We start from the raw sequence: 109,891 nt of genomic DNA on the forward strand, positions 1-109,891 counted from the left end.
CAAACAAACCGGTTCGCAAGCAGGTAAAAGTGTGGCCTGAGGGAGCCTCTGATGCTCTTCAAGACTGCTTTGACACAACAGACTGGGAAATGTTTAAGCAGGCAGCCACTTACAACAATCAGACAGACATAGAGGAGTATACAGACACTGTAACCTCTTACATCACAAAGTGCATTGATGATGTGACCCACACAAAAGACATCATCACTCGGGCTAACTGGAAGCAATGGCTGACGGGGGATGTCCTCAGGCTGCTGAGGGCCAGAGACAAAGCCTACAGAGCTGGGGATGAAGCTGGCATGAGAACAGCGAGAGCCAACCTGTCCCGTGGCATCAAGGAAGCAAAAAAGGAATACACTCGCAAGATAACCACCCACTTCAAAGACAGCAGGAACGCACAAAGCCTATGGCAGGGCATTCAGGCCATCACGGACTACAAGCCCGCGCCACAGAGCTGTGAGAGCAACATCCCTCTGCTCAACAATCTGAACCGCTTCTTTGCTCGCTTTGAAGCACAAAACAGCACTTGCCCACATAAGACCCCTCCCCCTCCACACGAGCAGCCCCTGTGCCTCTCTGCCGACAGCGTGAAGAGGACACTTGCTGCTATCAACACCCGTAAGGCAGCAGGCCCAGACAACATCCCAGGTCATGCGCTGAAGGACTGTGCTGAGGAGCTTAAGGATGTCTTCACAGACATCTTTAACACTTCCCTGAAGCAAGCCATCGTCCCATCATGTTTCAAAGCTGCCACCATCATACCGAATCTACTGTGCCGAAGAAAACTGCTCCATCCTGCTTCAATGACTACCGCCCCGTGGCACTGACACCCATCATCATGAAGTGCTTTGAGCGGCTTGTCATGTCACACATCAAATCCATTCTCCCCCCCACCCTGGACCCCTTCCAGTTTGCATACCGAGCCAAACGGTCCACAGAGGATGCAATCTGCTCTGCCCTCCACCCAGCCCTCACCCACCTGGAAAAAAGAGACTCATATGTGAGATTGCTGTTTATAGACTTCAGTTCTGCATTCAACACCATAATACCACAACAATTCATCTGCAAACTTGACAAACTGGGACTCAGTACCTACCTCTGCAACTGGCTACTGGACTTCCTCTGTCAGAGGCCTCAAGTAGTACGTGTTGGCAACAATATCTCAAGCAGCATCACACTGAGCACGGGGGCCCCCCAAGGCTGCGTGCTCAGTCCGCTGCTCTTCACCCTGCTGACGCATGACTGCACTGCAACCTACAGCAACAACCACATAGTGAAATTTGCTGACGACACAACTCTGGTGGGTCTCATCACCAAGGGCGACAAGACTCAATACAGGTTGGAGGTCGACCTTCTGACCACGTGGTGCAGGGACAACAACCTCCTGCTGAACGTCAGCAAGACCAAGGAGATTGTTGTTGACTTCCGGAGAGGTCACACCCAACACCTGCCACTGACCATCGACGGTGCTGTGGTGGAGAGAGTGAGCAGCACCAAATTCCTGGGGGTGCACATCAGTGAAGACCTCTCCTGGACCACCAACACTGCATCACTGGCAAAGAAAGCTCAGCGCCGCCTGTACTTCCTGCGGAAACTCAGGCGAGCAAGTGCTCCACCAGCCATCATGACCACATTCTACCGAGGCACCATTGAGAGCATCCTCTCCAGCTGTATCGCTGTGTGGGGCGGAAGCTGCACTGAATACAACAGGAAAGCCCTGCAGCGCATAGTGAACACAGCTGGAAGGATTATTGGTGCTTCACTCCCCTCCCTGAAGGACATTTACACCTCCAACCTCACCCACAAGGCGACCACAATTGTGAGTGATGCAAGTCACCCCGCTCACAATTTGTTTGAACTACTGCCCTCTGGGAAGAGGTACAGAAGCCTGCGCTCCCACACCACCAGACTCACCAACAGCTTCATACACCAGGCTGTTAGGATGCTGAACTCTCTCCCCCCTCTCCCCCCTCCACCCTCAGCTACATAACATCCTGGACTTTTGGACCCACAATGGCTGCCTTGCACTACTCCACTTGCACTACTCCACTTGTACACTTGCACACTTTGCAACTTGTTGTTGTTGTCCTGTTGTCCTGAACACTTCTGAACACACTTCTGCTGCTCTTACATAACTTGCACCACTATGCCACTTGCATACTTAGGTCAAACAAAACTACCTCAGCCATTTATTGGCCTGACTCTATTATATTGACTGTCTACTGTATGCACAATTGCACAATTTCAACCAAATGTTGCTGCTCTTATTTCTTCATTGTATGTGCCTTCTTTTTACTTTTTTTATATTGTTTACTTGAATGTTATGTTTGTCTGTGGACCTAATTGGTAAAATATGTCTTGTCTCCACCGTGGGATAGTAGGAAACGCAATTTCGATCTCTTTGTATGTCTTGACATGTGAAGAAATTGACAATAAAGCAGACTTTGACTTTTTGACTTTGATGTGGGCCTAACACTTCAGCCATTTGGAACAGAAGAACACACCAGAATAGGCCTGTTTAGTAGTAGGCCTAAGCAGGATTTGATGGCCGCATTCCTACACTTATAAAATGCAATTCAATGCGGAAGTAATCTAAGTATTCAGAATACGTTACTCAGATTGAGTAACGTAACGGAATACGTTACAGATAGGGGTGTAAAGATTAACCGATACGTATCGGTATCCGTTTTTAACGTGTAAGATACGGCTACATCGATACGTGAAGCCCCGTATCGGGAAAAAAACTGAAATGAACTGGTCGTTATATCGATTTACTTGTTATGAATCGGTGCACAACCTTTTCTGCTCGCTCAGACTCATTTACGTTCCAAACAGCGCGTTCATCCCACTTCCGGTTTTGAAACTATACGTGGCACGGAATTGTGGGTAATGCAGTTCGTTTTTGGTTACATTCATTGCCCAAAGTTGTCAAATGACCTCATTACCCATACATCTATTGCAACTTAAGCATGTGACCACTTGCACTCGGTCGGCTTTTGTTTTTCGAAATTAAGCACTTATAGCATTCCTAAACAGCAACGATATTCTGTAGAGTAGCCTTACCTTTGATGAAGGGATTTCCTTAATGTTAAATAATAATTCGTCCCTTGCTGCTAAAACGATGCATAAATTATTAGCCAATGATTTTGTTCATATTCACTCAGACGTGGCATTTTAGGTTTCTGTATTAGGTCTACTGTTGTAACAAAATAAGCCCAGAGAGTTCATTGATTTGTAGGCCTATTTTATTCTTGTAGGGTAGGCTAGGCTTATATGAGAAAAGGCCAAGAGTGTCTTAAACACTGTTTTATTTTATTTCGGTATTGTCTTACCTTAACAAGGCTACAGCTCCATGAAAACAATCAGATATAACTATAAAATCTGTAAAGTCTATAAAAATGTATTTTTATGTTGTATTTGGCTGCTGTGTTTGACTGAAATGTAGACTATTCTTTTTTTCATTTCAATACAGTATATGAAACAAACCTCAGTTTAGATAATCATATTCACACATTTTGTTGCCTATTGACAACCATGACCGTGATAATTGATAATATAAAATGAATGTGCACCTTGAGCAAATGATAAAAAATCTTTCAGAATGCTTTCCATTCTTGAACTGCATCGAATTGCATCGAATCGCATCGAATCGTACTGAATCGTTTTTTATAAACATGTATCTTTTCTTGTATCGAATCGTGCCCATGTATCTAGATGCGAATCGTATCGTCTTTTACATGAGAGATTCACACCCCTAGTTACAGATTACATTTTTGGGCATGTATTCTGTATTCTGTAACGGAATACGTTTTGAAAGTAACCCTCCCAACACTGTATATATATATACTTACTATACTATGTATATACTTTATACTCTTGCGTGGACCTCCCTTATGTTTCATATGCTAGCATGTGTGACACATGGGACAGGGACCGTTCTGTTGGTTAGAAGAAAAAAAACGTTTATCTGCTGCTGACTTGTTCATCAACACTGTCATGTGGCTCACACTGTCCACTTACTTCCCCCTTTTGATGGACATCGCTAGGCAAGCTTCAAAGTGCCTCATAAACAAACCACAGTATATCTGTTTCTAAATCTGCAGTCAGCAAGCCCCCAAATAATGTATGCAAGATCAGCCACTGTTTCCAAATAGGAAATGTGACTCAACTGTACAACAATTCAAAGATTACCCAAAAAGAAAAAGTTAAAGGCTATATTGGGTAAAGTTATACTGATGTCCCTGAATTTATAGCGATAACTGTTCTTTTGTGAAATATTATGTTACAATACATTTTGAATGCTATTCTATGTTGACAAAGTCATTCCAGACAATGACAATGTACCCAAACTCTTTTGCAACCAATATGATTCTCTGAGATTGTAAAATAATTATATCTGGCTTGGTGACACCTATACAGGTAAATTCAGATAAATCTCTTAGAAAAGTGTATGGCTCCATTCTCTATCAACTTGTAAAGAGACTTTGTGCACAATCCCAGATGCATGACAAAAACAAACAAAAGTTTTTAGGAAAAAGTCCACACACTCCTTGGTATTTTCTTTTCTTGATTTTAGTTTGTCATAGTTGGCAAGAATTACGTTATACCCTTGATTGGTCTTCCTCAAATTCACTGCAAACACAGGTATTGCACATGGTCTAAATCACCTGGCCTATAGGGGGGAGTCAGCTCAGTGACTCATTAACCCTTACAGGTACAGTATGGCAGGCAAGCTTGTGGCGTGATTAATGCCAAACAAATGCATAAGAACATTACAAAAAAGAAAAAATATAAAGTTAATTCACTAGACTTTCTGTTCACAGTCCATATTACAAGTTCATATTAGATCTAAAAAGCCTCTCTTTAAAAAAAAAAAAAAAAATAGTCCAGTATTTCTTTCGAAATTGAAATGAAGTTGTATGGTACGGTGGCGCATTGCATTCACATCACAAAAAAACAAAAATCAGGTTATCTCATAATTACGAGATAATTATCTCGTAATTACGAGATAATTATGATTTATGACACATTTCCAATTACTGCCCCCACTTGTGTGTGGCAATGACATGGTCTAGCTAGCAACATTAGAGAAGATAGACCTATCAGCTTCCAAGAGAAAGTCTGAAGCTGAAGTTCCTTTCAAACCTTTACTTAGGATTCACTGTAAAACTAAGCAGACCAACAGAGTACATCTCAGTTATTTCCTTCGATGTTTTGTTTAAGAGCAATCACGTAGACTAGCATTTCAAGTTACAGAATAGAAACTAATGTGTTAGCTTATGGCTAATGTATATGAGAAATCCCATAGAGATGCTAACGGTTAGCATAATCAATAAAAGTAGATATTTAGAGTCAACTTCAATCCATTTACGAAAGGGTTACATAAGAAGAGTTCTTTGTTTATAACTGACTATTTTCTCTCAATATAATACGTGTAGGAAAAATGTGACTGTTTAACTCATCAATGCCACTTGAACAAGTAGCCTAGCTGCACAAAATAAACAATAGGCGTGCGTGTGACAACGTGGATGGAGGTAGCCCTATGCGTAGTTGTACCTCCACCTACTGGTAGGACTGTCAACGTGCAACATTGTATTGCCTTTGGGCAAAGAGTAGCCTTTAGAAGCTTCTATACTCTTTGCTTTGGGGTTGTTGGCGATTTGACAGGCTTATGTTTCATGCCACTTAAAGACATGTTAATCTTAAAGTCATTCAAAGCAGGAAATAAGTAGGAAATATGTGCTTGCTTTTATTGAAAGGCTGTTTACATCCTCAGCACGGATCCTATCCTTATCTCATAATTACGAGATAATTATGTGAGCGGAAAAACCACCCTTGCAACTGTGGGCCGGCCGCCAGCAAGTACCCCTGGCTGCAGCTTGCAGATCGGGGCTGGGCTCAATGTGGGGCGGAGCGCAACGTTGAGCTCAGCCCAACATCAGCTCGTCATTCCCCGTCTGTAGAGCATGTTTCTTCAGCAATGTTCAGACTCGTGTAGTAGTATTTCAAACAGAAAAATAATTAATTTTCCCCAAACATTCATTAGTTACAGTACCTTTTTTCCATAAACTATAACTAAATAGGAGTAGGGCTTTTATTTATCTACCTATAAACTACCACCACGACGGTCAGAAAAAGTGTTGCTCCTATCTCCATGCTCTCACCCTTCTCCTTCACATGTTCCAATTAAACCTACTCAGCCTCAGCCACACCTATTCTCCTTGCTACTGCCCCCTATAGGCCTGAGGTTATTAATACATTTTCCAAACATTAAACTGGCACTTACATTCCGGCCCCTAATTGTCTTGTGCATAACAAACAATTACTATAAACATACTACTTTAAACATTACTTCTATACTACCATTACTAAATGGTACATGACATAACAAACAACAATTTTGACAACATTTTTTTTACAAAAAGAGAATGAGTCTGTCAAAGCTCAGTGTTTATCAATGTTCAATGTCTTCACTCACTGAACAAAACTGGAACATAGAGTCAGAGGTTCAAGCACATGACTCTGTTGGAGATCAGTCTTTACCACTGTCTCATGGCTGACATGCAGACTATGCACTACAGATCAGCCTCAAGTAGCAAACACAGCTTGCTGACAGGTCTCCGTAGAACATTTGTGCTGGTTCTCAGCTGCACTTGACGAACTCTTCCCTTGCTATCTTCAGTGGTCTCAATGACTCGCCCCATGATCCAAGAACTTCTGGGAGCTGAATCGTCGATCACAAGCACAATGTCACCAACCACAACATTAAGCCTTGGGTGCAACAACTTCTGTCTTTGCTGTAGGTCCGGTAAGTACTCCTTTGTCCAGCGCTTCCAAAACAATTCTGCCAGATACTGGACCTGACGCCATCGACGTCTGGAGTAGCTATCCTTTGCATCGAAAATACCTGGTGGTATCAAAGGTTTGGTCTTCAGCAAAAGCAAATGATTCGGAGTTAAAGCCTCCAAATCACTCGGATCATTTGACACTCTTGTAAGAGGACGGCTATTGATGATTGCCTCAACCTCACACATTAGTGTTTGCAGGCTCTCTTCATCCATAGTCTGCTGCTTCACAACTGAATTCAGGATCTTTCGCACGGATCTTATCTGGCGTTCCCACACCCCGCCATGGTGCGACCCTGTTGGGGGATTAAAAATCCATTTGATGTTCCTTTTTACCATTTCAGCTTGAATCTTTTCCTCATCCAATGCTTGTACTGCCTCCCGCAGTTCCTGCTCTGCCCCAATAAAGTTTGTGCCATTGTCAGATCTGATCACACTGACTTGTCCCCTTCTAGCAACAAATCTCCGTAGGGCATGAATACAAGAGTCCGTATCCAATGAACTGGCTACCTCAATATGAACGGCTCTCACTGCAAGGCAAGTAAAAAGCACACCATATCTCTTAAGGCTTGTGCGGCCTCTCTTGATGTCAAATGGCCCAAAATAGTCAACACCAACATTAGTGAATGGTGGCTCCTCAGGTAAAACTCTTTCCTTTGGCAGGTCCGCCATAATCTGTGTAATTGCAGCACCGTGTTGACGTCTACAGGTAACACACTGAGACAGTACCTTTCTGATGACTGCATGAGGCTTTGGTTTCCAGAATTTCTGTCTCAACTTCGACAGCATGTAATTGCGACCATTATGGCCCACTTCCTCATGGGTTGCTCTAAGGATGAGTGGTATGATGTGCATCTCCTTTGACAAGATAGCTGGGTGCTTAGACTCCTCAGGCATGACTGCTCTGTTTAATCTGCCACCCACCCTCACAATCTTGTCCTGCAGAACAGGTGACAACCTGTAGAGAGGGCTGCTCTTTGATACCAATCTCCCTTGTTCCAACATGGCAATGTCATTGGAGAATGCATAACTTTGGCTGATACGCACAATCTCTGACTCTGCCTCCAAAATATCGTCCAATGATGGAGGACTGATGCGCAAAGCAGCTTTTAGTTCTTCCATCTTTCTTTCCAACCCATTCTTGTCTTTTCCAGGACCAAGACTTCCTTCCTTCAAAGCATAAACTTGAGTGTGTTCTTTATCTTGATAATCCAAGCAACTGCTCTCTTCAGATGATACCAGTTTGAGTAATGATGGATGAACTTTAACACTACATCTTCTGATCACATATGGATTATTGTGAACACTGCACCTCCTCACTTCATCGTCCTTCACCAGAGGCTGATTGATACTATCTGGTGTGTTAGGCCATGCCTCCTCAGGCTGAAGCAGAAAGTCTGGCCCCGTTAACCATGTTCTGGCCCTTAGGAATGCTTCCACTGTGCAACCTCATCTGCTGATCTGCTGGATTGTTCGAGGAATCGACATATCTCCATTGGTTTGCCTTTGACTGCTCTCTGATTGCAGTAATCCTGTTTGCAACAAACGTACGAAACCTTGCAGATTCATTTCTGATGTATTTAAGGACCGTAGTGCTATCAGACCAGAATATTGATTCCTCAAGGTCCAAATCCAGCTCAGATCGCATCATCTTGTCCATCTTCGCAGCTACAGTAGCAGCTGTGAGTTCAAGCCTTGGTATTGTGACTGCTTTCAAAGGCGCAACCCTTGCCTTCCCCATAATGAAAGCGCAATGTACTTGATGCTGCTCATTTTGTAGGTGCAAGTAGGTACAAGTGCCATAACCTTTTTCACTAGCATCAGCGAAATGGTGTAATCTGGCTGAAGCAGCTCTTCCAAAGTTATGTGCCTTGACACAACGTTTTACTTCCAACTCTGACAACTGGTGCAAGCCTGACACCCAGTGTTCCCACTGCATCTTCATAGACTCTGGCATAACATCGTCCCGCCCATGCTTCCTCATACACAATTCCTGCAGTATGCTTTTCACAGGGAGGATTATGGGCGCAATAATCCCTAGTGGGTCGTACACAGAGCTGACCATGGACAGCAAACCTCTTCTGGTAAGAACCTTCTTTTGAATGGTGACCCTGAACGTCAGAACATCTGACTCAACGCACCATTGCACTCCTAATGCTCTTTCCAGAGGGAGCAGGTCTTTGTCCAAATCCAAATCTTTGACACCTGTGGCCCTTTCATCGTCAGGAACTGATGCAAGCACTGTACGGCTGTTTGAGATCCATTTAGTCACCCTAAATCCTCCTAAAGCGCACAGAGCTCTTATCTCCTGTATGAGTGCCATTGCCTGATCCTCAGACTCAACTGATTTTAAGCAGTCGTCCACATAAAAGTTCCGCATGACTGTCCTAGCTGCCTCTGAACTGAACTGCTCCTGGTGGTTCTCTGCACACTGTCTGAGTGCATAGCTGGCACAACTTGGTGAAGAGGTTGCACCGAATAAGTGCACAACCATCCTGTATTCTTGCAACTCCAGTTTGTGGTTCCCCTGTGGCCACCACAGGAATCTTAAAAGGTTAGCATCTCTTTCAGGAACCCTAACCTGATGAAACATACCTTCTATATCAGACATGAAGGCTATTGGCTCCTGCCTGAACCTTAACAGCACACCGACCAAGGAGTTAGTTAGATCTGGTCCTTGAAGAAGCTGTGAGTTCAAAGAGATTCCTTGGAACTTGGCCGCGCAGTCGAAGACCACTCTGATCTTATGCTTGGTAGGGTGGTAAACCCCGTGGTGAGGGATATACCATGTCCTACCCTCGTCTTCGCTGCTGTGAACCTCATCTTTGGGAATTTTCTCTGCATAACCCTTTTCCAGCATCTCATTCATGAACTTCACATAGTCCTTATAGAACTCTTCATTCCTGGTGAATTTCCTTCGCAAATTCTCTACCCGTTGCACTGCTACCTGTCGGTTGTTCGGAAACTTCACATCTACCACCTTCAGAGGAAGTCCAATACTATAGTGTCCATCAACCAACTGCACTGACGCAGACACAAAATCCATAAATCGTCTGTCCTCTACAGACATTTCCCATTTCTCTGCCTGCTGACTTTCGGGAAAATCATGCTTCATCTGCTGTTGGATCAGATCACCAAGACACGCCACAGAAATTCTGTTTGCTGCAACCTGTGGCCATCTTTTCTCCTCTTTTGCAGTGTTTTTCTTCAGCAGAGGGCCATTCACAACCCACCCAAGGACAGTTTTAAAGGAGAATTCCGGTGTGATTTTGACCTAAAGTGTTTTGAAACATGATACCGAGTGTGAACCTATGTCTCATAGCCCATCTCGGCTTGTCCCTTGCACTCCGAAATCTGGCGCTAGTTAGCCGATGCTACCAACAAGGCGGTCAATGGTGGTGCCTCGGCATCGGCATAGCCATGCAAATAAATCACTGTTTTACACCATTTACGAGGCTCAATGTATCTCCACACTTCATTGGTAGACTTCTGAGGGCCCTGACATTTAAAACGAGACATTGAGAACTTTGAAAAAGCACTGGTAGTTTACTTACAAGACGATTTATACAGATATTATCTTCACGAAGTTTAGCGTTTGCAGCCATCTTGAATTTAGTCAAGATAAGTCGAGCGACGAGTAAGAATGAACAGGTATGATAAGGGATCAGATTCCAAAAATAATTCTGTGGAAATGCATGGATTACAGTTTCTTCCAGTAGCAGCAACTGGAATCCATGCATTTCCACTGAATTATTTTTGGAATCTGATCCCTTATCATACCTGTTCATTCTTACTCGTCGCTCGACTTATCGTGACTAAATTCAAGATGGCTGCAAACGCTAAACTTCGAGATGAACTGGCACGTGCTACCCAAGCTGCTCTATCAGCTACATGCTTCAGCCTTGCAGATGATGTTGTAGAAGACACTTCAGAAGCTGGTCTATTCTGAGAAACATTTCCAGACTTGTGTGCTGATCTAACCATTGAAACACTGTCTGCGGGACTTACTTCAGCATCATACAGTCGTGCCTCTTGAGCTTGTTTTGTAACACTTTGTAGCCAATTCTCAGCATCTTCAACAAAATCCTTAAGATGCTTGGACTTCGACTCATACCAGGTTACTTGATCATGAACCATATCCTCCTGAGACATAAACCCTTTTGCTTGCTCATTCAGGTGACAGAACTCCATATATGCATCTGTGAACTCTGTAGATAACTTAAAGGACACAACATCTGCATTAGCATGATCCTCCATCAAGGTATCGAGCTCCTTCATCTTTCGGCTAAGAATGCCAAATTTAGCTTTCCTAGCTTCTAATATCAGGGTAAGCTTGTATGCTTGAGCCTCAGGGGTTAGCTTTGGTGTCCTCTTAGGACAAACATCCTCATATTTTCTTTCCATTTTCAATTCCTTATAATGTTATTCTTTAACACTGAGACAATTCTACTGATATTCACACTTCATAAGGCTAGCTCCATTAGTTTGTTGGTGCAGCCAATAGCATTAGCAGAGGTTGCTAAGCTAAGCACATAGCAGTTGGAGAAATAGCTGAGTCATCCTTTTCAATCCTGGCTTAATTCAATTAGCAGCTCCAACGGTATTCTTACTTGTTCTCTCCACCAATATCACAAACTTTTGTCAAATACTTGCATATAGATGACTGAATTCCATTCCTCAGGACATCCACAGCCTTTCCATCATCCATGTGGAGCGTTTTTTCTGACTAAATGTAGAGCATGTTTCTTCAGCAATTTTCAGACTCGTGTAGTAGTATTTCAAACAGAAAAATAATTTATTTTCCCCAAACATTCATTAGTTACAGTACCTTTTTTCCATAAACTATAACTAAATAGGAGTAGGGCTTTTATTTATCTACCTATAAACTACCACCACGACGGTCAGAAAAAGTGTTGCTCCTATCTCCATGCTCTCACCCTTCTTCTTCTTCTTCTTCAGGGTTTAATGGCAGATTGGACACCTATCAGTGCATTACCGCCACCTGCAGGATGATTCAGCCCATTAACTCATCAGCCTCTTAGATTCTGGCAGCTAGGCCAGAAGCTTTTAAAAACCTAACTAGGCTTGATGTGACTTTAGTATCATTCAATCCAAGCAGAGTAGAGATAGTAGCAGTGGTAACACCCAGGCTATGAAGTTCATTAAAAAGTACACGCCTAACCCCACTGTATTGAATGCAATCTAGCAATACATGGGAAACTGTCTCAGAAACTTTACATACCTCACATAACCCATCCTGATGCTTGCCAATTAAGTGCAAATAGGCGCTCTCACCCTTCTCCTTCACATGTTCCAATTAAACCTACTCAGCCTCAGCCACACCTATTCTCCTTGCTACTGCCCCCTATAGGCCTGAGGTTATTAATACATTTTCCAAACATTAAACTGGCACTTACACCGTCCTCTCTGTGTCCGTCTTTACCCGGACTCGGAGTTCAATTTTTCTCAAGGAACAATGCTTCACTCTATAAAAGCGTATCCTCCTTGGACTACTGCCCAGTGCCCACGTTAATCATGTCCCTTCCCCCCTAGCCTTCTAGAATCTGTACACCATCGGCGTTTCTTGGGTAATCTAAGTAGGCTACGCTATAAAGATCATTACATCCAGTCTGCATAAACATAGGCCTATGGCAATAACATTATCAATGCATTTTATCTCTAGCCTATCTGTATTTTCTTTAATAGTTTAGTAGCCTGTGCGAGTCCCAAAGGGAACATGCAACAATAATATAATATAATAACATAATATTGGCCTCTATATAGCCTAGCCTATTGTTTATGTGCATGTTTTTAATTAACATTGCCATGTAGGCCTACATTTGTTACAACCTTGACGCAGCCATAAAAAAGTGCGGTACAGTTACAGTATAGCGTCATGAATGTAACAGCTCTTAAATCGTGAATCCTGGGGGGTATTCCATCAACCTCGCTAATGAAGGCGGCGCTTAACAGAAATAGCCTGGCATGAACTAGCGTAGACTTTCACTTGGGGCTGAAGCCGTCCCATTAACTCAAGTTAGCGGCATCTTGGCCTCGTTTATTCAAACGAGGTTTAGTTCAGCTTTATCTCTACTCGTGCACGAGGTAGAAAAGTAGACCAAAACAGTAGATTGACGAAAAGACGATATATGTCGTAAAATTAAGACAATACTAGACGATTTATGTTCGATAGGCAATCGCCCCCAAAACGGATGGTGGAATCTGCCTGCCTTCATGGAAGTATCACATGCTTTTTAGACTAGTCTAGCCATCTGTTCAAAAAATAAACTGTCAAATAAATAATTATGTCGACCTGTTTTATTTCATTGCATGGCTATTGGATGGATTTTAAAACATTATATTGTAACATTCATGATTTGCAAACATGTATTGTAAGTATTATCCATTATCCATTGATAGTGTTTGGATAAGGAGGAAAAGAAGATACTTAGAATAACTCATAAATTAGGTCAATATCATCCAGAAATGACAGTGAAAATAACATAAATGCTGGGTTGAAAAATATAGTCTACCCAACAATTATGTAGGTTCAACCTAACAGTTTTGTTACATAACCCAATGTTTGGGTTAGACTATCAACCCAACTCATTGGGTTGACCGAACAACCCAATTTTCAGGGCTAATATAACTCAGTGCTGGGCTCGACAACTATTTAACCAGTGGTTGGATTGAAATTGGGTTGTTTTTAACCCAATGTTTTTTAGAGCGCACGCTCAAATTTCACGAAGCAAACTTAAACAAACAGTTGCGGTTTTGAAAAAAAAAATTGCGATGCTTGAATTTTGCACCTTTTTATCTCTGGTCGTAATAAGTAGGCCTAGACCATTCACGTTTGGATGGTTGTAAGAATTAGCCTACATGCTATGATCTTTCCGTAGCTACACCATATCTTGAGAATAAAACTAGGGCTGTCAATCGATTAAAACAAATAATCTAATTAATTACATACTCTGTGATTAATTAATCTAAATTAATCGCATATATATTTTTTTGCTGTGAAAGTATTTTACATTTTTAAATTCAAATAAATCATTGAATAATCAGAAATAGCCTGGCTTGAACTAGCTTGAACCATATCTTGAGAATAAAACTAGGGCTGTCAATCGATTAAAAAAATAATCTAATTAATTGTATACTCTGTGATTAATTAATCTAAATTAATAGCATATATATTTTCTGCTGTGAAAGTATTTTACATTTTTAAATTCAAATAAATCATTGAATAATCAGCATTAGTGACATTAAAGTTCAAAATCTCTTTTATTATTATTTTAATAATGGTCATAATAATCTATGATATGACCTAATATGCTGAGGAAATAAATTCAAAAGTGCTTCGGGAAGAAGTTGTTTTTCACATAAAATGTATTTCAGGCCACAGATATAACCTAGGGGACACAATGAAAATAAATTAACACTTCCCTCAATGTCAACACTATTTCTTTGCATTGATGTGCAACTTTAGAGTTGATGAACTCCGGTGATATGCAAATGCCTTGCTGCAGACATTGCAGAGGACTTTATTTTAATCAACACTTTATTTTTATCAACACCATCAGGCCATTGTTTAAAAGTAAATGTTCCAATCAATGATCTAGTCAGCACATTTTCTTCTCTCTCCTTCATTTTACATGGTTACTGACTATAACGGCTCAGGGTCAAAGGTCATACGGAATCGATTAATCTGCGTTATTTTTTTTAATCAGTTATTTTTTCTCAAATTAATTAATCGAAATTAATCAGTTATTTTGACAGCCCTAAATAAAACATTGATACATTTGTACCGCTGTTACAATTGTAGGCTACCAGTTCTCCCCTACGCATTATAGGCTAGGCTACTACCATACCCAGTAGGCCTATTAGCCTAACAAGCGTCTAACCTCCGTGTTTTTTTCTCTTGAAGTTGAGAAAATGCTTTTATAGATTTAAGCATTCTTCTTAGAGATTATGTTGAGAAATATAACTTGTAAGAAACCAGGTAGGCCCTACGGACATGGTCAGCGTGAGAAAACGTGCTGAAGGTGGGCTGAGCTCAACGTTGCGCTCCGCCCCACATTGAGCCCAGCCCCGATCTGCAAGCTGAAGCCAGGGGCTTCTCGCCGCCGGTGTTACCGGATATATGGTTTCTGAGTTTCCAGGGCGGAGTTTAGCATGAATATTTATGAATGGAGGATATTGTGCGCGAGTGCCTAGACGCCCATTGCTGAAGCGTGAATGAAATGGAACTGAAAATGTCAAAGAAAATAGAAGACCACGGCGTTTTAACACGTTTTTTGATGTTGCCATGTGTTATTAATGGAAAGTATGACTATGTCGTGTTCGAGTTTAGATGCAATTTGGCGTCAATGTTGTTATCTTGTGTCGCAGCCAGTCAAACACAACTTTGTGTCAGATTCAGTGGGTCGCTTACCATTAAGGATATTGGCGATTTTTACACAGTAGGCCTTGATGGTAGTCCTATCCTAGCTAGGCTATTATGGTTTTATCGTTTTCATTGTAGCCTAGCCTCTGCATCTGTAGTGACATGTTAGCCCAGGCAGCAACATAGTGTAACGAACTGAGCCTAGCTGGCTTATGACTTTGCTCCCATGATGCTGTTCAGTTGATGTGTTATGTTGAATGTTAATGTTAACCATGCCAGTTACCAATGTTGTGCGTCCTGTCTGTCGTGTTTATGTTTATAGTTGATTACAGTGTTCATAACCGGGTCTAACTAGTGTGTGTTGTAGATACAGCCTCACATAGATGTTTAGTGCTGGAGCATAAGGGCCAGTGAGGTGTACTACGAATCTCGATTAGTGGGTTAGCGAGGTATGTTGCGCTCAAAGCCAGGCTATGCTGTGACACGAAAGTGGATCTGTTTTAGTGTCGCTATATACCCATGGTATCTTATGCTGTCAACCAAACCTGGTCGGGAGGAGGTTATGTGCTAAGTTATAGCTCAAACCGTGTAATCTACCGCACACTGACCAATCAATTGTCTTAAAAACGAAGTTATCTCACGTGTAGGATTCTGTCATATATCTTACAGGTGGAGCTCCGCCTCTACTAATATTTTGGATCTCGAATGCGCTTTAATAGGGCAGTGCGTGCAAATATCCCACTATGGACGTGCATACCATACAACAACTGATGACAATTGATTTATTTGATGTTATAGGTTAGACACAAAAAATCACCGCAGTGTAGATTAAGCTATCGCTCATGAATGCGGAAGTAATTGTTTTTAAATAGAGGCGGTCTTGTGCATCTCCACGTTACACGATTGGCCAAAGTCATCCCAACACCGAGAACGCGCACAGATCTGAGCTGAAAGCCTAGTTTGACAAATATATCACATAACTGCAATCGTAGTATCACTTAATGTATACCCCTGAGTTGGCACTGGATGGCACTGGAAGCGTTTGTGTGAGGCATCCACCCGGAGCGGCTGAGAGAACACCTTCGCCTGAGCGCCCCCAGCTCGCTGGCCGTGGCGCTGGCGGAGGCCGAACGGGTGGAAAACATCTTCCACACAACGGAGTCGAGGCATTGCGTACGCCAGACATCGATGGAGGAAGACGGGGAGGAGTTGGAGGCGACGCGACAGACCACAGCACAGCCACCACAACGCCACCCACGCGAGTGGAAGAGGCCGGCCAGCGGAGACGGATGCTACTGGTGTGGCGAGCCGGGGCACATCGCGAGGTACTGTCCCGCCCGAGTCAAACTAGAGGGAGGTGGCACGGCGGGAGGGATGCCACCTTCAAGTTTCACTACCTCCCTGGCTATGGACTGCATACGGCTGGGCCGGCTCGGCCAAACAAGAGGACTCTATGTGGACTGTACGCTAGACGGGACTCGGTGTCGTGCCTTGATCGATACTGGCTCCACCATCTCGCTGGTGCGCCCCGGTCTCTTACCCGGCACGCTGGTAGCCAGACCCAGAGGCTGGGAAGAGACAAAAACACGCATCACCAAAGTTACCAGAGAGCGAGCGGAACTGTATGGACAAAAAGTGGTGTGTGTGTGCATCAACCGGCTTTGGTTGGCTAGCATTCAGGATGATTGGATTCTCGGCCTGGACGTGCTAGAGAAATGGGGGGCTGTGGTGGACATTTCCCGCTTCACACTACACTTAGGGACGAGCAGCGTAGTGTTGCACACGGCGGGGAAGACAGAGCATGAAGTGCGGAGAGCTGGCGCGACGAAGAACCCTCCAACTCGCTCCACACAAGCCCGCAGAAAGCAAACTCACAAAGAGTGCTCGCCATCCAAGACTCCGCCCCTCCCCACACAAGCCCGCGAAACTCAAGCCTGCGAAAACAACAGGTCTCATCCAGGTCCGCTTGCCGAGTCCGCCACTGCTAAGCTCACGCCCTCTAGAGAGGAGCCAGGAGAGCGGGTTGAGCAATCACCACTCTCCGCTCAGAGAGCGCGGCCCTCTGTAGAGACAAAGCAAGCCGTAAATGAACTCTGCACTCGTAGCTGTGAGGGGCTGAGTGAAGCACAGGGTAGCCAGGTGCGAAGGCTACTAGCATCGTACACCGACATCTTCGCCGCAAGAGATGAGGACTGCACCCGAACGAGCCTGGTCCAACACGATATCGACACCGGAAATGCCCGGCCCATCCGACTTCAACCTCATCGCTAACCGTTCGCCAAACGACAAGCAGCTGAAGAAAAGATAAAAGAAATGGCCGCGGCAGGAGTAATAGAGCCAAGCAGTAGTCCCTGGGCTGCGCCAGCTGTACTCGTCCGGAAGAAGGACGGCTCGTGGCGGTTCTGTGTTGACTACAGGCGCCTCAACCAGGTAACCCGGAAAGACTCCTACCCGCTCCCCCGCATTGACGATGCGCTGGACAGCATTGCCGGCTCCTGCTGGTTTAGCTCGCTGGACTTGCGCAGTGGCTACTGGCAGATTGAGCTAGCCCCGGAAGCTCGGCCGAAGACAGCGTTCACCATCGGGCAAGGGCTGTGGCAGTTCCGGGTACTTCCGTTCGGCCTATGCAACGGGCCAGCGAACTTCGAGCGGCTGATGGAGCGTGTCCTGGCGGGCATTCCACGAACATGCTGCGTGGTTTACCTGGACGACATCCTGTCTCATGCAACGGACTTCACCGGTGCCATAGGACATCTGGAGAAGGTGTTCGACGCCATACGAGGTGCTGGGCTCAAACTGCACCCGAAAAAGTGCCACCTGTTCCGGAGGCAAACCGGGTTCCTGGGCCATGTCGTGGGGGCTGCCGGAGTGGCCACAGCTGCGGAGCTTCCTGGGCCTGGCGTCATATTACCGGCGCTTCATTCTGGACTTTGCTACAGTCGCCAGCCCGCTGCATCGATTGACGCACAAAGGCCAGCTCTTTGAGTGGACACGGGAGGGCGGAGGGCGCTATGTGAGGCCCCAGTGCTCGCTTTCCCTGACCCTCGACTGCCGTTTATCCTGGACACCGACGCCAGCGACGTGGGCGTCGGCGCCGTCCTCTCACAAGCAGGCGAGCAGGGGCGAGCAAGTGGTCGCATACTTCAGCAGCTCACTGGACCGAGCGGAAAAGAATTACTGCGTGACCCGCAGAGAACTGTTGGCTGTGGTGGTGGCAGTGCGCCATTTCCAAACCTACCTCTACAGCAAACGGTTCCTGCTGAGAACGGACCACGCGTCGCTCACCTGGCTGTTGAACTTCAAAGAACCAGAGGGCCAGCTGGCTCGCTGGTTGGAGGCCCTCCAGGACTACGACATGGAGATTCGACACCGGGCGGGTCGCCTTCACGGCAACGCGGACGCCCTGTCCAGGCGTCCGTGTGCAGCAGACTAGTGCCAACACTGCCACCGGAGGGAGGAGAGGAGCCTGGCTGCAGGCTACAGGCTGCATCACCGCTGGCAGAGAGAGAGAGAGTCGATGTTTTCAACGCTAGCCAGCGTCGCGCCAACGAGAGGGTCAAAGCTCGCCAACAGCATGCCAGTGAGGGAGCCAACGCTCGTCAGCAGCACGCCAGCGAGAGACTCAACGCTCGCCAGCGCCGCGCCATCAACCAGTTGCTGGTTCCTGCTGGATTACGAGCCTGTGTACTGGAACATGTGCATGGGGCAGTGGGGGCGGCTCATTTCGGCATTGCAAAGACTCTTCGTCGGCTGAGAGGCCACTTCTATTGGCCGGGATGCAGGCTGGACATTGAACTGCATGTTCACTGCTGTGACGCCTGCACAGCGAAGAAGGGCCCCACGCGACGCTCGCACGCTCCGCTGCAGCAATACGCAGTCGGGGCTCCCATGGAGCGGGTAGCTGTCGATGTCATGGCCCACTGCCAGTCACAGAGCGGGGAAATCGCTACGTGCTCGTGGCCATGGACTATTTCACTAAGTGGCCGGAGGCGTATGCGGTGCCAGATCAGAGCGGCCACACGACATCGGACAGACTGGTCACTGAGATGTTCTGCCGGTTCGGGGCACCGGAAGAGCTCCACAGCGACCAAGGGCGGAATTTCGAGGTGGAGGTGTTTGCTGAGGTTTGCCAGTGCATGGGCATCCGGAAAACGAGAACGACACCTCTGCATCCACAAAGCGACGGGCTGGTGGAACGGTTTAATCGGACTCTAGCAGTGCAGCTGGCCATATTGGCCGACCGCCGACAAAAGGACTGGGACTTACACTTGCCCCTGGTGCTCTGGGCATATTGCACAGCGGTGCAAGAGTCAACGAAAAGCACACCGGCAGCTCTGATGTTCGGGCGAGAGCTACGCACGCCAGTGGACTTGGTGTTTGGTTCGCCTCCGGAAGCGGAGACTGGAGGGCCAGGGCTGGAATACTACAAGCTGCTACGCGAGAGACTGAAAGGAGTACACGAGTTGGCCAGGCAGGCTATGAGTGAAGCTGGAATACGTCAAAAGCGAGCTTACGAAGAGTTCCAGCCCGGCGATAAAGCTTGGGTGTACTGCCCGGAGAGAAAGAAAGGCATTTCCCCGAAACTCACTAGCCAGTGGTTCGGGCCGTGCAATGTCTTAGAGAAGCTGTCTGATGTGGTCTATCGTGTGAGACTGATTAAGCGTCGGAGAGTTGTGGCTCTCCACCGTGATCGACTGGCCCCGTATCGACCCCTGGCCTCAGATGAGGGTCGTGGAGACCTGGACACTGACTCTGTGGAACTTGGTGACAATGGAGCTGTGGCTCTAACACCGGTCACCGTGCAGCCTTCACCGGAAGTCACCGCCGCGACAGCGGGGCGCCCACAACGCCAGCGACGCGTCCCAGCCAGGCTCATGGACTGACGTAGGGTAAGACTTGAGTCAAGGGGACATGGACTAAGTCTCGGGGGGCTGTGTAACGAACTGAGCCTAACTGGCTTATGACTGTGCTCCCATGATGCTGTTCAGTTGATGTGTTATGTTGAATGTTAATGTTAACCATGCCAGTTACCAATGTTGTGCGTCCTGTCTGTCGTGTTTATGTTTATAGTTGATTACAGTGTTCATAACCGGGTCTAACTAGTGTGTGTTGTAGATACAGCCTCACATAGATGTTTAGTGCTGGAGCATAAGGGCCAGGTCTGGCCCGGAATTATGTGTTCGTGTGTTTTGGTGTGTAACCAATAAAAGCCATTCTGTGACAACTTTGCAGTTTGTTACAATAGCCTACATCAGATCAGTGACGGACTGGGATTAAAAAACGGCCCTGGCATTTTCACCAACCAGCGGCCCACACGGGGACGCGCATGCACGCACATGCACACCGGCAACACACAGATATAATTTCACATGCACGGACATAACACGTTCCCATTGGTCATGAACTCTAACTTTCATATGCATAAAGACTGAACCAAGAACATGGATATATCAATGCACAACTCCAAAAAAATGAATGCAATATGACATATGAAAATGAAAAAAGAATAGCCTAGAATACATGGATTTCTATGCAACGTCACGAAAACATGCGTGCGCAAGAGGCAGAAAGCACCATAGAACAGCATAGAGCAGTGCTCTCCATGAAAAGAATAAAATACGTTTTTGTGCTGAAAACTGCACCAATTCGAAATCACGATGGTTAGAGAATGTTCAATGTGTTCAATATCCCTAAAGGAATGCATGTCTTCGCCAAAAATGACAAAATACGATGTTAATGCAATTGAACGGCAAACTCTGAAATATAGCCTGAAATGAGATGTTATTATCATTGAGACAACAGGGTATACAAAAAATCCGATTGTAGCTTACAGCAGCCGACTATTTAGGTCAAGTTTATAACGTTGTGGACGGCCACCAAGCGTCTGCCCCACGGCTGCCCGCGAATGTAATTTTGTTGGTAAACGGGAAACCCATGTAAGGCCTATAGATCATCAGAGCAGCCGCTCCACAAACGTGTCTTAAGTAACGTCATGCAGTTAACAAGGTGCGAAGGAGCTTACTCTTCTCCCCAACCCTGTATATCACGTCATCAGCATCCAAGTTCATTAGGACCTCTTTCTCTGTCGCCATCAGCATAAAGGCCTCCAAATTATCCTGTGACAATCGTGTCCTTAGGCGATTCTTGATGAATTTAAGAGTGGAAAAACTCTGTTTGCATGCCACTTGAGTACATGACAGTGTTAGTAGGAATTCATATGCTAACCATATATAGTTGTAGGCACAGGTAAAGAGGTTTAACTGCTGGAGAAGGAAATAGCAACAGATTGCACAATTCTTGCAGGTAGCACATTTCTTGCTCACCAGGTTTATTTCTGTATCTTCCTATATCTCCGCGGCATCATCAAAGTCCAACGCTTTGACTGTATAGGCCTACTTAGAGGAGACTTTTTCAGGCTGTCCCAGTGCGTGGCGAGATGTGTCAATTCCGACTGTAGATTTTCAACCGTAGCACCTTCACTGAATTTAAGCAGACATTCTCTTATGTTTCGAAGTGCATTTGGGGGCAGTTTATTCGCTTTTATAAGGGGAAAATTCCGAGGATCAAGGCATGCTAGATCGGCATACAATTCCCCGTGCCGAAGAAGTAGAGGCATTCGGTTTTGAAATTCCCAGAAGTCATTGCTTCATGTAGCCTAACTTTTGTAAACCAATAATAAAATAAAAGATACAGGCATATTTATTGTATTCCAATTTCAAACAATGCACTTTTTAATCATTTGATTGAATAAGGTTACAAAAGAATGTAGACTGATGTAAATATTGAGGGTCACCATGACTGTAGTATAGAGACTCATATCTGGTATAAATACTGATCAGTTTCCCCACTATGAAGGAGGAAAAGGGAGTTAGAGATAAATGGCTGAAGCCATCTAACACTAGTGATGCTTGATAGTGGGCCGAGAGATAATGTGAAACTGGGCCGCGCAAACCCGACAAGCATGCCGCTCCGTGATTGGCTGACCCTAACGGCCCACGAGAGGCCGCGGCCCTGCATCTGCCCAAATGCCAGTCCGCCCAGTCCGTCAATCAGTTTGACCCACAGCCTACAACACAAATTTCTGTGCAATGAATAGCCCATGTTACACTCCTGTGTATGTCTTAACTCTGAATTGCCCTCATGCACATGTGATATGTTATTCTGAGACATAATCTATAGGAATTACTAGGCTACACATAACTAAACACACAAAAATGTGTGAAAACAATTTATTATATTAGTTATTTACAGCCAGGGTAAATAAACTGTCCTTCAGTGTCAGGCCAGTTTACACATTCAGTGGTAGGCCTACCAGACCTGGTAGCCATCACATTTTATCTTCAAGACAAAAAACATTGGCTTGACATCAGTATTAACTCAAAGTTGTAAAAAACAACAACAATATTATCGTACCAAAATACCCACAGAGTATTGTGTGCAAGGATAAGGATATACAAAATAAAGTTTGGGTAATCAGCCTTCAAAGGGCAGAAATGGGGTGCCCTGTCTATCTATTGTACAGCAGTTTTTCTTTTCAATTTTAATTTTACATTGTAAGAGGGAGTCTGGCCAAGTTAGCCTAATATTCTTAGCCTAATATTCTTAGGGAATAGAACATAACAGCAGATTTGGTCAAAAATGTAAATTCATAGGCATGCATATAGAACAGCATGATATGAGCCTGTCTGGCATTAAATACACGAGTGGAGTGGTGTGTTTTGGTGAGTGCTGTGGGGTATACTACGAACCTCGCTGAACATACCCAGGATTTCTTCGGATAACCTAGATCGACAAATACGAAACTCGCAATCAAAGTTAAACGATACCACGAAGCTCACTGACGACTCAATTTGTCAAACCCGGTTTTCCTCTTTAGGTTCAATGCGCGTTCACATAAAAAGGGCGTTCATCGCGTCATTTTACTCACCACGTCAGAAAATGGATCATAGAACAAGAGCGCTGTATTTCACCCAGGAGGAACAAGTGATTATTATGAACTCCTACGAGGAGATGAAGCACCAAATCACTAAATTCGTAAGTGAAATCCCCTGCATATTGTCTGGAAAATAAATAGGCCCATGCCACAGGCTGAATTGTTCGCCAGTAATCCTATTGTACTGATTTCAACGTGAAAAAAAATGTCCAACCTGCTTAGTGGAAATATATTTCATTCTGTAATCTAATCAACCACCCAATGCAAAAATTGTATACCTTATGTTTGAGGGAATTAGGAGTGCGAGATGGTGGCTTAGTGGGTTAGTAAGCGCTCTGCACGCCAGCGACCGGGGTTCGTTTCTTGCGTGTTCGTTACAATTTTGTATGCGTTGCCTTTTCCCCCATCCAGATGTTGCGCCAGCACGAGAACATGGGTCCAAGTCAGGAACAAGCATAAGAACATAATTCAATGTGGTAAAGTCAAAGTCAATGTGAATTATGTCAGGTGATTGTTTCCAAGGATTTGCAATAGCTAGGCTCTAACCTTTAACCTGATGTTGATTACTGTAGCAAATTAAAAAAAATAACTCATCAAAGGCCACTGGGGGGGGGGGGGGGGGTCAGCTCCACCGCCCTTCACTGTTTCGGAGGAGCTGGCCCTTGCTAACAATGAAGGGCGGCCGATGATGGCAGGGGTGGAAGGGGGCACATCATCTGACCCCACTGCCTTATTCCCGGCAAATGCTTTTGTAATGGGTATGTATTGGCAATGAACATACATAATTGTGTTGGTCATGAAATATGACATCATTGCGTGTCAATTTAATTTGTGTAATTCACAGTAGAAGGTATGAACATCGTACTAGCGGAGCCGCCGTCAGTGGATGTATTCACTCTCGAAAACCGAGGTAGCCTAACTGTCAGAGCAAAGTGGCATGTACTCAGGGGCGCAGCTACCCATTAGTGTGTATTGAATATGTTTTTAAAGAAATGCTGCCAATTTGATGTTTAACTTGATGTTATACTTGATAAGTATTGATAAATGATGCATTGTCACTTTAAGAGAGTCTAAACGGTTCTCATAACGTCCTTTTGCCAGCTATTGTTCACAGGTTGATAGGCACTCTAGCCTTGTTTGTTTGCACCACATTGACAACACAATATTAAGTTAAAGGAGCCTTCATTGTTAGGATATGGAAACATGTAATGAGTTGTTGCTTGCGTGACATTTCTGTTTGCAGTTGGCCATTAAAAGTGCAGTATGAGCATGGTAGCCACCCAGCTATCTGAATGGAATAGGCTATGTTTCAATCGGCATTATGCTTAACAAACGCTAGTTAGTCTGTTAACATTCATATTTGCAAGCCTCCAAGCACAGACGTCATCACTTTAAATACTACCTGTTGCCTTTCACCGTCCACTTATTTAACTGCTGTTGCATCCCTTGACATGCCATCTCCTTTTCCCTCTTTCTTTTTCTATTTTTAGTCGTCAACAGCTTTTTTTGCTGTATCCATCTTTTTCCATAGACGGCAACTCATTACTCGTAGGCCTATCTCGCCCAGCGCTCACGGCGCCCCCACTCCTTCTTCTATGTCAAAATTCTATGATGGAATCTTATGAGAGATAGGCGCCTACTCTAGGTTAGTCCTCTAAAATGTTATAGAACATTGAGAAAATGTTGAAATGATTTAGAAATGGACAGCAGATATATATTTGGTATAGAAAATACCAAATATATTATTTTATTATTTTTACCATCGCTTTGGCGCCCCCATGGTGCTGCGCCCCTATGCGCCGCATATAGCGCATACCCACTTTTTGCGCCACTGCATGTACTCTCCTAAATGTTGCCAGAATGTCGGCAAAAATTGGCTCTAATATGTTCCCCTGATTCTTCAAGGACAGGGACGATGAGGACACACTGTCGGCCTGTGAGTCCAGGGCGACTATGGAGGTGATTCCTATTAACAAGTCTCAAACCGATAACATGACTTTGCAGAATATAAAATGCCTATTATGTCACTGACATAGCTGTTGGTTGTGTAAGGGGTGATGGACGACACAACACTCGACTATCCAAAGTGGATAATGTTTGTCAAAGGTGGTGCCTTTGCACCTTAAAGAGCAACCATAGATGAGGGTAGGCTATGATGTAGGACCTAGATTGACTTTGGTGAAGCCAGACTGACCCTCTGAAATAATGTTCTTTTTCTACATTCACAGCAAATGCGCGAATAAGCAAATAAAGTCAAGAGTTGTGAACAAATGAATTTCTCTATTGTATTTCCTCAACACACACAAAACAAAGGGCTCCAACAATAACCAACGAAAAAGCACTAATTCCTTCCCTGAGGACACCTAAATTATATTGAACATTCACCTGTAAAAAATTAAATCAAAACTCTATTCAAAAAACTGGTTGGTGATCGCCTGTCTGACGGCCACTCCTGTGGGATGGTCTACAGTGATGGGGTCCTCCGAGGTCCGGCTTCACCCTCAGACCCTGGAGGCAGTTGAAGCGGGACTTGAGTATCCCAAATGTCATTTCAATCCTCACCCTGCATGTGCTGAGGGCCCTGTTGAAGCGGCCCTCTGGCCGACTCTGTGGGTCACTGTACGGAGTCATTAGGAACCGCATGCAGGCATATCCTCTGTCCCCTACAAGTAATCCATCGTAACGGCCTATTAAAGGGGGATAACACGGTGTGGTTAATGCGTTACTATACATTTAGAGTTAGTGCTCTTGTGTAATTGGCACACCTTGCTGGAACTGATGGCAAAGACTGGACTCCCGGAATATGCGCGAGTCGTGCACGGAGCCGGGCCATTTGGCGTCCACACTTGTGACCATCAGCTGATGGTCACAAGTCATCTGCAAATGGCATTTGTTTTACATAGTCTGGATATCATTAAGCACCAGTACAACGTTAGTACCTGTATGCATTTGCTAATCCCACATGATTAGCCTAATAGCCTACTTTACCTGCACATTGATACTATGTGTTGACTTTCGGTTCACGAAATCAGCCTCAAGGTGCATTGATGGGGACATGGGTGCAATCAATAGCACCTATGAGTTTGGGGAATCCTAGTAATGGATTACAGAATTGTGGGACGTTAAAGAAATACGTGCAATACAACACACTACTTCCATGACCTTTAGCGAATAACTATTCCATGTGACAATAATTTGGACTATTCAAGCCCTACACATAAGTATGACATAACAGCATATATAAGGATGAGAAAACAGCAGTCACTGATGCACTTATTCTTAGCTCTACCGTTTTTAACTTGTCCTGAAATTGTTCAGAATTGCTTTGAAACTTAAACTGTTTACCATGTTGTTAGTCGCTTTGGTTACAAATGCGTCAGCCAAATGTAATGTAATGTAAGTAGATAATGCTTGAGGGACGAACCCCGCACGCACACATTCAAGACTGACGCTCTACAGCCACACATTTAGTGGTTTTGTATCACCTGAAAGTTTATAGAATCCTTCCTTCACAGTTTGAGGGGGCAGAAAGCCAGGAAACACCACGAACACGTCGAATAATTTATTAAGTGCAGCTACAACCTACAACTGCGCGACATATTTTCAAATGCAGCGCTGCCTTCCCGGAATGCTTTGCGGGCGCGTTAAAGTCGCTTGACTTCACCCATAGGACTAGAGTGGAATGCGACACGACAAAATGAAGTGTCGTGCAAGTGGATCGGTACCGATTCCGGGAAGGCAGCGCTGCATTTGAAAATATGTCGCGCGTCAAAAAGCTGGGCGAAGCCCATCTTTATGCAAATGAATCCGTTGAAAGCGAGGCGACTCTCCAATGAAAGGACGAGGTTGTAGGTCCTTTGTTATACCACAACGGTGCCTGTGAAACTTTGGTTCTCTTCCATAATCTCTTCCACGACCACCTAGTAGTCCATAAAACAAACGAAACTAGGATTTGGATGAATATATTGACTGTTGGTGTTTCTGGTGAGGATTTGAGATTGCATTGAGTAGTTTAAATAAAACAAGATTTCCAAATGGCTTGCATAGTTTGTTTAGGCTATTAATGTGTTGTATACTGTTAAGTACATGCCTAAAATTGTGGTCCATTTATGGAAAAACACTGAAGAGTATGAGCTGGTAACTGACATTTTAAACAAAACGCCCACACACGATATGAAGTGCGTCCAAATTCACCCATTCTTCTCTGTTGAACTCCTCGAGAAGTAGGCTAGGCTACTCATCACACATGTGTCACATGAAAGAGCCTTTTTCTCAGCTTTTCAACGGTGCTGGCTAGCCACTATTTGCTGTGATACACAGTTCGCGAGAAAAATAACTTCCAAGAGATTTGATAATTCTCTGCGCCCATTCGTCTCGGTGGAATATCGTAGGCCTACACACTCTTCACGCAACACATGACAAACCATATATCAGAATAAACAGCAGACCTTACCGAACACAGATGTGTAATGCTTTCCCGCATAGGCGTGCATACATAGACCCTAGGTGGTGCTAAAGCACTAGGAAGTTTGCCCTTTATCAACGAAAATGCCCTTTTGAAACTTGTTTTTTATTATTAATATTATTAAGATTTTACTGAGGTCTGTTTTGAAATGATCTTTTGAAAACCTGAGCCATTAAAAACGACTGAAACAATGCCCTGAAATGAGCCACCTCCTTGCGCACACCCGACCAGCCTATCTCTCTTCCTTTGTCACGTGAACTCGCGCGCAGGGCACGCCAGATGCGCAGCACCATAGCAGTTCAGTAAGCGTCTTCAGATAGCAGGCATGGTCGCTGACAGGCTGCTTCTCCTGTGCCCCATCAGCCAGGTAACATACAGATCAAGCAAAATATTACAGTTTGCCCTTTAAGCCCAACATGTAATAATTTTGTTGTGCAGTAAAATGTCTCATTCAGCACCAAACAAGCATTTTTGCCGACTGGTCACCTGATAAACTAGTTAGATGAAGCTAGATTAAGTTTTACGCTGTAGCCCAAATCAATGACAGATAACGTGACGACGACCACATACAAATAATTTCGGTAGATTTTGCAAATTTGTGTTAAGAAGAACTTTTTCTGTTGTATGTTTTGTTAGGCAACATGTATTAACACATTCATTTGTGACAGAAGAAACGGTAAGTTCCCCATTACCTGTGAAAAATGCCCATCTGCATTCATGTAATGACAACAGTCAGTAGCCCACTATATATTATATAACTCCTTCTCGTACTGTTTGGTCTCTTTATTGTCTTACAGATCAAGTAAAATCGTACAGTTTGCCCTCTAAGCCCAACGTGTAATCATTTTGTTGTGCAGTAAAATGTCTCATACAGCATCAAACAACTAAGCATTTTTAGCCGACTGGTCACCTGATAAAGTTTTATGCTGTAGTGTAGCCCAAGTCAATGACAGATAACGTGAGGACGACCACATAGGCTAAAAATAATTTCGGTAGAGTTTGCATTTCAATTCTATGTGTTAAGACGAAAGTTTTCTGTTTTGTTAGGCAACATAAATTAACACATTTTGGTTTCTTTATTGTCTTAAGCTCCGCCTCCGCTCCCGCACCACCAGACTTGCAAGTAGCTTCATCCACCAAGCAATCAGGATGCTGAACACCCACTCTCCCATCACTGACAGCCCCCCCCCACCTACCAGCCAGCCAGGAACCTAGGAACCTAGGATCCTGTCTACCCTAAATCCCCCCCCCCCCGCCCCAACACCGCCCTGTGGAACTGCACTGTGACTGTGCAGCCTAACGTGTTGCTGCTTCACATCAAGCCTGATATACTTGAAATTACTGCACATCAATGTAAATATACAGGCCACACAAGCACAAGTTTAAAACTTCATGTAACTGTTAAGACTATGTAAATATACAACAATATATGTCCATATTTCTATTTTTGATATATGTTCTATATTTCAGTCTCGCACTTTAATTTAATGTTTATTGTCTATGGCTATGTCTATGTCTAAAGTATGACTATGTCTGTATTTAAAGTATGTCTATGTCTGCATGGGAAAGTAAGAAACAAAATTTCAATTCTTTGTATGACCAGTGCATGTAAAGAAATTGACAATAAAAGCCGACTTGACTTGACTTAATTGTATATTGATGTACTAATTGCAGCACAAGTCAAATTTCATTCAACATGTGCGTGTAATTATTATTTTTTTTATAATTAAGTGTTCCACATGCGCTAAAAAGTTTTTTTTTGTTTTTTTTTTGGGGGGGGGGGGGGTTAGTGTCCCCACCAAAGCTCAGACCAAACCTATGCCCTTGCTTGTACCTTTGACTTTTTTTGGACTTTCTCTTCATGTTTTCACTCGAAATTATATGTTGTATGCTTATGTAGCTGATTAGCCTATGCTCTAAAACTCGTTAGATACGGATTTTTCCAAAACGTTAATGAGAGAAATGAATGGGAAATTTACTTCCGGAAACTAAGCTCTCTCGGAGGAGGGGCGGGACTGTGATGGTCTATTCACGCTAAACTCCACCCGACTCCACCCATGGAAACTCAGAAACCGTATATCTAACACCGGCGGGCCGACGGCCTGTGTCGTCAGTGTCAGGAAGGGTTTAACGAGTGTAACATATTGCTTTACTGCATTCAATTACACGCCAGGCACCGGTTAGATAAAGGTAGCGATGGAGTTTCTCAGACATTCGTCATGACAGAGCCAGCTAAAAAGAAGCAAAACCCGAGAAAACAGTAAGGAAATTGCCAATACTGCATAGTTTACCTTTAAAATGTACAACCATTTTATGTCGCGCTTCTGGGTGGATATAGGCTATCGTTTTTTTTAACGGCGTGATGTCAACACGAAATATAATTTATGTTTATAAAAACAAAGCAAAGTGTTTTTCCTTTAGTTTGGATTAACGCAATTAACCTTCTGAGTTACGTAAACCGTTCAGGAGTCAAACGACGGATCATGCATGATTTAGTTCACAAAAATTGTGCCTTTGCTTAAATGTCCTCGGGGGTGACTGCCATGGACTCCCCCAAACTGTAGGCTATTGGCGTTTTGTGTGTCGGCCGCTGCACTCTAAAAAACTATTCATGAGGTTCGTAGATTTAACTTAAAATTAATAACATTTTCGACATAAAAAATATATTTTGTTACTTGTAGCCTACATGTATAGGTGAGTTGACAACTTATTTTAAGGAGTTTGTCATAGGCCTACTGAAAAAGAAAGAAAGCCGTCTCAACTTATTAATATATGGATTTTCAACAAACAGTCTTGCTTGCACCTAACAAATAAGTAGGCTATTAAGTTAGTGAAACTTGTAAATCTCGTGACCAAACTTATAAAGCTGATAGCTCTGAACGTACAGAACCTTCCAGACCACTCCTGAGAAGTCTATTTTTGTGTTTGTCTTATAAGCAACAGCACAATGTGCATCAAAATCATTGTCACGTGACACTACATATGAAATTAGCGTTACAGCTTGCCCTTTTGCTAATTTGAACATTTGAAAAGATGGATTTTACCTAGCCATCTACAGATCGTGTCTTGCAAGTTAGCTGCTGCTTGCCTGGTATTTGAACCATTTGAAAAGATGACTTTGGTAGCTGACGTCTTCCAAGTTACCTGCAGCCTACCCTTTGATAATTTGGAGTTAGTAAAGGTAACTTTTAGCTGTCTGGTGTCTTCAAACTTATGTTACGTTTTAGCATTGCTAGCTCTAACACTGCACATATGTTTGAGGGTAATATTTGGTCGTCCTCCTAGTTAAGCCTAACATTGTCATTATTTATGAAGGTTTGTGGGCCATTTGACATTCTTAGCTAAACCTGAACATAATAGGTTAGGCCAACATTTATTTATTTTTTTACTGTGGAGAAGTTTGAGGAATATTCTGTGTCAATCCCTGCAAACCACATTGTAGATTTTGTTCATTTTGTTGTTTGTTTTGAGGTCAATTTTCTAACATTGTGCCTTTCTTTTATACAGATAAATGAAGAATTCAGACGGATCTCTACATTCATTCATTGCAAAACCGGACCAGTTGCCATTGCTTTAAAATTGCTGTGTGCTTTTATTCATACAGAAGTGAGGTAAGTTACTATAACTTAAAAAGATCCATGCAATTTGTTACCTTAATTTTTTAAAGTCATTACAACTCAAGCGTTTTTTTGAGTAAATATTGTGAGACTTTTATAGTTAGAAGAACTCAATTAGTTTAGCACAATCAACCTGATTTGTCCTCTAAAATCTGAATTAAGTTGAACCAACTTAATTATATTAATTTGATCTTATAATATAATTCAGTTGTTCTATATAAGTCTCACAATATTTACTAAAAAAAACAGCTTGGGAGTTGAAATTAGAAAGATCGACGCAAATTGTTACCTCATGTTTTTAAAGCGATGGTTCGGAGTAATTTCACCCTATATGACCCCGAGCCAAACACCCTCACAGAACCTGCTTTCCCTGTTTTCCCTTGGTCGAACCCTGGTCGAGTAGCGCTGTCAGAAACTAATGAGTTTCTGCAGTCCTAATGGTACCAACTTTTATCTCGTAAATTAGCCCACTAATAATGCTAAGGGTGTGACTTTCGAAACCGAGGCTTCGAAGCACAAGTGTTTCGAAACACTGCTTCGAAACGTGGTTCAAAACTATGTGACCACTGCTTCGAAACATCGTTCAAAATCCCCATGTCATGTGACCAAAGTTAAGTGAACCTTCGGTGCATTCAGAGAGCAGGCGTGCCCGCGCGTTCAATTAACAGTGTAGACTTTTCTTAAGCTAAAGCTATAACAATGATGGTGTAGTGCAGTGAGGGTGTTTTTTGCACGGTAGCCCAGGCTGCTTAAATATGGTTCGATCCCCGTTTGATTTGTAAGGTAGCCTATTGAAAGTGATTTAGAGAACACTAGTGGCAGCAATAAGATTCTCTTTATTGTGACTTCATGTGTCTCCCATCCAGTAATTAACCAAGGGCATGACTGCTTAGCTTTTGACAAAGACTGAACACAGGTAACACAGTGAGCCACGAACTTTAAAGACTACATCTCCAATACGAAGCATTTGGCAGATTTGTTTCACCCTAAACAGCTCTGAGGTGTCGTTATTGTTTCGAAACCTCGGAAAAATTCGGCACAATTGCTTCGAACGTTTCAGTGTTTCATAAAGCCTCGCTTTGCTCATCCCTAAATAATGCCGGATGGTACGAAACTTCTACCGTAGCCTAGTACAACTAAGTCCTGGCAGGAAGCGATTACATCAACGTTTTTTGGTATATATCCCGTTTTTAATATTTTTTCCCGAAGTGTTTACAACTTAGTGTTAACTAATAATTGTTGCAAACTGGTACTACGAACAAAATATTAGTGCATTCCTGGATCTACATCCGCATGCTTCCTGCCAGGACTTTTATGGGCTTTACAACTGACCCGCACATGTTTTTATTTTCATTTAATTGCATTTGCTATGACTATATAAATGGCACTCATGTTAACTTGAAACAGAGTGACTGAAGATATGAATGACATGTGATTGAAGTCCACACGCTCAAATTTCACGAAGCAAACTTAAACAAACAGTTGCGGTTTAACAATACTTCAAGTTCAAATCGGCAGAATTTCTTAAAAAAATAATAATGTGTAATACATTATTGGCCTTTTGTTTTACTTTAGTTTTTTTTTTTTTTTTGGGGGGGGGGGGGGGGGGGGCGCCAATTTGTTGTTGCATACCCCTCAAAAAATGGGTAGCTGCGCCCCTGCTTGATATGATTTGGAATATGACTCTGAAGTTGGCCGAAGATTTTCTTCAATTTTGAGCCTTACTATCTGTGAAAGTAATCATTGAAGAGATACCACATTTTGTACAGTGTTTAACCTGGTACCAGAGATGCTTACTGTAGTCTATCTGAAAAACTGGGGGCTCAACAACTCTTCAAATGTGCTATTTTATTTCGCCAAGCCAAATTTTGGAAGAAGTTTAAGTACCTACTAGGTTACTTGAGCTACACACATTCCATGTCTGGATGATAATAAAAGATATTGACTGTAGAAAATTTGAAGGCTACAGGAGAGAGTTTTCCAGATATTGCTGTTTAAAAATGGCTTTTCAGTATGATCCCAAAAAAATGCCCATAAAGACCCTCCTGTCACGGCTCGCATTATGTGTGGCCCAATTAGACGACGATTGTTTTTGAATCAGTAGATGTTCCTCTCTCCAGCAACAGTAAAACCATCCACCAAAGCCACTGTGCATGTGAGATAATGCCTCATAAAAATGACCAAAATTTAGAGAGATGAAAATTCTGCTTTCAGTGGGTCTGATAAACCTCTGGTACACCCTCTTAATTTCAATGCTTTTCAATCTTCAACTTTTGGTCTGTAAAACTATAGGGAACTCTATGGAAATATAAAAGTTATGTCCATATCTTTATCAGAATTATCAGGGTAGCCTATAGGGTAATTTTCAGCCATAAATTGCCTGATTTTCGAGGGTCTCCAAGGGGGGCCCCAGAACTCAGTAACGACAAATAGCTGGAGGGTTTTACTCATGTGCCAGGCCACAGGGACTTTTCAGTTGCAGTTACTGCCTTTTGCCACTAGATGTCCTCATTTGTACCTTTTTTTTGTAATTTTCAGAAATTGCCTGATTTTCTCAGCTCATGTGTTTGAGTGATTACACCTGTGATTGTTAATGAATCAGGGTATTTAAGGAGCATGTGTTTGTTGGTGCCTTTGCTGAATTCTCCTGTGTGCCACCTGTGTTGTAGTTTTGAGAATCCGCTTGAAAATACTTTTTGTTATCAATTTCTCCCTCTTTGAGGTGGACTTTGTCTACTGCCCTCTGTGGATATTTTTGCCTTTTTTGACTTGATGGTCATTGCCTATGCCTGTGATACTTTGCAACAATCTGCAAGAACTTCTGTTTGCCTGCCTGTTTTTGTGACTCAGTGAACCCTGCATCTGACTCTCCTGCATTTTAGTTCATTCATATCCAAGGGTGGTACAGGGGATTCATCTCCACCTGTCACTCCAGAGACCCGGGTTTAAATCCCCGTGAGGGCCTTACTCGTGATTCATATGGCTGTTCATAGTTCCACATACCTATCACACATATAAAGTACGAGCCGATTTGGCTGACCCCCATCTTCCGACCTTTGCCTGGTTTTCTCATGGAATGACACTTAAGTAGCATTTTCAGTATTTATTTTTCTAATTTTCAGTATTTATTTTTCTGTATTTCTCATTTGCAACTAGTGGCAAACTTCTCATTATTGCCAGAAATTTGGTGGAAGTTTGCCTCTAGCGGCCTACATTGGCAAATTTCTGGCAATATTTTCTAGTGAACTCCTTTGTTTCCCACAAATCGCCCACAAGTTTGCAGCAAACATTTAATTTTTGTACGGGTGTCCCTTGTAAGAAATGATGCATGTAAGAGCAGTAGGATATAGCCATGTATAAATAGTTACAGTATGTACATTTGTAGATAAATAAATAGAACACTATGGGTGGGATAGAGTAGTGCAATTGCCCATAGTGCAGTAGGGTAGTGCAAATGTCCGTTGTGCGGCTGTTGTTATCCCTGTCAAGGTTGCCATGGTCATGGACACCTCAACAGGCACAGGTGAGGTACAATGAAGAGAGGGAAGGAATAGTGCAATATCAGTATAGTCTGAGGTTTAAGATTTAGATATAAATATAGTGCAAGGCAGTTCAGTGCAATGATAATGTATTAATAACAATATTGTAGTTGTAAGATTGAAGTATACATGATGTAGATGAGCGGAAGAGTGTTGACTGACTTTGTTCAGTGTAAGGGTGGGTACTATTTTTGAGCGTTCAACAGAGTTATTTCTTGGGGGAAGAAGCTGTATCTGTATTGGCTGGTTTTGGCAAACAGTGCCCCGTATGGCCTACCAGAGGGAAGGAGGTTGAACAGTTTGTGACCAGGATGTGAGGGGCCTGCAGAGAGTTTTGCTGCCCTTTTCCTGACCCTGTACCGGTACAGGTCCTAGATGGAGGACAGCAGTATACATCACATTATATGTTCTCTCTTTCCTTCTCTCTCTCTCTCTCTCTCTTTCTCTCTTTCCTTCATTCCTAGACATGGAACCCATCATGTCCATCCTTAAACCCATCCTGGAAATGGCACTGAAGGTGTACAACCTGTGCCAAATGGTAAAGAGCAATAAGAAGCGCTGTGTACGCCTCTCCAAGCGCGTGTCTCTACTGGTGGAGCTGCTGAAGGCTGCACAGGAACAGGACCTGTGCGACAACACCGTGCTCGTGCGCAAGGCCCTGACGGAGCTGGGCGAGGTGCTGCAGACGGCCATGGAGCTGGTGCAGGCCCACGTGGATGCCTGCTGGATCAAGCGCATGTGGAACGCAGAGGAGATGGGCCAACAGTTCGACCCGCTCAACATGCGACTCAGCCAGGCTGCCGACACACTGTCCCTTGCCCTGCAGGTGAAGCACAGGTACGGGAGACTCCCTCGTCTGGACCAACAACTCTCGCCCTTGTCTATTATTCATTAATGTGTTTGTTAATTTTGTCCTATTATTTATTGGTGGCTTAGCACGGAAGGTGCAGGACCCCAGTGTGCAAGGAAAGCGGCGTCATTTGGCCTCTAGGAACGCTGTAATAAAGGAAGTGAATTCATATCTCAGCAACGCTTTGATGTACTAAAGCTAAACTTGGTACAGAGACTTGGCACTTGATTGTAAGAACGCACTAGGAAAGTAGTGTAATTTGGCCTCTATGGGCGCTGTAATAAAGAAAGTGAGCTCACTTTAATGTACTTTAATGTACTAAAGCCAAACTTGGTACAGGGACTTCTTAAGCCATTCTATTTCCAATTGCCATGAAAGTTGATCTGAGTGCTTGCTCATGCCATGGCAACGCCATTCCTGCTAGTGTACTGGTAGGCCCCCACATTGCTGCTTGCAGCTAATTATTTCTTTATTATCACTAATAATAATAATAATAACATGTTTTATTTATATAGCGCCTCTCTCAGACTCAAGGTCACTTTACAAAGCCAACACAAACAAAGCAAGACAACACAAAAACAAACAGAAAATTGCGGTGGCGGGAGAAGAAAAGTGTTCCTGAAACAGAAAGGTCTTGAGGTGAGCTTTGAAGAAAGGAAAGGAGGGACAGTCACTGGGGGATTGAGGGAGGGAATTCCAGAGCTTAGGGGCCATGGCGCTGAAAGACCTGCCACCTAGGGTGGAGTTCCAGAGCTTAGGGGCATGGCGCTGAAGGACCTGCCACCTAGGGTGGAGTTCCAGAGCTTAGGGGCATGGCGCTGAAGGACCTGCCACCTAGTGTATAGAGTCTGGTGTGGGGGACAGAGAGGAGATTTTGGTTAGAGGATCTGAGGGAGCGGGAAGGAGTGTAAGAGATCAGAAAGTCACAGAGGTAAGGAGGAGCAAGGTCATGGAGGGCTTTAAATGTTAGTAGTAGAATTCTGAATTTAGTGATTTAGTGGGGAGGCCAAGCGAAGGCGGGCAATGTTCCGGAGGTGAAAGAATGCAGTTTTAGTGAGGGATTTAATGTGGGGGTCAACTGAGTGAGGAATCAAGCAGTATGTCGAGGTTTCTGACAACAGGAGCGGATTTGACAATTGTACCATCAATGTTCAGACTGAGACTATGAGATTTGGACAGTTGAGGTTTGGGGCTGATGAGAAGGATTTCGTTTTTTTATCTGTGTTGAGTTTTAGAGAGTTATCTTGCATTCATAGCTTTTAATCAGAAAGGCAGTTAGTGAGTGAACTGGGAAGAGGGTCAGTGAGGGAGGATGTAGTGAGATCTAATTGGATGTAATCGGCATAGCAATGGAATTGAAGGCCATGTCTACTGATGACTTGGCCAAGGGGCAGGATATATATATATATATATATATATATATATAAGGAAGAGGAGGGGCCCAAGAACAGAACCCTGGGGGACACCACGAGTGGCAGGGGGTGTGGCAGACTTGTGTGGATCCAAAGTGACAAACTGTTGTCTGTTGGAGAGGTAGGACTGAAACCAGTGGAGGGCTATGTCTGAGATACCAAGAGCTGACAGGCGGGAGATGAGTACATTGTGGTTGACCGTGTCAAATGCAGCGCTTAAGTCAAGGAGGATGAGAATGGTTGGTGAGCCGTTATCAACAGACAGGAGGAGGTCATTTAATACTCGCAGGAGTGCAGTCTCTGTGCTGTGATGTGTACGGAAACCAGATTGGAAGTGCTCATACAGTATATTGTCAGTGAGAAAGGAGTGAAGTTGTGAAGCAACCACTCTTTCCAGTACTTTGGCCAGAAAGGGGAGGTTTGAAATAGGACTGTAGTTGGAGAGAGAAGTGGGATCACAGTCGGGCTTCTTTAAAATGGGGGTAACTGCAGCAGTTTTCAGAGCAGGGGGAACAACACCAGAGCAGAGGCTAGAGTTAACTAGTACAACCACTGGTTCACAGATAGCTGTGGTGCATGCCTTAAGTAGGGGGGTGGGGGCAGGTCAAGCTGACAGGAGGAGGGGTTAGATTTAGTGATGATATTTGAGACAGTAAGGGCATCAACAGGTGTAAAGTGGGTGAGTTTAGGGACCAGAGGAGGAGAATATGTAGACAGATTGAGCAGAAGGTTGAAAACTATGGTAAATCTGATCAATTTTGTCTTCAACGAAATGAAGGAAAGCCTGGCACTGCTCAGGTGTTTGGGGGCAGGCAGTCACAGGAGGTTTGAGGAGTTTATTGACCATCCTGAAGAGTGTTTTCGGCCTAGACTTAGAGCAGTTGATGAGTGATGAATAGTACCTAGAGCGGGCCGCATTAAGGGTGTCCCTGTACTTGTGTACACAACAGGGACCAACTACAGATGGTGTTCAGTGAGCTGCGTCGGCAAAAGGAGGACGAGGAAGACAGGAGGGCTGACCTAGATGAATGGCAGACAAGTGAGCCCAAACACTATCTCTCTCCCTCCCTACCTCTCTTTTCTCCCTCTCTTTTCTGTTTTTCTGTCTGTATGTGTGTATGAGTCTGTGTGTGTGCTGAGCTGAGGTATATTTCATATTGTTTTCTCTGGGCCTATCATGCCTTTGTGTTATTTTTTATAATGTACCATAGTTTATGATCTGTGGACATTACCATAGTTTATAATGTGTAAAACATATCATGTTTTATAATGTGCATAGTGTATCATGGCATAGTGTATGTGTCTGTTTAAAGTTTGGCCATGCCTGAGATGTTCTCATTGTCTTGCTTTTGTTTGAATGTGTATATAGTATTGTGGTTTGAGATGTGTATACTGTACTGAGTTTTGTTCTCTTGTGCAGTCATGCAAACCTTGGCGACAAGCACTAAAGACTGTGTGGATGCTGTGCGTGAGACAGTAGACGGCACCAAGAGGGACGTCAATGACGTGCAGGACAAACTGGGGCAGACACAGAAAGCCATCCAGGACATCAAGGCCATGCTGGAGGCAGGTAAGTGACTCACCCAGCATAACAATAAAATACAGTGTCTATATAACAACATATAACAAATATTCAAGAATCAAAGAATTTATTTATCAGTCTTCCCATGTCTTTTTTATTTTCAGTCCTCTAATGTAATTATTAATAGATAACACTTACTTAAAAGTCAACCACTGCTGTTGCTGTTTTTCTCCCCAGTTACTAATTCTCAAAGCCGTATATTATGCGGCTCTGCTGATTCCATTCCTCCAGCACCCCTAGAGGCAAATGGTATGTATTACATCTCACACGCTCTCCTGAATTCAGGGCACGACATGTTCTACACGATTACTGTCTTAGCTGTCTTAGAAACCATTTTGCCAAACCACAGTGTCTGAATATTGTTTTTAGAAATAGTTTTTTTTTTTTTTTTTTTCAAAAGTTGTCAAAGTTGTCTATCCATGCCTGTGTGTGTTAAGTTGTTTTAGGAAATACATCTGTTGTTTTATAAATAACATTAATCTCATTCAGAAATTACCTCAGTTATCTCTCAGAAATAAGATATTTTAAGATGTTTTACGTCGATTAGCAACCAAGCCTATTTGGCATTACACAACATGACTTGGGATACAACAACTGCACAATTTACTGAGTAATCTGGGAGACTGGGACGAAGGGCCTTGGTCAGGCACGTAACCAAGGACCCAATGGTCACTGTGAATGAGATCTAGAGTTCCTTTGAGAAGATGAGAGGCTCAGTGCCTGGTTTCTTCCATTGGAAATTGTGGCCAAATAGTTCAGTCTTTGTAGAAAAGCAGTTGTTCCTCCGCGCTTCTGTAATTAACTATCTGGTGTGTCAACGGGAAAGGACTAATTGTAGCAAGAGAGAGGAGTTCACCGGAGCAACACCAATGTTTAATCTTTAGAATTTTATTTTAATGTGCCAACATAAGGGACTAACGTTTCGACGTTCTGCCACGTCTTCATCAGAGTCTAGAATGAAAAGCATAGGTAGTGGTACCTTATTAAGCTAAACAGGAACACCTGACAGGTGTGCAGGGGTCTTCCTATGGCTACCATAGAAGCAGGCTACACTCAAAACATTAACAGCCCTGAAGGGTGTAAGCATAACAAGTGATTATACTAACATAGACAAAATAGACACAGAAATCACATATATGGTAACATCTCAACTTCATATATAGTAACAACTCATTAAGATACAAAATAATCATAAATTCATTAAATATGCACATAAACCTACAGAAACAAGATGGGTTAAATTGAGGCCATGAGGTTCCAGTGTATTAAGAGTAAATATCCAAAACGCCTCTCTACATAAGAGTTTTTTAATAATGTCTCCGCCTCTGGAGGGTGTGGTGATTCTTTCTACACCCCATACTAGACTCTGACGAAGACGTGGTAGAACGTTGAAACGTTAGTCCCTTATATTGGCACATTAAAATAAAAATCTAAAGACTAAACATCTGTGTTGCTCCGGTGAACTCCTCATTCTAGTTCAGTCTTTGTTTTGTCCTTCTTTACGCTTCTCATCTTCTCAAAACTCTGAAACATAACAAAATGTGGAAAAAGTGAAGTGCTGTGAATACTTTCCGTATGCACTGTATACTATCAACAGTTAATGCTGTTTTTCACAGTAGAATCTGTATTTGGAAGCTCATGTTAGGCTAGACTAGTTATTTTGCCTACCTAGACTCTGCATGAAAAAGCTTTGTACAGTATGACCCTTTTTTTCTTTGGTGGCATAGCTGATCTACAAAGCACAAGAAGGGGCAAACATGTACATGCCGAAGAGCAAAGGGAATATTAAAATGTTTTACACTGGCCTTTTTTGGATTATGTATTGGTAGATAGCCCTGATAACTTAGCCTACCCAACACACCTGCTGGCTTGTCTGCCAGTGCCACCACAAAGTGAAGTAGCCTATGCTTTGACACTCCTGTGCATGTCAGATAACCCCCCTTAAAGTTTCAGCCAATCAAATGACAGTGTTTCTTGTACTGTCGTCCTGGCCGTCGACATCGGTCCAAAAAGCACAAAAGAGTTTGTTAAAATATTGGTGGGGACAATTTGGTCAGCTCAAAAATATTGATGGGACTAGTACCTAGCATCCCCCCTAAACCTACGCCCATGATTAAAAGTTGGCCTATAGTAGAAATTCACATACATTTAAATTAACAATTATAATTCAATCCTATTTAATTTCAAATTTGTAGTTCAATTAAATTTAAATTCATTTGAACTGAGACATTTACTTTCCTTGTCATTTTCATTTCACTCACGATTGGGAAACCTTTCCAACACTTGCATCGCTGCAGAGGTGACTTTGCGCTAACTTTGAAATCATTGGTCCAGCCTAACCAATTACATTGATTAGGAATTCATAACGTTACTTCCTACTTTGCCTAAAGTTTACAGTACAAACTGACAATAAACAGCATTGGCAGTCAGGAAACAATGTTGTGGGCCTATATTTTGCTGTAAATAAATTAACACATTCTTTCGACTGCAGTGTTTGCAGGCGTTGCTACTATTGTTTACCTCAGCCACTTTCGATTTTGAAACCTTAGTGTCATCCCTTCTCGTCGCTGGTTGGGCAGGTAATCTGCCGACTGATGGAAAACATTAGTGAACTATGGTGTTCCAAACTGAAAGGAGATCTAGATGGGCATGGCAAGGCTGCTTTATTTCAGCCTCATGCAATTCTGTGCACCACCATTTAATTCAATGACCGCAATACAGGTTCGGTTTCAGATAAATGTTTCAAATAAGCTATATAATTTTGTGTACCTGCATAGGACGCATGACTCCTATTACAGACTATGATGGTGAGAACAAAATTCTTTGCCTTAAAATCCTTCGACATTTATGTTTTTTTTTATTTTTATTTTTTTATTTTGGAGAGTTATGTATAGAAACCCACACGTAGGATGAACTCTTTTCTCGTCCTTGTTGTTTCCAGTTGGACGCTATGGAGACGTTATGAAGACTGAGACCACTGGGGCATCAGCAGCAACTGCCCGTCAGGATGGTAACAATGAGATCTCTGGTAAGATAGCATGTAGTCTTTCATGCAGACTGAAAACTCAACGGGACACTCTATCTAATATGCATTTTGTGCCATGATTGTTTAGTAATGCTGAAATAATGCTTTTTCTTTTAGTTTGGCTAAACTCTCAGGGCCAGTTTCAAGTATTAAGCCTAGACTTAGACTAAAAGTGTTTTGCAGGATTATGCTTGAACCATGTATGGGAAACTGCCCTCAGTGCTTTAAACATTTTGATCAACAACCTTAACTGCAGGTAAGCCTGCCTCCTTCGAGCTGGCTGAAACAGATCTTGAGAGGATGAACGAGTACAAGGACATCATCATAAAAGTTGGACGGGGGACCGGTGTGGATCCAGCTGTCATTGCTGGCATCATATCTAGAGCATCCAGGGCAGGTTCAGAGTATGTACTGGAGGATGGTTGGAATGCCAATCGAGATACTTTTGGACTAATGCAGGTGAGCCTGTCACATACTTTGAAAAGTAAACGTGTAGACTACAAATGTCATGCATTAACTTCTTTTGTTGACATGTAACATGTATTTTGCACAAATGAGATGCTGAATGGTTTACCTGATTGTTCTAGATCGCCAAACAGTGGAACAAACTGAAGGGTGACTGGGACAGTGAGGAGCATATCAAACAAGGCACGGGCATTCTCATTTCTTCAATAAGAGACATTAAAAGAAGATTCCCTAATTGGACCAAGGAACAGCAACTTAAAGGTATGCGTTGATGATAACCTGCATACTCAGTGTCATACTCTAACAGGGGTGATCTGTTTACTTTTTCCATTTGATAATTCTATGGGTGTGCAACCAGTGTGAATCACCTTTGTCCAGTCGTTCAGGAGCCTTAGAGAAATATCTCAGTTGAATAATTCAGTCTATAAATAAATGAAAAATAGTCTACAGAGTATTAATAGCCATCAGTGGTGTTACATTTCTCTATATTTTTCTTTGACGAAATATTTAGGAAGGGTGATCCGGTAGGAGTTGGAGGTCTGGTGACCCTCTACCTTACATGAAAATGTATAATAAATTGAACAAGTGCTTTTTAAGTTATGTGAGTGGATACACACATGCAGATGGACAGAGCAACAGACGGTCAGACAGATCCAATTACAATACCTTCTGCCCCCTAGTGGAGGCAAAGGTAATAATCACAAAAGTGTGTGTACACACCATAGACATAATATACATAGACGCCGCATCGACCGCTACTCCCTACTAGCTCTGACGAGACGTGGGGCCGCCATCTTGGATCGGTCATCCACTCCACTCAGTGTAATCTGTTTGGCTGGTGCAATGAGCTGTCAGCGCATTTAATTAATCATACCACACTAAATACCGAACAGATTTTCACGCGTTTTTTTTTTGCTGCAAAGGTTATACATGTAGCTATGACACAGGCCACATGGTTCGGCGTATTTTAATATTCATAGTGGGTTTAACAGTAATAGAATATTCTGATATATGATAAAGTGACCTGACGTCCGATATCAAAACTGGGAACATAATCCATGTTTGACAGCCACAAAACTAGTTTGATACAAGTTTAATGAGTTAAATATAGTTTACAGTTGACAGAAAAGTTCCATCAACAGCATTATTCAAAGTTCACAGAAAGGTTCCATAAACATTTAAGTGAGATCAGTGCCATTCAGACATCTGAGGGGTATTCCAAGTAGGCCTATGTGGTTTAGTGACAAACTTGGGTAAATTGACTCAGAATAAGTTGTAAACCTCCCAGTAGAAAAGCTGTATGATACAGGAAACATGGTTGTGTGTATTTTAATATTCATAGTGGGCTTAACAGTAATAGAATATTCTGATATATAATATATTATAAAGTGATGACATCCAATATAAAAACTGGGAACATAACTAATCCACGTTTGACAGCATAGACAAAAACTGGTTTGATACAAGTTTTAATGAGTTAAATTTACAGAAAATTTTCAGTTCAGTGCCATCAAAAATAAAGTGATGAACAGAAATTGGTGTGGCATAAAGGAAATGGAGTAACTGGGCTCAATATCAACAGTATTTGTTAGACAAGTTCCATAAATATTGTAAAGTGCAAGTTTGTAGGTTTGTTTCTGATCCTTAAAAAACAGACATTGGTTTTAACAGTTCATCAATTCAAGACAAAGAGGTGACTTGTCACTTGTACAGTGTCAATGGGTTCATCAACAGCATCTGTTATTTACAGTTCACAGAAAGGTTCCAGCCCCAATGAAGAGATTAAATAAAAAGGAATTAAGAAAAATTTTAGAGACTGCTAAGATCAGCCCCGTTCATTGCAATCAGTAAAGAATCAGCGAGTGTCTTCACAGGCTCAGTGAGACAGAGGTTACCGTCATGCAGTTGGTTCTATGATTTCGACAACTGGTGCATGTAATTTTGTATGTTCCCACCTTGCTAAAATTGCTTGGGTACACTTTGGCTGAGAACAAAAGTGCTTCAGACAGCAGGTGGGCAAATAAGATGGCAGAACATAGTGAAACTGGGTAAACTCCATAAAAGAGGACTAAGTCAACCAGACGATGGGAAAATGGGACACAGAGTGGCGAATGCAGGTGATGAAGGTGGAGCTCATAAATCAAATATTCAGTCACAGTGTAGCAGATGCCCTGCAGTACTGCAATGAAGAGCTGCACCTTCCTCAGTTCCAGGGATGTGAGGAGACCGTTCGGTTCATTCACAGTCTCCTTGAACAAGGCAGTTGTTCTGGGGAGATACAAAATAATAAATAAATGAATGAAAAGAGGCATCTTATTCTTGTTAGTGTAAATGACATGTGAATAATACAGTGTTGGGCAAGCTACTTCGAAATTGTAGTGAGCTAAACTATCAGTTACTCTGCCATGAATAAAACACTACACAAAACTACCACCCAGTCAAATGTATTAGTAACACAAACACAGCAGTAGGCTAGTTCACTACATAGGAAGCTACTTTAAATTGTACTAATTTCACATGACAAGAAAAGTGTAGCTTGTGTGGCTAAGCTACTTGATAAATAAAGAAGTTGAGCTATTGAAAAGTTACTTTTATTCAGGAAATAGTGAAGCTAGGCTACCACCAACACGTTTAGGCTACAAGTAGCAGCTAGCGATTGCCCAATAATAGGCTACAGTCTGTGCCACTTGTTTAAAATTCGCCAGCCAAATCTAGTATGATTTATTTCTACAATAGCCTTCTTGTGTCAGTTGTAATCTAAGTCAGTGTTATGGAATATGACTTATCAAGTCTCAGTTCATAGCCGGGTGAACACCGAGTAAACATAGCCTAGCTAGATGGCTACGATTTTCATACAGTAATATCAAAGATTGCTCCTTCTCAGCTCTCTGGTAATATTCTATTCACAAAATACAACCAATAGTACGGTAATGTTAAATCTTACTTGTGAAAAGTAAATCCCTCGAGTATGGTCCGCCGATTTGAGAAGGAACATGCTGCACAGTGCTGTCATCTTGTAGCCTGGCGGGCCATCCTAGATCATTGAAATGTATAGTCTGGAATCGAACCATTCACCTCGCTTAATCCAAGGGGCGGGCAGAGAATTGTCTTTCAAACTGCCTAGGCATGCAATAGGCCAGCGCTACGACCATATCCGTATCCGGTCGGCAAAACGGCAAATACATCCTTCTTCGAAAGGAATGACTTAAGTGCATTGTGTTGCTCAACTTTCAAAGAAAAGCACAAGTCCAACTCCTCCAAAGTTGACGCCAACGCCGATTCAAACAACGGCTCTTCGTTCGCCATAGCCACCTTCCTTGTTGTTCACTGTCGCAGGACTGTCGTTATCCTGTTAAGCCCGCCTTAAGACTCTCTAACAAAATAGAGCGCTGTGATTGGATGACGTCCACGGCGTCAGCCAATAGAAATCCCTATGGTTTGATACTAGACGTACAGGCTGAGCAAATTAATTTGCCGCCGCTAGGGTGCGTCTAGATTTCTAGGCTAGTCATCTTGTGTCTTCTGCTGCAAAGCAACGAGGAGTATGACCGGTCCAAGATGGCAGCCGCATTTCTTGTTTCCAGCAGCCAATGCGGCGTCTATGTATATTATGTCTATGGTACACACTGTATTAGCTTCCTCTGGCGTGTAGCTGGATATTTGGATTTAGGAAAGAGGAGATGCCAACCATGAGGTGACATAAGTTCTCCCCAGATCATATGGCTTATTTATTTACACATTCTTCACCGAAAAGATTGGTGTTATCAAAGGGCAGGCTGACTGATTTACTAAGTGAAAGGATATGTGAGGCTCCAACAGGGTTTCTTCTCTTGTTGGATGGTACATCGTGGTTCCCTCAGTGTCATTCTCAGTTACTAAAAATCTGTAAGGAAATGTGTTGGCTCTCATCAGGAAGGCTACAATGTCTTACATATTACAGATTGTTCCATCATATATGATGGTGGTGTAAAGATTGTGACTAGTAGGAGACGATGGCTCTCTTTTAAGTTCCAGTCCTCTTGTATAAGTATAATATACTTTTTTGATCCCGTGAGGGAAATTTGGTCTCTGCATTTATCCCAATTTAAGATCAATTTCCAAAAGATTACTTTTTCTTCCTCTTTTTAGTCAACGCATGGGTGTGTAAACTTATGAGCACAACTGTATATTAGTGGATCTTGTAACTCAGTGTCACATTTCTTCACTTCAGGTGGGATTGCAGCTTACTATGCTGGACCACGGAATGTCCCCGCTGAGTATGAAAAAGTGGATGAAAACACCTTTGCGAAGGATTACTCAAATGATGTGGTGGCCAGAGCTCAGTTCTACAGAGAACATGGCTTCCTCTAAATCTGTCTGCTGAACTAACCCTTGCAAGTGAAACTAGATGTACCGCAGAGCGGTACAAAATATGACCGCCGCCCAGTCCAGCACATTTTTTCCACAACCCCACCCCCATCTTGCCTGTTCATAATTCTGAGAAATTCTTGTGTGCATGTGTGCGTGTACATGTTTATGTGTGTGTGTGTGTGTGTGTGTGTGTGCGTGCTTGTGTGTGTGCCTGCGTATGTGCCTGTGTTTGTGCATGCATGCGTACATATGTCTACTGTGTGAGTATGTGTCATACGTATGATTACTGTGAATGTATGTGTGTGCGTGTGTATCTATTTATGCACATGTGTGCACATGGAATGGGTTAAGATGACCCCTGGAGGCAAACATACGGAACAAATTGGTCATCCTAGGCCCTACGGTTCTCGAGATATTCACAGAAAACTGTGTCTGCCCTACCCTCCTTTCGGGGGGTCCAGTCCTGCGGGGGGGCTACAGATCAAAACGAAAAACGATGGTTCCATGCTATCCATGTGGGGTTACATGCCCACCAAGTTTCGTGTACCCCGGTCTTACAGTGTCCCGGGAATCCTTGACGGAAATTTGGACATGCGAAAAAGGAAGAAAAAAAATCTGACTAAACCTATATGACCGCCGCTTCGCTGCGCGGCGGTCATAATAAAATGGAGAAGTTTAAGTCTGTGTATTAAGTCTAGTACTCATGCTACAGTTTTCTGAAAGCACGTTGTTGTTATGAAATAACAGATTATTGAATAAAAGACATTCAACATTCTCCATGGCTGTGTTAAACAACAAACAACAACTAAACAGCTTGTGTATAGTCATCACTGATTCATTGATCTTTCAGCAACCATTTGTTCACTCGAACAGGATTGGGGAATAAGTAAGACATACATACTCATACAGGTGGGTCTCAAAAAAGTGAATAGAGTGGAAAAGTTATTTTTGTGTGAAGAATATATGAAAGTCAATCTCAAAGTGAAATATTTCAAGCCATGTTTTGTTTTAGTGTCGATGATTATGGCTTACAGCTCATGAAAATCAAAAATCATTTTCTCAAAATACTAGAATAAAGATGTTATAATACAGAAATGTCAGTTTCCTGAGCTTTTAACCTCTTAGCCTGGTTCAGTAAACACAACTACTATCATGGGAAAGACCGCGGACTTGATAGTTGTCCAGAAGACACTCATTGACACCCTCCACAAAGAGGGTAGGCCACAGAAGGTCATGGCTGAAAGGGCCGGGTGTTCAGAGTGCTGTATGAAAGGGCCGGGTGTTCAGAGTGCTGTATGAAAGCAGAAGGTCATGGCTGAAAGGGCCGGGTGTTCAGAGTGCTGTATGAAAGCAGAAGGTCATTGCTGAAAGGGCCGGGTGTTCAGAGTGCTGTATGAAAGCTGAAGGTCATGGCTGAAAGGGCCGGGTGTTCAGAGTGCTGTATGAAAGCAGAAGGTCATGGCTGAAAGGGCCGGGTGTTCAGAGTGCTGTATGAAAGCAGAAGGTCATTGCTGAAAGGGCCGGGTGTTCAGAGTGCTGTATGAAAGCAGAAGGTCATGGCTGAAAGGGCCGGGTGTTCAGAGTGCTGTATGAAAGCAGAAGTCATGGCTGAAAGGGCCGGGTGTTCAGAGTGCTGTATGAAAGCAGAAGGTTATTGCTGAAAGGGCCGGGTGTTCAGAGTGCTGTATGAAAGCAGAAGGTCATTGCTGAAAGGGCCGGGTGTTCAGAGTGCTGTATGAAAGCAGAAGGTCATTGCTGAAAGGGCCGGGTGTTCAGAGTGCTGTATGTAAGCAGAAGGTCATTGCTGAAAGGGCCGGGTGTTCAGAGTGCTGTATGAAAGCATATTCATGGAAAGTTGACTGGAAGGGGAAAGTAGGAAAAAGTGTGGTCCAAACTCCTCTTTTCACATAAAAACAAATTTGCATTTCATTTGGATATCAGGGTCCAATCAATGTCCAAGAGTCTGGAGGAAGAGTGGAGAGGCACAGAATCCAAGTTCCAGTTTTATGTTTACACAGTCAGTGATGATTTTGGGTGCCATGTCTGATGCTTTCAGGAGTCGATGCAGCCTCTACCAGAATATTTTAGAGCATGTCATGCTTCCATCTGCTGACAAGCTTTATGGAGATGCTGATTTCCTTTTCCAGCAGGACTCGGTACCTGCCCAAAACTGCTAGTAACTGTTTGCTTACCATGGTATTACTGTGCTTGATTGGCAAGACCGCTTGTCTGACCTGAACCCCATGAGAATCTGGGGTATTGTCAAGAGGAAAATGAGAGACACCAGACCCAACAATACAGACAACCCTAAGCAACCTGAGCTTCAGCAGTGCCACAGGCTGACTGCATCCATACCATGCCTGATTCAGCAATTTGTGCAAAAGCAGCCCAATCAAGTATTGAATGTATAAATGAACTATTTTAGATTAGTCAGATGAGTTAATTTATTTTCAAAAGGTCGACATTTCAGTGTTATAACTCTATTCTAATATTTTGAGATACTGATTTTTGGTTTTCAAGTAAGCCATAATCATCAAGATTAAAACTAATTAAAATTAGCTTGAAATGTTTCCCTTTATATCTAATGAATCTAGAATACAGCGGGGAAAATAAGTATTGAACACGTCAAAATTTGTCAGTAAGTATACTTCCAATGAGGTTATTTGCATGACATTTTCACCAGACATTAGTATTAACTCAGATAATCCACCCATATAAAAAAATCCAAACATTAAAGTCCATAGGTATAGTTATGTGTAATAAAGTGGAATGACACAGGAAAAAAGTTATGTCTGCTGAAATGTCTTAAATACTTTGTGGAAAAGCCTTTATTCGTAATGACAGCTTCAAAGCATTTCCTGTATGACGAAACTAATCAGTCACAGTATTCTGGTGTGAGTTTGGCCCATTCTTTTAAACAGATAGTCCTTTAATATTGAAGATTCCAGGGGTCCCTCTTGTGAATCCTGATCTTTAGTTAACTTCCAAAACTGTTAAATTGGATAGAAGTCAGGGCCTTGATTTCCTTTCTCTGAAACCAATTGAGTTTCCTTTGCAAAATGGTTTGGATCATTGTCCTACTGAATGGTCTAGCCATGTCTGATCCTCATCATCCTAGTGGATGTAAAGATTCTCCCGGAACAAAATCACTCCATTTATCATTCCTTCAACTGTATGAAGTCTGCTAGTACCATGAGATGAAAAACAGCCCACACCATGATGCCACCACCTCCTGTTGGTAGGGTATTTTTAGGGTGATGCACAGTGCCATTTCTCCTCCAAATATGGTGTGTAGTATGACATCCGAAAAGTTTAAATTTTGCTCTTGCCTAACCAGAATACATTCTCTCAGTATTTCATAGGGTTGTCCAAATGTTGTGTAGCAAACTTTCAACGAGCTTTGACATGTTTTTCTTCAGCAATAGAGTCATGCGGGATGAGCGTGCATAGAGGCCATGGCGGTGGAGTGCATTACCTATGATTTTCTCTGTAACAAGCCTAGAAATCTAGACGCACCCTAGCGGCAGCAAATTACATTTGCTTCCAGGGCTAGTCTAGCAACTCTCGGTTGACTTGTGAGCTCGAAAAATTAAACTTCTATCAGGCCAATCAAATCGTGAGTCGTTAGGAGGGCTTAACATAATAATTGATGGCAGAGTTGCAATGATTTGGCTTGAATTCCCTGCTACTTGAAAACAAAGATGGATGTTGCTGTTGGCCAACAGTGTGACAACAATAAGGTTGCAAAGGTCTTGGGAGAGCTCTTTGCTTTTACCCATTATGAAATGTTTCTTGTGTGACACCTTGGTAACAAAAAAACCTGGGGCAGCCGTGGCCTACTGGTTAGCGCTTCGGACTTGGAACCGGAGGGTTGCCGGTTCGAACCCCGACCAGTAGGAACGGCTGAAGTGCCCTTGAGCAAGGCACCTAACCCCTCACTGCTCCCCGAGCGCAGCTGTTGTAGCAGGCAGCTCACTGCGCCGGGATTAGTGTGTGCTTCACCTCACTGTGTGTTCACTGTGTGCTTAGTGTGTTTCACTAATTCACAGATTGGGATAAATGCAGAGACCAAAAGAGTATACATATTATACTATATACCTTTTTATAGCCCACCAGTAACCCAGCTTCTATCAATTTGCACGGATAATTTCTCTAACTACTTATATATTCCAGTTGGTTCCTTGCCTTTGTGCTTTTTCTTAGCATGTTCAATACTTTTTCCCTGTGTCATTCCACTTTTTTACTCATAACTCTACTTTTAGACATTAATGTTTGGATTTTTATATATGTGTGGATTACCTAAGTTAATACTAATGTCCAGTGAAAATTGCATGTGAATAGCCTCACTGGAAGTATACTTACTGAAAAAAATGTTCACGTGATCAATACTTATTTTCCCCGCTGTATATGAAAGATTTATTTTTGGAAATATAAATACATAGAGATAGATAGATACTTTATTCATCCCGAGGGAAATTTTAGGCATCCAGTAGCTTAGACAATCAACACAACAAACACACATATATCTCACATACATAAACATCACTCATAGAAATGTAAAGAGTTAACCAATTGTGAAGTGATTACAAAGGTCTGATATGGACTGACCAAGTGATGCAATGACCATTATAAGGTGGAGTGTGTGCAATGGTGGTAGAGCAAAAGTGAACAGTGCAATAGCTTGCTTATTATTAAATATTAACTATGACTATGAAAATACAAAAATGTAAACATAATACAATTGCTTGACAAACAAGAAAGGAAAAACATATATACTTTAAGAAGAATATATAGCAGGAAATAAGTTATAAGATGTAGATGTTATGACCACATACAGATTGTGTAGGAGAGCCTATAAGACAGTCAAGAGTACTTCTTTAAGCAAAAGCAAGGGGCGTTCCCCGTAAACGTTGGTGGGCGTTAACACATGACGGTCAGCTGTCAGAAGTAGTAAATTGTAGCTAACGTAGAGGTTCGTTGAATAATGTTAGCAGCAGCTAGCTATCATAGACATTGATTCACCCTAACGTTACTGGATCCATCATTAAGATACGTTTTGTACTTTCTTGTCAGCCTGGCAATAAAATCAACTATCGATTATACGATTTCGAGCTTGTGTAGAACGACACTACTGTTCAATATCCTCCCTCTCCCCGATTGAGTTAAAGCTATCTACAGCTAGCCTGCTAGCGCTAGCTGTCGCTAGCTAGTGAACATAGCATTAGAAGCAAAGCAGAGTAATCAGCTAGTTGCTACTAACGTCAGCTAACATACGATGCAAATGATTTGGCAATAACTAATACTTCATTAGCAGACTGTTTAGTTAAATTACAGGGAACCCAGCCAACAAGTTAGGATAGCTAACAGTAGCCAATAGTGCTATAACAGACTTCTGAAACACATACAGATAGCTACCAGTTGAACCTCGTTCTTGTATCATGCTGGGCTCATTGCAAATTACAATGTATTTAATTTTAGTTACATCTGTATAGCTAACGCTACGGCTCTGGTGTCTGTAAGACAATACAGGCATCTAAAAGAGGATGGAACTCACTAACTCACTACAATATGTACTTAATGTCTCTATGTCTTATTTTTCATTTTAGATGAAGATGTCTGTCAATGGCTTCAGTCCATCAATTTAATTGATGGCAAAAAGATAGTATCCATTACCTCTGACTATCTTTAAGTGTCCAATTTGTGATGTAAAGTTTTACCTTCCCAAATATTTGCAACATCTACAGCTACTTCATCAGCATCTTCCTGATTTCTGCATTGTTTGCATTATATTTAATGTAATGAAAGTCTATTGTCATACTTGCATTAGAACAGCAAATTGATGGGGAGACTGCTGGGGTTGACAGAGAGGATGGTTGAACAACTGTTTCCTCTGATGAAACAGTCTTGTTTTTGAGAGGTGGAAAAGTTACACAAATCATCGTTGGTTCGGTGAGTATATTAATTCAATCATTTTTTTCATGAAGGTTTTTAGGACCACATGTTATTTTTTTCCTGCATATTGTTATAAGTTATATAATAACGCTCAGCATCTCCTCTCCTACTAAAACCATAGGAAAATTCTAATTCCAAGGATTGTTCTTTCAGGTACCCAAACCATAAAAAATCAGGCATGAAAACTCCTCACCTTTCGGCGAAATTCGCCGTTTTGAATCCAAAATAGGGGACTTACATGGTTCGCGCAGATCTGATGAGAAACTATTGGGGTGGGGTCATAGACAGTAAAAGGGTGGGGTGGGGGGGTGTGGGGTTACAGTTTACAAATCACGCGCAGACGCGAACGCATCTTGATGTGTTGTAAGACAAGAGCCCAATTAAAACGTGTCTGATCCAGCAACGATTATGTGAATGCAGCCCCTATGCATTTAGCCTATTAAACAGTGGAAGCTAAATTTTGCCGCGGATGCAACGCGAACAGAACGCTTGCAGTGGAATAGCCTCCCTGTCTGTGTGACTACAGATATATGCTTCTGAAATGTCAGCTGGAATGTGAGCCCGGCGAGGAGAGATGCTTCCCACACAGCAAAAGGACTCCGCGGCGGATGTATGACGGCATCCGGAACGGACCCGCGAAACGGACCCGTATCGGAGTCCAGATGCTCTCAGGAACGGATCCGCTACGAAGGCGGATCGCGGACCCGCCGTGGCTCCGCGCTGCATCCGCCCCGCATCCGCGATTAAAACCTTACCTCCGCGGCGGGTCCGTTTGGGACCCGTAAATTGATACATGCATCCGCCGCGGACCCGCAACGGACTCATAAAGGCTCATCTGGCCCGGGTCCGTTTCGGACCCGTTTATCTCATTTTCAAAATTCCTTCTGTTCTTGCTGTAGGATTAAATAGGATAAACTATAGGATAAAAGTAAAACTATCACTAGGCCTAGCCTAGGCTACAGATAGGCCTACGATTAGCATCGCCTCGTATTTTTAACTTAACAATACTGTTAATAAACAGAAAAGGTTTAAGTCAAGACATCAATTTACTGTACAAACGTGATCACTACTCAATGGAAATATAAAATGGACATTTATGGAAAGTTACAGGTTATAAGCTATTCTGTTTTTGTTAAGTAGCCTACGTTGCCTAGGCTACTCTACATTCATTTTGAGGTCAAAACCTAATTTAGTGCTTTATCAGCCTAGGTCAGTGCAGACATGAAATATTTTATCTAATAGGCTACAACTTCAATGAAATGCTGCGCTATGCACATCTAAAATATCAGAAAATGAATAACTGGTGAATGACAAGAAGTTAAATAAAAAGATTGTTTAATGCTTATTTCTCCTATTAATCCATTTGTGTGGATGGAGGCGGAACATGTCTCCTCGTTGCCCGATCCACCGCCAGTTGAAACACCTAATTGCGTGCTTGGTGACCTCAGCGTCCGTGGCTGACCGTGTCACCATGTTTTTCCTCACAGCACCTGTAATCAAACAGACAGATATGTTTATGTTTATGGTATGTAGCATCCAAAGCCAAGTATGCTTACACAATACAATATATGAGATGGGTATTAAGGAGATTAAATTTAAAAAGAAACATGACTTACAAAGCTCCTCTGTTCGCTGCACGTTGAGGGCTGGTGTGGGGGTGGAGGGAGTTGAGGAGGGACTGTGGCCCATAGTGAGGTGGGCGGTGTGCGAGAGGGGGAAAAAATGTATTAAATGGTAGTCATCATTGATAATACACATGGGGCCTTTCTATTCACTAATATTTCAGAGATCAGTCCCTACCTTGAGTAACTCTCCGTATGTTAAATGCGGGTGCAGGTGCAGGGAGTTGAGGTGGTGAAGAGTGTTGCGGTCCTGCCCCATGGTGAGGTGCTAAGGGAGATAAATGGTTGTGATCTGTTAACCATGGTAGGCTGAGAGCTACAGGGCCAAACAATGGCAAACAAAAACAAATCTCTGGTCATACTGGACATGAATTTGTATGTTTCAACATTTTGGTATGCACTATCTATATCAACTCCATGAATGGATTGACATTGAAATCAATGTGTTTCAATACAATCTGATAATAATGAATGAACTTTTCAGGCAATATTGCATGAATGCAGATGTTTTAACTGACAAAATATTTGGCTGAGATTTTGAAAGTAATGTATGAAGTATGCAGAAAATCTGAGATGGTAATGCAGATGCAATCTGTTGATTTGAAATAGAGTGACTACTGCTGTGTTAATATAGATGGGGCCACTGTATTCAATTTTATTTCAGAGATCAGTCTTTACCTTAACAGTTTTCTCCAGGTTGAGGGGTAGTGACTCGGCTGCCTGGCACTCGGCAAGATGGTGGAGCTGGAGGAATAGATACAAGGAGAGGGGAATGTCTTTAGCACTAAGAATGTTAACCATATCTCTAATATACATATAATGATTTAGTTATTTCAATGTTAAGAGATTATTACTTACTTTGCCAGTGCAATTGGCTTGGGCTTGAGGCTTCAACTGATATACCAGGCGAGTTGGAAGGTACCTCAGAGATGCAAAGTCACCATTTACTGGCTTTTCTTCACTCTCATCAGAGTCCCCGAAACGATGGCTGTTAAATAACCATATCATTATGGTTATTGCAATCCCAAAATTTCCAAATATACATATAGTACAAGCATCTCTGGTCTATTTTGGAATGCTACGGGAATGTGTTCACATTACATTTTAACAACCCAGAAAGTATCTTCATCAAGCGAACCCAACAGAGGCAATCATAACGTTAGATAAAAGTTGACGCTGCAGAACAGCATAATAAATCACAAACAGACGCCAATACCCATTAGTTGTCTGAACCGACTTAAACAGTGATTAAAATGCCGAGGCTTTCATTACAAAGATGGCAGAAGGACACTAAAGTTACGTATGAGACCAAACTTGGCAAAATGCAAACGTTAATGCACAGCTGGCTAGAAGCTAGGGCAGGGGTGGGCAAACTTTTTGGCTCAAGGGCCACATTGGGTTTTGAAAATTGCCCGGCAGGCCGCACAACAACCCCCCCCCCACACATAAAAAAAATAAATTTTTTATAGCCTATAATTTAGTATGAAAAGTATTTGTTTTAAAATGTGAATTTCTTAAAAATACTGCTCATTTTATGCTGTTTAACAAATGTACAAATTGTGCACTGTCGCTTTAAGACAGTCGCTTTAATTCACGTTTATTTCTCAATGATCTTCTGCCTGCTCCGCTATGGCTAGTGCTGTACCTACGGCTGTGCCCTCTCACGGTTTTTAAATGGTCAGTAGTGGGAACTACTGTTGCCTTCATGATTTCCTTTTAAAAGTTTCTTATAAGAAGGACATATCACTTATCAACAATGACAAGCCAGAACCTGCGGCTCTCTCTCCCTCTCGTGAGTGCAGACGCGTTCCCAATTAAATGGATCGCATAATTGGGGGCCAAGCAGCGAAGCTGCGAAGGCACCCATTGTGTTTCTATTTGTTCTTATTATTATTGGGGGCCAAGCAGCGAAGCTGCGAAGGCACCCATTGTGTTTCTATTTGTTCTTATTATTATTATTATTATTATTATTATTTTTATTATTCCGCCATTGAAGTCAATGGCAGCCCATAGAACCGTCTGGTGAAAAGTTGTGAAATTTGGCACACTGATTAGGGACAGTCCCATGGTTAATGTCACCAAGTTTCATGATGGCACCTCAAGCACTCTAGCGCCACCAACAGGCCAAAGTTGGACATGCGTTCACGCACGTAACTTTTGACCCGTATGGCCGATTGTCAAAAATTAGGTATCATTGGAATCCTTGGACCAATCCGAGTTAAACGCACAGTATGAAGTCATTTTCCGCCATGATGGATTTTCCGCCATATTGGATTTCATCAAAAACACTAAAAAGTCCTCTCAGGTCACATATTTTGTCCGATTGACACCAAACTTCACAGATATCATTTACAGACCATGCCTCATTAATGCATTGCTTTTTGTCTCCGGAACTAAAACCGTTCGCGCGTAACAGCCAATCGAAATTTGTGGCGAAGCCGCCACACAGGAAGTGAGCTCATATCTCAGCAACCCATTGATCTATCATAACCAAACTAAGTACATGGACTCAGGACCCAATCAGGGGGACGCTCAGGAAATCTGGTGACCTTTGACCTCTAGGGGGCGCTGTAATTAAGAAACATACCTTTTGGCCTGTAGCTGCAGTTGTGCTTAGAATTAAAATGCACTAGTGGTGTCTGGTAATACTGTTGGAGGTCCTTAGGCCGACCCAACCCAACTTGTGATGTCATCGTAATTGATTCGGCCGCCATATTGGATTTAATCAAAAACACGTACAAGCTTTCGCAGGTCACAAATTTCAGCGGATCCTCAACAAAATTGGCAGAGACCATCTTCAGACCATGCCTTATCAGTGCATTGCTTTCTGGAGCAATTGACAGAAGCATTCGGCTGTAACAGCCAATCGAAATTTGCGGCGAAGCCGCCAAACAGGAAGTGAGCTCATATCTCAGCAACCCTTGCATGTATCAAAGCCAAACTAGGTGCATGGACTCAGGACCCAATCAGGGGGACACTCAATAAATCTGGTGACCTTTGACCTCTAGGGGGCGCTGTAATTAAAAAAACATGCCTTTTGGCCTGTAGCTGCTGTTGTATTTGGAATTAAAATGTACTAGTGGTGTCTGGTAATACTGTTGGAGGTCCTTATGCCGACCCAGGCCAACTTGTGATGTCATCGTAATTGATTCGGCCGCCATGTTAGACTTAATCAAAAACATCAAAAAGTTTTCACAGGTCGCAAATTTCATATGATTTTCACCAACATTGGCACAGACCATCTTCAGATCATAACCTATCAATATGTTGCTCTCTGGAACAATTGACAAAAGCATTCGCCCCTACCAGCCAATCGACATTGGTGGCGAAGCCGCCAAACAGGAAGTGAGCTCATATCTCAGCAACCCTATAATGTATCATAACCAAACTTACTACATATATTCATGACCCCATTAGGAGGACGCTCAAAAAATGTGGTGACATTTGACCTGTAGGGGGTGCTGCAATTAGCAATATTGCATTTTGATGTGTAGTTGTTGATGTGTTTTATCAATCTTTTATTTTTTGATGTGAAACTGATGACAACATGTTCCATCCAGTTAATTCTAATGCGTGCGTGCAGGGGCAGGGCAGGGCAGGACGGGGTGGGACGGGCTGGGGTGATTAGGTGGGGGGGGCTGGCTGGTGGAGGCGGTGGCAATACTCAGCCCTGTTTCAGCCCTGTTCATCCCGGGTGTCTGCTGGGTGTCTGCTGAGTTCTATCTTGTCACCGTGGCTACTCCGGCCTATTCTGCTTGGCCCCCTCATTGCTGCTTGCAGCTATATTTATTATTATTCCGCCATTGAAGTCAATGGCAGCCCATAGAACCGTCTGGTGAAAAGTTGTGAAATTTGGCACACTGATTAGGGACAGTCCCATGATTAATGTCACCAAGTTTCATGATGGCACCTAGAGCACTCTAGCGCCACCAACAGGCCAAAGTTGGACGTGCGTTCACGCACGTAACATTTGACCCGTATTGCCGATTGTCAAAAATGAGATATCGTTGGAATCCTTGGACCAAGCCGAGTTCAACGCACCCTATGACGTCAATTTCCGCCATGATGGATTTTCCGCCATATTGGATTTCATCAAAAACACTAAAAAGTCTTCAAAGGTCACAAATTTTGTCCGATCAACACCAAACCTGACACACTTGATCTTCAGACGAAGCCTCACAAAAGTTATTCCTTTTCGTCTTCGGAACTCAAACCGTTCGCCCGTAACAGCCAATCGAAGTTTGCGGCGAAGCCGCCAAACAGGAAGTGAGCACATATCTCAGCAACCCATTCACCTATCATAACCAAACTTAGTACATGGACTCAGGACCCAATCAGGGGGACGCTCAAGAAATCTGGTGACCTTTGACCTCTAGGGGGCGCTGTAATTAAGAAACATGCCTTTTGGCCTGTAGCTGCAGTTGTGCTTAGAATTAAAACGCACTAGTGGTGTCTGGTAATACTGTTGGAGGTCCTTAGGCCGACCCATGTCGACTTGTGATGTCATCGTAATTGATTCGGCCGCCATATTGGATTTAATCAAAAACACATACAAGTTTTCACAGGTCACAAATTTCAGCGGATCCTCATCAAAATTGGCAGAGACCATCTTCAGACCATGCCTTATCAGTGCATTGCTTTTTGGAACAATTGACAGTAGCATGCGACTGTAACAGCCAATCGAAACTTGCGGCGAAGTCGCCAAACAGGAAGTGAGCTCATATCTCAGCAACCCTTGCATGTATCAAAGCCAAACTTGGTGCAAGGACTCAGGACCCAATCAGGAGGACGCTCAAGAAATCTGGTGACCTTTGACCTCTAGGGGGCGCTGTAATTAAGAAACATGCCTTTTGGCCTGTAGCTGCAGTTGTGCTTAGAATTAAAACGCACTAGTGGTGTCTGATAATACTGTTGGAGGTCCTTAGGCCGACCCATGTTGACTTGTGATGTCATCGTAATTGATTCGGCCGCCATATTGGATTTAATCAAAAACACGTACAAGTTTTCGCAGGTCACAAATTTCAGCGGATCCTCACCAAAATTGGCAGAGACAATCTTCAGACCATGCCTTATCAGTGCATTGCTTTTTGGAACAATTGACAGTAGCATGCGGCTGTAACAGCCAATCGAAACTTGCGGCGAAGCCGCCAAACAGGAAGTGAGCTCATATCTCAGCAACCCTTGCATGTATCAAAGCCAAACTTGGTGCATGGACTCAGGACCCAATCAGGAGGACGCTCAAGAAATCTGGTGACCTTTGACCTCTAGGGGGCGCTGTAATTAAGAAACATGACTTTTGGACTGTAGCTGTTGTTGTGCTTAGACTTAAAATGCACTAGTGGTGTCTGGTAATACTGTTGTAGGTCCTTAGGCTGACCCAAGCCAGCTTGTGATGTCATCATAATTGATTCGGCCACCATATTGGATTTAATCAAAAACACATACAAGTTTTCGCAGGTCACAAATTTCAGCGGATCCTCACCCAAATTGGCAGAGACCATCTTCAGACCATAACCTATCAATATATTGCTTTCTGGAACAATTGACAAAAGCATTCACCCGTAACAGCCAATCGAAATTGGTGGCGAATCCGCCAAACAGGAAGTGAGCTCATATCTCAGCAACCCTGCCATGTATCATAACCAAACTTACTACATGGATTCATGACCCCATTAGGAGGCCACTCAAAAACTTTGGTGACCTTTGACCGGTAGGGGGTGCTGCAATTAGCAATATTGCATTTTGATCTGTAGTTGCTGATGTGTTTTATCGGTCTTTTATTTTTTGATGTGAAACTGATGACAACATGTTCCATCCAGTTCATTGTAATGCGTGTGTGCGTGCAAGGACGGGGTGGGACGGGCAGGGCTGATTAGGTGGGGGGCTGGCTGGCGGAGGCAACAGCAATACTCAGCACTGTTTCCGCCCTACAAAGTCAGTTTTGTTTTGATGTTACACTAGTTGAAAGTGTTGATCGCGGATGTCTGCTGAATTCTATCTTGTCGCCCTGGCTACTCCGGCCTATTCTGCTTGGCCCCCTCATTGCTGCTTGCAGCTATATTTGGGGGCCAAGCAGCGAAGCTGCGAAGGCACCCATTGTGTTTGTATGATTTCTTATTATTATTTAACATCTTTCTTCCCGAATGGGAGTCTATGGCAGCCCATAGAACCGTCTGGTAAAAAGTTGTGAAATTTGGCACACTGATTGGGGACAGTGCCATGATTAATTTCACCAAGTTTCATGTTGGCACCTTGACCACTCTAGCGCCACCAACAGGCCAAAGTTGGACTTGCGTTCACGCACGTAACTTTTGACCCGTATGCACGATTGTCAAAAATGAGGTATCATTGGAATCCTTGGACCAAGCCGAGTTCAACGCACCCTATGACGTCATTTTCCGCCATGATGGATTTTCCGCCATTTTGGATTTCATCAAAATCACTTAAAATGTATCAGGGGTCACATATTTTGTCCAATCGACACCAAACTTCACAGATATCATCTACAAACCATGCCTCATTAATGCATTGCTTTTTGTCTCCGGAACTAAAACCGTTCGCGCGTAACAGCCAATCGAAATTTGCGGCGAAGCCGCCAAACAGGAAGTGAGCTCATATCTCAGCAACCCATTCATCTATCACAACCAAACTTAGTATATGGACTCAGGACCCAATCAGGGGGACGCTCAAGAAATCTGGTGACCTTTGACCTCTAGGGGGCGCTGTAATTAAGAAACATGCCTTTTGGCCTGTAACTGCAGTTGTGCTTAGAATTAAAACACTCTAGTGGTGTCTGGTAGTACTGTTGGAGGTCCTTAGGCCGACCCAAGCCAATTTGTGATGTCATCGTAATTGATTCGGCCGCCATATTGGATTTAATCAAAAACATCAAAAAGTTTTCGCAGGTCACAAATTTCAGCGGATCCTCGCCAAAATTGGCAGAGACCATCTTCAGACCATGCCTGATGAGTGTTTTGATTTCTGGAACAATTGCCAGAAGCATTGGCCCGTAACAGCCTTTCGAACTTTGCGGCGAAGCCGCCAAACAGGAAGTGAGCTCATATCTCAGCAACGCTTTCATGTATCAAAACCAAACTTAGTACATGCACCTCTGAGCCCATCGGTAGGACGCTCAAGAAATTTGGTGACCTTTGACCTCTAGAGGGCTCTGTAATTGACAAAATTGCATTTTGGCCAGTAGTTGCTGATGTGCATTATTCTGCAATGGAAGTCAATGGCAGCCCATAGAACCGTCTGGTAAAAAGTTATACAATTTGGCACACTGATTGGGGACAGCCCAATAATTAATTTCACCAAGTTTCATGCCGGATCCTCAAACGCTCTAGCGCCACCAACAGGCCAAAGTTGGACGTGTGTTCACAGACGTAACTTTTGACTCGTTGACCCGAATGTCAAAATGAGGTATCATTGGAATCCTTGGGCCAAGCCGAGTTCAACACACCCTATGACGTCAATTTTTGACCTTTGTGTTTAAATCACAGCAAGTGTGATCATATCTCAGTCAATCTTTTATTTTTGATGTGAAACTGATGACAGCAAGTTACATCCAGTTCATTCTAATGCGTGCGTGCAAGGGTGGGACGGGGTGGGATGGGCAGGGGGCGGTTGCGGCGGTGGGCTGGCTGGGGGAGGGGGAGGCGACACTCAGCCCTGGTTCAGCCACACAAAATCAGTTATGTTTTGATGTGAAACTTGACCTCGTAACTCAGCCAATCTTGGGTTGTATGGCATGGAACTTGCTGTGACTGCTTTAGGCTATATGTCTGATGCAACGGCATTGACTTACATGGAAAATCTGGCCTGCTGAACTGACTGCTTGGCCCCCTCATTGCTGCTTGCAGCTATATTTATTATTGGGGGCCAAGCAGCGAAGCTGCGAAGGCACCCATTGTGTTTCTATGATTTCTTATTATTATTCAACATCTTTCCTCTGCCATTGAAGTCTATGGCAGCCCATAGAACCGTCTGGTAAAAAGTTGTGAAATTTGGCACACTGATTAGGGACTGTCCCATGATTAATATCACCAAGTTTCATGATGGCACCTCAAGCACTCTAGCGCCACCAACAGGCCAAAGTTGGACATGCGTTCACGCACGTAACTTTTGACCCGTCAGTCCGATTTTCAAAAATGACGTATTGCTGGAATCCTTGGACCATGCCGAGTTCAATGCACCCTATGACGTCATTTTCCGCCATGACGGATTTTCCGCCATTTTGGATTTCATCAAAATCACTTAAAACGTATCAGAGGTCACAAATTTTGTCCGATCGACACCAAACTTCACAGATATCATCTACAGACCATGCCTCATTAATGCATTGCTTTTTGTCTCCGGAACTATAACCGTTCACCCGTAATATCCAATCGAAATTTGCGGCAAAGCCGCCAAACAGGAAGTGAGCTAATATCTCAGCAACCCATTCATCTATCATAACCAAACTAAGTACATAGACTCAGGACCCAATCAAGGGGACGCTCAAAAAATCTGGTGACCTTTGACCTCTAGGGGGCGCTGTAATTTAGGAACATGCCTTTTAGCCTGTAGCTGCTGTTGTGCTTAGAATTAAAACGCACTAGTGGTGTCTGATAATACTGTTGGAGTTCCTTAGGCCGACCCAAGCCAACTTGTGATGTCATCGTAATTGATTCGGCCGCCATATTGGATTTAATCAAAAACACATACAAGTTTTTGCAGGTCACAAATTTCAGTGGATCCTGACCAAAATTGGCAGAGACCATCTTCAGACCATGCCTGATGAGTGCATTGATTTCTGGAACAATTGAAATAAGCATTGGCTTGTACCAGCCAATCGAAATTTGCGGCGAAGCAGGTGAAACAGGAAGTGATTTCATATCTCAGCAACGCTTTCATGTATCAAAACCAAATTTAGTACATGTACCTCCGACCCCATCGGGAGGACGCTCAAGAAATTTGGTGACATTTGACCTCTAGGGGGCTCCGTAATTGACAAAAATGCATTTTGGCCAGTAGTTGCTGATGCGCATTATTTTGCAATGGAAGTCAATGGCAGCCCATAGAACCGTCTGGTAAAAAGTTATACAATTTTGCACACTAATTGGGGACAGTGCAATAATTCATTTCACCAAGTTTCATGCCGGCACCTCAAGCGCTCTAGCGCCACCAACAGGCCAAAGTTGGATTTGTGTTCACGGACGTAACTTTTGACCTGTTGACCCGAATGGCAAAATGAGGTATCATTGGAATCCTTGGGCCAAGCCGAGTTCAACACACCCTATGACGTCAATTTTTGACCTCTATGTTTAAATCACAGCAAGTGTGATCATATCTCAGTCAATCTTTTATTTTTGATGTGAAACTGATGACAGCAAGTTCCATCCAGTTCATTCTAAAGCGTGCGTGCAAGGGTGGGGCGGGGTGGGATGGGCAGGGGCGGTTGCGGTTGCGGCGGTGGGCTGGCTGGGGGAGGGGGTGGCGACACTCAGCCCTGGTTCAGCTCCACAAAATAAGTTATGTTTTGATGTGAAACTTGACCTTGTAACTCAGCCAATCTTGGGTTGTATGGCATGGAACATGCTGTGACTGCTTAAGGCTATATGTCTGATGCAACGGCATTGACTTACATGGCAAATCTGGCCTGCTGAACTGTCTGCTTGGCCCCCACATTGCTGCTTGCAGCTATATTTGGGGGCCAAGCAGCGAAGCTGCGAAGGCACCCATTGTGTTTCTATGATTTCTTATTATTATTATTTAACATCTTTCCTCTGCCATTGGAGTCTATGGCAGCCCATAGAACCGTCTGGTGAAAAGTTGTGAAATTTGGCACACTGATTAGGGACAGTCCCATGATTACTTTCACCAAGTTTCATGTCGGCACCTCGAGGGCTCTAGCGCCACCAACAGGCCAAAGTTGGACGTGCGTTCATGCACATAACTTTTGACCTGTTGACCCGATTTTGAAAAATGAGGTACCGTTGGAATCCTTGGACCAACCCGAGTTCAACGCACCCTATGACGTCATTTTCCGCCATGATGGATTTTCCGCCATATTGGATTTAAGTGAAAGTGAAACTAAAACTTCACAGGTCACAAATTTTGTCCGATCGTCACCAAACTTTACACACATGATCTTCAGACCAAGCCGCACAAAAGTTGTGGTGTTTTGTCTTCGGAACTATAACTGTTCACCCGTAATATCCAATCGAAATTTGCGGCGATGCCGACAAACAGGAAGTGAGCTCATATCTCAGCAACCCTTGCATGTATCAAAGACAAACTTAGTGCATGGCCTCAGGACCCAACCAGAGGGACGCTCAAGAAATTTGGTGACCTTTGACCTCTAGGGGGCGCTGTAATTAAGAAACATGCTTTTTGGCCTGTAGCTGCAGTTGTGCTTAGAATTAAAACGCACTAGTGGTGTCTGGTAATACTGCTGGAGGTCCTTAGGCCGACCCAAGCCAACTTGTGATGTCATCATAATTGATTCGGCTGCCATATTGGATTTAATCAAAAACACGTACAAGTTTTCGCAGGTCACAAATTTCAGCGGATCCTCACCAAAATTGGCAGAGACCATCTTCAGACCATAACCTATCAATGTATTGCTTTCTGGAACAATTGACAGAAGCATTTGGCTGTAACAGCCAATCGAAATTTGCGGCGAAGCCACCAAACAGGAAGTGAGCTCATATCTCAGCAACCCTGCCATGTATCATAACCAAACTTACTACATATATTCATTACCCCATTAGGAGGACGCTCAAAAAATATGGTGACCTTTGACCTGTAGGGGGTGCTGCAATTAGCAATATTGCATTTTGATGTGTAGTTGCTGATCTGTTTTATCAGTCTTTTATTTTTTGATGTGAAACTGATGACAACATGTTCCATCCAGTTCATTCTAATGCGTGCGTGCGTGCAAGGGCGGGGCGGGGCAGGACGGGGTGGGACGGGCAAGGGTGATTAGGTGGGGGGGGCTGGCTGGCGGAGGCGGTGACAATACTCAGCCCTGTTTCAGCCCAACAAAATCAGCTATGTTTTGATATGACACTTGTTGAAAGTGTTGATCGCAGGTGTCTGCTGAGTTCTATCTTGTTGCCGTGGCTACTCTGGCCCAATCTGCTTGGCCCCCTCATTGCTGCTTGCAGCTATATTTATTATTATTATTATTATTATTCCGCCATTGAAGTCAATGGCAGCCCATAGAACCGTCTGGTGAAAAGTTGTGAAATTTGGCACACTGATTAGGGACAGTCCCATGGTTAATGTCACCAAGTTTCATGATGGCACCTCAAGCACTCTAGCGCCACCAACAGGCCAAAGTTGGACATGCGTTCACGCACGTAACTTTTGACCCGTATGGCCGATTGTCAAAAATGAGGTATCATTGGAATCCTTGGACCAATCCGAGTTAAACGCACAGTATGAAGTCATTTTCCGCCATGATGGATTTTCCGCCATATTGGATTTCATCAAAAACACTAAAAAGTCCTCTCAGGTCACATATTTTGTCCGATTGACACCAAACTTCACAGATATCATTTACAGACCATGCCTCATTAATGCATTGCTTTTTGTCTCCGGAACTAAAACCGTTCGCGCGTAACAGCCAATCGAAATTTGTGGCGAAGCCGCCACACAGGAAGTGAGCTCATATCTCAGCAACCCATTGATCTATCATAACCAAACTAAGTACATGGACTCAGGACCCAATCAGGGGGACGCTCAAGAAATCTGGTGACCTTTGACCTCTAGGGGGCGCTGTAATTAAGAAACATACCTTTTGGCCTGTAGCTGCAGTTGTGCTTAGAATTAAAATGCACTAGTGGTGTCTGGTAATACTGTTGGAGGTCTTTAGGCCGACCCAACCCAACTTGTGATGTCATCGTAATTGATTCGGCCGCCATATTGGATTTAATCAAAAACACGTACAAGCTTTCGCAGGTCACAAATTTCAGCGGATCCTCAACAAAATTGGCAGAGACCATCTTCAGACCATGCCTTATCAGTGCATTGCTTTCTGGAGCAATTGACAGAAGCATTCGGCTGTAACAGCCAATCGAAATTTGCGGCGAAGCCGCCAAACAGGAAGTGAGCTCATATCTCAGCAACCCTTGCATGTATCAAAGCCAAACTAGGTGCATGGACTCAGGACCCAATCAGGGGGACACTCAATAAATCTGGTGACCTTTGACCTCTAGGGGGCGCTGTAATTAAAAAAACATGCCTTTTGGCCTGTAGCTGCTGTTGTATTTGGAATTAAAATGTACTAGTGGTGTCTGGTAATACTGTTGGAGGTCCTTATGCCGACCCAGGCCAACTTGTGATGTCATCGTAATTGATTCGGCCGCCATGTTAGACTTAATCAAAAACATCAAAAAGTTTTCACAGGTCGCAAATTTCATATGATTTTCACCAACATTGGCACAGACCATCTTCAGATCATAACCTATCAATATGTTGCTCTCTGGAACAATTGACAAAAGCATTCGCCCCTACCAGCCAATCGACATTGGTGGCGAAGCCGCCAAACAGGAAGTGAGCTCATATCTCAGCAACCCTATAATGTATCATAACCAAACTTACTACATATATTCATGACCCCATTAGGAGGACGCTCAAAAAATGTGGTGACATTTGACCTGTAGGGGGTGCTGCAATTAGCAATATTGCATTTTGATGTGTAGTTGTTGATGTGTTTTATCAATCTTTTATTTTTTGATGTGAAACTGATGACAACATGTTCCATCCAGTTAATTCTAATGCGTGCGTGCAGGGGCAGGGCAGGGCAGGACGGGGTGGGACGGGCTGGGGTGATTAGGTGGGGGGGGCTGGCTGGTGGAGGCGGTGGCAATACTCAGCCCTGTTTCAGCCCTGTTCATCCCGGGTGTCTGCTGGGTGTCTGCTGAGTTCTATCTTGTCACCGTGGCTACTCCGGCCTATTCTGCTTGGCCCCCTCATTGCTGCTTGCAGCTATATTGTTCACGTTAGATTTGCTGCAAAGGAGATAACTAAGAGTTAACTTAGTTTAACATGATGTTATCTCATTGACATTGTAAACGTTCTCTAAGGAGAGTGAAAAGCAGTTTGCAGTAAAGCTAACCAACTATCGCAGGAAAAAAAATAGCGAGCAGCCTGATAAACAAATGAAATGCTCGGCGGGCCGGATGAAAGTGCTTGGCGGGCCGGATCCGGCCCGCGGGCCGCAGTTTGCCCACCCCTGAGCTAGGGCTAAACCATTATCAGTGCTAAAGTTGTAGGTAAGTTAGCTTTCATAGCAGACGAGTACTTCACTGACTTCATTGACTGAAATACCAGTGCCAATGTATCAGCTTAATCAAGGATTGCATCGCAAACGTGATCTCAAACATATATATGTATAGACATTAGCAATAACTTATGCAATTGCGCTTAGCAGCATGCTAGCTATCGATAGCAGCTGTATGCCGCTAGCATAGTAGCACTAACAGTTATGGACTATGGACAACAGCAACACATTAACAGACAAGACCAGACTAACGTTAAAAAACAATGTGTGTTTTTTAAATCACACTACCATAACATATTCTGCCGAAATTGCTAACCCATTTTAAATCAAATAGGCTACAGACTCATATGAGCATCACAGCTAACAATAACGTTAACTTAGCCTGTTGCTCAAAATTACAAACGTCTGCACTAATATCAAACAACGTCATTACAATCAATAAACATGATAAGTATAAAACCACAAAGGCCAATGTTTAGCTATTGTGAATGTCGCAATATATTAATAAATATCACTTACTCGAGAGGGTTCAGGCAACCGTGTCCCAGCAAAGAAAATATCCACTAGTATGACTCTTCTCGGCTCTTGGTGTACAGTCATATTCAACCGTTACAGTACAGGCGCGTCCGCGCCCGCGGATCCGACATGGGTCCACTCAGGACCCGCTGTTTGACAGTAGAATTTACGGAGCCGCCTGGAGGCGGAGCTGATCCTCTGTGCGGCACCAAAACGAATGCGACAGTCACGCGGGTTTGGCGACTTGAAGGCGGATCCGCCTAGGAGTCTACTGCTGTGTGGGTTATGTCACAGGTGAGTTAGTTGAAACTTTCAACTTCTGTCAGAAAGACGTTGAGATTGGTGTAGCAACGTAGCATAGGCTGTTGTTAAAGTTAGCGATATTGGACAGAAATATAGACATAACGAGTTCATTTGATGAAGAATACGTGCAGTTCGAGCCATCTTGATCGACAAAAGGTGAAGCAAATAGGCATACTTTATCAGTATAGCAAAGGCTATGTGAATAACTAAATAGTTGAATTAAATGCTCCTAAACTGGGCTGGTGCGTTTTGTCGAGTTCAGAGACAAAAGCAGTGTTTGACATGGTAATGCTTTCTTTTAAGAAACGTTCAGTTGCCTGATCAGTAGGCTGTGTCCACAGGGTTTAACATGTAATGTGAACACTGTTCACACAACTTTATTGGTTGGTTAAACACACTAGCACAATGCCACAATCTGTAAGTAGCCTATGCTTGCAGGTTAAAACTATTAAAACCAATTTTACAAATTAAAGTTACAAATTAAATAGTCTACCCTACCCAAGTTTATTTATTAACTGATTTGGTCCAACAAATATTCAGACTTATCTTATTCAGACTCATTCTAATAGTCTACTATGAAGTGTCCTTTAGGCCTATAAAATCTTCAGAAATGTCTGATAACTTCAGGTATAAAGAAAGAAAGAAAGCTTTGAAAAAACTCATGTAGATTACTGAGGAGGAGAGGAGGGCCAGGCTGAAGCATGTTGCCAAACAGTGCAAGTGGGCTCCTTCACACTTAGGCCCAAGCCAAAAAGAAGAAATAATATGTTTTTTTTTTTTGGTAAAAATGAGTCATTTTGTAGTTTTTCTTTATAAATCTCTGGTTTTAGGCAACTTCATACTCCATGGAAGCTATGCACTATTGGCAACAATGTCACTCGCGCTTGTTTTGCTATGAAACGGCCATTTCCCTTTTCGCGTGCCTTTTTCACCCCTGACCCGTTTTCATGCCTGAAAAATACACTGATGTCCTGTGGTGTCTGATCACTAGACATCCATTTCTTAATGACCACAGCTAATCTGGTTATGTATGTTATTTTTTAACGTTTTGTTATGGAAAACATTATTCCTCAATTGAATTCCTATACTACTCTGACTGTCTGAGTCTCATAATTCATGTCTTTACTCAAAGGAGACCCTGCTGGAGTGTTTTAAGAATAAGTTCAAAAAGGAAAGGTCTCCTTTGATAAACTTGACGACGGTGCAGGAGATTAAGAGAAAGTTTGGTGTCAGAAGACAAAGAATTGTGGACCATGTGCCTCTGGAGGACCCACCTGGACATCAGGTGCCATTTTTACATTCTTGCTTGTCTTTAGCCCGTTTGTTTTCTTGTCTGTATGTCTATATGCTAGCTAGTCACAGTAGCCACTGTTTGTCAGTACAGATATCTTAATATTACACATTTCTCTTTGCTAATTTCAGAGAGCAAAAAAGTACAGAGTGGGGGTCCAGATGTCTTCTGATTACGAGCCAACACAAGAGGTTTGTAATATGTTTGTGAATGAAATGTTGAATCATACAGCTGTTAGGTCCGGCTACATTATTTATTTATTTCTGATTGAATGAAAGACTATCTGGCTTGAGAAAAAGTATATTATCATTGCTCACATACGTTTTGCATTCTCTGCATGTCTTTTTTTTTCAGATTATGTTGGACCTTGAAGCAGTTGGGGAGGACTACCACAGCTTTCAAGAGCATATAAACGCCATAAACAATTAGTTGTGCCGTCGTCAGCCAGATATTAGTCATATAATGGACAGGATGAGGCAAACTGTCTATAAGAGGGTAGAGCAAATGGCAAAGCCAACTGAAGAGGTGATGGAGATGTTCCAATTTCTTTGGGTGCCAGAGCTGGTGAGTAGCAAAGTCTTATAGTAGTATTACTATAATGTGAGTTCAGTGCTGTTCAGTAGTAAGTTCTATAACCATTTATTGGTAATTATTATACGGCTCTTCACAATGCAAGTAGAACGCTCCATTGACTTGAATGGGATTTCCCAAAGTTCTAGCGGTCATTATTTCTTGGGAAAGGACCTCTGAAAACAAGAATGACCGCTGTCAATGGCAACTGAGTTTGCGCTTGGAACTTCATTCAAAAGTGAAAGCAGACGGTTGATCAGCTGTGTTCTAAAGAATGTTTGATTCAAGTTCAGCGTGTGTTGCGAACTATTTGTTTCTCAGCAAAAGGCACGACGAAACGGTAACAAATAAGTGTAAAGAGACGTATCATGGAGTTTATTTTTTCGTTTTGGCAAGTAGCCGTATAATAAGCGGGATAATGTATAGAACGCCGGTCATTATGGGAAAATAAGTCCCTTCAGGGTGAAACAAGATCCAGATCCAGTTCGCCCTGTCGGGACTTATTTTCTCCATAATGACCGGCGTTCTATACATTATCCCTTACCTACAATTTCCTCTGTTTTGTTTTGTTTGTTTATTTGTAGATGCATCATGAAATGAAGTTGCGGTTTGGACTGGACTTAAAGCTAAGCCTGCATAACACCCTCAGTATATTGACCCCTAACGTCATCAGAGTGGCTGACAGTGGGAGTCAGAGGGAGAGGCTGTCAAGCCTACGAGATACTAACACAGATGGTAAGTCACCAGCTTCTTCTTTTCCCTTGCACCCTTCAATTATTTAATAATAATAAGATAATTAAACTATGTTTTAATGAAATCATTCTTTGTTTCTTTTGACATTTCAGAAAAAGCGCTGCTGTCCTAATTTTGCCTGCCCTTTGTAAGGAGGATGCCAAGTTTCTGTATTGTTTAGACGAGGTATTTGATGTTTTTAACATTACAATTAACATTGCTTTATGTTGTCAATTCACATCATAGACTCTTACAGGAGATCCCTTGTACATTTCTCATTTGCATAGGAACCACTGAGCGTGTTTCCAACCATCATCTTCCAGGGTGGCGATACTCCCCTCCTTGCCAGGAGAGCATCCATAAAGATGGATGGCATCACAATAGCAAGTGGAGAGATGGATGTGCCACATGCCCTCCAATGCGAATTTGTCATTGGCCCCTCCCCTGACATTGATGCCTCCTTAGGCCTTGTCTGTATTTTTTGTTTATATTTTCTTTTTGATGTTCAGTACCCAAAAGAAGCCCACCACACATTACTATTCTTTGAAAGACGTCTTAACCTGTCTATGTCTAAACCCTCCACTCCAGTGTTGCGTGTGGAATTTTTTTTATCATAACGTGTGTTTTATAATCATTTGAAATGTATTAATTTGTAAAAATGTAACTATTGCTGTTTTGAGCGTATTTATGACACATTTTTTATGCAAGTAATATAGAAGATATGTTTAAGCAATGAATATGTAAATTAATGTAAATATGTATCTATTGTTGTTTTGAGTGTCTTATGACACACATTTTTTTGCGAGTAATATAAAAGATATGCTAAAGCAATGAATATGTAAATTAATGTAGAAATACTGAATACAGTATTTGAATGATATTTGACTGATGTGTCAATTTTTGATTGATGTTGTCTATTTGTATTTAACATTTCGTACACATTATACGCTACTTCTCATTAATTAGCACAATGAATGAATATGAATAATAATGAATTAATAAAAGTAATACTACTACTACTACTACTAATAATAATAGTAATAATAATAAGTAGTAGTAGGCCTAGTAGTAATAAAACACACCTGGTAGTTATGGTTCCATTTAGAACCATTAGAATGTAAAATAATGGCACCCCTGATGGTTCATCATATAGAACCTTTTTAAAAGGTTCCATTTGGAACCATTTAGGGTGCCTTATTTGTATCAAAGGATGGAACCCTTGAGTGTAGTGTGATTATAATAACAAAAAGGGCAACTTACATTTTCTAACTGAATGATTTGCAAACCTGGACAGCAAAGTGTCAAATCGACGTTAATTGTTGGTCAGATTGATCAGTTTCCGTCAGACGCCCAAAATTTAACATTGATGACATGAGTGGTAGTTGCTCTTTTAAGCGTCGAAAGGGTTCTATCTTGGAATGGTTATCAAGGTAAAGATGGGCTAAAACTCTGTAGACCGACGGAAATGTAGGCTACAAAACGTTGTCATATTCATGCACAAGCCAACTGCTATATAACCTATACGATAGGCTGGAAGACATTAAAGATAATTAATTCATAGGCTAGCTATACTGTTCCAAAATGTACCAGCAATAGGTAGTATAGCCTACAGGAATAAAATATTTCCAGCAACAGCCTTGTTTATTTCGTGTTGTTTCAGTTGTCCTACAGGGATAACTGGTATAAATTACATTAATGTCCATGACAATCTAGGTAATTTAGCTCTTTACACATAGGCTTCAGTAATTTTTTGGTGCTGCTGTCAATTGGTCATTGTATAGTTTAAATGTAGCCTATTGAATAATTTGAAATGATACTTTGAATTCAAGCATTGAATTTCATAATTGCTTATAAAGCCTACTTCAATATGGAGATCATGTGCCCCATGGCTACCAGTCAGAGTGATGGGCAATGAGGCCTACATCACGTTCAGTGCTCCATGACTATGACAGTTGAAAATATATGTATATTTAGGGGTAATGCAAAGATTTTGTATTTAATTAGGTGTGCCCAACCGATTTGAGGGCTGCTTGGGCCAAATATGCCAGGGCCGACTTTTGGTCCCAGTCCACCCAATAGGTGTGTGTGGGAGCGAGAGCCAACATTCGTTTGTGTAGAGTGTATGCAGTATGGGAGACAAAACACAGCCCAGTGGGGCCCCAGTGTTTATTGTGGGTTTAATTACAAGGGGGGCAAATTGGGATTTTGTTCTTGCAGTTGGGATCACGCACATATTTTATATTCAAGTCAGAATAGGTGTTAAATCTCTGATAGCCCTGCAGTGGATTATCTACTAGGCTACAACACTATGTTTTATATTATAGTATTTTTTTTTAATTAGGCTATTGATTGAATTTACATTGTTGTTTATTATTGCTTGATTATTTAAATTGTTTAGGGTCTAGGCCTACTCTTAAATTTAACTATTGTTGTTATTTGTATGTCGCTTTGGATAAAAGCGTCTGCTAAATACCATAACCATAACATCACCTTCCAGCATATGATGATTTCAACAGTAATAACACAACTATTCCTGCACCATGCGGCACTTGGCAATAAGCTCTTTAAACAATATGCCTCAAGTAACTGCTCAAGGAACTATTCAATTTTATCCTGTGGCCTTTACATGTTTTTGATGTTTCCCAGAAAATATTCTAAATTGTTCAAAATGAGTTATGGCTCACTAGATTTAGGCGGCCATGTTGCAACGCTTTCTGGGCACTTTTTGGGCATCTATTTCTCAGAAATGCGCGTGTGCAAGGCTTCACGACACCAACCTTGCTCCAGCAGCGAGATCATAACACACGATTGGCACAATGTCTTCACACACCACATGATTGGTAGGCTACAATGTATTCACATGTCGACTTTTTGCCGCGGAAGGGGTGGGATATGTGTAGACAACTGCCATATTGGCGTTACAAACTTAACCCCATGCATTTCTATGAAGGATATTTTGAGTGCTGTGTCTTCTCATTAGAAAGTCTCTGGTTCAGTCAGCCAGGTCACTAATGGCCACCTTACACCAAACAACTTTGACAAGATTTGGGAAAGATTCTTGAAAGATTGTAGTCTTTTAACTAATGCCCCCCATTCAAGCTTTCCTCAAAAGATTCCAATCTTTCAAGAATCTTTCCCAAATCTTGTCAAAGTTGTTTGGTGTAAGGAGGCCATAAGTCAGCTAGAGAAGTTAAGGCAGCAAAGCTGCCCAGTGTAGAATTTGACCACTAGGTGGCACTTTCAAGATAAATCCAGTGTGTGTGGGCCAGCTGGCTAGTTCACTATTTAACCCTTTAATTTTTCAGGTGTTCTTTATGCTGTGCTATTATATTTTCAGTGGACCTACTAATGTCTGAAATGCAATGGCGGGCCTCTAAAAAACACCTTCAAGAGACCTTTTTGGTATATCAAAACCGTATATTACCTTAACGTTTTACAACCTCACCTCATCGCTTTCTTTGCTGTATATTCTGTCAGGCACTTTCTCAAGCGTACTAATAGTTATGACGTAGCCTTAAGGGCCAGAGGGGCCATGTTTCCAGCTATGTGCAAACCAATCAGAATCAGAGCTGTCCTTGTATGCAATCGAGTAATAATATAAACCGTGAGAATGTGTAACGTTATCACATTAAATGTCACTATTGCAGATGTACTCGAGTATTCGTGCAATGGTCTGAAGTTAAATTTAGTTAATTACTAATCAATACATTTCAAGTTTGTATGAAGGAGCGGTACTCGGCATTTGACAACATTGCGTTCATTCTCATAGCTAGCGAACTGTCAGCTTGCGTTGACATAGGAAGATTTTGAGTGACTGTTTCTTGGTGTACAGAATTGGATTCAATGACCACAGGCAAGAAAAACACTGAAATAACATTGTGAATAAGAACCAAGCAGTTTGACAGCTTTGCTAACTAAACACGGCGCTAGCTATCAAGCTTGCTAGCTGCCCCACACAGCTTACCACTTGATAGTTAGCGTGTGCAGCACTTTTGAAGAATAAGTACACGTTTTACCTCCGTGAGGCTAGTCACGTAAACAACAGTCATTATGAGGATTTTAAGAGCTTTGATGAAAAATGCCGCAACCGGAAAACAAATAGATTATTTCTCCAGATTTTCTCCATCGCCACTGTCAATGAAACAATTTCTGGATTTTGGTGAGTGACGTTAACTTCTCATAACCAAGGTCTTTTGTTAAATATCATGTTGTAGTGGTGTTGATGTCTGTATTTCAATTATCAGGATCGGAAAATGCATGCGAGAAAACATCATTCGTCTTCCTAAGACAAGAGCTGCCGGTGAGACTGGCAAACATAATGAAAGAAATCAATCTGTTACCAGATAATCTTCTTAGGACCCCCTCTGTACGTCTGGTACAAAGCTGGTAAGTTATTCCTACTCAGCTTGGAATGGATGGAGTGCGGTAAAATTAGATTTAGATTGGATATTCAGCAGACATTCGGCTGAGTTGATTTTACAAACATACGTTGTTAGTCGTGTGTGGCGCATGCGATTCTAGGCTCCAATCCCGTTTACAGAGCTATTCATGTCACAGCCCACATTTTGTTAAAAGAAGACTTAATTTGGTGTTTGGATGCAGCAATATCTCACTTGTAAACACGCTAACGCAAAACAGTAGAAACACACCGCACACGTTATAAGAATATATTGCTATGGACTACCTTTCACAGCAGTTGGTTTTTCAAAATAAAAGTCTGACATCTACAAAACAATTTACATAAATTTCCTGTGCCAATATTGCAGGCTGTGGCGCAATTGTGGCCAAATAAATCACATCATTCTAACCCTTTTCTGGAGCTCTTCGTATCACAGCCCATATTTTTGGAAAAAAGACTTCATTTGGTGTTTGGGGACCACTTGAAATATTTCACTTGTAATAACACGCTAACGCAAAGCAGTAGAAGTACACCACAAACGTTATAAAGAACCTATTGTTGAGGACTACCTTTCACAGCAGTCCGTTTTTCAAAATAAAAGTCCTACATCTGTATACAACAATTGGCATAATTTTCCCATGCCAATATTTCAGGCTGTGGCGCACTTCTGGCCAAATAAATCACACCATTCTAACCCTTTTCTGGAACTCTTTGTATCACAGCTCATATTTTTTGGAAATAAGACTTCATTTGGTGTTTGGGGGCCACTTGAAATATTTCACTTGTAATAACACGCTAACACAAAACAGTAGAAGCACACTGTAATGGAACCGAGCGGAAGTTACCATTAACGAATATGGGTGTGGCCAAAGAAGCAGAGGCAGTAGTGAAGATGGACAGTAATTTATTATTCGGCTTGGCTCGAACAACCAAGCAGAAGAGTCCATAGAAAAATGCACAGAAAAATGTTAATAATAATCTTCCAAAATTGCAGTATGAAAAATCTGCTTTAGCATCTAATCTTGCGAGATTGAACCAGTATGAAAAATCTGCTTTAGCTTCTAATCAAAATACAGCAGCATTGTAACAGTCATAGTACTCACAGTACCCTACACATCACATAGGCCAGACAAGACTAACATCAGACTAGACAGAGGGGAACATATACTGGCGGCCAGCACCATTTAACATAGACAGGTAAACACTAAACAATCAATTAACACACAATAGACAAGACAGACCCTGGGCCACAAGCATAAATATATATAATTTGTCACTAGCAGAATGAGCTGAATACATTGTTAAATAATAAACTTGGTTACATGTGGAAAGACTAATCATCGATGCGGCTTGATCAGTTTCGTCTCGAAATACCCCACAATCAATTAACCTAATGGAACGGTCCAATACCGCCCGGAAACAATAAACAGTCCATGCGATCCAGTCAGCCCTCCTTTGCCACCGGACCTTCAGAAGCTGGAACGAGAGGACGCCATGAACGCGAATCGGTAGCTATCGGTTGACAAACATTCAAACTTATGTGTCTAATTCAGACAAACAATAAATGTGCCACCATTGCTAATAGCTCCATGTTGTGTTGTTTCTTACACATCTTAAAAGTGCTAGCCACATAGTGTGTTGTGTTGTGTGTGTGTGTGCACAAATATCAGCTGATGTGTAGAGGATGAGTGCTGAAAGTTCACCAGTCATGTGCGGTCGTAGCTAGACCGTCACACACACCGCAAACGTTATAAAGAATCTATTGTTGTGGACTACCTTTCAAAGCAGTTCGTTTTTCAAAATAAAAGTCCTATCATTGACATACTTTTCCCATGCCAACATTTCAGACTGGTGCACTTGTGGCCAAATAAATCACACCATTCGAACCTTCTTCGGGAGTTCTTCCTATCACAGCCTGTATTTTTTGGAAATAAGACTTCATTTGGTGTTTGGGGGCCCTTTGTAATATTTCACCTTCCGAGGCAACTTAGGTTGATTGTTAGAAAAGTAGAACTTTTTTGTTTCTACAAAACAAAACAAAACACGATTAACAAGCAACGTTGTAACAGTAAATCAACTCAGTCGAATGTCTGCCGAATATCCAAAATCATTCTAATTTTACCGCACTTTGGAATGGTCCCTATGGGATCAGTAAAAACTGTTCTTTTCAGTCAAATTCTGCCTTGATTCTCTTATTTTTCATGTTCATTTTTGACCAAATTTGAGGGAGGGTTCCAATGTTACTGTGAGACCGGTTCTCCTGTTGGCCTGTGTATCGTTTACTTTTACTGGAATATTTGGCTGCTCCCCTTCTCTTTGTCGGCTAACGGGTTGTTGTCCCTGTGGCATCCCAGGTATATGCAAAGTTTTCAAGACATTCTGGAGTTCAAGGACAAAAATGCAGATGATGAAAAAGTCACATATGCGTAAGTAATCTGTATTTCCATAGAGCTGTCACATTTGCGTTCTGTCCCATCCGGAGGCTTTTAACACGGTTTTCCTGTGTCAGGTTCACAGATGCTGTTATAAAGATTCGTAACAGGCACAATGATGTCGTGCCTACCATGGCCCAGGGTGTTGTGGAGTACAAAGAGGCCTATGGCACAGACCCCATCACCAGCCAGAACATGCAGTACTTTCTGGACCGCTTCTATATGAGCCGCATATCCATCAGGATGCTTCTTAACCAACATAGTGCGTTATACTTTTGTTGTTGTCATGCTTTGAGCAAACGTGATCAATGTTTTTAGTGTGTATTGTAAGTACATACAGGTAGACATAAAGATTTGTTTACCTTTGCTATTTGGTTTGTTGTTGTTGTTGGGGGGGTATCGTCGGACATCCATTATTTTGTTATTCAGCACCCCTGGTCAAAAATAGGTTCCCGCGCGCCTGACTCTTTGGGGGTTTCATGGGAGACATTTGGAGCGTTTTGTAGGTGTTGAATGACATATTCTTGATTCTTGATTGCGGTGTAGCTTTGTTGTTTGGTGGTAAAGTGAGAGTAAACCCAGCCCATCCCAAACAGATTGGCAGCATTGATCCTCACTGTGAGGTCACTGATGTTGTCAGAGGTAGGTGTCCTTTTAATGCCTGTCTCACTTGTCTGTGTTCGACTGACTGTGGATGTTGGACTTGTGTAGCTGTAGTGCCAGTGTATCAGTGTGATATGATGTCTTTGATTGACTTGTTCACGTAAAGCTTTTTTGGGATATTTCAGATGCATATGAAAATGCGAGAAACCTTTGTGATCGATATTACATGAACTCTCCTGGATTGATTTTAGAAGAATTCAGTGGTAACCCACAGAACACTTACACAGACATTCTTGATATTTATTCATTTACCCATCTGTATACAAATTTAAAGTAAACACAAGTTGAAGTAGTTTTTTTCCTCCCAGTTAAAGGAAGTGGAAATCCTGTAACAATGGTATATGTACCATCACATCTCTACCATATGCTGTTTGAACTATTTAAGGTAATTGTTTCTGTGTATTTATCAATCATCACGATGCACTTCATCACTCTAGAGTACATTCTTTGTTGAGTGTTGTAATGTGTGTACTGTATGTGAGGATCTGAGTAAGTGTGTTTTTTTCAGAATGCCATGCGTGCAACCATGGAACTGTATGGGGATGCTCTCGAGTACCCACCGGTCCAGGCCCAGGTGGCCTTGGGCCATGAGGATCTCACTATAAAGGTACCGTCCCATCCCATCAGATCAGTGACATAAGGACTTGAGGTGTCCTGACGGCATGTCCTAAACGGACGCGATGCGAGCGAACATTAGCGATAGAACCTGTTAAAATACATTGTTTTCAATTGGAGTGTCCTGACTGCAAGCGACGTGAGCAGCGCGTCGGACGCCCCGTGTCTATTTTCTTTCTGTCGCTCGCGTTGCTCTGCTATTTTAAATGAGAAATATGACACAATAGAAGGGCATATTTAACTGATTCAATGTAGACAGATAACACCTACAAACACCTACTCGCTCGGATCCGGTTAGGACGGTGTGTTGCAGTATGCAGTAATACGTTCCCCTTTATAGGATGTGTTGTGTTTTGTGGTTGGCCTTTGCAGGTCAGTGATCGTGGGGGAGGAGTTCCCTTAAGGAAGATTGACAGGTTATTCACCTACACGTACTCTACGGCCCCTGTGCCGCCTATGGACTCGGCACGAGCCACGCCTTTGGTAAGAGACCATCAGCCTCATCAGCATGCAAGTCATACAGTTCTTATGAACATGATGCAAAGGTGGAATCAACTTCTGAATATGAAATGAGGGGGGAAGATTGACACCATCACTATGGATAAAAGTTTCTTAGAGATGACTTGGGAGTATGTCATTGTCATTCAACTAGCACTTGTTACTATATGTAGATTCTAGTGTCTCTGACAGTGTCAGTGGTTCGTTAGTACCATCAGACTTTATCATGCATGCCTGCTGCTAGGATGGTGTCCAACTGATTGGAGTTTATAAAAAAAGTACTTTAACTCATACAGGCTGGCTTTGGATATGGGTTGCCCATTTCACGATTATATGCAAGATATTTCCAAGGCGATTTGAAGTTGTACTCGCTGGAGGGTTTCGGTACAGATGCTGTTATATACATCAGGGTGAGTTATCCAACTAAAGACCTTTACCAAGACTCATAGGTCAATAACTTGGACCTTTAAATGCTTATATTTTTGGCTCTCTTTTCTGCAGGCCTTGTCCACGGAGTCCATAGAGAGGCTTCCTGTTTACAACAAGTCGTCCTGGAAGCACTACAAAACCATTCACGAGGCAGACGACTGGTGCGTCCCCAGCAAGGAGCCCAAGGACATGACTACCTTCCGCAGTTTCTAGATTGAGACCGCACTCGCTGACCGGGTGGGCTCATCTAGATTATTTCCAAGTTTTGACGAGTTGTTTTTCCATTGCTTGCTGAGGAGAGGAAGATATGAGGGTGTGATTGCCGCCGATGAAAGGTCAAACATCAGCTCATATTCAGTGGATGTAATAAAAATAGCCAGTCATAACAGACAGGAGCCTAGTGCCATACTTTCTTCGGAAAACTGCATGTTGCTTAGCCCCTGTATATTTTTTGTCTTTCTACAAATGGGTTTGAGTTACAATGTTGTTGGACTACAGAGATCTGAAGAAAATCGACTATCTTTTTTCAGTGAAAAATGGAGATGAATTACAGGATCTGATACCTTGATATACGATACATATTATAAAAGGGGATAACGTGAAGCATAGCACAATATCCACAATTCTTGGGGTATTCAGTCTAGGACCTCACGGTTTTTTTAAGTTATAGGGCAGCTAAAATATTCTATAAGACCCAAATCTATTTCCTATGTACTCATAGGAAACATGTTAGTTTGTTACATTTGAATGCAAATGATGTGTGCAAAAAGTGGATTTTATACCAAATGTTGAGTTGCTATAGTTTAAAATTAACTTTATCAGACAACTGCCCACATTAACAGCTCCTGTGTGTAACAAGTAAATATAATTGTCTACAATAGACAGACTGAACAGAATCCGACAGCACATTCCATGAGGAGCTTCTAAATGTGTTTATGGTTCATTTAATTATTTGTTTCTTTTTTGTTGTTTGTGTTTGGAGTTGTTTGTGAGTGTAAGTGACTGAAAGTGCTTTGACCAATTCCATATGGAAGATTTTTTTGTGGTTTAGACCATCAGTTGCAATTTCATGTGTGAATTGAGAGTATTTTCAACTCTGCCAGCTAAATAAAGTCAGTGTGTGAATATAAAGTGGTCACATCTCATTTTCAGTGTACTGACTCCATTTAAGTCTGCTGAACAAGAGCAAATGAACGCTACACTAGACAAAGCACAAACTGCCCAGAATTCAAATAAAGTGTTTAATTTGCACAGCTTGTACTGTTTGTACCAGAGGAGTAACTGGGTGCCTGTTGTGGTCTGGAGGGCATCATCCCATTGTCAGTTTCATCAAAATACAGATATCAAAGCATCTAAGTAGTAAACAGAATAGCAAATAAGTATATGAGTGCAGACAAGCTAACTATATAGCATTTAGGAGTACACTGGCAAAGAAACCATCCACCTATTACACCTAACAGCCAAATCTCCCTCACAGTGCTGTTATGCATGTAGAAGACTGATACGATACAGTGATATAGTCTGGTACCCTTTTGGATGATACAAACTAGTTAGCTGCAGAGGGTCAAAGCAGGCACCGTCAACAAGGGAAGATGATGGACCATCTCCGACTACCCTTTTTTGATTAGCCATTTCTAAAAAAGGTTTTACACAACAGGCTATTCTACTTAGTAGAAAATGTAGAAACTTGATCAGTAATTTGCTTTTTTAAAGGTATGCAGTTAATATGCTCATAATATAAAACCATCCATTTACACATTTAAAATCATGTTCCCCATTTTTATCTTAAAAAGACAATATAGTGCTTTTCCTCATCGACTGTACAAAGGTTCCAGCAACAAAAATGATCTGTACATGGACACAGGCAAGTTGTTCTAGTAAAAATAATGTATAAAAACATTTAAAGGCAGGAAACAATCAGAGGCTCTGTGCACAATTATGGAACTCTGTGTATCTGTAATATTTTCAGTAAGGAAGTCCTGCTTCTTCCTGGTAAGCCCTCGGCTACAGTGGTTAGGTAAAATACATGCATCTCTGTTTGGTCCACTAGTCAACACATTATCTATATAACAATCATCTACACCTACAAATCCCCCTTAACCTGTCAAAAAAAACATTTGCCTTGGCAGCCAGGCATGGTTCTGGAAGACAGCTCTTCACTACTCTCTCTCTCTCTCAAACACACATTCAACTTGCTCTTTACATACAGTTTCTCTCCAATACAATAATTAGCTTCCACTGGTCAGGATGAACGATATTTTCATGAGGTACATCACATTTCATTTGTGTTGGAATTTGAAATGGAACAGAATTGACTCATTTAAAAGCGCACTTGTCTGTTGGGTAACTTGGGAATCGAGAAATAGAAAAAAATGAGAGGTTGGGCAGAAGCACTTGCGTGGCACTGCGAGACTGGACTAAAACACCCTGTGGAATTGAGGCTAATAGCTGGGTCGTAACATTGGTATGCCGGTAGGAGCACCGCTAACCCTATGCTAGTTGCATATCTGTGTGAGCTGTGGCATTGCATGTGCCAAAGTGGTTGACTGTCAGTGCCGTTATTCACTCCCACTCGCCACAAGTGGCCCTCATCCAGGTGGTCGGGTAACTGGTCATCAGGGTGGTCAGTGTGCTTCGTGTGCAGCAACAACAGCAGCAGCAGCAGCAGCAGCAGTCGAGGGGAAAGTCCGGTCCCGTGGGTCAAGTCCAGAATCAGATGGAGCTCAGCAGACGGAGTCGGTGTTGGAGGCGGGCAGCTTCCCGCTGCGGCGCACCTCCTTCTCCCGCTTCTCACGCTGCTTCTCCTGCTTCTCCTGGGTCTTCTTCATGTCCTTCAGCTTCTTCTTGATGGTGGCCCGGTCGCTCTGGCTCGCAACACCCAGGGCCTGTGGAGGGAAAGCACATGTGTGATGTGGTGGACGTGACACTGGTCTGATATGCATGTTCTCAGATGCCCATAAGGTGGCAGTCAAGGCATGACAGAAACTCTTGAGACCGAGATCATTTGGAAATATGACACAGCACTAATCTCTGCACTCGAAAGATTAATGTTAGTACTTCCTGGGACGGTAACTTCAGGCCACTGCAGATGTAATCCTTTAAAAGATGCCATTTGTAATTGGGTTTGGTTTCGTGAAATGTTGATATTCTAGCTCAACAGGCAATCAAACTGCACCCCTCCATGCTATGCTCCTGAAGTACGGTGTTTATCCACTAGGATTGTTTATGGCTCAGTCCGAGCCACTATGCTTGTTTCAAATGTACTGAGCTAGAGCTGTGTACGAATGTTGGAGCACTTTTTTGAATGCAAACACTGAAAGGACAGCCTGAGGACTGCACAGCAATTTACTCAATTTGACAACAACGTATGGGGTTGGAGGGGAGATTGGACCTCCCCTTTAATTTCCCCTTGTTTTCACCTTGAGTCTATCGCTGTCCAGGTTGATGAGCTGCTGGCCGTCCACACCCTTGGTGGTGAACTCCGGCGTGTACTGGTCCATGTTCATACCCATCAGCCAGTGACAGACCTGCTGGGTGGTCCACTCTGTCACAGGGCGGTTCTGCCACTGGTAGTCCTTCCCCACGGGGAACGGCTCATCGTCTAACGTCTGGGGATGAAAAGAACATGCTGTGAACCAACAAACACAAAGCGCACTCTCCATGTTCACATGACACCCACAAGGAAGGAGTTTGAGCAGCAACTGACATGCAGCTATGCCTTAGCAATGTATTTATCCTTATTACTAAACACTCACTTCATTCATAGCAGTCTGGAATGTAGAGCAAGCACACAGAACATCCAACTAAGGTATCTTTTGTCTTCTGACCCACTATTCACTAACTCTTTTACTTCAGGCTAGTCTTGTCATGCACACGGATATGCAGCAGAGCGACTTCTGGGACACGCTTACACTACTTTACACACCAATAAAGAAATAACCCTGAGAATAGAAGATATGACAATATCTAATACTCTCAAGAAGGGGATTTCCGGGGGATAGACTGAGCTAAGTAAAGAGATGGATGTGGAACAGGCAAGTCAGCCAACATGCAACACCAGTCACTCAAACTCTATGGTCACAGCCTCACAAGGCAATGGCAGACACTCAACATGCACTTAGAGGCTTCCATCCCAGGTTAGACCACCCCGGACGCCTTTCTACTCGGGACACACGCACACTGACACGGGAAGCAATCGATGCAGTTCTGGATGCCACTCACCTCATTGGACGAGAAGGCTAGAGTGTGCGAGCGCCCAGTGAGATTGGGCTCGGCAACTAACCCTGTCAAGTCTGAACTGGGACTTCCAGGGTTTGAATCGTCTAAAACAGACAAACTCTGGAACAAGTGGAGATAAGGCATTCATTAACTATGACAGGGACAATCATCATGTGGGAGACAGCTTTCCCATGAGCCATCCATTCAAATGGACAGACTGGTATGTGTACGCAACACTGACAAACAGCAGTTACCCATTCACGCCGGCCCTGTTGTTCTTTACAAATAGTTATGGCAATCACATGACACCATAGCATAAGCCAACATTCTGTGTTTGGGTTTTGGAAAATTGCAGTCATTCAAAACAACAACATAAAAAAATTGGTGTTATTCCTGGTAATTTGATCCCTCTAATGGAATATCCTGATTAACAGGGCCAACTTGATTTGCATGGGAACTTTATCGGGCATTACAGAAATCACAAAACACACACTGCAGCACAAGAGCTCCTAAAACTACAGGACTATGCAGCACATATCCGCATTGCAAATCCCAAGCAGCATTCAGAGTGATGGCACCAGTGATGCAAAAAGTGATGGAAAAAAACAAAACATCTGTTGATGAGGTGGCTCACTATGGGGCCTTCACACTTAAAGAAGCATACACTTGACAATAAAGTGGGTAATGAAAAATAAAATAAAAGTAAAAGACTTTTATTTAAAAGATGAATTGAATTTATCAAGAGTATGCTCCTTTTAGATGACAGCACTTCACCGTTCACACTGATGAGCCCACCAGAACCTCTAGCCACGTGGCCTTGTGATTAGCACTACTGGCTGCTACAGGATTACATCACTCTAGTGCAAACTAGGCAAGCCACACTCCAGCACACTACACACAGAGTTTAGAGAGACAGAAGTGATACTGTACCAAATCTAAGGAGCGACTGAATAAAGAGGACCAGGAGAGATTTGTCTGTTTTGAGAGAGGGACAGTGTTAGTGACGAGACTGGGCCTTCGCAAATCACTGTGGACAAGGATATTAAAAAAGAGACAAGATCACACGATGTTCTCCAGATTAATCAGATGTTCATCAGGGGCTGCGCGTCCATTTTACGAGAGGGAGTCTCTGTGACCTCCCACTGGACATGATGGCCTGTGGGGCTTTGGCCTACGCGTGGGTGCCAGCTGCGTTAGTCGGGCCTATCGGAGCAGATGCATTTAAATGGGGGATAATTGTGTGCCTGCTAAGCTACTGGAGAGCCAATGAGTCCTCCTCTACCCACCCCCATCCTCCTCTCTCTCCCTCCATCCCTCCCTCTACCCACCCCCATCCTCCTCTCTCTCCCTCCATCTCTCCCTCTACCCACCCCCATCCTCCTCTCTCTCCCTCCATCCCTCCCTCACTCCCTTCCCCCACTTCCCCTGTCCTCTGCTCCCCTCACAGTGCCCCCTCACTCTCTGTTCTCTGATTAATGAGAGCCTCCATGTGCTTCGAAGGGGTCTGACTGTTTGCCTGGGACACCGTCCGGCTCTGGTCCTGTTCTGGCCAGCGTCAGTCTGTCGGTGCTCTTCTATGCGGCGAGGCCCCGACACCAGCTGCCCGCCACGCCACTTATTTCTGCTTTATTCGCCGGTTCCATCAAGCAGCCGAAAGCACTCCTTGAACTGTGGATTACTGAACAGTGACTCACCGTCTTCATTTCTAGCCAAGTCATGGTAGAGCGAGCCAGAAAAAAAGGCTGCGACGGGTCAGCTCAGCAGGACAGCACGGCCCCGAGCACTTCTGGCTCTCCTCGCCTCGGCCTCTCTCAAATTTTCTTTATGCTTCCCTGGACATGGCACAGAGCGCTATGGGCGACCGACAGCAGGAATGATCATTTTTCTTACTCCAAAGTAATTCCACCAGTGTAACCGCTTGCCAAAGGCAACACTGGGTTTTATACCCTATGACACTACTTTGGAGTTCTTCTGAACTTTTATTCCTTTTGATAAAAATACTCATCTATCCCTTAATGAAAAAAGACTGGTTATGGATTTGGTTGTGGAGCAGTTTGTGTGTGTGTGTGTGTGTGTGTGTGTGTGTCTGTGTGTGTGTGTGTGTGTGTGTGTGTGCGCAGCTCCTCTCACCTTGTTTTTGCGGTCCTGGCTCTGCACGCTGCTGGTCTCTGTGGTGGAGTAGGGCAAGCTGCTGCTGGACGACAGTGGGTCCCTCTCTCGGTCGCGCTCCTTGTCCTTATCGCCGAACCAGGAGAAGGGCATGCAGGAGGCGGGGACGGAGGACATGGACTCCGTGGGGGACACGTTGCCCCCCGACTCCTCCAGCAACTCGGCTGAACCCCTGGGGATGGAAGAAGAGTGCAGCATGTCAGAGTGCAACACAACAGCTACATTAGGAATCACACTAGAGCAGCCATGTGGGAGTTCAATTCTGTGGAAATCCTGCAGAAAAGTGCACCCGTAATTCCAAAGAAATCCTGCATAAGTGTACTCAATGGGAGATCTGAGATCAGTTAAACAACATTTTAAAACTAAAACTTGTACTAAGAAGTACACACTCTATTGAGAAATGTTGCAGACGTGCATAAAAGAATGTGCTAATATGTACTAAAACTTTAATAAAAGAATGTACTAATATGTACTAAAACTATAATAAAAGAATGTACTAATATGTACTAAAACTTTAATAAAAGAATGTACTAATATGTACTAAAACTTTAAAATTGTGAAAACATGTAGGTGAGTGAACAGACTGGCTACCTGCTGTCCAGTGACACCCTCACTGAGTCCTTGTCATGTTTCTTCCCTTTGCCCCCAGATTTCCGTAAGCCTCTGTGTGGGGTGGATAAGAGCTTGTTCAGCTGTGTTATACTACACCAGTCTGAGGAATGTGAAATGCGTCATGACTGACCACAACATACCCAAAGTCAGGAAATCGCCTTTTTGGTTTCCCCGCTGATGAGCCGTCGTTTGACTCATCTGAAATGAAGACGTACACATTTCACAAGGAGTCATGACACCAGCCAAGAGACACCAAACGGTTACACATAAGCCTGTCTCTCTATTTATGACTCCAATTCCCAGACCATAATCAGAGTTCCAAAACAAACAGGGATCATTCCGGGTTGATCCCTACACTAGAGGCAGTGTATGAGCAGTAGAGGCTGAGCGTTAGGGAGCGTCTCCTCTCACCTCGGGGCTCTTTGCCCTTGCCCTTGGACTCCCTCTTCTTGACGTTCCTCAGGAACCCGGAGGGTGAGCTGGGGGAGGTCGTGTCCTTGGGCGGGGACAGACTGCCGCTGTCTCCGCTCTCCATGCTGGCCCGCTGGTTGGCCGATGGGGACGGGGAGCTGGACAGATCGGCCGTGGCCCTGGGGCTTACGCTCACGGCAGCGTCCTCCGCGCCCTCCTCCCTCTGGCCGTTCCCAGGATGGCCGCAGAAGGGCACGGGCAGGGAGAGGCTCTCTTGGATGGAGCGGCGTCTCCGCAGCACCTCAGGGCTCGGGGGCTCGTCCTCCTCATCGTCCTGGAGACAGAAAGGAACCAGTCATGCCTCAGCTACAGCTCAGCTCACTAACAGCTCAACAGCTATGGTGAGGTACGGCGCAGGTTTGAATGGCCTTGGATTTAAGACATTCAAATCTTCTCAGTGAAAGGGATTTGACTTTGATATAGCCTACAGCGGGCTATACAAACTACATACAAAGCTGCAGTATGTAACTCAGTTTTTTTTATCATCACTAATGCTTCTAGACCTCCAATAATTACACAAATTCAGAACTCCCAACCCAAAACAGATATTTTGAGTAGAACTTTTCAGCTCATCTCAGAATGTCACACATAACACAGGGTAAACTGGAATTTTTGTTCATTCTTTCTTGAGTTTGTGTAGAAGTTGGCTGGTTTGAGATTTGTTTATAAATTCATTTTCGGACTTTGATTATGGTGATCTGATTTTAATGTGGTTCTGCTGGTTCTTAGCCTGCTGCCTAGCAGCACGGCAGGATGAGCACAGTTCAGGTAGAGCCATTAAGAAGCGCGTGAAAAAATACAGACTGGAGGAACTGTGTCTTGAGGTCAGAGGTTGGAGACAGGAAGGAGGCCAAGCGAGAAGCCAATTTCTGGAGTGCCAGAGAGAACCACAAAGGCTCCATCCCCAGGAGGAGGTTTCGGGGGGCCAGACACAGCAGCAGACGGCTGACTGTGTGAATGATTGACAAGGACCATCAAACACCATCAATAAAGCCAATGCAATTTGTAGTGATCTTAATGTTTCTCCACGATTCATTTCTGAAATATAATTCTGCAACCTAATGACTCATACCAAGATGGTCCAGTGAGGTCAAATTCAGTATGCAAAAATGTTGTTGAACTAGACAAACAAATCTGTGCTGCTTGATTATTTTTAGGGTTTGATAAAAGTGGTTCACAAATGGTTCACAAAAGCACAGCAACATTAGGGCATAATGCTTATTATCATTTGCAAAATTTGCATTTTATGACAAAAACTCTCTGTTTCGGGATCTACCATGAGAGTAACATTCAGTAGTGTATGAGAGAACTGTGTGTGAAAACCTAGAGGACCAAAAGGAAGACCTGGACTGACCTCTGGTTGGCACGGTGAGGCCCCAATCTCTCGGAGTTTGCTGCGTGATGGCGGCTGCCGCTTGGCTTTCTGGGCGAGCTGCCCCTTGGCACGGTGGGCACTGGTGTCCAGACGCTCCGTCTCAGGCACCAACTCGGACCAGTCGGCATCTATGCATAATTTACTCATCAAAACAGTGACACATGATAGACCTCCAGCACACTAATGTATGCCCCACTACTTCTCTTTTCATAGCCAACAATGTAATAAGACTATGATGAAGTCAACACATTTGTGCTCTCTAGTAACAGTAGTTCCTAGTTCCTCTTCTAAGACACATGATCCATGACACAGAGTAACACCAGACACCTGGCACTCATCTATGTACAAGTAATTGGATTTAAAACAGTGCAGCCACACTAGCTCAGATCCCTGTTGGGTGTATGTTAATGTATGCCTCATTATATGTAGTGGCTGGTGGTGCTGGCTCGTGTGGCTCATCACCATACGGCTGGTGATCCAGGAGAACCACGGGAGAACCACACTGGGCCCGGCTCCAGCTCTAGCTCATTAAAGGCAGCGGTGAGAGGAGGCTCCTACCCAGCAGCAGTGAGTCTGTGGAGCGCGAGTTCTCCACAGGTCCCGCGGCCTCCTGGCCGCTCCACTGGCTGTCCCCCGCCGCCAAGAGCTGGGGAGCAGAGCCGTCGGTGGGGAAAGCCTTGGACTCCAACACTGATAACTAGAGAGAGAGAGAGAGAGAGAGAGAGAGAGAGAGAGAGAGAAGGGGGGGGGGGTGAACAGAGGAGGGAAGAAGGAATGATTAAGGAGTGTTCAGCTACAGAGAGCTACTCTTGGCAGGCTACAGACACAAAGATAGATACACACACAGGGACAGACACAGACACACACAGACACAGAGAGAGAGAGAGAGAGAGAGAGAGAGAGAGAGAGAGAGAGAGAGAGAGAGAGAGACAAATATACACACACACACACACACACACACACACACACACACACACACACACACACACACACAGAGACTCCATCCCCTGCTCACCCTCTCCTGCAGGCTCTCCAGCTGGGCTTTGTACCAGGCCTCCCTCTCATCCAGCGCTCGCTTGAGCTCCTCCTCCCGCTTCACAAAGTCGATCTCTCTGGAAGGAAATGAAACAGGGCCCGAGTGAGGCGCGCTTTTCAAAGGGCCCTCACAGAGCCAGCACAACGCCGGCTCATTCAGCTCTCCCCCTCGTCCCCCCTCGCATTTATCACAGGGAACAGCAAAAACAAACATCTGCACACACGACACCCCCCACCCCCCTCACACCCAACTCCGAGGGATTGAAGCGTTCAGTGGTTCTCACTTCTGCTGGTAGTCCTTGAGCAGCTTCTTGGCCTTGTTATACTTCTTGTCCAGCGCATCGTACTGGCTCTGGGACTCGGCGAGCTGCTCGTTGACAGCCTTGCAGAGGGTCTGCGACTCCAGCCAGAACGTCTCCAGCTGCTGGATCTTGTCGCTGTTGCCGGCGATGCTCTCCTGGAGCTCGGCCTCTCGTTGCTCCCATGAGCCCCTCTCCTCCTCCATGTCGCGCAGCTGCCAAGCACACAATAGGGTCGATCCAGATACTATTAAAGCTGTGGCTGTAACTGCCAAACCACTGAGTGCATTCAGTCCACTGTCTACCAGTGCTTGAGCTGACTACATTTATGGGTCACATTTGGGTAGAGATGACTGACAAATCAACGGAAATGGACAGCAGCGGCCTGGGCGAAGACTTAATAAAGACTCCAAGTGAAAACTCAAATAAGGATTCATCCCAGGACAGACTTACCTTTTCCTTTATCTGGCTCAGCTCAACTGTTGCCATGCTGTGCTTTATCTGCAGCTGTGGACAAGAAACAATACTACATTCAAGCAGGTCACATCATTTACCTTCAAACAATATGCATTGAATACAGACACTGTTGCCAATCAAAGCAATTGTTTCATTCCAATGATAATACATTGAGTAACTCATTCCTCTGAACAGATAGTCATCATCTGATAGTTCAGGTAGCCTAAGACTAGTGATCTCTCTCGGTGGCCTCCCACGTGCTAAACTACCTCTTTGAACTTGAAGCCTAGTTGTGCAGCGTCCATGTTGGTGGGCAGGAACATGGCCTCGTTTTCCGGCAGGTCAAACACCTCCACTGTGCTCCGTCCACCAAAGCTGGACCCCAGGATTCCGTCCTCGTCCTCCCCTTCCTCGTCCCCGTAGTGCTCGTCCTGGAAGATAAAAAAATGAATTAAAGTCACGTCTGGTGCCAGCGGGATCCTGGTAGTGCGGTGTGCACTGCGCGGGGCTGCCCGGCCGTCCCCAGCGGGAGGAAACGCGTGCCTTATCAGCGTGTTCCACCGGCACAAACATGGCCAGTGATCAGGGAAAAACAAGCAGTGAGGTGTGTGTGTGTGTGTGTGTGTACACACACACACACACACACACACCTTGTGGTCGTTTGCATACCCACACAGAAGGGAAGGAATTTTTTGCCCCCCATCCTTTTCCCCCCTAGAATATTGCTCATGTCCAGGGTCCTTCAAATAGACTAATCTCTGTTAAACCAAATGATAAAAACATTACCTCCCAAACCTTCAAATTCTGTAAAGCAGCTGTCTTCCTTTGGTTAGAGTGGTGTTGTGAGCTCACGCTTACTCAAACTTTAGTGTCTGAGTGTTGCTGAGTATGTGTAAATGGCTAACTGCAAGGTGTGTCCAGCAGGGCCCAGCCTGGCTGACTCACCTCCTCGGTGGACTGCTCATAGGGATCGTCCAGCTGCTGCTGCTGGTTCCTCTCCTGCTCCAGGGTCTCGCTGATCAGCCGCGCCACCTCGCTCTGCGTGCCCGGCTTCTCACGCCCAATCAGGAACCTGGATCCAGTCATTGATTGACAGGTTAGGTGAGAAAAGGTGATGGGCTTCTAGAGGAGGGATTAACAGAATTTCCTCCTCTCCATTTCCTTCCTGGTTGCGACACCATATCACATCATAGAGTGACTAAAGCTACGGCTTCCTCCACGCTAACATGGCAGCCTCAGAGTTAATAAGCGCTTGTTTATATCAGTGTGAGTGGGCAGAAATGTGCATAGTTCATTTGCATGCAGTAAATCATTAACATATAACCCTGCTCTATGTGTGCGCGTTGGCTTCTCTGTAAGGCTGTGATGTACAAAACACTGATTATACACAATCCCCATGTCAAAACATACAACTGCAAGAATACAATTAGCTGGTGCTAATTCAAGTCTGACTGTAGCATGTTATTAGCCACACACTCCCGCCACACATGATTACAGTAATGTGCGTCAGACCCAAAAGACTCCTCTTTAGGCAGGTCTGAGATCAGCTGATCAGGTGACTCACTTGACAGAGCCTTTGGTGTTCTTCAGGACGGTGGCAGCGAAGAGCTGTGTGACCCCCACCAGACTGATGCCGTCCACCTCCACAATCTGGTCATTCACCTGGATCCTGAACGTGAAGGTGAATCAAGATGAGTGACCTCAAATGCAGCCCTACACCGCATAGTGCAGTAACATGGACAGTAAACACGTGTAGACGGGATCTGTACAGTGGGGTTGCAGCAGAATGCTTGGCAGCACAACAGACGGACAGAGGACCTTCCCAATGGAGGAAATGGCTAATGTCTGCACTCCTTCCACGCATGCTGCTCATGATATTGAGGTGAACGGTCCTAAGGAGCTCCAGACATTAAAACACGTCTTCATGGGTCAGTCAGGCCAGAAGGTTATAGTCCATGTAAGAACTGTGCTGTGAGTGGATGCGTCCTTTCTATATATGTGATACTAGCGTGTATGCTAATGATTATCTTGTGTAGTATCTCTACTGGGCGTGTGAGGACTGGTGTTGGGGGAAGAAAAGCACTCCTCTACTGTTGGCAGCACAACAGAGAGAGCGAGAGACAGAGGTTTTCCCTGTGAAGAGGAAACCGCTATTTTCTTGTGCTGCTTCTGAAGGTTATAAATACAGCTGGCTGTTTGGAAATGGCCTCTCTGGGGGAGATAAGGCGTGTGTTGAACCCAACAGCTGACTACAATGAGCTGCTCCTGAGTGACAGGGGAGGTTAATGTGTGCCATGATGGCTGCATCTGGGTACTCCCTGTTAGCTACTGGGATAGAAAGACAGAGACACAGAGAGAGAAAGAAGGATAGAGTGACAGAGAGACAGGATGAAAGAGAGAAAGACAGGGAGACACGTGGGAGGATAGGGCCTCCTGCTTCTGGAGACCACAGATCCCTCAACTATGCATCTTACCGCCCGTCTCTTTCAGCTGCTCCTCCTTCTGTTATGGTCTTCACAAAAATTCCAAGCTTTTCCAGACCCTGATCCGCCCCCACTCCCATTCCAATTATGCTGATGCCCAGGCCGTTGTCTCCTGGACGGGGAATATGAAACAAAGCGGGAATCAATTAAAATGTATTATTTTCATCTTACAAGGCTGGCTACTGATGATACATGCGGATATATGGTCTCTGTGGATATCAATCTGAAGCTTATTTCAATTAATTACTACTGCCGTTGTGAGAGTGTGTGATCCTCACCTTTCTCCATCTCCACGGGGAACACGTCCATCTTCTCCACGCGCTTCTCCAGCTCGTACTCTGCCGAGGCGGCCACAGGGTCCACATCGTCGTTGCGTCGGTCGTACTCCTCGTTGGAGTACGTGCTGAACACCTGCACAACAGACACACAGCTGCTGAGCCACTTCCTAGAAACGTGTGCGCCTTCACTCTGGCCCCACAGACCTGAGGTCCAGCATCAACAAATCCTTGCATATTTGGACTGACCCAATGTTATTAAAGTTTGATGAGCAAAAACCCTGAATTAATCTAAGTCAGTGTCCTATGCCCACATCATCATCCAAGAGTTTGTTGTCTGGGGCCAGAAATGAGCTCTGAAGTCTCTATAAAAGTTGACTGCAAACAGAACCGGCAGTGCCTGGAACCGGTCAGTGGACAAAAGGCGCACTGTTCGAATGGGCCCAAGAGTGGTTTCATTAAACGTTTAAAGGAGCTGCGGGTTCACGTGACCCGACGGAGACGTCTGGGGCCGCCAAGGCTCCGATTCCCTTTTGGAGCGGACAGAGCTCCGTTTCCCGGACCAGCTCGGAATTGCTTTCCCTGGCACTCGGGGCTCCCACAGTGGAAACTAGGCCACAGCTGGGGGAGGAGTCCGGCCAAGAGGACGCGGAGGATCAATACACTGAGGTGACGACAGGTGATACGTCCCCGCCAGTACAACAAAGAGCCATTTCAGTTTATTAACTTAAAGCTAAGAAATGCAATTAAGCAGTCGCCATGCAGTCGCCTAAAATACATTTGTTTCCATGCAGGGGGAAAAATGGGAGTCCTTTATTTCTTTCTCTACAGGAGAGTGCTCGCTCAGTCATATGGGTAACACATTATACAGAGAGGGAGCAATCGCATCTCATCGCCACGTGTGAATGAGCTATCAGCCTCCTCACTACCTACAGGTCATTTGTCATGCAGACACACCCAGAGAGGTGTGGTGACCTCACTGCACGGTGCTGACCTAATAAAGCAGATAACCGGGTCTAGGTGGAGGTCAGAGCTGTAGATGGTGTGATGATTAGCAAATTCCTCTCTGTGCAGAGAGAGGGGAATAGACAGGGGAGAGAGAGAAAGTACTAGAAGGTCCTTGGTTACACAGATTTGAATGAATGGATGCCTGCTCTCTCCAGGTCAAAACCCAGGATACGAACTCCTGACTGGCGTTTACACAGCTTTGTCTTGTTTACGAGGCACAGCGTCAAGCTAGAGGAGCCGTTAAAGTAACAGTACTCATGCCACACATTGAGCCAATGTGACCTCATCCATCTAGCCAGATGGGAACCTTGCCAAATGCTCAATCCCGACCCTGTGTTTATGTTACCCCCCCAAAAAAAGCTCAGCTTGGGAGTGTTTCAGCAAATCTGAACGGAGACATCTCGTGTGCTTCCCTCCAATTTCTCTTCTCCTAGACCAAGCACACTAGTAGTACCTCAACACCACAGTGAGGTTTAGAGTCCTAGCATCTGTACACTTAAGACCACTGAAGCTGTGGCTATCCAAGTGCTTCCCAGATGGAAGCTTGGATCTTGGAATCGCTTGTTCTGGGCAGATGAGAGAGCGAGAGCGGGTGAGCGTGTAGTGCTGATTTGGAAGCCCAGAGGGAGGCATGATGTAATTGTGTAAACATTTCCACTCCGAGCCACACCGTCTAGGGTTCTACATCCTGGAGCATGTCAGGACCTGAGCGACCAAAGGCGATGTCCCACCCACCCACCTCCCTCTGTTCTGGCAAACAGTCATGCGCAGAGATAATCCACTCCTACAGTGTAAATCAGATAACACGCAGGCAACGCAGAAATTTGTCTTCTCTCTGAAGCGCAGTGGGAGGAAGGGAGTGACACAGCCACATCACAGCACGGCTCTTCTCCCCAGGGACGGGTCTGCACCTCCTCCTTCTCTTCCTCCTCCTCCCCCTGACCGGAAAGTGACTTCAGCCGGAACCTCACAGCACACAATCCCACAATCCTTTGTGCTCGCGGCTCAGCCATGTCCGTCACTTCCCCTTGCTGGTCTTCCTACCTCCCAAAGGGGGGCCCTTTTGTCTCCCGCTATGGGACAATGGTCCAGTGCTCTCCCTTTCAGGCAGCTCCTGGTTGTCCCGTCTGAGCCCCTCGTCCAGCGGGGCCCAGGCAGTCTCAGCTGACAGGATCATTAAACACCAGCCCCATTCTCCCATTTTACGGCTGAGAAATACTGTAAATGTGGCTCCGAAAGCACCACATTTATTGCTTTTCGTTTTGGGTTTGGTGAGGTCGACCCATTAGAGAGACAACAGATTGTTTGACTTTGGGTCACCAGTGCAAAATAATGAAAAAGACTATTAAAAAACACACATTGGATGGGAGAAATGTCATTAAGTTGGGGGAAAAAAGCATGCGGTTTGCATTAATATAGTGTGAGTGTGCAGAGGAGCTCTACTGTGTCCCAGAGTCAGGGCCGCTTGCTCCTCACAAGGCTTCTGCGCTCACACTTCTGTGTACAGTTTTTCCTCTCTCTCTCTCTCTCTCTCTTTTTTTTTCTTACTTCAACTCTCCTGTTGCCATGGAATACTCTGTCAATTCTGAACAATGTCCCTTTTCTTCGCTGAAACCCAATCACCACGTCGCTGTCTTCATCACAAGAATAGAGGCTCAGAAATCTCCCTCGCGCTCTCTCCCTCTCTTCACTAAAGGCCAGAGAAAACACAACCCCGGCCACTGTTGTTATCACCACCTCCAGTTATGCTGTGGACCAGCTGTTTACTTATCTCTGGCTGCAGGCCGGCTCTGCCAGGTAGGTGACGTCAAACGCTACAGGGAGACAACCGTGGTGCTGCTACCATAGATCAGGAGAGGGGGATCCCCCTAAGACCTGCATCCCTTTCCTCTGCCTTAGGAGGGTCTGTCTGTGTGTGAGTGAGTGAGCGGCGCTCACACTCTCTCCATCTGAGTTCCATTGCAGTTTCTTTACTGCTTCAGTGCAATCTGTGATGTGGGCAGGCAAACCACAGTTCCATCTGCTTCTTATTTTCCTTTTCTCCATGGCTGGTGTGTGTTTTTGTGTGTGTATGTGTATGCACGAGTGTGTGATGGTGAGACACCCCCCTTTCCCAAGGTTTCTGGAATGGAGATTGCTTTTGGTCCACCTTCAACCACTCCAAAATGTGGTTCTGTGTGTGTGTGTGTATGCGCATGTGGGTCGTATGTATACATGCCTGCACGCACAGGCAGACACACACACAGACACACACACAGACACACACACACACACACACACACACACACACACACACACACACACACACACACAATTAATACATCACTAGTTTTCGCCCCCATCTCTTCCCTCTCTGCCCCTGCCCTGTGAAAAAAGTGCAGTGGGAAATGAGTCAGCAGCTGAGAGTGAGGCTAACCAAAGGATCGCAAGCCAGGAAAGCAGCGCGAGTGCAGAACGCAGAATTGGACTGGGGGCGGTGGGGAGGCTCGTAATGTAAGCAGCTCCACAAAGACACCAAATCAAAACATGCTGTGGGAGAGAGATAGAGAGAGAGGGGGGAGAGAGAGAGAGAGAGAGAGAGAGAGAGAATCTTGATTTGGCTACAGTGAGGAAGAGAGGGGGCATAGAGGAAGGGAAAGGGAAAGTGAGAGGAGGGAAAGGAGGCCAGGAGAGTGTGAGAGAGAGACAGAGAGAGAGTGCAGGAGAGAGAGACAGAGAGAGAGTGCAGGAGAGAGAGACAGAGAGAGAGAGTGCAGGAGAGAGAGTGCAGGAGAGAGAGAGTGCAGGAAAGAGAGACAGAGAGAGTGCAGGAGAGAAAGACAGAGGCAGCACACTTCCATCCAGCTCAGGCCTGAGTAAACAGAGCCCTCCGTAGTCCCTGCACTTCCTCTGAGGACACCACAGGGCAGACAAGGACTTTGTCCTCATAACAAACCAACACGGTCATCTAACAATCCTCAAGTTAGACATGAATGGACGTGACATTAAAATACTCTGGAGGCTGCAACCTAGTTCTCTATTAATGGCTATACTGGTCGGGCTGGTTTGTCATGTGGTCCAATGCTGCACTCACAGCAAGTACTATGGCTAGCGCCAGTTTGCTACCCAAAAATGTAATTTGTGGTATGGTATGAAAATCACTTCCATTCTTACAATGGTGACGTGAAACACCACGCAAACGAGCCTCTTCTCCTCGCTGTGGCAGTTGATGCCACACCAACGGGCAGCCTAGTGAGAGGCGGGTCTCTGCCCATACCATATGGGGCTGGACCAGTCCCTGTGCCCGGCTGGCAGCGACTCCGCTGCCAGTTAGCGTGGGAGGGGTTGGAGTGAGTCTGACACATTCCTCTGGGCTCCATAAGAAAGAGCAGAGATAGGAAATGGAAAGCATAACAGCACAGGAGGAGGAGGAGGAGGAGGAGGAGGAGGAGTGGGGCAGGTCTGCTCTACTGGCCCACAGCAGACTGAGGCCTCTCCTGTTTCCACTCTTCAGAGGAAACACAGCCGGGAGAGAGGGGGAGAGAGTGAGGGAGAGAGAGAGAGAGAGAGAGAAAACAAGGGAGGGAGAAAGGGAAAGAGAGGGAGAGGGGAAGAGTGGAAGGGAGAATTAGAGGAAAAAGAGAAAGAGAAAAGAAAGTAGGGAGGGGGAGAAAAAGAGGTAGAGTTAGTGAATGGGACAGAGGAGTGAGAGAAAGGTACAGCATGAGTGCATGACTAACAGACTCTTCTCTTCCCTGGTTGGACCACTTACATGAGTAATCAGACGGCTGAGGAATCTGGTCTGCTGAATTCATTTTCTGGGCATGAAGCTTAGGCCAATGGGCCCCAGGGGGACAGATGATTGGGGGGGGGGGCAAACGAGGGCTCACAGGAGGGGGGCCCCTCTCTCTCCCTTACACCTCAATGCACTTCACTTCACATAGACTTCAAGATTACTGTCCCCAGTCTGGACTTGCATGTGCTTTCAGTAAAAAAATAAAAAAAGTGCAGACAATGACAGACAAAACCTGTGCACTCATCTAGCCATCTGAAACATGACGCCTGTTTGATGCAAAACCAACAGACATCCTCTCTCTCTTTGTGTGTGTCACACAAACACACACAGAGGTGCAGTAGCTTTGCCCTTTCAGATAACCGCCACTGCCACGCCCCCACATATTGCGATTGGGAGTCATTTGTGTTTGTCCAACCCTGAGGAGGGCGTGCTACTTCCTGGTGGCGGTCGGAGGGGAAGGAAGGATCCATGTGGCAGGTGCAGGGCCACGACTCCTGCCATTTTGTGTCCTGCTGGAGTTGGGCGGCCATCCCTCTCCCGATCGCGCACACACACACCCACCCACCCACACACCAGCACAGGAGACACAACAATGGCCTACTTCTGCTGACAGTAAACTAATGAGCCGCACGGCACACAAGCAGACACGCACCCATAAACACGAACACAGCAGAGACTTTGTAAACAGGAAGAGTACACCTTGTACGGCGTCTGCACCCAATATAGTTTCGGACGCCCAAAATATGTCTCAAGGTGAATGGGATGAATAAGAATTCCAGTATATTCAGAAGCGCGCACAGACAGACAGACACACACACACACTCACACTCACACACAACACTACACTACACTACACTACAGTGTTTCCCACAGAATTGAATTCTATTTGTGGTGGTAGGTTTGCAGAATTAACTTGAATGCAACAGTTTTTAACACATTAGCGCAGCATGGTTTTGATGCTAACCAGATTTAAGCACAATTTAGTAGAACCTGTAAAAATTATTGTGTGGTGGTCAATGTTGATATTGTGGTGGGCCGCCACAAATAAGTCAATGTATGGGTAACGCTGCACTACACTACACTACACTACACTCCACTACACACAACACACACTCTGGTTAGTGAGGCTTGTGGTTGAAGGTTGGGGCATATTTGGAGTGCCATGCTGCACTGCTGATTCTTCTCAGATTAGGACACACCTAGAAAAACAATTCCAGTTCCATAGAACAACCTTTAACCCTTTATAAAGTTCTTCAGCCATTATACGCCTCAGTGTATAGCAGCCGGGTGCCCTGAATGCATGCTTCACTGAAAAAGCATAATAAGCCGTATCATTTGGAAGGCAAATATTTGGACGTGTTGCAAAGCTTCAAACAGACTTGAGGGCTCTATCCAAACCCAACAGTAACAGTTGGGCAGCTGTCATCGCCCCATAGTATTGCAACTGACCCACTAAATTGTGCAGTTATAGAGGGAATCCATTAAGTCTACAGTAAAAAGATGAAAAAGAAAAAATAATGCAGAGACAGTAAATCTGTCTCTGCACAGCATTTTCTAAAACACAATAAGGGCAACTTGTACAACTAACATGCAGGTGACGACAAAGAATTACAAAAAAGATTGATGAGTACATGCAAACCAGTCCACTGCTTCTGGCTACAAAGTCACTGCACACAAGACACAGGAGAAATCCTTAAGGTCATGTTATATCTGTGCAGTGATAACCCAGGCGATAGAGTAAAATCCAGCTGGGATTCCCTGAAGTAAGGTTCTTAACCTCGATAACCACAGTAAATATCCAAGGACAGCGATAAGCAGATAAAACCGTGTAAAAAGGGGAGTGTATGTGTGTGTGTATATGTGTGTTTCAAAACTAAATCCTAAATCCATACTGTAAGCCGGCACTTCCTGAATTTTAGTATCGCTTGGCTTCCCCTATCTCTGGATGTGTAGAAGGCATGCAGATGCAAGCGGTGATCAAGGGACACATTCAGAGGCTGGGCTCGGAGGCTAGCCTGACAAAGAGGAGCTTTCTTTCTCCGAGGACATCGCCTTTCGCCACAGGGAAATCTCAGGTTACTGGGAGACCTAATCCTGTCGGAGTTGCCCATGTGACCTGGAGCACAAGGCACTTCCTCTCTAGGAGTGGGACAGGGACAGGGCTTTGGCCGAGGAGGACTAGAACCCTCCACTGCTGGATGTCATTCTCAAATAGGGGCACTCACTGTGTCTGGAGCCTGGAGCATCCTCCGTGGTCAGTCTACTTGGCTGGTGTGTATAAAACACTTCGGTCTGGCACAAAACTGGTGAGAAAAACTGAACTTGAGCTGATCTCTGACATTTGGGAATTTGTTCCTGTACAGACCAGTGCAGAATCTAGATAATATGGTTTTTAATGCCTCACATTCTGAGTAAAAACAAAAGTAAAAAAACATCCAAAAGGTCATGTCAGATTTAAATACCAGGCTTGTGATGGCGAAACCAGAACTGTAAGCACATGTGATCAAGTTTCGGGAGCACTAACATACCCTACTATTTTGACGTCTCCCAGCACGTCAGTGCTCAATGACCATGGCATGCACCAGACAAGTCAAGTGTAAACTCCCTGCTGGTACCATGGAGGATAGCAAAGAGGGAACTATTGCACAAAGGCCTCAGGCCCAGGCACATGCCGGGACAAGACTGCCATGTTTACAACCACATTTCTCAACAAGACAAGAAGAAACACACAACGCACAGAAGATGTGTTGCATCACTACTGAGGAGGGCTGGGCCAACATGAAAGCCTCACTCACTGTTTTTCATTACACTCATCCTTCAGGAGTTGTCTATGATCCCTTCAGGCCTGTTCATATCAAAGGTGATGATGCCTCTCTACGTCTTACCCACCTCAGCCATTAGGGCCCCCCTGCCTTCCCATAACCACTGTCTAGCCTACTGCCTCTTGCTCAAGCTGTAGGTCCATGTAGTCAGGGCAGCGAATGGCATTTTCCACTGTCCACCTACTTACTCACTTGCTTCGTCATTATGACTACAATTTCCACAGCAATGCCATACCCCTTCCCCCGTCCAGCTCTCTCTCAGCCCCCTGCCAGGTGGTCACTAGGGCATCGGCCGCCTGCTGCAGGGCCATGAGGTGACACCGGACACGTTTGAGGGCCTGGGTAAACACAGGCTGCTGATGGGCCCCGCCGAGGGCCCCTAAAGGGCTTTGTTTTTCCCAGCTTGCCTGCTATCTGCTCTGATGATTGGATGTAATGACAGAGCGAGGTGTGAGCCTCTTCCTCCACACCCCTCACGCCTCCGTAGGGGTTTATGTGGGACGACCAGCGCCTACACACCAAAAAGTGACAGTAAACAGCATTGTGCTACAGTTATGGGCTCTGCCTTGGCCTTTAATTAAGAGCAGCTATTGTATGTTTGATTGCCAACAGAGGAAACGTTATAAATAAATCCATATCCCAGGATTGGGAAGCATTTGTTTATGTGTTTTACAACTTGCTAACTCTTAAACTTGCTCCAACACTCCAAACACACAGGCAATAACAACAACAACAACAGAAAACTTGACCGGCAGCCCTGCGGTATGTCGACACTGTATGCAGACATAATCACTTGTTGAGCTAGGGGGGCTTTTGTTACATGAAGCTCTGCATCGTGAAGGGCTGATAATACCCACATGATTCTGAGGCCTGTTTCCTCACACCAGCGTTGTCTTCTCACTCTCCACGGTCCTCCACTGTCCTCACGGCCTGCTGCCGTCCATGCGAGGCCCAAAGCAATGTCAACAACAATTCCAAAAATACTTCACTGGCCATTCCAGACAAACACCCCATAAACACGTCTCCCTGACGTGAACATTCCTGTAGTAAATATGATAAAGATGTGGCCTAAGACTTCAGACTCATGGGACTATTTTGGTTTGTAAGAATCTCCTCAGGCATGCCACACATTAAGCTTCCAAACTCTTGAGACAATATTTGACTGTGCCAGAGCCATAACAGGGGCATCCATCCAATACATAACCCAAACACAGGCTTACAGGACCCCCTTAAAGAGGTGGTATGCATCGCATGCCTACTCTATTGAGACGAGAGGCAATCAGTCTGTTAATTAATTTGGAAGGCACATCTTGATAACAGATTCCCTCAACTTTCTTCACGCTTTGCAGAGCTTGTAACAGCTGAAAGACGCCACAGGAAATGACCACTTCTACATCTCGTGCTGTGAAGACAGTCACCATGCATATTTGCCCCTTGCAGTTGTAAATCACCATTAAAGTACAGATGTGACATTTGTTTAGTTACAACACATATAACATAATAAATGGGTAAGACATTAGGCATTTCCTGAAATTAAAACAATACCTCAACCCAGGGCTGACTGCAAGGCCTACTGTGCTGCCAAATTCAACAAATGTTTCTGCTTACCTTTATTGGCTCGGTAGAGAAGTGAACTCCCCCCCGCGGAGGAGGGTCCTCCTCATCAGAGAGGCCGGGGGCATCCTCGTACTCCTCATATGCTTCTTCCTCCTCCTGCTCTTCATCCTCATCCTCTTCCTCAAGCTGCTCCGCATCCTTATCATCCACAAAAGCTGCATTCTCAATCCCATATACCACAGGTGAGCTCTTATCCGGGCTTCCCTTATTCACTCGTTCTTCGTGCTCACTTCCCTCCTCCTCCTCCTCATCCTCTTCCCCACGATGATTAGCAGTGTGCCTCGCTGTCCCTGTCCCCTCTTTTGACTCCTCTCTCTCTGCATGTTGGATCTCTGCTCTGCTGCCCACCTCAGACCCTTTTGTGGCCTCTGTCTCCTTTGGAGAGAGCAGGTCTTTCGGTGCTTCAGTCTGACTTTCTGTTGGTCCCGCGGCTTTAATCTCTTTTTGCACTTTGCACTCTGTAAACACTCTGTCATCCAAGCACACCTCCTCGTTCTCATCGCTCTCCGACGACTCGTTCTGGACCACCACGAGTTCGGCGCGGACCACCGAAGCGCCTGCTGGGTCCAGTGTTGGGGCCTGGTCAGGCAACTTATCCCTGGAAGGACTCCGTACCACATGCCCCTCATTTTTTGCAGTCTCACCCTTGGCCCGGTTAGAGTTGTACACACTACTCCCATACGGTCTCTGTTCCCTTGAGGGTGGGCTGGAAGCCTTGATTCCATCACTGCCTATAGATGGTTTGGTAATGCTCTCACTTGTTGAAGATCGCTTATAAGAACTATGGCCACTGGGGGATGTGGGCTCACTTGAACCACTTCTGGCTGAGACTGCTTTATTAATGGACCCTCCAGCAACTGAAGACGAGGCCTTGCATGACACGTTGGTAACAGGAGATGCTGCTTTTTGACCTGCATCAGCAACTGGGGAAGTAGGCTTGCTAATGGCATCACCAATGGGAGAAGTGGGCTTGTTGGAGTGATCCCTTGTAGACGAAATGGGGGTTGAACACTGAAGTGGACTTCGGATTTTCACAGCGCTCTCTGTGCTTTTGCTAGATCCTCTCACAGCTTCTTCACCATCACTATCAGCCATGAAGTTCTCCAGTCTCCTGGATATGGGGCCTGCATTTAATGACAGCCGGTGTGCCTGTTTCGCCTCTTCACCGTCTTTCTTCTCCTCTGTTGGCGTCTTTGCCAGCGAAGTTGGACTGTTTTCAGATTTGCTCTCAGCAGAGCCTGTTGATTTCCTGCCACCTTTGGGTTCATCAGAAAGGCCACCCTGGGACAGTCGGGCAAACGTTTTACCTGGTGTTGTAGCAGATGGCTCTTTAAGGCCCCTTTCAAAAAGTTTCCTAGTCACCGAGAATTTCTCTGCCAAAGCCACTTTGTCTATCTCTTTGTCTATCTCTTTGTCATCTTCCCCTTTGGGAGTTTTGTCAGAACTGTGAGATTCTGGACTCGTAGTGGTACTGCTTGTGCTGGTTTTAGGTGTGCTGCTGCCTGCATATTTTGTTGGAGAGACTGGGGATGCGTCACTTTTCAAAAGACTTTTGTTTGTCTCCGGGCTATCTTGTTGCTGACCATCCATCTGCAGGAAGATATTCTTGATTTTGTTAACTCTGTTACCGAAGGGCCTCCCCCTGGTGTCCTCCCGGGACTCGCTGGATCCATTTGCATATGATTTAGAGTCGCCGTCGGATTTTGAACCATCAAAGGAGCATTTAATTGCATGGAAGTCCGATTTATAGGCATTTCTGTGTGGGGAAGCACTTCGAAGACTCCGCTCCCCTTTGCTCTCTGCCTTCATCATTTTAAAGCTTTGCAGGTTGGAAATGAATGAGTCCGAATGTTATCCTGCACCGTGGCTCCCGCTGCCGTCTTTTCTTCCTCTCTAATCATTCAGCGCCATGAATGTGGTTGGATAGCTTTGCGCATAGCCCCAATTTCAAACGGCAGTCAGTCAGACGGCAGTCATCTACAAAGAAAAAATATATAAAAAAAGATGTTAGTTTACCAAGAGTCAACTTTGATACAAAGTCAGTCTGCCAACAACAGTGGTTTTGTCACGTTTTCCAAACCACCACGATTCAAGCGACTCAACAAAGCAGAGATTACAAATCAGCTCATTGTGATAGAAAGTAAGTTAGCATGGTTCGAGTAACTGATTTTCCGTATTTGAAAGTTGGACCTATCCCAACACTAGGCTACTCATCGCCGCGGACAGCATATTATACAGTAGGCCTATTTCATTACCTTACTCACTATTTAAAGTGTATTGTTCTATCCTTCCGTCTGCGGGTGAGATACCTTTGTGTTTTCAAGGCATAGTAGTCTGTCTCTGAAGATCAAAATCCCTCCGTAGACTTGAACGCAAAAAAATCACAACCGCTTTAACATTGGTTTCTATATTACCCACAGTGGATAAAAAAAGTTTAATTCAGTTAACAACACATGTTTAACTTGGTAGCCTCAAGTGTGTGCACATAAGTTTTAGCGATGGTAAACTAACAGCATCGAGGCAACTTGATAAGATTACCTTTACTTCAGTTTCATTGTCGCTGTAAGCCGACTGAGTCCTTCCTACTCCCTGAAAGTTATCCTTGCAAACTTGTCATTTCTTCACCGCCATCATGATCTCTCAAACGAGTTCTCTCGGAGTCCAAACAAACCAACCCAAGCACACACACACACACACACACACACACACACTCAAACCTGTCGTACCGCTGCGCGTAACCGCTCCTATCTGGCGCGCAACACGATCAGACAAGGTCGAGCACGCGCACACGAACACATTCCAGGGCTGCTAACCCCAACCCCCTTCATGACTGCATGGCTGCGCCGCCACTCCAGAGAATCTGGAAATGGCGTGGGAAAGAGTTCTCTTCTAGTGATTTAGGTTTGCAAACGTAAAGAAATTATTGGAACTCTATCGCATTGGAAACGATGTGTATCTATGTTAAATGTTATTTTGATTGTGTGGCTGGAATAGGCTACTCATGCCAGTGCATGACACAATGCAAACCAGCCACGTTAGTTTTCCCTTCATGGTTTTATATAATTACATCAGTTTTTGTTTGGCTTTGCTTATTTATGTCATAGGTTTTAGCTGATGCAAAATCTGTCTTTTCTTATGTTCTCAGTATTATGTGGTGGAGTAGCCTATGCCTAAACGTGGCCAACACACACACACACACACACACACACACACACACCCTCTGACACACATCCTCTGAAGTAAATGACAATTAAAACATGCATATTAAACCTATTTTTTTTATTTTATTAAATCTTCACATCACACTGTGAAGTACTAACACACATATTATCAGTAAAATAAATGATAAAATGATAAAAACATGCATGATAATCCTTTGTAATAAGGAAATTAATACAAAAACTCTAGATTATGAAATAAATCCCTCACAGAATTGCATGATCCTGATCAAGCTTAGCCTGGTGACTTTGATTGTACAAAGGCTTACTGTTTATATGATTTACAGTGGCATCATGTCTTATACTTGACATTTCTGAGACGATTGCAGGATCTGCCTCTTTGGCAGTCTCATATGTCACAGGATCAGGCTGTTCAATGCAATTTAAACATATGGGTGGCATGCAGTTTTGTCCCTGCAGACTGCTACCCAGTTTTTACAGCAATGAGAAACCATTGCCTTTGTACAGCACGATGGCATCCAGATCTCTCTTTCAAAGTAACTAGGTCACAAAGCTCTGGAGCAATCAAGGGAAGATGCACACATTTCGGGAGCCATGTGGTGTGTTCCATTCAGAACTCTGCTGGCTTTAATTGTGAATGCGCTGGTGCTCCGGGCCAGTCCTAATGAGACTGGAAAAATACAGAGAGCACATTGGATGCATTGGATTGGATGCACCAGTATCAGCTGTGCACTGTAATATGGAGGTGATAGTTAAGAACTTCCCAGAGCAATTGAAGAATTTCTATAGGTGTATCTTTTTAGGGTGTTATGGAGTCAAATATGCATAAAAAAATAGGCATGCAAATGTAATTTTACTGTGCTATCATTTGATAATTTGTGCGGATGAGTCTATTGTAATCTCCCCTGGGAAATGTTCAGGGAAAGGGTGGAGAGTGCAAGGTGGCTTGCTTGTGCTTGAAGAGGTTTGTTCTGTGGAGAATAAGGGAGGAAATGTAACAGGGCAACTCTAGATTTTGAACCCGTTTTACCTGCAGCCGGATAATGCTTGCAGCTTGACCCTTTACCCTTCTCTTTTTAAAATGATGAATACTGAGGTAGAAGAGTCTAGCTTTAGAAAAAAGGTTGTCTAAAGTCTAAAGAGCTTGCCAATATGTTTTGATAACACAACCTGTCTGAAAGAAAAGAAAGACATTATATCACCTACCTGTTTCCCGGAGGAAATTTCACACAAGCTAAAGGCCCCAACTAATAAAAAATTCATGTCTTCTCAGAGGATGAATTTGACTTGGCAGACAGAGCTCCCACATATGGTGGTCTATTTCTCCCTCTTGTGTATGCCGTTTTTGTAAATGCCCTGGGGACCAGCCAATATTCATATTTAATTGTGACAAACATGAAAAATTAACACACAGTGACACCAGTGAGTCTAGAGAGAGTGTGTGAGAGAGAGAGAGAAACTCTGAATTTTTCAAGTGAGGGCAATTAGATAACCTTTGGAGCGAGTGACTCTTTGGAAAGAGTGGAGCGAGTCTGGCCCAGCGCTGGCCCACACCCATCATATCAGCACCAGATCAGGGTCACGTCTTTTACTGAGTCAGACATTATTTATTCCGGGCCTTGGAGGGAAGTAGAAGTGTTTTGTGATCTTATTTGCAAGTTTATTCCAGAGGCATTTCCTGGACTTATCTGCCTTGCAATTCAAATGTGAGGAGCTGTTATCTGATAAGCAACATCTCACGCCGTTGTTGTGGTCCATAATGCACTTGGCTCAATAATGGTTGAACCAGTAGTTCTGCAATGGAGTGCAGTTTTAACTGTAGGTTACAATAGGTTGTGTTAGTTTACATGTTTAAATTCTGTGATTTTCTCAGAGAAAGCACATAGCATGACAATTCCTTTGAGGAAATTCCTCTGATATTGTGTATGCATCACAATAATGTACAACAAATTTATCACTGAGATAAATTATCAGTGAAAGCAGGGGCATGGCCTCTGACACAGTAAACAGAGGCGTGAAGAAAGGGATTGCTATCCGTACAGGACAAACATTCTCTCTAGTGTCTGTGACCAGCTGGAATGGAAATAGTGGAAGCTAGCGCCCAGGATGTTTGTTTACATGAGTTGACTATTGCAGGTTCATTGGATTATCACCTGGCAACCACAGCAGGGTGCTGCAATGCAGGCACGTGAGCAACCGTTGAGCCATCTTCTCCCTCTCAGGAGGCATTGTCAGGATCACTGTTCCCATAACAACCCCTCAACTATTCCCTCCCTCTGTCAGAGATGTTTGGCTCAAACCCACGGGGGTCAGGGGCTATTCACCTCCACTCTGCAGGAGAAGGAATGGTGTCTCCGACACAATATCCTGACCTGGCAGGCCACGGCTATGAGAGACAGATATAAAATCTTCTGTTATTTGCAATTTTGGTGGAATATTTCAAATAATACCACTGCATTGAATATACTGTTGTTTGTCAAATACTGTGGGGAAAATAATATTTCGTATTTATTTCAACAGGAATCATGTCTATTTTTAAGTATCACCAGATGTCTGTTCACATTTTCCCCCACAAAGTTTAAACAATACATTGTATTGTTAAAATCACTTTTCATGGAAACCTTTAGTGTACCATATAATCAGTATTTACAACACTCACATCTATATGAGGAATAACATTCAACTACCACACTCTGAACAGGACTTATCAACAGCCAGTTATTGAATGCATTTTTATAATGTGTGCAGTGCAAGTGATGGAGTGGGTGAGTTAGTGGTGTGTGAGGCATGCGGCTGACTGAGCAGATCAGATTTCATGATGGCGATGAGGAGAGCTGCAAATGTTTGCAGAATTTGGGAGTGGCGTAGGGTGGTGGCAGTGGATTAGAGACTGCAGCTGGCAGCTGAGCCCAGTGTGTAGAATGTGTGATGTATGTTCAAGAAAGCCCTGGCCAAGTATGGTCATAATTTCGATCCAAAGTCTAATATAACATTGCAATGATGCATATTGTAAAACTGATAGTTGATCCACATATTCTTTCTTTTTTGTGACAGAGGCTCCAGATTAGTCTAGGCAATGCCCCCAGCTTCTTAAAGCTCAGCACTGCATCAACCTACTGAGATTAGTGATCATTCAGTAGGCCTCTATGCCTAGGAGGTATTTTGTATAGCGTACATGTTGTATATGCTGCCACCTTCTGGTCAAAAATTGCACAGCTCAAACAGGAAATTGTGTTAAGGTGTGCCAGTGGAGCACTCCAAGTTGATATTGAGGTTGTGATATTGAGGTTGTGTATCAAATAATAAAATTTAAGCTTGTATTGCTGTCATCATATATCATTCGGGTTGGGGTGGGGGGTGGGGGTGCTGGATCACTGAATACAGCCATTATGAAGGCTTCCAGTTCAGAACTTCCAACAATGAAAGAATGTTGATAACCTGTGTGAGAAACAGATAAGTTTAAGTATATATACTCTTTTGATCCCGTGAGGGAAATTTGGTCTCTGCATTTATCCCAATCCGTGAATTAGTGAAACACACTCAGCACACAGTGAACACACAGTGAGGTGAAGCACACACTAATCCCGGCGCAGTGAGCTGCCTGCAACAACAGCGGCGCTCGGGGAGCAGTGAGGGGTTAGGTGCCTTGCTCAAGGGCACTTCAGCCGTGCCTTCTGGTCGGGGTTCAAACCAGCAACCCTCTGGTTACAAGTCCGAAGCGCTAACCAGTAGGCCACAGCTGCCCCATTAGATAAGTCCCTTATGCATTTTCAGTCTTTCAATAAAGTTGCAACTACATTCATTATGGTCTGATAATGGACTGTAGACAGACACCAGGGAACTGAAACAGCCTGTAATCAACCCAGTTAGTTTACTGGCTCTGACTGATTTTCATTCCCTCTAAAAACTGAGATCCAGCTAACTGATTGTAGCTCACATTAATGGAACTTTAAGTGGGTGAACAGAATGTTGTGATTATGCAGGCTAGTGTTAGGAAACAACAGTAAATGCTCCATATTTTTACTTCAGCACATGTGTGTGTGAGTGTGAGTGAGTGTGTGTGTGTGTGTGTGTGTGTGTGTGTGTGTGTGTGTGTGTGTGTGTGTGTGTGTGTGTGTGTGTGTGTGTGTGTGTGGCAGAGACGAAGAAAGTCTGTTGGCTTTGCATGCTAATATCCTGCAGTACTCAGTTCCTCTGGGGTGCTGAGTGGACATTTTAATTATGTGACTCTACACATCTGCTCTTTACACCGTATCCATCTCTGCCCTCTGTGTTTGCAAGAGTTGCAGTTTCCCCTGCAATCTGATAGACTAGTGATCACAGGTACTTGGAGATTGTA

General features: G+C 43.9%; 3 protein-coding genes and 3 long non-coding RNA genes across 9 annotated transcripts; 3 read left to right on the top strand and 3 right to left on the bottom strand.

The window, feature by feature from the left end:
* The first annotated feature begins 35,490 nt into the window (after positions 1 to 35,490).
* Positions 35,491 to 47,015, top strand: LOC143099706 (lysozyme g-like). The gene is made up of 8 exons (XM_076262634.1): positions 35,491 to 35,619; positions 37,995 to 38,083; positions 38,465 to 38,614; positions 38,804 to 38,875; positions 41,568 to 41,654; positions 41,908 to 42,110; positions 42,239 to 42,377; positions 46,327 to 47,015. Exons 1-8 carry the CDS (start codon positions 35,519 to 35,521, stop codon positions 46,464 to 46,466), a joined length of 981 nt encoding a protein of 326 aa, XP_076118749.1. The 5' UTR covers positions 35,491 to 35,518; the 3' UTR covers positions 46,467 to 47,015.
* Positions 47,016 to 53,736: 6,721 nt separating this feature from the next.
* On the bottom strand, positions 53,737 to 54,100 carry LOC143099707 (uncharacterized). The gene is made up of 2 exons (XR_012981715.1): positions 54,035 to 54,100; positions 53,737 to 53,908 (listed from the first exon to the last, which is right to left on the bottom strand). It is a non-coding gene; the product is annotated as an uncharacterized LOC143099707 (long non-coding RNA).
* Positions 54,101 to 54,112: 12 nt separating this feature from the next.
* Positions 54,113 to 68,077, bottom strand: LOC143099708 (uncharacterized). Of its 3 annotated transcripts, none has more exons than XR_012981718.1 (4): positions 67,830 to 68,077; positions 54,899 to 55,028; positions 54,719 to 54,784; positions 54,113 to 54,308 (listed from the first exon to the last, which is right to left on the bottom strand). It is a non-coding gene; the product is annotated as an uncharacterized LOC143099708 (long non-coding RNA). The 3 variants fall into 3 exon arrangements; XR_012981717.1 differs by lacking the exon at positions 67,830 to 68,077 and adding an exon at positions 55,142 to 55,204; XR_012981716.1 differs by lacking the exon at positions 67,830 to 68,077 and having other exon boundaries at positions 54,899 to 55,212.
* Positions 68,078 to 69,282: 1,205 nt separating this feature from the next.
* On the top strand, positions 69,283 to 70,733 carry LOC143099709 (uncharacterized). The gene is made up of 4 exons (XR_012981719.1): positions 69,283 to 69,414; positions 69,552 to 69,611; positions 69,775 to 69,984; positions 70,575 to 70,733. It is a non-coding gene; the product is annotated as an uncharacterized LOC143099709 (long non-coding RNA).
* A 3,558-nt stretch (positions 70,734 to 74,291) lies between these two features.
* On the top strand, positions 74,292 to 80,889 carry pdk1 (pyruvate dehydrogenase kinase, isozyme 1). Its single transcript, XM_076263784.1, has 11 exons — positions 74,292 to 74,881; positions 74,967 to 75,108; positions 77,476 to 77,547; positions 77,631 to 77,815; positions 78,100 to 78,195; positions 78,342 to 78,419; positions 78,525 to 78,601; positions 78,725 to 78,823; positions 79,204 to 79,314; positions 79,626 to 79,739; positions 79,831 to 80,889. The coding sequence occupies exons 1-11, from the start codon at positions 74,773 to 74,775 to the stop codon at positions 79,969 to 79,971; spliced, it is 1,224 nt and encodes a 407-aa protein (XP_076119899.1). The 5' UTR covers positions 74,292 to 74,772; the 3' UTR covers positions 79,972 to 80,889.
* A 96-nt stretch (positions 80,890 to 80,985) lies between these two features.
* On the bottom strand, positions 80,986 to 105,101 carry ppp1r9ala (protein phosphatase 1 regulatory subunit 9A-like A). Of its 2 annotated transcripts, XM_076263782.1 has the most exons (21): positions 104,912 to 105,101; positions 104,638 to 104,738; positions 102,365 to 104,350; positions 93,155 to 93,287; positions 92,868 to 92,988; positions 91,958 to 92,062; positions 91,339 to 91,465; positions 90,663 to 90,824; positions 90,391 to 90,444; positions 89,923 to 90,152; positions 89,619 to 89,715; positions 89,162 to 89,300; positions 88,583 to 88,731; positions 87,169 to 87,502; positions 86,898 to 86,955; positions 86,737 to 86,808; positions 86,107 to 86,317; positions 84,907 to 84,951; positions 83,980 to 84,096; positions 83,178 to 83,366; positions 80,986 to 82,643 (listed from the first exon to the last, which is right to left on the bottom strand). In XM_076263782.1, exons 3-21 carry the CDS (start codon positions 104,183 to 104,185, stop codon positions 82,482 to 82,484), a joined length of 4,326 nt encoding a protein of 1,441 aa, XP_076119897.1. In that variant the 5' UTR covers positions 104,186 to 104,350; positions 104,638 to 104,738; positions 104,912 to 105,101; the 3' UTR covers positions 80,986 to 82,481. The 2 variants fall into 2 exon arrangements, with proteins under 2 accessions (XP_076119897.1, XP_076119898.1); XM_076263783.1 differs by lacking the exons at positions 80,986 to 82,643; positions 83,178 to 83,366; positions 104,638 to 104,738 and having other exon boundaries at positions 83,417 to 84,096.
* Between the last annotated feature and the right edge of the window lie 4,790 nt (positions 105,102 to 109,891).

The sequence above is a fragment of the Alosa pseudoharengus genome, unplaced genomic scaffold (assembly GCF_046254945.1).
Source record: "Alosa pseudoharengus isolate Yale_2024_CS ecotype anadromous, Long Island Sound unplaced genomic scaffold, YU_APseudo_1.1 YU_APseudo_1.1_scf_3, whole genome shotgun sequence".
Taxonomy (NCBI): Eukaryota; Metazoa; Chordata; class Actinopteri; order Clupeiformes; family Clupeidae; genus Alosa; species Alosa pseudoharengus.

Coding starts and splice junctions, on each gene's coding strand:
- LOC143099706 (XM_076262634.1), top strand. CDS start 35,519: ATGTGGAACGCAGAGGAGATGGGCCAACAGTTCGACCCGCTCAACATG. Junction 35,620..37,994: donor GCCCTGCAGGTGAAGCACAG/GTACGGGAGACT, acceptor TGTACACAACAG/GGACCAACTACAGATGGTGT. Junction 41,655..41,907: donor TGGTAACAATGAGATCTCTG/GTAAGATAGCAT, acceptor CCTTAACTGCAG/GTAAGCCTGCCTCCTTCGAG.
- ppp1r9ala (XM_076263782.1), bottom strand. CDS start 104,185: ATGATGAAGGCAGAGAGCAAAGGGGAGCGGAGTCTTCGAAGTGCTTCC. Junction 86,318..86,736: donor AGGGTGTCACTGGACAGCAG/GTAGCCAGTCTG, acceptor TTCCATCCCCAG/GGGTTCAGCCGAGTTGCTGG. Junction 84,097..84,906: donor TCAGTCGCTCCTTAGATTTG/GTACAGTATCAC, acceptor CACTTGTTCCAG/AGTTTGTCTGTTTTAGACGA.
- pdk1 (XM_076263784.1), top strand. CDS start 74,773: ATGAGGATTTTAAGAGCTTTGATGAAAAATGCCGCAACCGGAAAACAA. Junction 75,109..77,475: donor GTACGTCTGGTACAAAGCTG/GTAAGTTATTCC, acceptor GTGGCATCCCAG/GTATATGCAAAGTTTTCAAG. Junction 78,196..78,341: donor GGTCACTGATGTTGTCAGAG/GTAGGTGTCCTT, acceptor GGGATATTTCAG/ATGCATATGAAAATGCGAGA.